The following is a 144,179-nucleotide window of genomic DNA, read 5'->3' as shown; positions in this document are numbered from 1 at the left end:
CTTGAATTGTAGCATGCTTTTACTGTCAGATGATCCTCATGAGACCGTCAAACCCCGCTTTGGCCAGCCCAGCCAATCAGAGAGGCTCGACAGCAAGTGAATGGCATGGTTTGCCAAGCCACACTGTTGGTACTGAATCAATGGGATCCTTTAAGAACCAACTTTACAAAGAGCATTGACAAACAAGCATTGATGGCCTATATATCACATTTTGAATGTTCTTGTTACAGAGAGAGAGAGATTTATTTTAGATATCATTATGTTGTGCTGAACAACTCTAGAGTTAAGTTCGGCAACAAACCCGGTGTCACATATTACAATGGATACCTTTATTGATGAAAAGAGGAAATTCGTGTCTGTGATTCACTTGCTGTGATAACATCTCATTGGCACAATATCCTGCCCTGAGGTATTAAAAAACATGGAACGGAATGGAACATGCAAAATAAAAGTAATTACCTTTGAAAATAAGCAGCATCATATCAGGATGTGGAATAATGGCATCATAGATTACTGTGAGGGAAATGTGACTAAGAGTTTGTAGGGTTATAGCAGGACGAAGATAATTGGTAATTGATTTTAATGCCATATTCTTGAGTGCAGAATTGCTCCTGTATTGTATAACTCATTTCCACTTGGCTCCTAGGTAGAAACACCAGGCCATTCAAACCATCTGTGCCAGTATGATGGCAAGTAGCTGGTTGATTAAACTTTGTAAAGGTCGGGTCTTAATGGTTCCTATTGATCCAGCATTAACAACACGGCTTGGTAATTCTACAGCTGCTAAGGGTGTGCTGACTTCTTGTGATCATAATGACCTTTAAAAAAAGTATTTATCAGCAGGTATTAAACGAACCTCTTATTGAAAGTGTTGATTTCAAAATCATGAAAAGCTGTCTTTCCCTCATCTTTAGAACAAAATCAATGGCGATTAACATAACCACACTGAGTGTTTTCAAAGCCAATTGGAAGCTAATTTTCCTCTCATCTGAGGCAATGACATTTTGACTGCCGGGCAGAAGCTAACAATAACAATTATATTGTCGTGGTCAGTTTACTGCCCCAGTGTGACAGAATAGCAGTAATAAAATGTCAGTGCACTGAAATCAACACATTTCATGAATGGATATTTAACACCTGCCAACATATACCTGCATGATATAAGCATTCTGATAGCTGTTTTAATTGCTTCCCCACACTGCCTGTATGTTACTGTATATGTTGTAAGTTATTATTTTTGGTCAACCCGTTCTAGTTCTATACCACCCATTTGGTACCTGAATCCAACATTGAAACTGGTGTGTAACTTTTTTATTTGTTTGTTTATTTTGTTTTTACTTCCAGAGTATTTAAAATCCATTCAGAATAAGTGTGGTCATTGTCATTTTGGGGGGGAGGGGAAGTGCAGTTTCTCTTTTGATCGATTAGTTACAAACCAATTTGTTTTTCCAATGAGTGCAACTGCTTCCTTTTGTAAATCGTTGAGCCATGATCAGGCCATAGTGAAAATAATGAAGAAGAAAGTGCTCGAAATATCTCCCAATGCAGATCGATAGTTTTCAGATAATTTCTTGTCAGGAGAAGATATCGGTCAATTGACTCCACAAAAAAAACACTACTCAGATTCAGATAAAAAAAAAATTGCCTTTTGAAAGAAGCCAATTTGTTTTTTTCTAAAGCATAATAAATGGTTTCCCAAAATGAACTATGTTGTTTTCTCATTAGCCAGTCTTCAAGGAAAACAGTAGAAGCAAGACAAAAGCAGCATAGAATGTTTTGATCAAATCTAACCATAACTCATTGGATATCATCAGTAACTGGTGCCTACTCTGAGCGGTTAGCCACAGACAAACTGAGTTACAAAGACTGGCTACAATAAACCTAACCTTGTTTCAAATTCTTAGTGTGCAGTGAGAAGCACATTCTTTAACAAAATACATATTTTCATTTTGAAACATGATATCTGACACTACATTAGGTTAAAGAAATGTCTCAGTTTGTATACCTTTTTTTCAGGATATCTGTTATACTTCCTGGGTCACTTCACATCAGCAGTGTCTTCTGGGTCATGTTAATGGCTAAAAGGGGGAAAAAGCTTCTGGTTGGTTAATGATATGAAAAAATCATCGAATGGGTGGGGACATTTTCTCCCTCCAGGTGAAATGACCAAGATAGTGTAACACCAACTGAAAGCATAGCAACTGGAAGTGTTGTACCAGATATGTTTTAAAAGAAAAATAGGTACAATAATGTGTTCCTTTCAAAAATGTTCACCTTTCAAAAGTTTTGCATCACCTAGAATTTTCGGATTGAGACAATTAAAAAAAAAATGTATATGAACTTAATTTAGATGGTTTAAGAAACTAGTTTCAGCAGGTTTCATTCAACTAAGAAAGCAACATTTGTTCTATAGGGTGATGCAAAACATTTGGTCATAGTTGTAGTGCAAATTGCTGGTCTAGAAAGTTTTTTTTTTTTTTTTTTTTCCAGAATTATTCCAGGTTTAAAACGCATATCCTATGCAGACAGGCTAAAAGAACTGAATCTGTTCAGTCTTGAACAAAGACAATGTGGTGATCTGATTCAAGCTTTCAGAATTCTAAAAGGTATTGACAATGTTGACCCACGGGATTTTTTCAACCTGAAAAAAGAAATAAGGACCAAGGGTCACAAATGGAGATTAGATAAAGGGGCATTCAGAACAGAAAAGCTGACACCCTGGGATCCTTCAAGAATCTGCTTGATGAGATTCTGGGATCAATAAGCTACTAACAACCAAAACGAGCAAGATGGGCCGAATGGCCTCCTCTCATTTGTAAACTTTATGTTCTTAAATACTGGTAGAATGAATACAATTACTACTCCTAGAAATGTGTCTAGCATATAGATATTCCTGCAGCACATTTTCAAAATGTTGTGTGGGCCAATAACATGCAACGTTTAACTAAATAAGTGATAGGAAATGTTTCAAATCAAAATGTACCTATAAACCACGTAAGCGGATTTCCGTAATTGCTTGCGGGATTTTAATTAAACAATATTTCATGCTTGCCATGGTCTGGATCAACAGTTAACAGTGATTTATAAAAGATGTGTTGCACAATCGACCACCATGCATCATTGTCATACATCTAGATATAAAAATAAACTGCTTGTCCACCACGCAGGAAGATGACATGGCTTCACAAGGGGGAATAAAAGCAAGTGACATGGCTAAATTTATGTCCTTTTAAGGCACATGGAAGTCAATAATACTGAATATTAAATATTGCAACATAAATACCTAAACAGAGTGATTAAAGAAGTATAAGAACCACCTTTTCTCAGCTCAACCAGCATACAGCTAGGGTCAGAAGTTTTGCATAAGCTAGAATTTTAGTATTTAGACTTTTTTTTTTTTTTTTTTTTTTTTTTTTTATAGGAACAGAACTTAGATATTTTATTTAACATCATGTTATCAAAGAAAACTACAAAATTATATCACAATTGTCTACCGGAAGCCGTAATAGTAGTACAGTATTTCATGTTAGGTTTAGAAAATGTCAGATTTATGTTAAGTAAAAAACTTGGAAAACTACAAAGAGGTGTGTAATCCAACATGTTAACGTAAAATTACCCTGCAGGTTTCATACGACTTCATGAAGCAAAACTAGTTCAATTTTGGCCATAGCTGTAGACCAGAGGGAGGCTGTCAAGTGGAGAAGAAGACCTGTCATTAAGCTTTCTCTGCTCCACCAGCACTAACGTACAGCTATGGCCAAAATGTTTACATCAAAAAACGAATTTGTTTAAATAAAAAAAAAAAAAAATACATATCATGTTTCTGTATTTGCACCTGTGGTTATTGCTGTGTTATTTAGAATAGAGTAAACACGTTGATGCATGTAGTTGTGTGTGTTACTTATTAGTGTTACTGTAGTTAATTGTAATAACTGCAGCATAATTGTAACTATAATTGAACTCAATTGCGTTTTGCAATTGCAATTTCTACAAACAAGTTTGCTGGAATTGTAATTATAAATGACCTAATACCTGGTCACCAGCACTATGAAGCGCTTCCAGTGTTGAAGTGTGTCCCTAGAGCTTATAAAAAGTTCAAAATGCATGTTATTATTACAGTAATAATTCTTTTAGATATGTACCTTGTTGAGCTGTGGGACGATGTGTGACTGCTGCATGTTGCAATATGTTACCATAGCCATAAGGCAATGCTCCTCCGCCTCGTTCTCTCTACAGTCAATTTCTTCAAAAGCAACTGCTTTCCAAAATAGCAAGTACCGTATGTAAAATATTAATCCAAGCACAAACAGAATCATATAGAAGACACCTAACGGAACATTACAATTAATTTAGGGTTTGTTTGGTATGTAGTAAGGAAAGGTAAATCATAACTTAACTAATACTGTATACAGTTGTCTTAAATACTTGTTGGAGCAAGAAACTACCAATATTAGCCATGCATGAAATATAAAAGGATATGCACAAGCATCTCTATTTCTGGCTGTTTGGCAACATTTAACTAACCTTCAATTAATAGGTAATTGAACAGTTAAATATGTACTTGTGCCTTGCAAAATAAAGATAGAAGAAATACTTTAAATAGCTTACATCTCTGTTGGCTACAGTGCACGCCATAGACTGAGCTTGGTGTGGGTGTAATTCCAAGTCACCCAACGGTAAGTAAAGTATATTATTTAATGTGCCCTAGTACTGTAAAACAACTGTTCAAAAGGCAGAGACAGAAGTTTCTTGTGAAAAAAAAAATATATATACATCCTTCCAATCTGCCAAAAATAATGTAATCATTCAAATATATGCTATATGCCATGATCTCATTAGTGTCTTCTCTGTGATTGAGGAATTCATATTGTGTTCAGGATATTTGATGAGATAGGACTTGATTGCTTCCCAATAACAGTTTTGTTCTATCAGGACTTTTCTGAAAAAAAAAAGTACTTATTTATCATATATGGTAAAAAAATAAAAAATACTATGTATATTAACCCTGTAGGTAACACTTTACATCAAATGTCTCTAAATCACTATGTATTTGCATAGTAGTTAATTAGTAAATACATGTGTACTTACACATAATTACAACGTTATTATGCATAGTTACCATTTACTTCATGTATAAATCTTTTTGAACGATATGCCTAACCCTAACCTAGAACAAAGACAAATTGCAATGGAATTGATGGAAGTCTTTCAAATCTTAAGAGGACGACAATCATAACCAATACTTTAAGTGTATCACAAAAACCAGAGGAAATTATGTAGAAACTTAGGACAGACACTGCTTTACACATAGTGTTGTGGGAGTATGGAATGGGCTACCTAACCATATTGTTAATGCTGAATCAGTGGGATCTTTTAAGACAGCAAGGAGCTTCAATCGCAGAATACAGCACCCTATTTCCCACCCCGGTGTGTATTTTGTGATTTAAGTGTATGTATGTATGTATGTATTGGTACCCAGGGTGTGGTTTTATTAGTGTTGAAAATGAATGTTTGGTGTGGACGGGTGTTTTAGGTCCGCTGGGAAGGAATTATCATCTCACCTGCCAAACCACTTCACATGCAGACTGTGCCTGGACCTGACCGTTTATTTATTTTGGTTTTTGTTACCTTGAAGGCATAACTGCACAAAGTTTGTATAAGATCATTCCAGCTCAAGTGAACCAGTCTACAAAATCGACCTCATATGTCAATCCATTGCTTTTCTTTTCTCTCTTAAAGCCTTTAAAACAAGAAGCTAAAAAGACACATTTTAAATATATAAAAGCTTGGACAATTTTGTTTTTAAACAAAGTGTGACGTCAAAGGGTTGCAGAGGTCATCTTTTGAATGCACACAACACATTGTATGTATCATCAACCACATATGAAGGAAACTCCCCCCCTCCACCCCCAATAAGGTTTACGAACTAAGGTAAACCTGGAAGTATCTACTTTGTTGTGCTTTAAGGATGAGACCACACCATGTTTCAAATGTTAACAATTTATTAGTTCCAAATACCCACATTTCATTCTACGTTGAACGTTATTGTCTACATGTAGCACGTGCCACTACTGTTAACTGAGATTGATTGGATTATCTGAACCCCGGGAGAGAGCCAACAGACCGATTCGCCGATGGTCCACTTTGATCCTGGTGTTATGGGAGCATCTTTGTTTGTGTATTCCTCCATGCCTGGTGTTTATACTATAGTAGGCTCTAAACATGCATGGCTAAAGTTTAGGGTTTTTTTTTTTGTTATCTTACTAACTGATAGAAATTGGTTATTCGGCTGTTACTCCATTCAAGTGCAACCAACCACTAACTACTCTATTTTGCAAGGTCGCTGTGGTTAATTGTTTACCATATTTTACCATACATTTCTGCACATACTTTATTTCTTTAGTCATTTTAATCCTGAAGTAACCTTAGTAACACCAAAGTCATCACCAGCAACCTGGATTAACATTATCAATGCATTATACTCTACACCCAGAATGCAGTTCACTTGAACTGGAACGACCGTACACCAGCGGTTTGGCCAAGGGCTTTTTTTTTCTTCTTTTTTATAAGGTCAGGGAGGTGATCATTTATCTCTCAACATTTAACCAACAGCTTATTCCAAAATGGAATATAAAATTACACAAAAACTACAGCCTTATCAAAAGTCACACAGTCAGAGACAAGAAGCACAGAGCAGCAAATTGTGATGGCTCTGGCATTTTACAGATTATGTCTGTGTGGTTATTGGCACACATTTACCCATGGTAGGGGCAAATTTTATAGGTTGACTATTCACCACTTCATGTATTTCATAAATGTCTGGTTATCTATTTGCGAACATACTGTTTTGGAAAACTTCACTGTTTTGTGCACTATTTTAAAACAGCTTGCAAACTGCAAACTAATATAATTAAGGCTTCTGTTTTTCATCTTGTGTCATTTCATTTTTCGGTGCTTATTTTTAGCTGTTTTGGAGCTTTATGTAAAATCGGTTTGTTTTGGTGCTTTTGATTTTTAAATACTGAATATTGTTTTTGGTTAAGGCAGCAGATCTCAAACTGTGGGTCGCAACTGCCTTTTAATGGCAATTAAATTAAGTTCAAGAAACAAGTACTTTCATTTATTATTATTAGCACTTTTTACTCCCACTGACTCCTTCACCATTTGCCTTTGTCTGAACTGGTTACCTAGCAACCAGCTTGCTAGTCAGCCAACCAGAGGAATACACTTCTATAATGTTAAGTCCAGCCTCTGTGATTTTTGTTGTGAAAGGAGTACAAGAAGTTGCTTTGCATAAACATCTAAAAAGGACAGATTTACGAAGAAAAAATTATTTTTATTATCACTATTTTACTGTTTGCTGTAAAAAAAAATCTTCAGATTATATTGTGAATTAAAAATAACCAATGACTATATATTACTTTTGTTGATATTGACTTGTAATGCACGTTTTACTTAACAGTATTAATTATTCTGTAGTAACACAGGGCAGGGGGTTCACACAGTCATTTTTATTGCTAGAAGGGTGTTGCAGTGAAGCGAAGTTTGAGAATCACTGGAAGGTCTCCACACAATACGACTTTTGGAGCGACATGACCACGCACACCAGAAGCGACCCAGAGGCGATGCGACAGGTTTGAAAACTGCCAGATCTATACAACTGTTCAAAATTGCTATTGACAAAACTATGATCAAGACTGGTACATATATTCATCAACATGATGTGGATATTACAACTGTCTTCTCCGACAGTATTTCAGCATATATGGCAATAAATCACACACACACACACACCAGGCTTATCCAGTTCCTCCCATATATTATCTTTCAAATCTGTGTCTTTGTAATTTTGATTCCCTTTGTCACAAAAGCTCGGGGTATTTTTCCTTTTGGGTGCTGCTTCACCCTGCTGGACCATGTGCATCAAAGCTGTTCCACTTGCCCAGTGCTCTAGTTGACGCGCCTCAAACCGCAAAAAGTAGGATTCAGTCCTATTTTGCGTAGCTCCAGAGGCCTGGTGCCAATCCTACGTTGCCTGTGGTCTTTATGGTCTTTTCACACCAAGTGCGTCAATCAATCTGAAGCCCTGTCACTGAACTTAACATTTCTCTTAAACTACAGAACTAAGTACTGTAATATAAATACTATCTCAGGAAAACTAAATAAAAGTGTTGTCTTTTGATGATTTATTTTGTTTTATATACAAATGGGAACAGGTTATGAATATTTAATCTATATACATTTGGTTAGGCTGCCGTTTCGAGTGTGCAAGTAAAGCAATCTTTCTTTACCGTTTCAGAAAGGAGACATCCACAAGATTTGAAATGAACAATTCTTTATTGCATTTTGACAAATGCCCATAATGAAACAATATAAATTTGACCCATGGCCTTGTACATTGGAGCTTGAAAGTCACGCCTAAGAAACGACAAGGAGGTGAAGACGAGAGCTATTTATAGGAACAGTTTGATTTTGTATGTGATTGGTTCAAGCGCTTTAATGGACGTTGAGTGTAGTAGCCACTAGAGGGTGCTAAACAAGCAGTGTTGAAATAATAGTAACAGTTAGTTTGACAGTAACACAGTTAAGTTTAGGGGTAAGGATTACATTAGTGGTAGACATTAGGTGTAGCAGTAGATGGTAGATTTAGGGGTTAGGAGGCTAGTAGGGGTCTACTGGCCCATTCTTATAGGATGATTTTTGCTTCATAGCATCCCATTCAATCGGCTGACATCACAGATAGCAGCATAAGGGAAATGCAATGTTTACAAACCTTTTTTCTATATCAAATCATCTTTATTCGCATCATGATGAAAACTCAGATCCCTGCAAACTTAAAAGTGCATTAAAGTATTAAAAAGGGGTTCTCTACAAATTGTGTAATGCCTTATTCCCTAAACACTACTAAAAGCCTTGTGATAAAAAGCAGCTGGATCTCAATTGTTTAGTATTTCAAGCATTTAAGCATAAAATAGGCAATGCTTCAGTATCTAAGTATTCGAATTATAAATATGCCAGTTTTTTTTTTTTTTTAATTCCATTAAATCTAGCCTGCCTGCACAATTCACACATACTCTCTACAGGGAATTTGCGAGCTAGAGATGCATGTGAATATGATTGCTTAAAATGGGACACATGGCATGCGAATTAGTTTAGAGATCTTGCCAGGACAAGTCCTGTGCTTCGAGAGAGAAAAAAACAAAAAACAAAAAACGAAAACAAAAAAAAAAGCACAAAAATCAAACAGCGGCAACTCAAAACCACCCAGAAAGACGGGTCACACAATTTTTGACAATTCTTAGATATTTTTTATTTACTCCCTTTCATGAAATATTATCAAGCCTGCTGACACAATCACGGTAGTATGATGCATAGTTACAATGTTCTTAATGGGTAAATCTTTTTGCACAAGTACCTTTTTTGATACAATTGGGTACTTACATATATCAGGAAAAAAGAGTTATACATGAAATAAATTTTAACTGTTCATAATAGCATTGTAATTATGTGTAAGCACACCTGCATTTACCAAGCATCTACTAAGCAAATACACAGTTTTTAGACACTTAATGTGAAGTCTTATCAAAAGGGCTAGTAGAACCACTACTTTACCATTGTTGTGCACAATGGAAGATTGCTTGACACAGGTTAACAAAGCAAACACATGGCTTAACAGTATGCAGTGCCTGGAGCATGGAAATGCTGTAGTCATTATGCCCTCAGCAACCACTCTTCCAAACCATTCTCTTTCAAACCAGGTTCAAATGAGGATGTCAAGCCAGCCTAATCTGCAATATTTATAAGTGTGGGTATTCAGAAGCGAAGCGGTTGCACACAATTTCAAATTCCCCTGTAACATTTAAATGTGACTTTTCCTCTCCACCCACATATGTTTTAGACTGCTGTGAAGTATGGGAACGATGCAGTTCTACTTCACCCTAAATATGGTATTTAGCAAACAACTCAGATTTGAGTGATTCTATACACTTTATATTGAAAATTCTCTCTTCCAAAACATAGCTATGCATGTATTCCAGATGACCAGGTCATGCGTCTATTAATACTTACAGTTATACACAATGCTGTGACCTAGCAATTTGTGGCATCAAATCCAGTTGTTGGATGTCAGAACAGAGTACACACTAACATTCGGCCAAGCAGCTGGTGAAAGTGAGGTGAAAAAGACACAAGATGTGCAAATATAGCAGACTATCAGAAAGGAAAGCATGCAAAAAAAAAAAAAAATAGGAGAACTTAGTTTCAACCGTCAATGCAAATGCACTATAGTTAGGAATGTAAGGTAACACTTTACATTGTGTCTCTAATTACTGTGTATTTACACAGCAGTTGCATAGTAAATACATGTGTACTTATACATAATTACAATGTTACGATTATGCATTCAGGTATTTTGTAGGCAAAGGTTCGGATTGAGGTACAAAAGACATTCATCAACATTATTCAAACTCATTTAAAACTTAGTGTTTATAGACTCCAGACCTGTGGTTCATCTGACAAATTATGTTCCATCAATAACACAGACGCAAAATTAAATTATAAAGTCACTTGTACTAGCTGGATAATTTAATACAAAGTGCAAGACTTATTTTCTTTATTGCCCAGGAACCAGCAGATATGTAGATTGATGGCGGTTTTACCCATTTTTAATGCAACCTTTACTGTTTTGATTACAAAAGTGATGCTGGTTGACAGTTTTCTATATATATATATATATATATATATAGTATATATATATATATATATATATATATATATACACACACACACACACACACACACACACACACACACACACACACACACACACTTTTTATTTCCAGTAAAGGTTTAGGGTTCAGGATAGGTTTAGTTATATATCATGCAAAAAATACACATTAAGCACATTGTAACTATGTATAATAACATTGTAATTATGTGGAAGTAACTGCTATGTAAGTGCACAGTAAAAGATTTACGAAGGATTCTTATTTTAGTGCTAGCAGCAGCATCACTGGTAATGTTTTCACTGTTTTTATTAATAACGCATTTCATTTTCTCTCATATTGTCCAAACATTTTGAAACCATTGAGGGACAACAATTTCACAAGAGCTATAACCGAGCATTTTCCTAAACACTTGTGTGAGGTAAATGGAATACTTTCTATTTGGCATTGATGTGCACTTTGCCTTTGCTTATAATTCGGTTAAAAAATGCCATCAGTTAGCCTTAAATCACAACCTGGGATCAAACCTAACAACCAAGGATACAAGGACCTCCAATAACAAGAAAAATTAATTTTGCAAGCCAGTGAAGTAACTGACCTTAAAATAATGATCATAATTGTTGTGCATTGCAATTCGGCATAATTGGAGGCTGTGACGTTTAAGTAGCACTTGGCAAATAAAGAGTAGTAAATTACAGTCAAGTGTCTGATTATTTCCACGAAAATCTAATTGTTTGAATGCTATTAAATCCATGAAGCTTGATTGCTAAAAAAAAACACACACACAACAGGCAATAAACATCTAAAAATATCAGGATATATACACCGAGTGTACAAAACATTAGGAACACTTTCCTAATATTGAGTTGCACCCCCTTTTCCCCTCAGAACAGCCTCAATTCAACGGGGCATGGAGTGTTCCACATGGATGCTGGCCCATGTTGACTCCAATGCTTCCCACAGTTGTGTCAAGGTGGCTGGTGGTGGATCTCTACTCTGAATAGCTTGTTCCATCTCATCCCACAGATGCTCAATTTGATTGAGATCTGATGACTGGGCAGGCCACTGCAGTAAGCTGAATTCACTGTCATGTTCGTGGAACCATTCCTGGACAATCCTAGTCTTGTGGCATGGGGCATTATCCTGCTGAAAAAATCCATTAGCAGATGGATACACTGCTGCCATGAAGGGATGCACCTGATTGGCAATGATGTTCAGATATCCTGTGGTATTCAAACGTTGCTCCACTTTTATCAAGGGGCCCAAAGTGTGCCATGAAAACACATCCCACACCATCACACCACCACCACCAGCCTGCAATGTTGACACGCAGTATGATGGATGCATGTGTGGTTTTCTCCATGCCCTAGCACTCCCATCAGTGTGAAACAGTAGGAACCGGGAGTGGTTTTTCCAATCCTCCAGTGTTTTTGTTCCTTAGCCCACTGCAACCGCAGTTTCTTGTGTTTTGCTGAAAGAAGTGGAAATCTGTTAGGTCGTCTGCTGCCATACCCCATTCTTGTCAAGGTACAATGAGTTGTGCATTCTTTTATGGGTCTTTTGGCACCAACTTTGTACTGGACTGTTAGTTGACTAACTGTAGCCAGTCTGTTGCTCTGCACTATTCGTGTCAGCCCCCTTTGGCCTCTTTCATCAATGAGCTGTTTTCAACCACTGGCCTGCCATTGGCTAGATGTCATTTGGGTGGTGGACTATCCTTCATACACATGGGAAACTACTGAGCGTGAAAAACCCAGCAGTGTTGCAGTTCTTGACACGCTCAAACTGGCGCGCCTGACACCTACTAGCATACCCCGTTCAAAGGCACTTAAATCTTTTGTCATGCCCATTTACCCTCTGAATGGCACACATACACAATCCATGTCTCAATTGTGTCAAGGCTTAAAAATCCTTCTTTAACCTGTCTCCCCTTCATCTACACTGATTGAAGTGGATTTAACAGGTTACATCAATACGGGATCATAGCTTTCACCTGGATTCACCTTGTCAGTCTATTTCATGGAAAGAGCAGGTGTTCCTAATGTTTTGTACACTCAGTGTGTGTGTATATATATCCCACAGCTTGAGGTGACTGCACCGCAATGCTACACAGAGAGGTTCTTTGTTTACATCAAGGAGAGAGTCCACTCCACAGGACACGTTACTGCAGAACCCTTCAACTGCAAGACGGGGCCTGTGAAGGCTTTACCCATCCAAGACTGTCTTAAAGACTCTGAGTCGCTCGGAGACTGGGACTTCGGGAGTATAAGTCATTTGAGGGATCCCAACTAGTTTAGACAGGGTAACGTAGTGTAGTAGGTTCCTGGAGTGAGACAAACTTTTATTGTTAGCTCTGTTTTGTTTTCTTTACTTTATTAAATCTGACACTAGGGCTTACCATTGATTAAACACTAGGTAACCAGCAATGCAACGTGTTAAACGACCCACGCACGCAACATTTCCCCCTGTTACGCATCCCATAACAAAACAAACAGGGCTATATAGTGTTTCCATTATATTTAAAATATAGATATGGCTTTAACACCTTTTTTCTTTTTTTTTTTTTTTACGCTGCTGACAGTAATTATAATGTAGAAAACACATTTTAAACTATAATTTCCAATCTTCATTTCGTAAGTGATTGTGATTAGACAGTGCTGTTTGTAACCTTAAAATTATAGAGTGTTGAAAATAAATAAATAAATAAATAAATTCACCAGCTGTTACAGTTTCACATTATATATAATGTCAGAAAAAAAATTCAATACACTCTAGAAATACTTTTCAATCTCTTACATAGCTTGCTGGAAATCTCTATTTCCCCTATTGTTTTCATTTATTAAATAATCTGTGCTAATCCAGTCTATAAAAATATTTGGGGGGATGGGGGGTAGTATTGTGATGGGTTGGAAAGAAACTGATAGCATTTGGCACTATTGTTTTCCCGTTCTACATCTGATTTTAAACAGCCTGAGACTGTTCTGGTGTTTCACGGACTCCGTGTTCGCCAGGGGCTATTGTCTCAAACACGTGAATATTCCTCACAGCGCCCATGAACTGTTTCTGGATTTCACAGTCAGCCCAAGTTTCCGTTTCTTCAATTTTCTCACATGCTGCCACAATTATCTTTGACCAAACTCTTCTCGACAGACACTGCCAAATTACAAACAGCTTGAAATGTGTAGCTCTGTTCCCCTGTCAGCTTCTTATCCAGCACACACGTCCCTGCTACGTGATGGCCTAGTTCCTTTATGGCCAGGTCTACAAACCATACAGCAAACCAGGTCAGAAAAAGTAGCTAGCGCTGGCCTGGACCGATGTGACCAGCAGTGGTAAAAACCTTTTTCAGGCAGTGAAAACAGAGTATAAAATTATTAAACTCTGAAGGTCAGGTGAGACAAGCGAGGCTGGGCCTTTCTTCAACCGCACCAGTGGGGATTGCTGGAGGTGGTAAAATGATCCTGAGCTAACTTTTCTCCCCAACTAATGGAACGTGAAGTCCAATGCAGCTTTTTACAAAACATGTAACCAGATCTTATTGTGTTCCAAACGCTAGCAAAGCCTCAGTGTTAGTGTTTCATTAGTATCTAGCTTCTGGCAATTGTCTTAGTCACAGCCGTTATCTTCTCATGCTGTGCTGAACAATTATTAAACCCCAGTAAAATTGTCATGGCAGGTGTGTTAAACATTCAGCAGCATAATACTATATGTCAGTGAGGTGACCTATTGGATTTCTCACTCACAAGACAGATTGACAAACTGATAATTACACAACAGTAGCAGATGAAATGACAGTGAATCCAACTAAGCCAAGATATTACAACAAATTAGGGCACACTTCTCTAGGAAGTGTCGCTCAAAAGTATGCCTTCAGTCTTGACTGTTGTGTCTTTCGTTCATTTGTTATAGAGGTCTGAAATGTGCAGTTTTTATATTTATCTATCTACATCTCTGGCCAAAAGTTTTGCATCACCTAGGATTGAGACAATAATATCACAAAAGTCTACCGGAATCCATAATACTGTATTTCATGTTAGATTTCAAAATGTCACATTTTTCAATTTGTCAGTATTTCACAAACCATCTGGAAAACTATAAAGCAGTATGTAAGTCAATATGTTAATGCTACATTTTAGATTTGAGATCACTTGTGTTCCTTAGTACAAGTTGTAATCACATACAGAGCCATTCAGTGTCTTTTGTCTCATACAGCAGTGTGCAAATGTATTAGAACATTCCACTGCATCTGTAGTTTTATTTTGTTATGCAAGTGCAATCAAACCACTTGAACTGAAATCTTGGAAAAGGGTCAAAATAGGAACATTTGTGGATGTCTAATTTAATGGATGACTTTAGTGGGCCACACATGCAATTCATTTAAAATAATAAGATAAAAAGGAACGCAAACAATAGTAAAACGCATAAGACTTTTTTAGGCGTTGTTTAAGATGCCTAATAAAAGCAGAATGGTCTTACATTTTCACATGCAAGTGCCTATTGTTTTTCATTTCTGACCGGAAATTGAAATTCTCACACCTAGAGGTTTTCATGAAGGTAGGTATATAGTGGATATAAATGAGAAACCTTGAGGTGTTCTAGTACATTTGCACAGTGCTGTAGATGAAAACATGGTGCCTTTGTTTACCTCTGGATTGCTTGACATACAGCAAAATTGTTATTTTTAGACTGTTCCGGTTTAGGAAATAAAATAAACAAACACTATCTTCTATTGGAAACTAAGACATTCCAATGATATATAGACAATGCATATTAAAAGGATTTCAGCACATAAAATCCCATTTGCTATAACTAGACATGCTTTGACAAATGAAGACACAGCTTCTCAGCTCTGTGTGGGAAACTAGGAGACAGCTCTTGTCTGAAGCTGGATAGAGGTTATAAGGGAAATTAACACTACAGGATAAAACCATTTCAGCTCCATAGACAGCTCCAAGTTCAGTGTAAATTACAAAATTATCCAGTTTGCCTATCAGTGTTGTAAAGCATAATATGCTTTAAGTACAGCACAGAGTTTGCTCTGTCCATCTTCAACATTGCAATACTAAATCAAATTAAAGGGAATAAACTAAATCTCTAAAACACCATGTCGGCGCTTTACAAATGTTGCATAATACAGTTTCAAGTTCTGGAACAGCTTGTGAATTCTAGTTGCCATAGCCTAGGTAGGCTAGATCACCCTAAGTTTTATATTGGTAAACTGTGCATTGCCAGCAAACCAAAATAACTAGATTCAAAGTGATGGATCACAAGCTAGTGCCAGCTTTTAGTTTTATTAAGACACATTTTCTGATCTAGGCTTAGTTACGGGTATCTATGACTGGCAACTAGAAGTGAAGAGCAGCAGGGTGTGGCCACTTAAAACAGGAATACAAGATCAGAGTTTTAATAGTTCTATATCAAGTTAGCATGTCACAAGACGACCAGCACTCACTTCACATCTTAAAACAAAAAGATGACTATTATGGCAGGCATGGAGTGTATCTAAACAAAGGTTTATTGCATTTCTATGTAGTTGCTGATTATTGCAATCAGTTAATTTGTTTGTTCTTTGGGAAATAGTCAACATTGCAATGAAACAATACACAACTGTTGTTCAGTAGATTCTTTTAAAATTTATTATTTTTGCAACAGTCCTAATACAAAAATTAGACAAATGTTCCTCCTGGTGATGTACTTTGAAGCACATGTATCAATTTGGTTATTTCTGCAAAAGTATTCCATCTGAGAATTCCAGAATCTGACAGAGCAGGAGAATTCCAGAATCTGACAGAGCAGGAGAATTCCAGAATCTGAGGGAGCAGAGGTCAGGTCACATTTGGTGAAAATGCCTTGCTGCTTAAGATTTTGGGCCACTATTCCTTATAACAATAGTCTACCTATGACTTTCATTTACCAATATGAGGGTGAAAAAAAAGGGTTGACATGTAGCTGTTGTGAAGATTCTGCGAGTGGATTAAGAGGGTTCTTTTTTTTTCCCTGTTTAGATTCTCACCACAACACCCGGGCGAAGAACCCAGACACACACTTGCATGAAGGCTATTGATTAATTTTTAAAAAAGCCTTCTTTTGCTGGCCCAAATCTGTGACCTGCATCAGATTGAAAATCTTTGAAATGATTTTTAAAAAATGACTGAGAAAACAAAGCTGAGGAAGCACAGAAATTAATGAACCTTGATGTTTTGTTACATTCTGTGATTTGCCAGTCAGAAACTATTATTCATGCCATAGATAGTACAGCAGGTAGTAGATGACTCAGTGAAACCTTATGTAAGAAGCTGTCTCACATGATAAATATTGAGTGCTACTGCATTTGTATATTCAAAAAACATGCATCACACGCAGTAGTTGAAGTTAAACATACAGTGCTGGGTATGGCAGAGCACAAACCCCGAAATTGCATTCAGCTTTGTAACAAATATTGCCGTATCCGAATATTAGCCTTTCTATTCTACAATAAATCTGTAGTCTGATTGATACTTAAGCTAAATATAACATTACAGAAAAGGTTAGAAAAATACCATGATCAACAGCATATGAGCTTATATCATTTAGTACTGCAGGTGCTCATTCAGGTTATCTTTGGTTAAAAAAATCACTCATCCTCATGATTAAAATAAACACAGCGCTCGAAAACTTAATAGAAAAGTAAAAATAACCCTAAAAAGCAGCCTATTTCTGAAAAATTACAACAATAGAACACTCAACACTTGCCCTAGCACAGGGGTCTCCAACCCTTGTCCTGGAGAGCCCCTATCCTTCAGGTTCTATAGCTGTGTTTACATCACCGATGGATAAAGATCCAGATCACATGTTAATCTTGACTAATTAAGCCAATAATTGGTTCAATTAAGTAACAGAGCTCGGCTGAAACAAAAACCAGAAGATCCTAAAGTTCTCCAGGACCAGGGTTAGAAACCCCTGCCCGAGCAGAACCACTGACAGACCCCAACATTGCCATAAATCACAATGGGTTTTGAAAAATATTTCACAATGGTCCTGTCCCTGTGCTACCATTAGATTACCACTTCAGTGCTGCTAAATTACAACTGAAGATCAATTAGAGCAGGCAAAGTGATTATTAGCAAGTACTCATTTACAGAAAAACCGCACTGGTCAAAATTGCACAAACTGACAAGTTCTTGATGAAAGCAGATGGTTTTCAAAAGCACAGTGCAAGCGTGTTTAAATTAAAGTGATTTGCTTTGTAGATCATTTTTTGATGGTTGGGCAATATGGTTTACCCTCACAACCTAAAGAATGAATTTGAAATATTGCTTAATAAAAACTTCCCATGCAATGGAAAGACAAATTGTTTAGCTTTATAGACCAATCTAATTGACGCGCGGATTATAAACGGTTACAGTTTACGGGCTAATATAACATTGTGTGAAGAGTTATTTCACAGCAGGGAGACTTACATTTTTAGAAAGCACGTTTTCAATTCAATTAAAATTCTGCAGTAAAACTGTAAGGATTAAAATCAATACCCAAATGTTATAGCTGTGATAAAAAGCATTGGTCAAAACTTGACGTCTGAATATTGATGAAGTCTTCTGAAACAGTTGTCTACTTGACTTCTCATAGTTTGAACCTTTCATGCTTGTATCTTTACAGTCATATTGACCATAACATTTAAGAAAGTGGCCAATATAGTCTCATCTGGTTCCGAATTGTATTCAATAATATTATCATGTTAATATTATTGTGGCAGAGCAAAGCTCTGCCCTTTTTAAATTGGCAGGGATGGGGTTAACTTCCCCTACCTGCCTGGGTTTATTATGTTCAGGTGGCTGGGGTTGATTAGTTGATTAGGTTGATTAACGATCAATCAGCGCCCAGCCACCTGATATAAAAGGAGGCCTCTGCTTCGCATTTGGGAGAGGGAGCTGAGGAAGCAGGTTGGTTTTTTTTGGGTTGTTTGGAAAGTTTGAATCCAGTGAAGGCATTGCCCAGCCTGGAAATTGTTATTTTTGTAAGTTTTGCTTTTTGTCTTTCTTTGTGTTTAAATTGCTTTGTTTTGGCCCTTGTGCCCTTTCATTTTTGTGTTTATTTATAATAAAATAGTTATTTTTTTGAACTGCAGTCTGTCTCTGGGCCTCTATCCACTCGCCAGCCTTCCACAATTATCATATGGAAACTGTTTGATATTTCTTACTGCTGCAACTAATAAAAGCTCTTTAGCAGACATAGGAATTGCAAATATCTTGTTGGTTGTACAATACAGATTTCAGTATAAAAGATTAGCGGTAACACCAATGGCAAGGTCATTTCTAAGATCAATTTAAATGTTGATGTGTGTTGATGTTATATTTTTTAGACAGGACTGAAAAAAAAAAGAGTTCATAACATGTTACACATCAATGCAATGAATGAACCTGTGTTAAAGTAGTCAGTTTCGGTTAATGGTTCGAATCATTAAAATGCATTTAGCATGTCTATTAATACAGCTACTCTCAACTGGTAAAAAGGTGCTGTGTTATACAGAATAACACAAATTAAATCATTGATAGAGATATAAAATGGACAAGTTCGCTTCAGGCACCCAGCAGGAAGGATATTGTCATTAGGCTCCTTTTTCTTTAAGCTGAAAATAAAAGTGCGCAAAAATGGATCTAACAAAAAATAAATAAATAAATAAAAAAACTTTTCAGTTTTAGCCCCCTATTCTAGCATAGCTTTGCATAAGGGTTAAGTATTCATTTGTGTTAAATGCATTTGATTGTAATGGTAAATCATATGGTTATTCACTACAATTTCATTATTAAAAAAATACTTTGTTTTATTTTATTTATTCTCCTGTTTTTTCAAACATTCAACTGGTGCAAACATTGGGCCAACCAACTAAACAGTTAGTGCCTCACTGTTTAAATTCTTTAGAAACCATCTACTCTTCCAATAGGAAACAGTGATAATATTATAGCTACAGTATTCAGTATACAACCAATTCATATTGTGCATCAATTAGTTTTATCTTATCTCCATTTATGTAAATTGTGCTCAATTTATGGTGCTGGCATTTAGTGTCCAGGGAAGGCTTATTGAATTCCAGGTACACCTTCCTCAAAACTGGGGTGATCCAGGGAAAACAGGGACAGGTGGAAATCCTACTCACAAAACAGTGCTACAGCAAACAAGGGGAAATGCAGTTCTTTTTTTTTTTTTTTTTTTTTTAAATTGACACATTAACAAAAAAAATAAATAAAACCATCCCCATGGAAATGTTTGGTAGGCTGCCATTTATCCCACATAGGCCAAACTTCAAGAGCTACTTAAATACATTACAGTTTTCCTTTTTAATTTTTTAATAAAAACACTTAAACTAAATGTTTTGAATGGAAATGTGGGAACTTGCCCTTTTCAGGTTTGAGCATGCTAGCAGCATTTCTGTGCCAAATTGTCTATTGGGTGTTGAATTATAAAAAAGCATCTCTTTTTAACCTGTAGAATATTTTTTATAATCACATTGACTGCTTGTTAAATTAACCCTATAGTTTTTACTTGGGAACTTGTGATTTAACACTATCTCTAATGATTGTATGTAAATGGTAGTTACTTACTAAATACATGTGTACTTACACATAATTACAATTCCTCAGAAATCACAAAATTTGGTGGCTCCCACAGAATTTGTAGTCTTCCATAGATTCGTCATACTCTGCAGCTATATCGTCCTCATAATTATCATAAACACACTGCTAGTGTGACCTGAAATATATAACTTGGTTGCTTGGTTATAGTTTTGTTAAATTAACAGATGTTTTGTCTCCTTCAAAAAGTAGATGTTACCGTATTCCTTCAATTTTAAGATGGAGCCCAAAATTTACCACCTTCAAATTTTAGGATCAAAACCCTAAATCAAATAAATATGCATTTATAATGAAACAACTCAATTACAACATTGTATCGTACAAAACTGACACTAAACAGTGTTGTTGCAGATTAACCACAGAGCTTGTTTATTTTGCTGTGTATTATAGTGAAGATGGCATTTCTGGTCGAGCACACACCACTCACTCACTACGACAACACGCATCCCGGCAACAGCAAGCACGGCAACACTCCACTACATCAGGCAACATGTAACCCAGCAACCACAACAGCAGTTACTCACGCCTGTTTTTCTTCCAATTTGTGAACTGCGATATGTTGAAAAATACATGGGGTCTGATCAGAATTTCCGATCTGTCCAAGTTGGTATGGGTTTGTTAGAAAACGTTGAAATTGTAAAAGCTTCTCTTTGTATTCCTCAGGAAGCCAATAACGGTTCTTTGAAAATGGCTCCCTGTGTGTCTTGGTTGATTCGAAATCGGGCAGCAGAGTTTTGGTTAGTCTTTTCTCAGCAGTAAGTCAAGTTGCTGCTTGCGTATTCAGGCAGCGACGTCTTTGTTCATCTTTTGTCGGGGCAGTCAGTCACAATGCAATGTGTGTACGTGGATAGTCATGTCTTGTCTGGCGATTTTAATATACGCATCACTATACTGTACTCTAATTTAAGATGCAGGCTACTTTTGAGAAGCAAAATAATAAAAATGTTCAAAAAGTGTGTCTTAAATTCAATGGAATACAGTAATTAAAGACTGGAGTTAAAGCTTTGAAAATGTGACCCAATAGAAATCTCATGGGATGTGACATGGTGTTTTTGTTTGACACTTTATAAAAGATTTGACTGACAAAAATGCTTGATATATTACATTGGAAGTTCTTAACCCAAACAATGTTTGATATGATTACGTTTAACTTGATTTATATTTTTATAAGCCGTTATTAAATACAAATACTACACACACAAGATGCTCCACAGAACACTTTGCAGATAACTACAATATTTTTTCATTCCCACAGATTTGAACTGCCTCTAGTTATGAACCTCACAAGTGTTCATTGAAACATCCAAACAACAAAATCCATGTGATACAAATGTGGCTCTCAAACATCCAGCAATTGAAAGCGGAACTGCACACGATGAGGTGAGCAGTGAAAATACCAGGCTAGGGAAATGGATTTTAAAACCTTTGGGAACAGATGGGAATCTGTAAAGAAGTAGCTTTGGAAGTCGTTTAGCAAAGAAGTGCCAATATAATTACAAAACGCTTTGGCTGGGAAGTGCAAAAGTCTTATAATTCCTTATCTGTTAGAAGAGGTTACACAGGAGTATACTTTGGATAAACACTTTGTATATTGATGGTTTGAGGCTGTGAATAAACGATTTGATTGGCATTGACTTTGGAAGCCTTTTGTATGTGTTCTCATAAAACACATGCACATAAGCACGTAGTCCTAAACATATTAACGTCACAGATGGAGGTTTTCAACCAAATGGACAATTCAAATTAAAAACCACCGATACTTAAATTAAACTGCACATAAAAAGTGCCATTCAATCTGCATTTGGTTGATACTTGGTCCTTAAAAGTCTCAATATGGTCCATGGAAGAGAGTGATGAAGGTCAGAAAAGACATTGCAATCATTTAATCCATAATGTTCAGGGGGCAAGGGCTGAAATCATATTCAACAGTTTAAAAACAATTTAGATGTTCTACTCCTATAACAGAAGATTAATTTAGTGCGGACAGTAATAAGGAGTTTTTATGCATTTCAAAAACAGTACAATAGATAATACATGTCAAATAAAATGCATTAAAAGAATAAATAAATTAACATAATATTTAGCTATTACATCCAGTCAACCCTTTACTTGGAACACACTATAATGCATAACAATAGTGTTAATCTTTTGGTTGCAAAGAAAGCTATTTTACTTTCCTGGAAAGACTCCAAGCCACCTGCCTTAGAACTATGGAATCATTTATTGTTAGATAATACAAACCTAGAAAACATCTTTTATTACTACTTGAAAATGTTCAAAATATACGATATAAGGCATCAAGTTATTTTACTATTACTGACATGTATGAATAACCCTTGTTACTATCTTAATATTTATAGAACTGAAACATGCATATACATTGCTTTACAGGTTGGGTTAAAAAGATGTACACATTAACTACATTGTAACTATGCATAATAACATTGTAATTGTGTAAATGCTCATGTAACTACTATGTAAATAGAGATACAATGTAAAGTGTTATCATATATTTAAGTAAAACGCATTTAAATGCATAGATATAGCATCTCCTTTTAAGTATGTGTTGCTAATTATTTTAAGGAGTCCATGCCCCGATGAATTGAGGCTGTTCTGAGGGCAAAAGGGGGCGCAACTCAATATTAGGAAAGTGTTCTTATATATATATATATATATATATAATTAGTGCCCCGCGTTATATACTATATATCGAAATTACACAACAGATTTATAAAGTCACTATCAGATTGTAAAAACTGCTTCAGTCCCCAGAGGAAATAGCATTCTCTATATAACAAATGCTATTCTAAGTGTGAAGCTTTTAGTACTGGACAAATCTTGGCACATCTGCTTTCCTTTTGTTTTAATTATCATGTAACCAGTCTTTGACAAACCTCGAAGCATGCAGCTGGCTTGTTAATTTACTAACCCACATAATGATTCCCACAAGGAATAATCAGGGAGCTTGTCAATGCTGGAAAACTACCCTATATAGTCGGTGCAAGCAGATCAAGTTAGTGCTGACTTGATTCTGTCAAAAGCTAAACACACCCTTACGGTTCGATATTGTGTGGGATAAGCCAAAATATATTGTGTGGGATTTTAATTATAAATATAATAAGATATATATATATAATATATATATATCTATATATATATATATATATCACACACCTAATTAGAGTTGAATATAAGAATGTATATGTAACAGTTTTTACAAACAACTTAATTGAGTATGAAACGATGTATGCAGAACAAGAACAGACAAGAAAAGAATGGATAAGCTCAAAACAAAAAGTATGCAATGTTATTACAAAGAGAAAAAAAAAACTGAATCGCTGGACCATCGCTGGACCAAGAAAATAACAGACTGGATCCCAAGAGATACAAAGTGACCAAGAAGAAGACGACCTCCAGGAAGATGGTAAGACGAAATTAGGAAAGACGCCGGAGCAGCGTGGATGAGGGACGCAGCAAACTTTTGATGACGAATCTTGGGGAGGCCTCCATCCAGCAGTGGATTGAAAAATGCTGAAGATGATACACACACACACACACACATCAATAAATAAAATAAATACAGGCAGATGGGATTGTTTGTTTCTGATTTAACTGAAAAAAGAAAAAAACTGTTTGATTTAAGTGTCAGTGAGATTAACCTTTTCCGAGCCTACTTACAGTGTACATCAATGTACCCTAAATGAGTGCTAATCAAAGCTTTAGAACATCATCTCATCCCTTATATTCAAGAGCGGAGTAGCTTCAAATGTCATGAATGATTGCATTAATAATGCAATCCAATTCTAAGCTTTTCTTTTATTTCTTTCATTTGAAAACTAGTACATTTACATCCCCTTAATATGCATGGTCTTTGCAATTTTTATTAAATTAAATCCCTCCACTTATGGGGCTGAGAACCTTTTAGCTCATACTTTATGCAAATGCAAATATATGAAAAAGAACATAAACACACTGCATCCTAGTATTGTGCAGTTGGTCACATGTTTGCAGCTAGACCACTGGATTGAGCTAAAGCTCTATTTGTTAAACATGCAGGCAGTTTTCTGATTTTGGCTAGGGAGCTTGCCTAGATTCTTCACTCCAGCTGGCAAATAGGGTGGGTTAGATTATCTCAGTGGACCCTACAGGACAGGCCTGGGACAAACCAAGCTGAACTCTTGACTCCAGGGTTCACTTTGATAACATCAGCTGCTTAGGTTCAAAATTAGGGATAAAGAAAAGGGTTATATAACTTTTGGAAAATTTAATAAAGAAATGAACAACTAAGCCATGAGGAAGACTACACTAAACTGTTCTTGTGACCTCTGCAGTCTTTCCCCATTTTGATACATACCGTTAGTGTCTGGAGAATTGTCAGGTACATGCACAAAAAAAAACAAGGGTTGTTTAGGTCACTCCATACACATGAAAAGAATTAAAGCTCTCAGGTCAAACCCGGGTAAAACTTTACATGAAGTGTCTCAGATTACTCTGTATTTACATAGCAGTTACTTAGTAAACACGTGTGCATGCACATGTTTGTTTGCGTGCTGTAATCCTAATTCTTTTCTTATACAATTGTATACTTAAATATATCATGCAAAGATATTTACATGTTAAGTACATTGTGACTGTGCATAATAATGTATAAGTACACATGCATTTACCAAGTAACTACTACTAACTAGAAAGTTTTGCAGAACTCTATGCAGAATACTGCGAAAGACATTTGTTTAAATGGGATTTCCACTTACACTCAATAATTTCTGGTGATCAGCATTGTAACACAGTTGCCAATAGAAATTCTAGAGGAATAACATATTCCTTATCATATAAACACAATATACACAGAATACATCCATACTGCAGTATGGAGAATACTAAGTTCATGTAAAACATAATAGTTACCTTGCTATGGATTCCTGCCTTTTAAAAGGCTGCAAATTGTAAAAGTCTTGCTAAATGGCTCCTGTATAAGCCTGCTCCTTCATTGAATGCTTACTTTGTACTTCAAGGAATGAAGAAATATAGTGGAGCTGAATACATGCAATTCAGTGGTGAGGATGCTATTGCTCACTTTCTCCATTTACTCACCTGCATTTCCAACTATTACAAGTGTTTCCAACGTGTTTCTTGTTGTAACCTCCTGTAGCATGCAGGGTAAGTACAATACTGAAATGTATGCACATAATAAAAATGAGACCTGCAAAATGATGATGCACAAAATTGACTGGCATCCATTTTGGCTTGGTGTACTGCAAAGCTTTTTAAAAAGAGCCAATAAGAAGTTTACATATGCTTCACTCTTCTCAGTCAAAAGTTAATTTACTTTTTTTTTTTTTTATTGGTTTCCATTATCAAAAGCTAGAACACTGCAATGCAAAACAGCATTTGGTTTGCAAATAAAGAAAAGCAAAGCCTTGAATTATTAATGCCATTATTCATGACCATTCTTCATTCTGGACAAGGATTTAAGACGTGTTTGCACAAAAGCAGTACCTGTGATTAATGAACTAAATTATCAGGTACATAACCCATTTCGAAACAATTCTCTGACGCTAAATAGATTTTCACAGCAAAACAAAACAGATAAGGGTGTGGGGATATACACACGCTATATCTATATATATATATATATATATATATATATATATATATATATATGGACAGTGATTTAAAGCTCTGGATGGGGCAATGTCCATTTTAATGATTTGACTCGTCAGCTGCTCTGGTGAGGGAGAGAATAAAAACGAAAAATAGCAAGCCATGGTTCTGTCTTCCAAAAGAGCTACCTTTTCTGTCTGCTACATAAATAAGAGTTTGTCTATAGACCTTCTACTATTGGATATCAGCTAGCAATGATTGCCCAATGATAAAACAGGAAAGGAATGGGAATGTTACCGATAGGCTAACCAAATCATGAGATTGTACATGTTTTGCAACAGAGTTGCTGCCTTTTCTCTTTAAACTCGATTGCATTTTTCAAGCTATCATTATTCACAGGTCTTAGATCAAATAGGGAATTGGATTTCAACTTATTTCACTTTCCAAAATCTATTAAGTACAAAACTGGCCAAATCGTTATTTAAACATATTTGGCAGCATTTTACATTCAGCGTCTCCAATCAATGTCACCAAATGCCACATGGGTTAAGTTAAGATGATTAGAACTCAATAGGAGGTCAGCTTTTATGTTCTGTTGATCTAAAAAATTGTCATAACTTAAAAAGAAAATACATTTTTAAAATGCACTCTTAAACCTATTCTAGAAAATTTGTGCTCCTTTTCAAATCTTACACCCAATTACATCAGCAATCTGAGAGACTTTATCTGTTACAAAAATGTGTCCTCTTACAACCCTTCTCATCTGCAGGGAACAGCATCAGTAACTCCCCTTGGTCTGCTCGTCAGTAACAATTATATGTGATGGTCAGCGATGAGAAGCCACTGCACTCAGCAGCACAAGACAATGGGAATGAAGATTTGTCTGCTGATGGGATGACTCATGCATTGCAGTCAGTAACCTAGGCATTTACCGCAGTGCTCGGGAAGGTGGTTATAAAACAGGTTCAAATCTTAAAAAGCTTGATCTTAAAGCTCAATAGTTATGAAACTGTTTCTATATAGATCTGTTTACCCAAGATCTATATTACACTCAAGGAATGGAGAAAATGTACAAAGACTTGATCATCACAATAGATAATATACACAGTAAGACTCCATAAAAAACAAGACAAAATCAAGACTGAAAGGAGTTTGTCAAAGGAGATACAATTTCCCCAAAGCTCTTCACAGCCAGCCTAGAAAACATTTTCAAAACACTGGATTGGGAAAACAAGGGGCTGAAGATCAGTGGAGCCTGCTTGAATCACCTACGGTTGGCTGACGACATATCATATTTACAATGTGCCCAGAAGAATTACGAACAACAGCTACACAAGGCTAGCATCAAAGCAGGTTTGAAAATTAACCTGAAGAAGATTCAAGCCATGTTCAATAAATATACCACTCCACAGGCAATTGAAGTCAGTGGGACCAAGCTTGAAGTGAATAACTACATATACTTAGAACTGTTGGTTTCGGCAATGGAAAACCAAATGAGCAAAATGAGCAGAAAAGTAAAAATGGGCTGGAGTGCTTTTGGAAGATTAAGCATGGTTCTGAAAGGTTAACTACTCTTATGCCTCAAGAGGAAAGTCTTCGACCAATGCGTACTGCCAGTGCTAACAAAAGATGAATGTAAAATTAATTGGTGATGGGCAAGAATATAGTTAGGCAGATGAGAAGAAAGAAACACCCTTTTATTACTTCTTAAAATGGTTGGGTCAAAGCCCTTTGGGAAAGCTTCAGGCATGCGGTGTGTGCTGTGTTTTTACATTTGCGTCAAACAGTTTGATAAGATTTGACCCACAGATCCCAGGGGAGATGTGACCGCGGGGGGCCGTTGAAATGTTTATTGCCTTGTGAAAATATGCCTAGAGCAGACTCCTACAAACACATTGATCGGGAGAAGGTTAATCATTGCCTACAAGCATAAAAGCAAAGTCAACCATTTCCTTTATTGCTGTTATGCCCCATGGCTCTGGCCCTATCCAAATCTACCTGAGATTCTGAAAAGTAGTGCAGAACATAGCCTGGCATTTTCTTGATGGACCCTGTGGAGAGTATGCCGTGACTGCTTCCCAGTGGAATTACAGTGGGCTGGTTCAGGGTAGTAAAACAGGAGAGGCACCGCATCGCATTCTGTGCTGTGTGTACAGTAAGAGTGACTCTGTAATGAAGAGAACAAGGGTCTGGTGGCTAAAGAAAGGGACTTGTAACCAGAAGGTTCCCGGGTTCAAATCCCGGCTCACTCACTGACTCATTGTGTGACCTTGAGCAAGTCACTTAACCTCCTTGTGCTCAGTCTTTCGAATGACACGTTGTGATTCTGCAGGTGATGCATACGGTAGTTCATACACCATAATCTCTGTAGGTTGCCTTGGATAAAGGCATCTGCATAATAATAATAATAATACTAAGGTTGAAGCATTTTGGTGTCCTCTAATGGAGAAATGTCATGGTATTATTGTAATGAATTTGGAGATATTGCACAGGTACTGCACTACAATGAAATGTTCGCTCATACCATTGGTGACTAGATTATGAAAATATAACAACTTTTGTAACCAATGGTGTAGTAGTGGTAGTGTAGTGGCCATATGCTTATTTTAGTTAATGACCATCTCCATTTAAAGATTATCCAGATCTCCTGTCACTACTGAAAAGCGAACCCCTTTTAGCAACCAATTAACTTAAAGGTTGAAAGGTGTTTGTTCAGTTATGTACTTCACTGCTTCCTTCAAATAATCTTGGTGATTTTGTAGAATTTTGCAGAACATGGAACCGTACGAGTCAGTTGTGTGCAATACAATACAGCTACCTGCAACTGATACATTAACACAGAAAATGCTACAAAGGATATGTATAGAACAAGTCATTGTTGCATGCGTTGTGTACTTTGTTATAATTAACTCTAGTTGTTTACAAAAGTTTGAAAAAGTAACACCTACATTAACATGGAAGCTTTTGTAAATCACGGCAGTACATTAAAAATGTTATCCCTTAAATTATACAATCCGAGATTTTTATTTTTAATTTTATTTTATTTATTTATGTTTTTAAATCAGCCCCTGCAATTTGGTCTTTATACCCCATTGGGAAAGCTGTTTTTACATTTCACAATTGCAAGGATTCAAGAAAAATGAGCATAACCCTTTTCAACACCCCTCTCGTTACTTCACCCAGTGGTTGATCCTGGGTTTGGGATACAGATTGTGTAATGCACATATTTATATAGTAAGTGTACTGATACACAGCTGTCATTTTCCAGCAGGTTTATGGGACCGAGAAGCAAGCCTTCATAGTGGCGAGCAAGGATTCTTTTACTGTGTAGATGTTTACACAAAACTGAAAAAGATAGTTAACCAAGAGAGCATGATTCAAGTTAAATACTACCCCTAAGAAAATGCCCTTTTAAAATAAAATCACTTTGAAAGATGGTTGGTAACTCATTTCCATATGTATGTTAAAAAAAAAATTACTTCTTTATCGGCTCACTCAGTTTCTTCTATCGATTTAGGCAATCACTGAACTGCTGCAAGCCCAAAATCTTCCCTGATACTTTACGATAAAGAAACTACTTTTCTTTCTTTCCATATAAAATGTACCTCGCTCCCATAAATCACATTAAGTACCTTTGAATGAAATGGGCATCTCATTATGAAAGCAAATCTAAGATGATCTTGATAGATGAGGACGCTTTAAAGTTTTAAAGCGCATTCGTTCTTTTGTGGTGACAGTGCTAAAAGTATAAATAATTTTTTGGTTTTGTTTTTTATTTCCCTAGATTACTGCATGCACTTGTATGATAATTAGATTAGCTAGCAGATGGATGTTGGTTATATAGGTTTGCATGGGGAAATTTGTTTTTCTTCAAAAAAAATTCCAGATTTTATAGCCTATAGCCTATGCTTTATATGGGCAATCTAAAGACAAACGGGAAACACTTTGAATTCCGTGTCGCTAGTTACTGTTTATTTACATATTCACAATGTACTTTGTGAAAATCTTTTTGCACAATATATGCAAGTGGACAATTGTAGCAGAAAAGGGTTCAAGTATAAAGTTAGTAGTGGGTTTGATCATGAAACAAAGTTACACATTCAGTACATTAACTATGTATACTAATATTGTAATTATGTGTAATTAGTAGGTGACACTTTATATTAAGTGTTACCTACATGTGTCTCATTCCCAGTTGCACACTGTAGACCTAAATTGTTAATGAATGTAAAATGTATGTCATTGTAACATTGAAAAAAAAAAACCCTCTAATTACCAGATCGCAAGTAAACTTCTAATAGACAGACACGTGTGCACCAAACAGCTTGAATGATTCTGCCTCCATGAAGCAGAGTGTGTGTCAATTTAGTCTTATTGGTGAGAAGAATGCAAGAGAGCGATAATGACCTTTCTGAAGTGAGTAAAGATTAAAGAGAGTGTCCGTAACTAATTCAACAATCATTAATCCTTAAGAGACCTCTGTTTAAATGAACCACAATATCGGTATTAATGTTGATGTGGAAAACATTAAATATGATTTATGAAGGATTCATGCTGGAATCATTAAATTACTTTCAATGTGACTACTTTGCATAAGGTCCCATTGGCGACTTAAGCAATGTGTCATTGTAATGAGGTGATGTGTTACATGTGTGGGTCATCACTAAATAATCATGAGGCAAACACAGAGCATTGGTGTTGACACACTGCACAGATTGAATTACAACACAAGCGCTGGACACTAGGGTACCAGCAATGGTAGCCATAGTGTCACTTTTAATAAAGAAAAGAACACAAAAAGCTAAAAATAAAAGTTTGCCACACAAAATGGCGAGCGCTAGTCCCACTAAAAGAAACGCCCTTCTCCTGGAACCTACTACCCTACAGTTACGATTAGCTTGCGTGGCGACCCGGAAGTAGACAAGGCAGAGTAAGGTGAGAGAAACGCTGCCGCGCAGATTTATTATAAATAAATTTAAAACACAAAAGAAAATACTCAAACTAAATGGCACGATGGCTAAACGAAAAACAAACATGGACCTACTGTTTCATCACGAGTAGCAATTGTTATACTTAAATTTACTCTACTGTCTCTCCTGTCCTTTCGCCAAGAACACCCCACCCCTTGTGCATGACAACCAATTATGTAGCTGTGCCAGGACTTGCTTGCTCAATCACTTGAATCCTGACAAAATCTGCACTTTAATTTGTGGAATCCCTGTTTCCCCATACAAACACCCACGTGAAGTGATTGTGCAAACCCCGTGCCCAAATACAAATATACATTTTAAAAATCACCCATGCTACACAACCCAAGCTATACCCTGTGCACCAATACATAAAACAGCAATAGACCATACAAAATAAACAAAAATACACCCAGGGGCAGGGGGGGAGGAGGAGTACCCCTTCACACCCTCTCTATACTGTTTGGGATCAACAGCCCCTAAACTGACCTACTACTATTGCTTCTGTAGTCCCAGCCTCCCAGCAAGCAGCCTTCACAGGCACAGTCAAGTTGTTCCATGTAGTAGTTTTTGACATAAACACGCTTTTGCTCAGCTCCCATCTGTATAGCAGTGGCCTCGAACTGTGGCGCAGCATCCCCGGGCACGCACCCCCAGTCAATACGGAGCACCTGACCCGCTCAGCGCTGGCGAGCCTAGCTGCCCAAACAATTGCCCAGATCAAATCAATTCTCAGACGGTATACAAAAATTTAATCCAAGAAAAACACAGATTTTGGCAAACTGACAGAAAGCCTGAACACTGTCAGAGATAAATAAACAGATTCCCTATTTATGCAGTACTATCGCACATAAGCGGCATCAAAGACCGTGGATGTCTGGCATGTTTGCTTTCCCTCGAAACCAACCTTTCTGATAAATAGTGTTGAATACAATAGAAGGCAAGCAACTCACGATAAGCAATTTAATCTCTCAATTCCTTCGTGGTGTTTCAAGGAATTTGAATACAGATATTTTTGCAAGAAGGAAACCAATGTATACATGTATCTGAACTGCTTGCACATTACATCTCCCATGTCTGCAATAGCAAGCAATCACTATATAATTGTAGCGATACAATTCACTTGTGGTCACCATTAGAAAGCTACTCAAAGCAGCCAACTGGAAATATCATCACTGACTAATATTAGCACCAGTTAATAGAGCAGGGAAATCAGATAGTCTTTTGTTACAGCAAATTGCCTATCAATTGATGAAAGCATCATATGAAGAGAATATAGTTTCCCAAACCCGCTTTCAGAATAAAATGGGGGATACATAAGGTTGCCGTATATAACCATGTACATGACAGCTCATTTGCTTGAGATCCTCACTGAGGAATGGAACCACCTTTGATTTTCGGGGCATTTAGATGCAACTCCTTGTCTTTTACTTCTGATCTATTATTATACAAGCCCCGAAAGGAATTAGAGTAAAATGCAGAATCGGATGCAGTTCTATCCCCAGTAGTAGCAGATCTAGTAGTAATTTGTAATATACAGATTTAAAAAAGTAATGGATTGTAAAAAAATAAAATAAATAAAAGTTATCAGACCTGAGGTAGAAGCAACAACAATGATAGTTGGAACAACTGTCTAATTCCTGATAACTGGCCTAAGAGCCCTTCAAAAGGTATTGCTCCAATTTGTTGATCATTTCCTCTAACTCTTTACCTGGTTTGGATTGCTTTGAGCTTGTCTAGATAATCCTAAGGGTTGGGACTGATCAGCCTTCCTCATTTCTCTAAAATCATGCAAAGCAGTCCCAGTGTTTCTCTGGAAAAAGCTGGTTCAAAGCCAGGTAAAAGGAGATATCTGAGAAATATCTGAGCAAAAGAACTCAGAACCACTCAATCATTGCAAATTAAAAAAAAAAAAAAAAAAAAATAGAAAATGATTCCGTACCGACAGCTTCCAGCTCTAGCAGGCTTCAATCAGACGGTAGATGCGCGCTGGAGCGTCATGCCATCAACCGGGAATCAAAGTTAAAATCAATTTTTACTTTTCACCGACTTCTTCATTTTGACTTTCGTTGGACAGCAGATATTAAACAGGCACAACTGGTCCTAAATTTCATTATCCACCAAAACAAGCCAATCAGTGTTTTGCACCAACGAAAGCGACCGATCCTGTACCCTCGCCTTCGGCTTGGGACGCAGAACTCCAGCTGTGGTCAACTACCACATGGTAGAGCCTTCTTCGACGTTCAGCATTGCTTAAGAAGCAAAGACAATGTAAAACTAAAAAGATATTCAAGTTACTTAATAAGTTACTTATTCTTCAAATAATTTATTGTTGAAGCCAAAGAATTATTACACACACAATAATATAGCAAAAGAGAAGACATTCAATAGGATTTGAATATTCAGTTTTTTTTCCCAACAGGATACCTATAAAATCACAAGATAAAGGGCTAAGAAAAGGTATTAACTCAAATCATCTCCAGGTAGCAATGCTGCATCATGTTATTCAATTTAGGTTTAGAAACAGGAAGTTTGTATACTGTGTAAGCAAGTGGATTTCCTGCAGCTGTCAACAGTCTTCAGTTGATCTCTTGAGAAAAAGCTATCGATTCATCCACTGAAAAAAAAAAGACTGGGAATATATCTGAGACTCCAGGAGTATCACCACACACACACACTTCTGAGCACACACTGATCACTTTCCAAGGTGGGCTCCTGGAATTATTAAATATTCCCTTAACCTGGTACCGGTATTATGAATTGATTCACTATAAAATTACCCTCTTTCCCCTCTCTAAATTTAAGGCCAACAAAATATACATTTAACATTTCTCTAGCCTTGATGCAACAAATGAAACCTAACCAAAACAAACAAAACTCATTTTGCTTTGATGAAGTGGGTGGCAATGGCGATTGTAAATTGCAGTATAAAACACAGCAAATCTCCCAAAATCAATTTGAGAAACGACCACTATTTATACCTCCTATGTTAATCGTAAAGAGATTTGCATTAATTCATACTTGACGCAATTTAAGGAGGCATAAAATACCGGCCGCACACTCCTAGAGGTATTTATTTCCAGAATCACCCCTTGGTTGAAAGAAGCCTGGTAATGATGGGCAAACAGTAAGAAATGAAACTGGCAAAACTATTTCAAACTCATTTTAAATAGCAGTAGTTAATTCAGTATGTTTTGTCTCCATCCATGAATTAAGCGCCTTCAGATGAATCAGCTATTTTACTGCAACTCTAAAATCAATAAAAACCAAAAGGGTCTTCATCTAGAGCAAGTGTGTTCTTATTTACAACAAGAGGGAGATATTCGGTTTTTATTAGATCTGTTCTTAATGAACAGGTTTGCAGTGTGTGTTTTTTTCCTATTCTCTTTTACATTGCATCATTAACTTCCAGTAATGGACAACATACGCTGTACATATTTATTTATTTTTTTAAATGTCATGTAATGAATGGATACAATGCTTAAAATAAACACTGTAAAAGCAATAAAATAAAAAATAGCAATAAAATGACTGCTGTATTTCATGGAAAATGCAGCACTTCACTCCCCCGATGGGATTCCTGATAAAATGTATAGTAAAGCACAAGTTGTCTATTTCTGATACAGCCACTGCAAAGCATTACTGTGCACCATTCACCTTACCATGATCTTCTGTGGCAATACACTGGTGACACCACAAGGTCAACACAATGGTGCTACAATTCAGTGGAAATATAACAAAAGGGCAGCTGCAATGGTCATTGGTGGAATAGCACCACACTGAACAGACATCACAAAACATGGTCCAGAAGATCCAGTAATTACAAGTGCAACATATACACAGAGAATATGTTATTACAATGTAATTACTGTGAAAGAGCAGTATCTGTCTGTAATTACATGGTTATGGTGCAATTATTCATGCCCTATCTAAAGTGCTACAGTTATTGTTTTACTGAAAATATTCTTTGTTACACAATGCCACACGTTCTCCAAAGGAGATTTAAAACAGAGCCAGAGACAAGGTCTAATGGTCCTGGTTTCCAGTATGCTCGACAGCTGGAGTAGCTGCCCTGGTTGTATGGCTAACTTTATAACCAACATGGCTGCAAAACAATCCTAGCCCTAACCCTAACCCTTTCTACTACAGCTGGGTCATCAACTCACCCAAGAACAAATTACTGTTTGTCTCTGTGACCATGTGAAGGAGGATGGAAAAATTGGCAAAACTTACAGACAGATGTGACCTCAACAAGATGGCAGCTAAAGTATGTATATGTATAGGTTACAGTGGCCATCTTGGGGAGGTCAGCCATACAGGTGTACTGAGTTTCCTGCTAGGTAAGACCAAGGTTTCAGCAACAGTTTGGTCGAGTAGCAATTGGCTGTAGCAGATTAATGGGGCGGGGCTTGGTACATATAAAAGGGAGCTTTGTAGCAGAGTCAGGAAGTTGAGCTGGAGAGGCTTTGGAGTGGGAGCAAACTCTGCCAGGACAAAACAATAACAAACTATGCAGGTCTTTACAACTGCCGCTTGCTTTTCCCAGGAGGACTATTACTACGATGGACACAGGAGCCAATTAGGTTCGGCGTGACGCCAAGGAGCACAGTGAAGATGGCAAGAGACGGAAGGGGATTGTACAAATACTTGTGGGCATGGGGTAATTACGATTGTGTGCGAGCACTGAATTAGTGCAAGTACAACCATGTGACATCATCAATTAAACATTTGTGTTTGACTAAAAAACTAGTTTCATTCTCCTTTCATCATACACCCCTCATCCCACCCCGGTTTGCAAAACCCAAGGAGTATTTATCCAGGAATGAAGCTTGCCCTACATTTGCAGTATAATACATGTCAAATATATGTGTGAAATTATTTGAACCCAAAATAAATACGCACTAAAACAATTTCCCACTTCAAAAAAGTAGCACAGGTGCCCAGTTCTGTATAGTTCTCTGATGTGGAGATATTGTTTGCTCAATATAACTCTATGCCTAGAGCCCCGCGTTTTTCGCAAATACGAAATAGCACGAAAGAAAACGAAATGCAACAAGAATGACATTTTTAAATTGCAAAAAAATACTTGCAAACTGTAGTTGTCAAGACTCAACCATCACTATTATTTCTTAGCAGACACCCTTATCTGGGACGACTTACAATTGTTACAAAATATCACAGTACAGACTATGACATTATAAAATATCATATTACAGAATATCGTAATACACACAAGAGCAGTGATGATAAGTACAGTAAGTGGACTATAGACGTGGTCTGATGGAAACTGAAGCTCTGACTAGCACTTACGCAGATCTTTAATTTGAAGCTTTTTGTTGTGTACTGGAGCCCTGCTTCAGTGCAATGGGATTGAAATACAACTTTTATTTTTAAAATCAGTAGATTGCTCTATGTAGAGAATGTGTATGTAGTATACTATATTATTATTGATATACATCTATGAAAAGTTGTTTTATTAAATGAGTATGTAAGAAAAACAAAAATATGAAAAATAAAACAATTCTAAAAAACAAAACAAAAAAAAAATTATAAAGAATTTCACAGGGCTTTACCTATGCCCAACCCTTTTCTGATACAATTGTGTACTTACATATACCATGCAAAAAGATTTACACATTGAAATTGTAACTATGCACAATAACATTGTAATTGTGTAAATAAACATTCACTAAAGTAACTACTATGTAAATACACATTAATTAGGAGACACTATGTAAAGTGTGACCCTATAAAAAGGACAGAACCCACTCACTGCTTATCTAAACCTTTCTCTTCTGTAACCGCACTTTTCTTAGGAACAAATAGAGCAAAAGACTTCTCTCCCTGGCCTCACCATTCGTTGATTTATAGTTGCCAGACGTTTGAGGCATAGAAGAACAGCAGCTTGGTTTTTATTTTTAAAGAAAAGGCCGACAATCATTGTTCTCATTTCCTGGAAATCTTTTAAACTGGAGCCATCTTCTGTGTTGAATTAGCCAGTTCTGTGATCCAAGAACTTGGCGTCCTATATTGAATTTGGTGAATTGATTTGATGTATTGGGCTCCCTGCGTTGAAATAGTTGGCTTTGACCGTGTTATACAAGCAGAGTGTATTGTATCCCATTTACTGCTTTAATTGTGTGCTTACATAAGTCATGCAAGAAGATTTACATTTGAAGTACACTGTAACATTGCAATCATGCGTAGGTACACATGTATTTATTAAGTAACTACTATGTAAATACACAGCAATTAGAGTCAATCCTTGATCATGCCAGGCATACGAATACTGTAGCTAGACAATTGCACTGCATTCGTTTCACAATGGAAAATTGCAGTGCAGTGAAATAGCTGTTTTGAGTAGACTCCCTGTTGGTCTCTCTTTCCAGGACTCGATACTCAAGCTTACATTTGTTTGCAGACCTTGGTCTGTAGCTTTTGAGCAAGTGTTGTGTAATGAGCAGGTTGTTTACCAATAGTTAAGGTGTGTGTGTGTGTGTGTGTGTGTGTGTGTGTGTGTGTGTGTGTGTTGATAGCCGACAGGCAGAAAGAGACCCCTAGAGGCAGATACAGTGCACTACACCTAGCAGATACAACACTGCAGTTATAGCACTTGCTAGGCCCAACTTAAATTCACAATATTTACTAAAAGCCTTGGTGTCATTTAGAAATGAGCTATCTACAGTGTTTTAAATAGAGTAAAAATACATAAAAAATACAGCTCACAGCAACACCAGCTTTATTTCATTAAAAAAAAAAAAAAAAAAAAAATATTGCATCATTCTTAATATATTCCATTCAAAACAGAGTTTAAGATGCATTATAACAGGATTCTGGGTGCCGTTTCTATATGGGCTACACTACTGGGACCTAAATTGATGCCCAGCCTTCCAAAGAGGAAAGGCTTGTGTTTTAACCAGTGTGCGTCCCTACACCCACACAAAATGTCTGTTACTGTAAATCACGTATGAGAAATCAAACAAATCACAACTATGGATTTGTAAAAAAAAATAAATAAATAAATAAAAAATGCAGTACATATTATCCTGTGGAAAGATGCATCAATAAAAACAACTTTGTTAAATAGTACTTCACAGAGTACAATCTGCGATTTGTAATTAGTTATTTGTATGCTGTTCCTTATTATAACAAATATCATTTCACTCCATTTGAGAAGCCAGAGCACAAAATCACATCTCTTAAAAAAAAAGACACAACATACTCACAATGTCATATCAAAAACACACCCTCAACAGAATGGAATTCTCTTTTTTTTTTTTTTTTTTTTATGGGACTCCTGCTTAAAAAGTGAAAAAAAAAATAGAAAGCCTGATTGTGTACATTAATATATTGGCCATGGTTTGTCGCTATGGGGTTGTAATAATCTGTTGTCCTTGCATGTAGATTGGATGTGCTTACCTTGTAAAACAAATAATTTCCTTTCATGTACATTTGTAGCTAAGCAAAAAAATTCAAAAAACAAAAACTCTTCCCTTTGGGCATTAACAATATGCAATTATGTTTTTTGTTGTTTTTGCTCGGTTCTATTAATGGGAAAACCACACAGGCTCCAGAGTGCAGGAGTCATCATTCGGTTTATTTATTTACAAATATTGAAACAGGTACAGGGATAAAAGGTGTTATGGTTACTTCAAGATTTTAAAATTATTTTTTCCTACCCTTGTTTTAGTATGCCACCGTCTTCCCTCTCCTTGAAGATACAATACTATGGCACTTGCTGCAAATCATTCAAGGAGCAGGCCTAAGAGAATTAAACAGAGGGAAACAGGTTTCAAAAGGAGAGGGGGTGTGGGTCCTCGCAAGTTAAGTTACCTTTGAGCAGTGTGAAGAAACTTGTCAGCAAAATAAAAGGAATTTTTTGGTATACAGTGCAAAGGACCACCTAGTTGAGTCAGGAAACTCGTGTGATAGCTCTCTGCTAATTAAGTGGCTCAAGACAAAACTATGCACCCAACAGTGGCATTATCAGATATTTATATGTATGTATTTACAAGCTGTTATGTCATTTATTATACTCCCAAGTGTAACATTTTAACTTTAAAGCTAGTCATGTAAACTGTGCATTTGGTTAGTAATACATGTAACAGCTATGTATTATAAACAGGTATGAGCATGTTGTGTTGGTTTCAAAGTGATTATACCATACTATGTGACGCTCCCTCTAGGACTGGGGTGTGAAACAACAAAAAAGCTTGTACATAAATAGAGGTAAATAGTCAGACTGCACAACCCTTGGCCACATATTTATTATTAACGCTAATTAGAAGCAGGTGATTACAAATGCACAGTTATATAGTGTTTAGCCATTAGGAAGGGGTTATGACGACTACACAGTGTCCTATTTAAATCTCAGAATATTTTCCTAGATACATATAATTGTCTTGCATGTAGAAACACCACCAAGGACCAATTATATAGAGGAAAACCAGGTTACAGCAATTACAGTACCACCAGCACTCAGAATAGTCTCAACTGCATCTAATTCAACAACCGACAGCGCTCGGCTAATTGCAAATAAAAACACATCCCTCAGTACAAAAAGTGTGACAAGCTCCAATCTGGTTTCTCCTCTATGGTGGAGAGAATAAAAGCACACCAAAAAAAAAAAAAAAAAAAAAGAAAATTTAATTGGAATTCCTGTCGTACAGCAATGTTAGACTGAAAATCTCCATTTCAATAAAGTTATTCTGAGACTGATGTAAAAGCTGAAATTGCATTAGATGACTCCAGGGATCCCTGATGGGCTGTTGAAAAGGCAATATGATGCAGAGAATATACAAAATAAAGACAAAAAGAAGTCAAGATATTCGTGTTTGGAGTTAATGGAAATATAAAGCAGGGTTGAGTTGAGGTACTTAGGAGGTTCTGATTGCCGTGTACCAACAGAAATGCTCCTCGCAACCCACCCGCCCGTGTGGTAATAAGAACGTGTATTGAAGCGATACATATTTGGCTAATAAGCTTGAAAATCGTTTAGATAATGAAATTAAAAATGATTAAGATGAGCAAGGGTATGCAATATTGGTAACACTTTACAGGTGTCTCAAAATACTTTGCATTTACCTAGCACTTAGTAAATACATGTGTACTTACACAATTATAACGTTATTGTACATCACTACAACGTACTTAATGTGTACATCTTTTTGCACAATATTTGCAAGTACACAATTGTATCAGAAGAAGTTAATGCTAACAATATTGTAATTATATACAAGCAAGAGAAACTTCATGTAGGTTTACCTTAATTAACGTTTTCATAATATGTAACGACTTATTTGTTTAATAGCTGATTACATACGTTCGCTCATTCTCTGTTATATCATGTGCTTACTAACTGTTCCATAAAAATACCCTATTTCAACCACTGCTTCTGAAAAGACTCCTAAAAACTGAATTTTAGAAGAAAGGGGCGGTTTAAAAAAATAACCTTTAATAATCTGCACCCCATATTCCCCTCTGTCAATTGGTGTAGAGATTTGTTGTTTTTATTTTTCTCACCTCACAGTTGGTACAGTTGCCGAGAGGGTCGTTTACCACCTCACTTTTCAGAAGAAGCCGCTTGTGGTTGAAGATAGGAGCCACTTTGACAACCGAGTGTCCAAATAATCTGCAGCGGCTGTCATAGCATTTTCATATACATAGCTGGCCTAGTGATAACGTGTAATTAACAGTTGCACTAGCTATGACTGGAAAGGTATGTCATTGCAGACCGGGACCAGGGGTTCCCAGGGGGTGGTGCACAATTGGTCGTATGGGTAGGGAGGGCATAGGTCCGTAGGGCAATCCACAGTTCACCGTGCACCAGCGACCCCTGTGGCTGATAGGGAGCCATTCAGATCTGTGTTGTCCTCTGGCACTATGGTTTCAGAGGACGCATGTTTCAGTGTCCATTTCCAGAGTTGCCTGGGGGTTGCCCAGCTGTGAACCTGGATCAATAATAACACAATTAGCAATTCCAAATTGGGGAGTAAAATTGGGTAAAAAAACTAAAAAAAAAATTATAATTGATAATTATCACAAATTTATAAAGTCTACAAATCTGCCATGTCACTCACTATCAGAGTGTCAGGCACTGATCTGATGTGATAAGGAGTTTATATTGCACACTGGTGTTCTAGAACTCCGAGGTTCTACTGTAGTTGAAAGTCTAATGCTGGTTTAAAATGATACAGATGTTATTATGGTAGAGGAAGCACATTCTAGCACATGGGGAAAGTCAAACAACGTGTGCCTTATGTTTGATGAACGTCAAACAGTGATAAGGAGTAGCACATTACATGCAACACGCTACTGTAATTCATTGCAATTTAAGATTTTTTAGACAGGTGGTAAATGAATTACATTTTACCTGAATAAATAAGTTACTTTTTGCAAAAAAAAAAAAAATAATAATAATAATAATGAAGTACTACGGCTCATTTATAACGTTGAAAATGAGAAAGCGTTTCAACGACGCAAGTCAAACCTTCCAGGTCACATGAACACCCTTTTCATATCAACTGGTTAGAAAACGAGTGTCAGAAGAGGGAAGGAGTGGATTCGATAGCTGGATCTTTAAAGAAGATTTTGAGCTGCAGCTGGACTAAACATCTGTCAAATGTATCGTGGGCCTAAAAAAAGCAACTAGTTACATTTGTGTTCAATTAAGTTGTAACTAAGGGATTACATTTTTTAAAGTTCCCACAAAACCAATCACAAATTCAGTTAACGCTTTGAATTTGAATCATCTGAGCTGGAAGGATATTGCACTGCAAAAAAAAAAAAAAAATGATATAGATAGCATCAATGTTCTTAAAGTATATTGCTGTTTAGGGTTAATTGTATTCATTTGACTTATCTTCTGCACCCATGATGTTTCTCTATATTTTTAGTATAATGTAGTTGTTGCACGTATTATGTTAGACTACATCAAGCGATAATGATTAAAGTCATTTGCATGTCTGAAAAACACTTTTCAGCAGTAATTGATTGAGTTTTCACAGCAGGAGACCTTTAAATGAATTCACTGAGCTAGTGAGGTCGTGATTGGAAGCCAACGCACAAGCCGTTCTGCTTGGCTTCGGAAATCTTTTCAAAGTTTAATGCAATTGAACTTTAAAGGACATAACGCTTATATGAATAGGGTAAATGCAATGTTTTTTTTTTTTTTTTGCTATAATGGATATGCAAAAACCATAGCCCACAGAAATGGTTTAAGTCTTTTTTCACAGTTTTTTGGGGGGGAATAGATAAATGTTTGAAAGGAGGTATATCTCTGCAGTGCACACAAATTTAAATTAAAAAAAAAAGTGTTTTGTTGGATGTACACAATTAAAAGTCCTTCAGCTGTGGAGAAAGAAAAGTAAACAGTGCAGTAAACTTGTTATTTTCAAGAATTCTGTGGATGATGTCAAAATAGATTGTTCATTCCAAGATTCTAAAGTTCCTAGTTTGAAAATAAAATAACATACCCTTTGTAAATGTATTTTAAGCATCTAAAACAATACCATAGCTTTTTATTTATGGGATAAATATGATCAAGCCAAAAGGTATGCCCTTGCAATGCATAACTAATTCAAGCAGTCACTTTGAGGTTTGCAAACAAACATTAAGCGTTTTAATGCAATTACTTGAATAATGCGCTTTTAAAAATTGTCAGTGCTCAGGTAATGTTTTTTTTTTATTTTTTTATTTGTCTTTAAAATGTATACATAACATTGTGTAGATGGACCAGGTATCTACCTGGTCCAACTAAAATTACCCTTATATACCCCCCCCCCCCCCCCCCCCCCCCCCCCCCAAAAAAGAAGTGCAAAATGTCTAAGACATTTGCACAGCAGTCCAAATCAGTTATTGCAAAACATCAGAAAATTCCAAGGGACTAAAACTACTTCAAAATAAAATTAAGATACTGATTAAACCAAGCTTAAAAACATCTGAATTCCAAGACATTACTTTTCCTACTTAGCAGAGAAGCGAGATTTGGAACAGTGCGATTCATTCGGACGGTCTGTCGTTGGATTAGAATGAATGCAAGATAGATTTCAAAAATGAGAAAAACATATTCACTCAGGGCAACTGAATGTGAAAGTGTTTTGATGATAGATCTTTCAACGCTGGTTGTATGCACTGGTATACTCTAATAAGGCCTGCTGTGTTTTCTGTGGCTTCAATGAACATTAGCGCAGATAAAATTGCTCCGTCAACCGTTTGACATGAGGGGTAATGACCCAGCAATACAAGTGATGGCCTGGACTTGACAAACATTTTCAAAGAGCCTTACAAGTTCAACCAACAGAGCAAAAACCTGACAGAAGACTTTGGACAACCTATCAGGGCTCAGAATTTCAGTGGGCTTTGTTGCCATTCAATAAATTAGAAAACACACAAAATCACAGTCAACCAGAAAGGGTGGTCAATTAACGGAAGTGGTGGACAGCCTTGCATATTTCTTCATGTACATCCAAGACATGAGTGACCTTTTCCTTTAATGGGATTCACAGGCCATGAAGAAAAGCAAGTGACTATGAAGGCTGGTTTTGTATAAAACTGACTTTGATATGATGTTGATTAATGATGGGTAACAAATCAACACAACTGGATTCATGCAGTTTATTAAACAAATTGTGAAAAGTACTTCACAGGGGTGTTGTAACAATTTAATATGCATGTTGTTGAAGTGAGGGTATGTCATTGACCTTCAGCAGGATTTTTGAAAAGATACCATTATAATTTGACTCAGAAGAAACTAGAGGAACGATTGGAAAACATTACTAGCAATGGCAGCTCGGTAAATTCTAATGTAATACAGTGCTCCATCATTATAAGACTGTAGCAGTCAGCAGTAGTTCAGAGCCATCAGTGTTCTGCCTCAACTAAACGCATTTCTTATTTTGCCTTTTACCTGCAATATTAAAAGAAATTGTACACATTTGGAAAAACAGAGATGCAGCCATAGGAGGTGCTCAACGGCACCATGTATAAAATTAAATTTGATCCCATGAATAATTTACACTGACCTTTTTGCATTTTAATATAATCATCTCCCCATTGACGGAAACTCATGATGAACGGGGAGTCGTGGGTATTGATTTTTCTGATGGATTGCTAAAGTCTGGTTCCAGATGGCTGGGACCATACAACAGACGGCTGGGGACTGGATAGAGAATTTCTTTATCGGACCAAGTAAGCAGTTTGAAGGTACAGAAAGGCTTGGGGCTGTGGAGTTGACAATTATCAGATAGATGACAGTTCCTGGCAGCTCTCGGTTCATTTTAAAATGCACGGGGAATGGAATTCATGTTTTAAATTAAAACCCACTAGTTAATGAGTTGCAATATGACACTGTATTTAATGATTTGATTCACACACTGCTAATTGTTTGACCACACAAGGGGTTTCTTCAGGGTAATAAACTAGGATTATAGCTTTTGTGCTGAAAAATACCTGGGATTACTCTTCTCTCTGTAACTGTGTATTTAACTACCACCAAAAACATAATTTCCAGGACCTGGACAAGAAATATATTTCAGCCATTTATTATACACATGCAGTTTACAATAAAATCTAAAACTGGTGTTTTGTCAGAACATGTTGAGAAACTCTAAAGGACAGTACAATAAACATCAACCACACCGCTAGCAAAGAAAGTCGATCTGTACAGTTGCATCTGTCTTTTGTGGCATAAGTGGGTCTTCTTACAGGGCAAGAGGATTTTGAGGCAAACTTAAGAGTGTCTTTTTCAACCCAAAGTGATTTCATGATTTATAAACTGTTTACAAATAATGTTTTACTGTAAGAAATAAACAAAAGGAGCACAACACTTAGTTATCCAGTTTGTAGTCTACCACTCATGTATTAGACATCATTTGAAATCTGAAATTTCACCTGTCAGACAAAAAAGGTACAGAATCCGGTGTGATCCGGCACAAATTAACGCCTGGCCATAACACATTAGGCTTCGAACTTCCTGAACACACTGCAAAAGTGATTGCTTGCAGATCCTTTAAATCATTTTGTATATCCTCCCTCTTAATATTATTTTTAGCTGGCATGTCTGTAGCAGCTTCTGAAATTTCCATATTCAAAAGATTACGGTCAAGCGCAATTTCCTCCAGGTGAGAGCGCTCGGTACTCTTGTCCCACAAGTGCCAAAACTCTCAATAAGCACTTGCTAATTTTAAATATTAAAATAATAACTTACAGCACAGATGGGATGCTCTCTGCTTTATTTGTTTAGTAGCTAAACCGCAGATTATTATTTTTTTTTTAACCTGGTAGTGACAAAATAAAAACAAAATGCTACAGATCATTTAGCAGGTAATGCAACACTAATGTATTTATTGATCTACATAAGCATCTCATCTCTGTTGGAGCATTTCCAGTTCAATCCAAATATTGCTATTTTTGTGCCCCCACACACACAGACAAAAAGGGAGATCAGCAAAATTATATTTGTGTTAGATTAAAATTGCGTAACAGCGGTGAAACACCACGTTTGGCTCAAGATCACGTTAAATTTCTAGGTTTTAGAGTTCCATATTTGACAAGATGTGGGTGGTTTACAAATTGTTACAGGAAAGTTAATTAGTTTTGAATCTTTTTGCATAGGCTTGTTCTCTCACTTTGTTTTGTTTTTTTTTCAGTTGGACTTGTAGGGGATTAGCTTTGCAAAAAACATTCCTATAGACACTGTTAGAGCTGCAAGAACCTCACTGAAATAAATGTCAAGGACAGCTTGAGAACTGAAGACAGTATCCATGTGGAAATGTAATATACTGTATGTTCTATGTACACCTTGATTCGATATCTCAAGACAGCAGAGAAGTCAGGACTAGAGGACAAAGTTAGAAATCGCAGACAGACTTAGGACAGGAGACACTACCACATTTACCAAATGCATTTATTTAACCAGGATAGAACCATCGAGATATAGTAGTATGCCAATTTGTTATAACACCCCATTGCTCCTGTTTTGTTGTGCATATGAAAATCAAACCACTGTTAAAATCTTGGGAAATGGTCTGCTTTAATAGATGACCTTAATAAGCCACAAATGCAATGAATTTAAAATAGTAAGAGAGAAAAAGCACACACAGCCACAGATGATAAAGGCTTTTTAGAAGTTGTTTAAGATGCCTAATTAAAAAGCACAAAGCGGTCAAACATTTTCACATACGAGTGCCTATTGTTTCTATATCACCGATTATTGACTGGAAATTGACATTCTCACACCCAGACATTTGGATATTGTGACAAAGTTGGTCCTTCTTTGCAAACTTTGTTCACAGGTATGAGCGGGGACAACACAGTAGACACAACGAGTGTAAGTTTTATTTTAAACAGGATGTTACCTGCGTGTTTATTTTCCAGGGAAGCCCAATAATCAGAGTCGTAAAGTTAAGCCAGAGTTCGCAAAACATTGCACCATTTTAAACAGTTAGCTGCCAGACAGGAGGCTACCAATATCATCTGAAGTCATTGACGGCAATTCACATGCATTCTTCCTTTCGTACGGAAATAACTCTGGAAACTGAAGCTTGCGAGTCCTTGCAAATTTGTAAAAACTCTAATACAGATGTTTAATTGGCTTGTTCAGAAGAGCAAGACAAATTAGTTCAATTTAACCATTCTGTATTGTAAATGTAACTTCATGATTTGAGTTTACATTGGAGTTAATGCAATAGGGTATCAATTTTCATTAATTGTTTCCAATTACTGTACATTTACATAGTAGCTACTTGGTAAAGACATGTCTGATTGCACAATTAATCTACATAATGTGTAAATATTTTTGCACGATATATGCAATTACATAATTGTAGGTTTAGAGTTAGGGTTAGGTAGGTTTAAAGTAACTACAATGTAAATGCACAGTAATTAGAGATACCATGGAAAGTGTTAGCTTCAATAGATCTAAACAGTGGGGGACTCTTAACTACTAGGAGTGTCTCGACACTTGTATTTTCCAAATAATTGCCTTTAAGTAGTATTTGCCAGCATATATTAAATAAATCCATTAATTAATGTGAAAACAAGGAAAGCTCAACTTCCATCACCTTTACAACCAAATACAAATATATTGCAATTAAGTTACTTCCACAGTTCATCGTAATTGCAATGGATTACGAATTGAGCCCAGGTCCGTTTCTAACTAACGCACTCGCTTTCTCATTGTTCATCAGGATATACCCGGCTGTTATCACATGTGGTGACCAAACCTGACTTAACAGGTTTAATAATGTTTCAATAAATAACCCAAGACAGCGCAATAAAAATATTTTACTCCAAAATGTGACGGCTTCATTACATTTGCCCTCCTCAAAAAAAATTACACTGAATAAGGAAACCCCAACATATATAGTATACACCCATTGACAGTCACTCTGAACAGTTACCCATGTTGGCAGTACTGCTGTGAGGGTAATTCTAGCAGCTGTGCCCGTAGATCAATGGGCTTTCCCAGTCAAACCACACAATTCCTTCAATGCTAAATGATACGTGATTAAAACAACACCAGCTTGCAGATGGACATTTATAAATAAAACATGAGTCCAGACCTGCCTGCTCAGTCTTCCACAAAGTGCCTGTTTCAGCATCTCTTCACAATGCTTTAACTTCACTGCAACAGTTAATTAATGAGCAGCCAACCCAGATCTCCCGGAGGTGAAATCGTTTTATTCATTTATTTTTAATTAATGGAGCCACATTTACTAATTTTACTGTTTTACGCAGATTTTACAGAAAGCAACTACCCCAAGCTGGACTCCGTGTTACACTCTCTTACAAAACAGGGCAACACTTCACATTAAGTGTCTCTAATTACTGTGTATTTAATAGTAATTACTTCATTAACAGTCCTGACACACAATTACAATGTTGTTATGTATAGTTACAATGTACTTCATGTGAATCTTTTAGCAAGCTAAATGGAAGCACACAATTATATCAGAAAAGGGTTTGGGGTAGGGTTGGGTTAGGTTAAGGTTATATCCCATGTAAAGATTTACACATTAAAAACATGAAGCGGTTTACTCAACATTCAAAAAAATATTTCAGGGTTACCGAATTTAAAAAAAATATTCATTGGTAGGCAGCTACAGTGCGTCTCCATTACTTCTGCATACTGCCAAATACCAGAAGGACAACCTTGCTTCTAAAACATTGCGTTCATGAATAATAACACTACGTTCCCCAAGGCATGAGACAGAATAATGTTGAAGCCCTAAAATTATTTGTATTGCAATACTCATAGCAGAAAGGTGCACTTGTATTGCACAAAATGTATCATGTGTTTTAGCTTTCAGATTCACAAATAACTATCACTCCTCCTGTTACAAATTCATCATTTTCATCTGCTGTCTCTGATGAGTCAGATGCTGCTGTTATTTTGGTGGAAAATGAAGGCATGACCCCGTCCAACAAAATAAAACTCCTGGATAAAGGCAGATATGACAGCAGTATGGGTGAATAAGCTTCAAAAATAACAAACAAACTAAGTTAGACACATTAAATGTGTTCCATAATGGAAACATATATGATAGAAAAGTATGATCCTTATACTTTCCATATATAGAAATTGCCCCCTTTTTTTATATATTTAAAATATATTTTAGTATGTAATCCATGTATTTATTTTATATGGATTACAGACTAATGAAAATATATGGTGCACCATATAGTTTCAATATATAAAATATATGCATTACAGACAAATATATTTTAAATATATCCCTTATATTTTAAGCATAAAAAGGTGCCAATATCTATATATGAAAAATACAAGGATTACACTTTTCTACCATATATTAAACATATGGGTTTTTTCCCCATAAGGGTGTGTTGATGCAATGCACAAACATTTACATTTTTATTATGATTTTAATTTTTTACAATAGTACTATGAACTTTCTTGCTATAGAGTATGTAAGCTACATTTTTGTTTTCAATAATACTAATAAGGTACTGTCATTCTTTAATTCATCTTAGATTGAACAGGATTTTGTAATGTGGTTTGGTGAAGAAGCCTCATCAAGGTTTCTTGAGACGTGGCCCACAGTCTTCAAAGATAAAGTCCTCTGGGATTGCAAGTGCTTGAGCTGAAGCAGTCATTTGGCAGCACTGACAAGATCAGCAGAGGGATCTTGTCTTGAGAATAAAGATGAGCTTTACTACCCAGGTGAGAATTGTTAATACATATTTTATATTGTATTCAAGCCAGATTGACTATTGTAAATAAATGTGCTCTGAGGTGTTTCCTGTACTGATTCATGTTAGTGGACAGAGATGTATGCGTGCAGCATATGGAATTTTGTTTTTTGTTCGATGAAGTTTAAACAGACAGCAGGAAGACAATCTTATAATAAGAATTAGACCCCCTACAGGAAGTGTCTGCTAAAGGTTTCAATGCACGTGTTTTTATAAGGTTTTCTTTATCAGGGTGAGACAGTGATATATCATCGGTTTCTGTTTCATCTCCTTCCTTCTGCATCGAAGGGAAGAAAGAAACATGCAAAAAATCAGTGCTGCCAAGCAGCTAGCTCTCTGGTGAAATTCCAAAAAGGTTAGATTAAGTAATTTTATATTGTAAAACTACCATGCAGGACAAGTTTTAGTGTGGCAATCTATAATGTGAAATAAAAAGCTAATCATTTAATACATTACGGTGTACTCTACAGGATTCATGATTATTTACATGAGTATTTAACATGCTTTGAAAGGAATGGTGTAAGAATACACAACTTGCCACAACAATAGTCTATAGAGTTGTATAGAAACAACTTCTATGGAGTTGATTAGCCCCATCCCAATAGTGGGTATTTTTATTATGTTAAAGGAAAAACAACGATGGCCAGTGTCACTCAGTGTTGATTTTTAACAAGGAATAGTGTTCATACAAAAACACTTTTGAAAGTGTCACTTTAACACTGTACAGACTGGGACAGGATATTCACTGTGCCAGTGTTGATTTTAACTCTAATAGAGTTACTCCAACACTGGCAAATTTGCGGTGCATATCCAGCACAGAAAGTTCATAGAACAGAAGATCCTAAAGAGCAGATACAGATTTCCCAGTAATTACTATCCACAGGTCTAGCCAGCCGAGCAACACCACCACCGTACAACTGGCACTGACGTGACATTAAAATACTATGGTACAGGGAGCAGTTGTACATGCAGCAGGCATTTTAAAAAGCGCTCTGGGTCTGCAGGACCCGTGGATAGAGGTTAAAGGTTAAATAAACAAATCATGATGCTCAGCTAGTTAAGTTATTAAAAAATCTGCAACACAGGTTAGTCATAAAAGGTTAAGGTACTATATTTTTATCATATAAAAAACAATTGATCACGCACGAAGTACTCATAACCACAAGCAAATGAACCCAACACAATTCCAACTCAGCACAAGAAAGAGAATTAAACTGTTTGATCTTACCATGTGCCCAGGCCCACTGGATTGAAACAAAGGGTCAGCCCTGCATCAAGTGAAATCCAAACTAGTTCTATAATTCCTCCAGATCAGTAGCATTGAATTGCAGTAATTGATTGCAAATCCAGGCTAGAAATTGGACATCAACACAAGCCAGTGGTGGAATAAGCTAACACTGCATTTGTACATGTCAAACAAAACAAAAGTAAATAAATGGAAATTAATCTATTTGAAAAACAAATAATAAAAAGGTCCCTGCTTTAGAGGCTTCAGTTAAACTTGCTTGACATAATCTTGTCTGCTAAAACCTCCTTTGCCTGAACTTAATTACCATTACACTCATCTGTTTAGTGATTTACTTTCAATTAAATTTGCCCCAAGCTGCCCCAGAATAGGTGCGTGCTACATACACAAGGATTCATTTATATTAAGAATTGTGAATCATTTATGAATGGCTTAACAATTATGTTATTTTTTTTTTTTTGGTGGGGGGGTGGGGGGTTAAATACAACATTAAATCGGACAATAAGCAGCTTTTTCAAAAGTTTGCTGAAATCGTTTTTTAAAAAAATCATAAATACATCTAACTATTTAAGAGCAGGGGTTGTTTTTTTCTGATATAAATGTGCATATCATAGTCATTCTGTATGGTTCTCAATAGGTCTTTCAAATAAGATCATTATTCGTCATGTATTTTCTTATCATGTCGGGATATTTAATTTATATATACAGCAGTGCAAATGTATTAGAACACCCCATTACTTCAGTCATTTAGATTTCTTGTGCATATGAAAGAACCGCAACTGAAAATTGTAAACAAATAGGAAAATTAGTGATTGTCTAATGTAATTGATGACTTTATAATAGGCCACACATGCAATTAATTAAAAATAGTAAGAGAAAAGGAACACAGAGCCACAAATGATAAAATGCATGAGCTGTTTTAGAAGTTGTTTAAGATGTCTAATTAAAGCACAAAGTGGTCGAACATTTTCACACATGAGTGCCTATTGTTTCTCTAGTGACTATTACTGACCGGAAATTGAAATTCTCACACCCAGAGGTTTTTCATGCAGATAGGTATATAAAGGGTATAAATGACACATCTTGAGGTGTTCTAATAAATGTGCAAACTTGTGTATTATGTATATATTTAAAAAAGAGGCTACAAAGAAATAATTATAGAGTCGGAGTTAAGAAAAGTGGATGAACTAAAAAGAGATGATCTACGACATTATAAAAACAGAGATAAAAAGGTCAAAAGAACTGAACTTTTGCCTAATATTTCTAAGATACATTTGCTGATTCTACATAATTCAGAAAATTTTTAAAAAGTATTTCTTAAGGCCCCAGCTGTAGCATTCAAAAGAGAAGCTAATTTAGGTGATATTTTAGTTCACAGTAAACATAAAAGAATAATTGACAGAACAGGTTCTACAAATACTTGCACTAGTACATGTAAAGTGTGTAAATACATGGACAAAAGTAAAAATATAATTAAACACAAGAACAATACATATCCACTAAATACTAATATCTACTGTAAAAATGTTGTTTATGGAATAGCCTGTTGGAGAGACTGGAACAACTTTATATAAAACAATTCAGAACCATCCTTTCACTATCATTAACTGTTTAATCCTTTAGAGGGTCGCGTGAGCTGGAATCTAATCCAGCATACACACGGCACAAGCAGGACTACACCCTGGACGGGACACCAGCCCATCACAGGGCACCACACACACGAGGGCAACTTAGAATGACTAATAAGCATGTCTTTGGACTGTGGGAAGGAAACCAGAGTACCCGGAGAAAAACCAAGCAGACACAGGGAGAACATGCAAACTCCACACAGACAGACCCCTTAGGCTGGAATCCAACCTAGGACCCTGGTGCTGTGAGGCAGCAGCGCTAATCAATACACCACCATGCCACCCTTAACCACCTTTCTTTAGCCAAGCACATGACATGAATGATGTCAAGTTTGTAGTAATAGAACAGCTAAAATTAGACAATGTGACTGTAACAGGGAGAGATCTGTGCTGACTCTGCTGGCGTGTTCACGGGCTGCAGGAAGAGGGCGGCAGTCGCCCAACAACCGCCTGTGAGTCATGGCAGTGACACGGGGAGGTGGGAAAGTGTGAGTGTGGACTTTCCCCCTCTCTGAATGGCCGAGAGGCGGGTCTTGGGTGATTGTCGGTCCTATAAAATAACGCTCTGTTGTTTCCTCAGGTCTGCCCACTTAGACGCGCTAAGGGTGCGGACGCTTTGATTCGGGACCGGGAATCAGCGAGACAGAGAGAGAGAGCGGGGAACCCTTGGGCAGACCCCGGCGTATTGTGAAAGAGCAGGCTAGATAGCCGAGAGAGTAGGACGGTGATCCGGGTCGTGCGGGTAGCGGCGACCGGGATAACGCTGCCGAGTGCAGCACCTTTTATTTGTAGTTTTATTACTGTTTTATTTTCCCTTGTTCTTTTCGCCTTCTGTTTTCATTATTATTTCTTTGAGCACCTGCGAGTGCATTTGCGGTTCGTGTACCAGCTGTGGTATTTCCGTGGTGCTGTCTATCATCGATGATAGGTAGCCCACGGTCAACAGTGCCCTCTGCCGGAGAGAAAAAATAACCGGTCTAAAATAAAACTGGGCACCTGTGTGGTGTTTCCCGAATACACCTGTCTGTCTCCTGGTCAGTGAATTACCCACACCCCTTCCACAGTGACATATAGAAGAATAAAAGAAAGTAAATGGATAAACAGACTGAACACAGTGATGCCAGTGGGACTCAAGAGCAAAGAATAAACTAATTAATTCCAATAAATATATAAATAAACAAAATTCATTGCTATTTGTCCAGGGGCCAGAGATGGGAAAGCTCCATTTATTTTTATTTTTTTACTTCACTGCTAAAATAACTGCATGCTTGTACTGTGAAGACAAGTTGTCATTTCACGTTCCCTGAATCATTCAAAACATCATCAAGCAAGAAGCCTCTTTCTAAAGCAGGCTAGCCCTGAAAGATACCCATATATATTCAGAGCCTTTCCCTTTGATTTATAAGACAATAAAAATAAAAAGATGCAATAAGCATCGCTAGGTGTGTGTTTGTCAGAGGGCAGGCCACTTTCCTCTCTGCTCTTCCCCGCAGATCGATATAGAGACAGGCAGACAGATGATAAAGAAATGTGTAGCTGGTTAGTGATTACAGTCTCGGACAAGGCTTGAAACTGAATCTGACAGTAGCAAAGGTCACATTTTAAAAAATTATTGAAAGAGTACAGGGTACTACAAAACTACAATAAATCAGACACCTGGACAGGATGATAAATAGGAGAATTGCAAGGAAATTAAGCTTTATGTATTTTGTTTTGTTACTTCAAATTTGGTGTTAATAATGCCACTTGTTTCTATCAGACTCATTTCCACCAGCAGCAAATCAAATCGATTTCAGTTAGGATTGCAGGCTGGCAGAACTCGATCTCTCCACACTGATGGTAGCTGTTACCAGGTGAATGCCACTGTGAAGGATGCTAGATTTAAAATATGTAGATTGGAGATAACTTTTCTGTTGCTTCATGTTTCGGGCAGTGTTGCGTGCCGTTAAGGATCTATCAAAAAGTGTATTAGAGCAATCCAATCTTGATGAAATGAAGGCGTGTGTAAGCTTTTCTGCATCAGTCGTAGATAATGAGGATTCAAGCCTAGCAATGTTCCTAAGGTGGAAGAAAGACACTTTGCAGACATTCTTAATATGATCCTCAAATGATAACATCAGGGTCAAATCTCACACCAAAATTGGAAACCAAAGAAAGTTGGACTGATCTCATGTCCATCAATGTCAAGGCTGAAATCAGCTGCCGTTGAGATCTGATGTTGCAAACCCACTAACATTACCTCAGTTTTGCTTCAATTAAGTTACAGTAATATCTGGTTTAGTTTTCATATAAAGTTGACTGCATAACAATGGGATTGAATACCATGTGGGCTGATTATTTGACCAAAAAGGAGTAAATAAATACTAAATAAAACTGGTCCCAAATGAGAACCCTGTGGGACATCAATTTTCAATGGGCAAACATCAGATTTAGCCCCACCCAATGTAACAAACTGTGTTCTATCAGAAAGAGAAGATGTAAACCACAGCAAAACTATACCAGAAAGACCAATCACAGATTTCAGGCAGTGTAACAAAATTTCACGATTTGTAGTATCAAAAGCAGCACTTAGATCTAAAAGAAGAAAAGTCTGCAGCCATCAGTAAGCCATTAACTACCTCAACTAAAGCAGTTTCAATACAATGGGCAGGTCTGAACCAAGACTGAAAGGTTTCAGAAAGCTGATTTGATACCAAATGGGACTGTAATTGCGCTGCTGCAACCTGTTCTAAAACTTTGGCCAGGAAGGATAAGTTAGAAATGAGCTTATAATTGTAGAATGCAGAGGCATCAAAGGGGACTTTTTAAGCAGTGGTATAATAGCAGCCAAGTGAAATCCTGAGGGCACTACTCCAGAATTTAAAGATTTATTAATAGGATTAGTAATGAAGAAACCCAAGACTGAAAAACAGGACTTAAACAAGGAAGTAGGAATGGGATCTAAGAGACAAGTAATAGTTCAAACAAGACAGATGGAGTAACCTCAGAAAAGTCTGAGGGTATTCCTACATTCCCCCTTATCTAATCTAACCTAACCCCGTTTTTAATCACTGGGTCATTCATTTGGATAAATATGGAGGAGGTGGATACAGCTGACACAGGCTTACTTCTAAATATGTGCATATTGATCAAATAGATTTTAATCAATAAGCAATTTGTGTCACCGTAAAGAGCAATGCGGGGGGTCGATTTCATTGCTGTGATGTACAATGCACATAGATCCTTGCTCTGATTTCATTAGCTCTCAGACTAGGGGAAATGCAAAGTAAACCAACCTTCCTCAAGAAACATTCGTTCTACTTATTTCCTAGGTTTGAAAAGGCCTGTTTCTTATCTATTAGCCTGTTGTGCTCACTGGGTAATGGGTGGGGGTAGTTAGTAATGTAGACTCCCTGCAGATACTCTACTGGTATCAAGATACAAACTGCAAGCTTGTTAAATTTACAGAGGACATAAAACCGAGAGGGGTGGCCACAGATATCCACTGTAACTAGGTAGACTCTCGACAAAAAAAAAAAGTAATGTTAACAAGTGTTTTCCATGCTGGAAACAATATTTTAAGATTGAATAGATTTGATAAAAATACTGCAGGTGGACATGACTCAAACCTTATTTAATCAATTTTGATGGGCAAATACAAAAGGCAAACAGAAAAGTTGGGTTTAATTAAATATTGGGTCTAGCTCTGCTCACTTATCTATAAAAGATCTGTCACTTTACATCCAGAAGCTCTTGATGTCGATGAGCTACTGTCTGCTGGTGGCTTAGGGATGCCACCTGTTCCTGTTTTCCTTGAAACATAACGGTTTTCAATGTGCCTTCACAGGACACAAAGACAGCCTGGTTTTAATCTTATCCCGTTTTTAATCATATGCTTCCAGATCCATATAGATAAGATGTCAGTCCTGTATGTTGTGCACAAAATAAATAAATCAAGATAATATTATTGCAATAGACACACAATATTCATTGGTTGTCAGCACTAGTAGTAATATTAGTTTCCTATTGGATGCATATAGGATTTCTAGAGAGTTTCAACTTTTAACTTTTCAGATGTCCGTTTTTCTTTTTTGTACATCTGAGATGGCCACCCTAACCAGGATAGTTCGGTCTTCTGTACCGCGATGAGGAGAGTCAGTCCCCTGATGGTTTTGTCTCCCTAACCCACAGCGGAATCTCCAGCAAAGATTGACAACTCGAACCTGCGTTTCCTTGACTGTATGTGTTCACACTATGCAGCCATGCCTTTACCAAGTGAGACCCTCAGGGACCAACAAAAAAACATTTTTGTAACAGTTTTAGGGAGGATTAGAAATGTATTTAGTTTATTTCATTTTCAAATTTAACTTCAGAATGTTCTGAAGATGTTTATAAATGGCTCCATTGCCTGAAATGCAGTGTTTGAAATACCACATCGTACACACATTCGAAAAACAAATCACATAAACCCAATATCAAGATGAGATATGGCCTTTGATAATATAAAACACTTTGGTGAGTATCCTAATAAATCGACACACCTGACAATCCCCAAAACACTACCTGACAAAACTAGATGAATGGAATTATCAAAACGCACACATTTGATCTCAAAATCTGAGACCCAGGCTGATAAATGATATCTAACAAAACCTGGTCAATTTCAAGCTGGAACTGCCTTTATAAATTCACAACAGACCCAATACACAGAATGATGGCTGCTTTTGTTAACATACATATTGGCAGCCTAAGGCATAAAACAGACACAAAACACAGATAGGTTTTCTGCAAGTATCGTCAATTTTATGACAATTTGCGTTTGCTGCCAAACTTAATATATTTGTTGAGTGCAGATACTATTATGAATTTTTGTTTGTTTGTTTTCTGACAAAGCCATACACACTGAATTGAAACATCTTTTTACTGAAAAGCTTGATTGAAGTTGTGAAGCACACAGAAAGAGTTACATATGATAAATTACATATGTACATGCATTATATATATATATATATATATGGCCCAGTACAATCAGGTTTAATTTAAGCTAAACTTGAATCCTTTATTGTTTAGTACAGTCCCAAAATCCAAAGATCGTCGATAACACTTTACATGAAGTGTCTCTAATTGCTGTGCATTTAAAAGTGTGTAAATGTGTACTTACAATATTTTTATACATGATTACAATGTACTTTTTTTGCACTACAAAACACATCTGCATTATGAAGTATACAGTGCAAGCAAACTGATTAATGTAATCACCATAATCTAAAACAGTTAAAATAGCAGCAGTCACTAACTTTAACCTTTAACAAGCTTTCTCGTTCCTAAAAAGATAACCTATTTTAGCTTCAGGCTTACGAAAATGAAAAATGTAATTAACACTATACATTAATGAATTAGACCAAACAAACTTTTAATTAAAGAACAGCCTTTAATGATTCACATGTGAAATGTGAAATGGACCTAGAGAAAAAAAAAAGAAAGAAAAACACTTTTTTTCATTATGAGCTGGCCTTTCTTAATAATGTCTTGTTTAAACCAAGATAAAGCAAAGCCTGCTGCAAAATGCTTCGCCTTGGTGTTTTTTCAACTCATTTGAAGTCAAAAATAATTAAAGCAAAGAGAAATTAGAGGTACTACAACACATTCCTTCGATCAATTGAGAATAGACTTGTATCAATAAAGAGGTTATGAAATATTCCCTCTCCAACTTCCACGTATTTGGAATCATAGGAATCAAAATGTGCAAATGGTTCTGTTGTGATACCATTCTAACAATGGCTCGTTCCATTGCAGCTGCCACTGTGCAACCATTGTGAAGTGAGAATTTCATGTTAAACCAGTTTTGCTGGAGGTGACTTTGTCATGAGTAGTTGTTAAGGGAGCTTAGGTTTAAAATGATTGAAGAGATAAAGCATGTGAAGAGGTGTATGGAATGAAATATGGTAAGCAATTAACCACGGTAACCTTGTAAAAGAGTTTGGGTTGGGGTCAGTTGGTCAATTCTGCTGGTGATTAGTATGATAACAAAAACGGACTGTAGTCACATGTGTCCTGAGTCTACTGTAATATAAATACCATGCATTTAGGCATACAGTACACAGACAGAGAAGCCTCTTACCTCCAGGATCACTGAGGACCATTGGTGACTCGGGTAATCCCATCGATCTCTGTTAGTACTAGTGGCACGTATTGTATCTAAATAATAACCCTCAGTGTAGAAAGGACTGTATTTGAAGCTAATGAGTGGTAACCATTGTTTAGATTTGCAACATGGTCTGGTCCCCTCCTTATAGTGTAACAGAGTAGCTAATCCCATACTTACCTGAATCCAAAAGCATGACATTGCAAATAAGGATATGTATTAATAGTGAAAGCATATAGTGATCCAGCCTGGGTTACACATGGCTACATTGCATCTTATACTACTTTCTCGTTGATTATTTTGAGATAAGGCAGAGCTGTAATTTTGAAACGTCTTTTTGAAAAGTGAACAGATCAAAATACAAACTTTGCTTTATTATTATTATTATTATTATTATTATTATTATTATTATTTCTTGAGACTGCAACATGCCCATGAAATATCTCCTTTAGCACAGGTAGTAAATTGTATTTGGGAAGTCCTCCAAAGAGTTTCTGCTTAATTGAATGTCATTTATGTACAAATGAGGTCCCTCCTGGCAGGTAATATTTCATACTTTGGAGCCAAAAAGCAAATTTAGTTTTAAATCCAGGACTTACTTCAGCTTTCAGCGGCAATTAGACAAAATGGCTTTGTGTGGCTGCAGGACACTTTCATTAGCAACTTGAAAAACGAATAGTGTTATTTAAAGAGATTCACATGAGATAGTTTAATTTTCTACTCGCTCAGGTACCCTCATTTTCCAGTTATGATAAAATGCATACGCCTGCATCATTGGCAGATGATACCAAACTTGGGGGAGTAGTGGACTCAGAAACAGCAGCCTGGTTCATTCAAAGAGACTTTCTGTGTAACTGGGCAAACTACACAGAAGAAATGTTCTGCTGGAAATGTAAAGTGTTGCAAATGAACAGGATGCAAATAGGGGACGAGGACTTTGAAAAGTATCTCGGACTGGAGGGCTCCCGGTAAAGGTTCTCCTTGTGGAGTGCAGGAAGTCCAGGATATTCCACTGATGACCGTGGACAGAAGTTTCCAGGGAGCGGTGCGCAATTGGCCGCGCGCCACCCGGGTGGGGAGGGCTTAGGTCGGCCAGGATGTCCTGGGCTCACTGTGCACCAGCGACCCCTGTTGGTCTGGCCGGGTGCCTGCAGGCTTACCTGTAAGCTGCCCAGAGCTACGTGGTCCTCCGACGCTATAGCTCTGAGGTGGCTGGATGACGGGCCTGCAGAGTAAAAAGAAGCTGATGGCACACATTTCGGAAGACGCGTGTGTTCGTTTTCGTCTCTCCCGAGGTAGTGCAGGGGTGGCAGCAGTGAGCCGGGTTGAATTAAAAACAAAATTGGGCTTCCAAACTGTGGAGAAAATGAGAAAAAAAATATTGTCAATTTCAAAATAATAAAAAAAAAGTATCTCTGGGTTACAGTGGAGTCATCATTAAAGGTATATCATCAATGTGGAAAACTACAAAGCAGTATGTAATTCAATATGTGAGCAGAACATTATTCAGCAGGTTTCATTGAACTTCATGAAGCAAAATTTTGAAAAACAACTTTAATTTGATGCTATTCATTTCTCTGGAACCCAATCAGAACACAGGCAGGTTTCCTGAGGTGTGTCAGAAAATGATTAAGTCAATTTCCCCAGGCTGTGGCAGCACCATCTGTGCATCTCAGGTAAAGGTGTCTGTGTGATCCGAGAGTGAACTGTTCCATCATAACCCTCACACATGTTAGGTTAATCACCCAGTAATGAGCTGCCCTTTGCTATTGATCAAATGGGCCCTCATCAGAGACTGAGACTTACAGCACACCCCATATGGACGTGCTATTCTCTGGTTTCACATTGCACATTTGTATTGCTCAACCCTGTTTATTAAAGGTGAAGTACACCACACACCAAGCACTTTTTAAAAATATTTGCAGGAGTCCCCAAGTGGCTCATTATTATAAAATAATGATTGCATATTAAAAGGTGTCAGGGCAGTACAGGTTTACAATGCAAAATGAATATCGGTCACCAGACAGCTTTATAAAATCTGTTGATGCCACTGCAATATGCGCTGCCGGATAACTTTTAACAGAGGTAGTGCCACTCACACTGGTAGCACAGTCGGTATTGTGCAGAGCAAAAGAGACCCCTAGTGCATGATATCAGTATTGCAATATTACAGATATATTTCAGTGCTGGTTTTTGTACGTGTGTCTAGATGTCTATAACCAGCCAAGTTGTAAATACCATTATACCATCATCAGCAAAGTCTGCTACAACACTTTAGACAAAAATACAGGCAGCATGTTCAGTTCATGATGTACAGTACCTGGCCACTTTATTAGGACCTGTTCTTAATATCAAGTGCCCACCTTTTGTACTGGGCTGTTGCAAGAGGGAGAAAGATGGGTGCGAACCGGGGACCCCATGCACCACAAACAAGTGCCTTAACCACAATGCAAAAAGCCAGCCTCGTCTTCATTCGTGGTTACAGAGCTTTTAACCTCATCTCATCTCCCCGACTCTGGGAGGGAGTTCACTTCAAATCACATAAGAGTCGAGCATATTGTAGGCACTTCCAATACCACTTATCTGCAATCTAACTTATGGGCAGGGGAGGCCAAAGAATGTAATGCGAAAATATGTATAATGTAGGAGTGTTGTCTAGTCTAAGCTTTAATAAAAAATCTATCGAGTGAGTTACCTAACTGAACCAATACAACTGTCCTTGCTACTGTGTCTCTTTTGCACTTAGATATCTCCATGTTTCCCTAAAAAGGATATCTTCAAGTATCGTTCTTTCTCTTGGTCTCTCGCTTGGCGGAGGGCGGGCACGAACCAGCGACCTCTTGCACCGCAAGCGAGCATCTTATCCTCAATGCAAAAGATCCAAATAAAGAAACAAAATCCATAAACAAAATAAACAAAATCCATAAAGGCAGTGTATCACATGACACTGCCCGTTGCAATAGCAAGGGCAATGTGAAAAAAATAAATAGATCAAATAAATACAATTCCAAAGCTATGCTATGGATCCTCGAAGAATCAAATGAATGTAGATAAAGGTCAGCGATTCTACACTAAGGGGCAATGGTAGCGCTAGGGCAGTATTAACCATTGGTAAAACACCACATTTTGAGGCCAGCAGTATCACAATATAATCCATTGCAGTACCATGGCACTGCATCAGTAAGAAAAACACAAGAAAAGTTTAGGAACGAGAAGAGGCCATTCTGCCCGTCCAGGCTCATTCCAAAGTTCCCAGGGTTTAAGCTGAGCTACTGTTCTGTATTTGCTTAACTAATATCATTGCCAATGCTGTGGTCAGCGGATGTTTCTGTTAGTTTATCCATTTGGAGGGTTTGAAAAGGTGCTCTGCAGGAATACAAGCAAACCCCAAAATGTCTTGTGGGAAAAAAAAACTATCCCCCCCCCCCCAAATGTTCAAGAGAGAGAGAGAGAGAAAGAGAGAGAGAGAGAGAGAGAGAGGGAGAGATAACTGTTTGTCTGAGAATGCTTACCTTTCTCCATTACTTGCTCGCCCACCTGCATATTGAGCGTCATTAATATTAATGACTCAGATGCTGAGGGAATTAGGTGCAAATGAAAATGAGGCGAAAGCTGCTGATAATAAGGGCTGGATCGGTGTTGCTGAATACCAATGAAGCGTTTCCAATTCCCTCCCGAAGCCCAGCGTACAGCTTTACTCCATACACACGTCATTCACACAAGCTGCACGTTTCCATCATAAGAGGGGAGAAGAACCATTGCTTGTTTCCAGACTTTTGAACACTACTGCAAGACTACTTTAGTGTGAGAACTTTAGCAGAAGGGGCAGACACAAATACATTTTTCAAATGCATTTTTTTTTTTTTCCCACAAAAACACGGCAAAGCATGGCTGCTTTATCAATGCAATGACAACACAGTTAGACTGCGCAGGGTAGCTACACTGATATGAGGCAGACATTGGCAGAACAATTTGGAAGAAGAGACAATCAGTCCTGCAGTGTCTGCTTAAGCTCTCCAGTGCCTGACCAGTAGGGCAAGTTGTAGCCCCAGTGAAGGCATGCCTGATTCCATGCAATCTCCAGACAACTTTGAATTTGTACATACTGCCAGTATTTTATTATTGTTATTGTTGGAATTCTTTCATACGCAAACCTTCCAAGAACTTCCCTTTCTTATTCAATTTTTTCTTGTTTTGTAATGTATGTGACTGTATAGATTTATGAAAACATTTCCGTGGGGAAATTACCATAAATGTTACTTTTATGTTGGAATAAAAAAAAATGTAAAAAAAACAAGAAAGAAAGAGTAATGGAGCCCACAACTGCAGTTAATAAATTCTGCATGCTTTTCCTCTGCTTACAGTACTATAAATATATTTATAACAACTGACCAAAATTATTGAAATAATCATCAGAATACCTTTTTTTTAAATGTTTGCAGTAGAAAACATCAGTAGCCATAACAGGACTAATATAGATTTCAAAATAATAAATAAATAAATAGCTTGGTACCATCTGGCTATGATAGTATTCACTGCTAGATCCCTTATAAAACTTTACCAAAGTAAAAGCATATCAAAGTACAATTGAGCATATTGAAAGCATGTTCAAAGAGTTACCTCAAAGCACATTAAAAAAAACAAAACATGGCGCACGACAATAAATGTATAACCATGGAGAACACAAGACAAACTTCTGAAGGATGTTTGATTTCCATAATCTTGGGCCTTAATTATTTAAACATGTTTTCAAATGTTTATCATCTTCTGATTGTGTTGGCATACAGATTCAAATCTTGATATATTGATCACTTTGCTGTTTTTAAAAGGTATTTTTTTTAGGGACGTTAAGTGCACAATCGAACTGGACAGCATATGGAAGGGGAAGAAAACAGTGCCCCCTCCGTGCTGTGACAATGTAAAGCACACCATGTGACCAGTATCTTCCAATATACTGGGTTTTGTTCAAAGCTGAGAAGTTAATATATCACACATACTGTAACAGTAATTATTTTTTTGACAATAGCAATCCATCTATATGACTATTATCGGCACGCATCAATTACCCTCAAAGAGTGTCTTTTTATGTTTTTTTTTTTTTTTTTTTTTAAATGGGCTTGTAATTTTATATATTAACATTCTGCAGTCTGTCGTTTTGACAGGGAAAAGCAATTTCCAATTATTTCCTGAATGAGTGTCAGCAATCGTAATGTTCTTCTTCTATTCCCACAGCTCTGAATAGGCCTCCTGTTGTTGTACTACCTAATATGTTTAACCAGCACGCAGGCACGCAAAGGCTTTCTGGCTCCTTTTATACATGCAGCCACTCTCCAATTAGCACCAATTACCTAACTGGGGAGTGGCCACACTTGTGATTGCTGACAGAGATTTAACCCCATCCATGCCAACCTTACATTTCCACACACACACACACACACACATTATTTACAGCAGCAGGGCTTCTGCCCTGCCACAGTTTGATTCATTGCAATAGGAATTAATAGAAACATCAAAAAGGCAGAGGCACATGGAAAAGTGCATGCACACATATAAATCACATAGTAATGTCCAAGGGTTAATTTGTGCCTGACATGGAGGAATTATACAGTTTTGTTAAACTCTCAAGCTGTCCTTGACATTTATTTCATTAAACCAGTTTTAAATTTACTGGATATCTGGCAGCTCCAACAATGTGTACAGGAATTAAAATCTAGTCACTGTCGTTTTTAGGATGCAATTTTAATAGCTAGCTCCCAGGTGTAAGAAAATACCCTGGTCCATTTAGCTGGGGGTGTCATTCTTCAAGTCAATGACAATTTAAAATACAGCAATGGAGAAATTAGAATCAAACATATACCCAGTCTAGCAAAATACATTTGAATTAGCTGTTGGATGGCAGATACAATGAATGTGTGACCTAATTTCAATCCAGCCTGCATTTCCTTCATACTTCATGATAGTTTGTATTAGCAGAGAAAGTGCTGCCAACAAAGACTTAAGACATCGGCTAAACCGAGTAGAGACCAGACTCAGTTTTAAAACCTCCAAGATGGTGCAGTGTTCATGAACAACTGTTCTTAGTGTCCCCAATTATTTTACCAGTTTCCCGTTCCAATTTAGAATGTCTAATTATGTTCTCTCTCTCTGCAGCAATCCCCAAAACAGCTCAGGAGATCTGAAGGTTCATGGGTTCATACCCAAGCCAATCAGTTCTTTACACCTTGAAGCTCTACAGCAGATATCAACGGGCTATCACCCCCCAGAGGACAAAGGCCAGCCTCGCAAGCGCCAGCATTGAGTTGTGTGACTCCCCCAGCACACCACACAGTCACGCCTTTACAAGATGTGTTAATCAGAGACCCCATCCATGATCATATTTACTATTCACTAAACAAACAAACAAGGGCCTTTCAATCTGTAACCACCTGTATTCTTTCTATCCTCTGTTAATATTGCCTAACACAGCGCTAAAACGTGAATGTCATTTAAATAACCTGATGGATTATTCAAATGGCACCAATTAGTTTACTAAGAGACAGCATTCCTATGACACTGGTTCAGGTATATTTGTTTTAATTGGGATTGCAGTTGGTTTTTGAAGTGCCCTCTGGAAGAAAATTCCAATATTTTCAGCATTATTTTAAATAGTTCATTTGATTAATTGACTTTAGAATTTCATTTTCAATGCTGGGGTCAAATTCATACATAATTTTAAAACTCAAAACATAGTTTGTTTCATATTTTTACAGACAGAAATAAACAGCTTCCTATCTAGATACAGTAACTACTTTATCGTGAGATTGTGTGCCTACACCTAGAAAACGAATATTTAGTACCCGTCATTTATATTTTTTCTTAAAGAGGGATTTAAAAATGACTTCAGAAGGCCTTCGACTCCTTATATTTTGATCCACCACAAAAAGGTAGGTGTTACTTACAAAATACTTTTAAAATGTTACCTGATCTCCACAATATACACAATCTAAAAAGACAATCTGGGGTTTGAGTATACATTTTTAATCAATGGTTCGGTATTTAAATTACAAACAGGCATAGTAAAGATAATAAAGACACTGGATCGCAATCATAGATTTTCGGTATATTGAGAAGCTAATTCAAAATTCAATTCTCAATTTCAATTCTCAGTACCCCTTTTGTTTACAGTTCCCGAATTTGTTTTAAAAACCCATCCATCCTGTTTTGATCAGCCAAAAAAGGACAGTTTTTCTTTCAGCCAGTCTTCGGTCAAGTCATCTGTGTTCCTGATCTCAAAAGCCTGAGAAAAAGAGAAATCAAATGAGATAAATGCTGTTCATTTTGGTTAAGGCTGTCAAAATTTGTGGGTACCTGTGAACTACATTCTTCATTTCGTTTTTATGAGCTGTACTTATTTGGTGATGGAAATAAGACTCCTACTGCATAGCAGTTTCATCCATTCCAGGTTTTACTATAAGCTTTAGCCCCAGTGTGTATAGGTAACAAGCTCAGGTGTGTCTTATTAAACTCACAGGAAAACCAGAAATAGATTAAACTGCTGTGCAATGGGAGTCTCATTTCCATCACTGTTACTGGACAACTACAATATCCCTCTCTAATACATGGTAGACAGTAACATCTGCCCCAGCAGTGTGTCGTGCATTTCATTGTAGCTAATAAAATAATTCCATGCACGCCACCATGCACAGTGTATTATGCAGGTCTCAAATGTGCAGTTTTGAAAGAAACATGATATTTAGAACATATCTAGTACCACACCTGGTTAACTAAATCTGTAATTTAAAGCCGTTTTTTTAGCACTTTTCTTGCACTTTCTGGGTAATTTCACCTGGGGGGGAGGGGTTAAATTCTCCCTGCCCTTGCAGTGTCACCTTTCCCTTAATAACCAGTCAGCTGCTTCCCCTATTGACTGGCGTGTGGGAAGCACAATGAAAATCCATGTTTGCTGCAACATGTGTTTCTTGAAAAGCTTAACACCTGAAACCTGTGCAGCTAATAGAACTGAAATAAAAGACTGATGGAATTATTTTGTTATCTGCGATTACTTTAACTAATGTACACTTTGGTTGTTTAGATTCACCTTGGATCATTGTCTGTTTCAACCATCAAATCCTTTCTAAAACATTCTAAACGTTGAAAGCACTCCTGATAAACTCAACCTCAAGAATCTAACCCACACCCTCCAACTTTATCGATTTGGATGGCACAATCGCGGTTGTCTTACCTCATAACTTGAGAGCTATGTACTGGATTTTGAAATCTGCTCATGTCTCAAGTAGGCTGAGAGTGACTATGCTTTGTATTATAACCCGTCAATAAAAAAACATTCGTATTTTAAAACAAACTTCATGCTCTTCTATGAAATTTCACTAGAATTTGAAAGATATATAGGACTGCCAAAAAATCCTTACTAAATCACAATCAAGGTAAATACAGCTATTACCTCGATACACTAAACCCCCCTCTGTATAATTTAAAAGCCAAAACTACCTTCAATTTGCTCTAACCTTAATAATAATAATAATAATAATAATAATAATAATAATAATAATAATAATAATAATAATAATAACAGCAATATAGTGCATCTATTTTCATCTGTCGAATGTTGGAGGGTTTGCTATCCTCAGAGTACCTGGGTGCACCACAGTATAATCTTGAACCCAGGCAGCGTCTGTAAAGAAGAAGTGTGTTTCTTACCTTAGTGAGTTCTGCTGCCTGCACTAATCTGTTCTTGCTGCCAGCATACATCATCTGCTGCTCAGGCTTGCAACCTACAGAGAATAGAAGACAGAGTCTGTGCCAAGAAGCAGTAGGGATAATAACCTCCCTTGTGTAAACGCTTTGCAACCCTACAAAGCAGCGACTTATATAACTGTGACATGAAATAATCAGATCAAAGTGTTTCACATGTAGAGCTACGGCCAAAGGTTTTGCAACATGAAGCATTTTAGCACTGAAACAATAAAACAAAAACTATATGATCATAATTTAGATTTCTTATTTAATAGCATGTAATCAAAGAAAAGACAAAATGATATTGCAAAAGTCTATTATGCAGCAGGCTTCATTCCACTTTAAGAAGCAAATTGTGTTTATTACATAGGCCGTTGCAAAACTTTGGGCCATAGCAGTGCTGTGCATAAACCACTAGAATAAAGGGAGGTTTGGTGCCCCCTTGTGGATATTAATCCATATTATAGATTTGAGTCTTCAAACCTGCCGGGAGCACCCTTGGCACAGCACAGGTAGTCAGCGTGCTGACATTCTTATAGTGACATAAATATGTTGGTTCTGAATGGTGGTGAACTGCTCAATTCAGACAGAGGACTCACCGACAGGGCTGGAGAAGATGAAGCAGAGGGGATAGGAAACTCTTCCATCCGAGTGGTTGTATTTATAACTGTACACAAGAAATGTGGAGCGCAATCAAGGAGCAACACAAACGCAAAGGATCAGTCACAGAACACTGCAGTGCTTGCAAGAAACACTTGAGCTATAATCCCTACAGATAGATTTTAGTTACTAATGTTTCTGATACGAACTTTGCACACAAATCAGTTTTTCAATCAGAACAAAAAATCATAACCTCAAAGTATATTTTAATTTTGGCAACACTTTACACTGTGTGTCTAATTATTGTACATTTACACAGTACTTAATTTGTAAATACATGTACACTAACACATTATCACAATGTTATTATGCAGAGTTGCAATGTACTTAAAGGGTACATAAGGACCTTTTTTATTTTATTGTGTTACATGTTCCCATGTGTTGCTACAACTGTTAGGTGTGTGTATTGTTTTATTTATTTATTTTACATTTTGACCACTTTTTTTCACTTTTAAATTGCATTTCCTGCCTAAAGCTGGCTTCCCATATACCTGGATGGACCTCTCAGAACTAAATTTCCCATCCTCCTCCTGCTCACATATGTAACTGAGATGGATTTACCAGTGAGCAGGAGAATGATGAGAAATGTAGTTCTGAGAGGTCCAGGAGGATACACGGGTGCATCATGTGATCGTCCAGACCCAATTATAAACGTTCACCATCTATGGTTGCTAAGGAATATAAATAAATAAATAAACATCTACTGCTGCCAGAATGGAATTCTGCTGCTGGTGCTATACAAGCTAAAATATGTTAAATACACTTGCATTGAGTGCCCCCAGCTAGAACTGTGAGAGGCATTAAAAGGATATCTTGGCTGTCTCTCTGGCAGTTCACTTCTCAGGTCGTCTGGGGAAATGTCCTGAAATAGCCAATGCTTTACTTAGCATACAAAACGATGGCATTGATATGCAATTACCTATGTATTGAAATCAAGGTAATAGATATGAAACAAGGAAACGTAATTACGTGAAAGATAAAGATTATTATTCCAAAACTTAATAGCCAGTGTTTTATGTTAGAGAGAGATGTCTGAGCAGGAGCAAACCAATATACATGTTAATAAACATGTATGAGCACAGCTTTGCAGTGACAGCGGTACCTACCTCATATTCTTCTTCCAAGATTACAAGCTGTTTATCCTTGTCAATCTTCACTGAAAAGCAATAAGAACATAACATAACATTGAAGATGTTAAAAGTGGTGCATTCCCCATTCTTGTGCATGGAAGACCAGATTTAGAAGGCATATTACAACAACTGGCAAAATATGGTTCTTTTGATTTACAGGTATCTCATATAAGGTTGTTAAAGGGTTCAAAAACAAAAAAAACTAGGAGAACATGTTATTGCCTGTCGAAAATACATAAACATGTCTCGAAATGAAATACTGAAGCAGTGTCTTAGTTTTATCGAATTTCATTGTTCTTATTTTGTCCGGTTTTAGTTCACTAAACTTATCTATCTATCTATCTATCTATATCTATATCTATCTATCTATATCTATATATCTATCTATATATATATATATATATATATATATATATATATATATATATATATATATATATATATATATATATATATATAGATATATATTTCCATATGAGGATGGAGCAGGCTGAGTGAAGCTTTTTTTTTCTTTCTCCTATCATATTGTAATAAGTAAAAGCTAAATACAACAGGCTTTTAACACAAAGCCCCATTTTCTCAGCATCAACAAAGGATTCTGAACTTCTGTAGGCCTATCGATTTAATGGGGTTGCTACGGTAACACCAGGCCTTTGTCTCTTACTAATGATGGCTGCGTTGCTAGTCTCTTTGCGGAAACGAAACTTCTTCAGTTTGTCCATCAGGGTCCCGTCCACATCACACACAACCAAGGAGTCTGACTGGAGAAACAGAGAAATACCACAACGTTACCAGAAGGAGGTGCTGTTGACTGTCACAGACTGGGCAGACATGTTTAGATGCTGTAATATTACGGTTTAAAAATTTGACAAACCATTTTTGACTACATTAAGCTTTAAAAAAACAAAAACTGCTAACTGCTTGGACTAGGGTGTATATGTGGTGTAGGTCTTACAATAATGCCTAATGCAAATATCTAAGTGCCATTTTTTGTTCCTCATATTTAGGAAGGACATACTGAGAAAGAGTTGACAAGTGGTTAAAATGGCGCTAACTAACCAAGGGTTTAAGCCAAATGTTGCTTTCAGGAAACTGTGGTGTTTTTTATTTTATTTAATGGTAAGTTAGCCCTTTCAGTCCTGAATTATTTGTGCCAAGCTAAAGAGTAAACTCCTTATTGAGTATACAGGAGAACAGGACAAAAACATGCACAACATAGGATTCCAGTGAGGTTCCAACGTGATGTCAGCTGGAACATGCTAACAGACGGTGCTAAGATAAGGCAGGACCTCGAAGTTCTGCCAGGACCGAAAGGGTTAAGCAGCTTTGACTTTCATATCAGTTGCTCTTCAGTTCTATTCCCTACCACAGACAAAGCGTCTTTACAGAGTTAAGAGACAGTGACAAGATGGTCCTGGCTCATCTACAAAGACAATGTCTAATCTTCAAATGCACTGCTGTGCACTAGATGGCGCTGTCTCTTACTTCTGTAAAGACACTTTGGCCGATCTAGCCTTGCAAATATCTATGGCAGGCAACTTGAAACGAAGCTCCTGAACTCTACGAAAGCCCCTTAACACATAGTAAAATGCTTTTAAAAAGCTGATTGCAATAAAAGCGCAGAGAATGATCACAAATAAGGGGACAGGAAACGTAATTTGAAGCATGCTCTACTTCAACTATTAAACTCTACAACAAGCAGTTATTCGTATAACAGAGTATGCCTCAACAGGTCTGCAGCAAGGACAGTATTTAAAAACCCTGAACTGACAGTTTGAGGCCGATTTACAGTGTCAGTTAAAAACAACCCTGCCTGACACACCAGCACAGGCACTGCGGCTTTTCTGGAAGGTTTCTGATGAATCACTAATGCTTCAGAACAGTAAGTGCAAAATAACATGGCTTTGATTTGAAAAATAATAACATTAATTGAGATAAAGCAGTAGGTGTTCTTACCATGTTTTAAGAGATGTGTGCTTCCTCTTTTCTGTTGGAAAGTGAAGCGTTCTTCGCAGACCCTTGTGACAGGATGCAGCAAGCCAGTTCCTTCTCTAAGGTGACAGGCTGGTTCGTAAGCAGGAAATATTCACAAGACACTTCGCAAATTCAAACTGTCAACCTACACACTGTATACAGTTACTTAATTGAATTCATGATATTTCATTGTTCTGCGTAGTACCATTTTGTGCATGATCACCATTATCACTGGTCCCCTATTCCTAAAATGCACAGCTAAAATGTTGTTGAACTGGTCTCTTAAGAGTGCAATTCTACATTACATTATAGAGAAATAAAAACATATACACAAAGCTACAGAAGAAGAAATCAAGAAATATACCAATACTTAAAAAAAAAAAAAAAAAAAAATGAAATGTAAAATGCTTTTTTATAAAAGCTTATCATTGTAAAATCATAGAAAAGTATAATAAAGCACAGTGAAAGCATGGTATAGCATAGGTAAGCACTGTAAAGCCCAGAGGTGCAAACCAGGGTAGACAATGGGGAAAGTATAGACAAGCTGCTAAATTATTGTGCAATTTTACTCTGGTAAACTTTACTTTGACTATTCCCTGCTTCCAATACAATAAAGCATTTGAAACCTTGATAGAGAAGCATGAAGAAACATATTGCAATGTTTTTCTTCTCAACTAATATCCTTTGACACCAACAGAAGCTGTGTTTATGTAACTAAAATAATAAATTATTATACTCAATTTTCAGCTAGACTAATGAACTATTTTGGTATAACAAAAACACTTCAAAAATGCATCCTTTTTTTTTTTTTTTATGGTTGCAAAAAAAAAAAAAAAAAAACTTAAATCAGGCCCTACTCTCCTGGACAGACTCCAATTGCCACCTGCTTTACAACTGTGGAGGAATGTATTGTTAGAGAAAACTTTCTAGTGTGTTTATCTGAACTCAAACAACTTCTCCTGCCATTACATTATAATGCGTTTCAGATCGCGAGGTTGAGGCTCAGCATGTGGTCCTGTTACCTGCTGCAGAGGAAGTCAGCTTGGCTTGAATCTGAAAACTACAAGAGCGAGCATGACACACCCATTCTTGTGCTAAGATTTTTAATGCAGCATTAAATCAGTAGGTTGGTTGGGGGGGGGGGGGGGGGATTTTCGTTTTAATTATATATTTCTGTATTTATTTTAATGCATCATTCTTCATATATGAGAGTTATACTGTCATAACATTTTGGGACACAGTACATACATGCTTTAATATTATTATTATTATTATTATTATTATTATTTAAAAGCCAATTGCGTGCAGTTGCAGTTTTATTGATCAGTCTCCAATCGATCAAATTGAATCCGGCTGGACGTATAAACTATCATAAAAACAAACAAACAAATAAATAAATAATCCAGCACATCCCCTGTGCGATCACTGGATTTCCAGCAGCCAATCGCCGATCTGTTTCATATCTACTTGCGCTTGCTTTGCTGTTCATTACAAAAATAACAAGCAGTGGTTCTCACGTCAATCAAACATATTATACCCCCCTCCCCTGCTTGTGATTGGACCTTCCAGTCAAGCAATAATCCACTGACCAATCAAAACTACTTTCAGACGCATCGCCCTACCTTCCACAGACCTAATCTTATCCGTGGTTCTGACGCCAACACGCAACGCCGCACTGTTTACGTCCCGTCCCCCCCCCAGCGTCAGGTCTTTAGAGTGAAGTTCATTTTTTTTTTTTTTTTTTTTTTTTTTTTTTTGTGTGTTTTTTTTTTTTTTTTTTTTTTTTTTTTTAATAATTTAAAAAGGTTTCTCCCTGTTGTGTGTGTGTGTTGCATTTTTCAATTTTCCATTGCGGATTATCCGTTTGTCTCCCGGCTCACTGGAATACAAAAAGCTATTTAAAAAAAAAAAAAAAAAAAAAAAAGAAAAAAATATGTACGATAAACAAGCTATCACCACGCATACAAAATAAATGGGATGCAAAAAAAAAAAAAAAAAACACACACATATACCCAAAAACTGCTGAAGTAACTTTGAAACGTCAGATCCCATTACCCGCCAGATGACCGAGGAGTCCCCCCAGTCTATCCTGATCCGCCGACTGACTGGCTCTCAAAGCTAGCGAGGCCTGGATCCCCGGGTCCGCCGTGCTCAACACACGGCACCGCTCTCCGGCAGGAGCCCGAGGTTCGTACGGCATCTCCTCTCCTATCGGCTGCACGTCAGATCGCATTGCTGCTCAGATAATAGCAAAAATAACTGCTTTAATTTTCCAGGGGGGGTTATAGACGTTCAGTTTCAAAGTTAAAGGGGGGGGGGGGTCTAGGCAGTAGGACCAGCGTCAACGATAAAAAAAAAAAATCAATCTTTACAGAACAGTTGTGTTTATTTATGTGCGGTGCATGCCTTAAAATAAGGCAGGCTGCAAAGTTAATGTAGAGAGTGAGCTGCAGGGTTTGGTTAACGCAGATCTGCTGTAATGTAGATACATTCTTCAGACGTACATCGATAAGCAAAGAGCATATTAAAACGACAATTCATGGCCATTGTTGTGGTCGTGGCGACTGGCGGTGGCTGTTTTCAAATGTAATAATACGCCAGTTTTTTGTTTTGTTTTGTTTTGTTTTGTTTTGTTTTTTTCTTTCAGTATAGATGAGCCTTGCCTATTATAGCTCTGCTCGTGTGACAATTTCGCTGCATTGCATGCTTAGAAACAAGGGAGGGGTATACAGTCAGCGAGAAATATTTCTGAACTGTAGAACAAGAAGCGCAGGCAAGGCACGATAGACAGGAGTTTATTTCATATAGCTGTCGACATTTTAAAGCGGCTAGCGCCCTGCCATTCGACTATTAGCATGCATCATGACGGCTGTGTTTTCTGCGTTGGCTGTTGCAAAGTTGGAGTGAGTTAGTAAAATGGTGGAGTCCGCTCATAATAACGGGAATGCACACAGTCTTCCATGAGGTATGTTGATAATGGCATTTAATTTTGCATGTGTCAGGCAGTGGTTTGTTTCGTTGTCCTTAACTAGGCATTTTAAGGTAAAATAAATTCGTGTACACTAAAGTTGTAACAAAGCTACAGCGGTGGATAATTGATTATTGTTCAAAAGAATACAGAAAACCGAGATAAAGCAATGTTAAAATGGTCTTGAAGACAATATTGTGCTTATTTTATAAGTTATTAATACCGCTGTATGCTCCTTTTAATTTCTAAACACAGCAAATAAATATGTCATCTGTTAAATCTAGTGTTATATAAAACATGGTTTGTTTAAACACCCAAAACACCCACTCAAAACAAAGTTAAATAAACATTATAGACCTAGCTGTATGCAGGGCTGGAGGTCAATTTCTGTTTTTCAATTCCATTTCCAACTTTTTTAAATCCTTTGAAGGAATTGGAACTAATGTCTTAGAGATGTAATAAATACTTGTGACTTGTTCAGCTGCTTTCATTTGAAGCCAGTGTAACTGACTAACAAACGGTGACATAAATGCTAGTAATTTGCTCCCCCTGTGAGAAGCTCATTAACAGAATACTGTTAATTCCAATTTTGATCAATGATGTGTTGGAATTGATTAAAAGGGAAGGGGAATTGGTTTTAATAATAGATTGACAATTGCAGCTAGAAAGGCATGCAAACTGGTGGGTTTCAGTAGTATGGCTGCCAGATGTTTTGAAATGAAAACATTGTTTTACTACCTTTGCTACAAACTCAGGATAGCTGATTTTAAATAGGTTTATTTATTTGCTTAAATTTTTTGTATGAGTGAAGATGAAGACAGTGACAAGCAACATCCAATAGGGATGGAACTTTCAGGTATGCAAACTAAAAGACTGGACTGTGAACAAGGTCTGCTTTTTAAACAGAGCGCCCCAAAAACTGGATTTCTGCATTATACATTGACTAAGACAGTGTATATCAGTGTGAAAATTAACAAGGCCACATTGGCTGTGGAGCTGCCGTGGGTTAGGGAGGTGAAACCGGAAAGGGCTGTTTGCCCTCATTGCGTTACAGCAGAACCTACCTGCCAGGCTCCCAGTGAGCTCGGGCAAACACCTGCAGGGCTGGCCTTGCTAGCTGACATTCTCTCAGTCGTGGGATCGGAGGGCGTCCACTGAACCCTCCCTTGAGCTGTGTTGGGAGTTGCTGTGGTGAGGGGACAAACATAATTGCACATTCTAAACTGGGGAGAAAATAGGGGGTAAAATAATTGGACACTCTAAATTTGCAAAAACTACCTGCAGTCTGGTTAAACCAGATCCCTAGAATACTGTGTCCAGTTTTGGCCCCCTCATTGCAAAAGACTGTTGCATTTGAGGCAGTACAGAGAAGGACAACTAGGCTGATCCCTGGGCTCAGTAGCATGAGCTATTCATAATTCTCCCCACAGGGACAAGGTATGTCTGTGTGTCACACTGCATATAAAATGAGGTCTGTTTTTTGGGTGAGAAGAGGAAACAAAATTGGAAGAGTAACTTGTTCTTTACCTTCAGGATACATATTTATCCTGGGAAAATCACCAAAGAAAACGTCTGTCTTGTATGTGGGCCAGCGCTGCTTGTCTCAGTCTCTTTGAAAAACAGTTATTTAAAGTCGTGTCAACCAAAAAATCCTTTCCCGGTATCGAATCACTTCTTTGGGTTGTAGTTCAAACTCACTCCAACGGTCTGGCCTCAATCAGAGTCTATTTTAAGGAACTAAGCTACTGCAGGGCTTATTACTTTTGCCCTAACCTGAATTTCAGTGAATTATTATAGGTGTCATTTAAAAAAAAAAAGTGGGTATCCCAACCCCCAGAGAAAATACCAGCAGGATTAATAGATAACAGATGTCGAGACTTACTGAACGCTTACTTAAAAGGTAAGGGAGAGTTGCTTTTAAGCTGCCGATTCATCTCTCTTGGTTATCATTCATTCATATTTGAGGATGGTGCTGATTTTTTTTTTTTTGAAGCGATCTGGCTGTTAGCTTCTGCTTTGGTGTAGATATGATTTCAAGTAGGTCTCAAGCCCAGCCACTTTGCTCTATGATTCAGTGATGCCTCATGCTGTCTGGAAGGGTGTGGTTCCCAGACAGGCATTCTGACATAGCGTCACTTGTTGCCATGGCGAGGCTCATAAAAGGATGGGACCTACTGATGCCTAATTCATACATTGTGCACCAAAAACACTTTCTTCAGTCATTGTAGGATATTAGAAAGTAAAGCTGCAATACTCCTGTTTGTCATAGTTTGGAGTTTAATGTTTTATATTTTTATATTTTGGGATTAACTTTTTTTTAAATGGATTCAGTTGGTCTGAAAAAGAAAGGCAACATTGGTTTTTATTTTATCTAGTGCTGGGAGAAATATTTGAATATTCAAAATGTAAGCGATATAAATGATCACGTTCGTTCATATAACGGAGTGAAGAAATGACTGTTGAGAGAAACCAATGGATAAATGATGTGAGAAGTAATTAATGTACTGTACAGACGTGTTGCTGTCACGTGTAGGTACTTTAATGTGGTATCAGATTTATTTTATATCTGACATGTTTTTATGTTCTAGCTAATTCAAAATGAAAGATTATTTGGATATTTGTTAAAAATGTTAAATAATATTCGAACAAGAAAACCTGTGTTTGTCCCAGCACTATAAAGATATAAAAATCTTAATCTTAAACTTCTGAATGCCTAGTGTTTTTTTTTTTTTTTTTTTTTACTGCACTATCGGAGCAAGCATGGGAAATAATAAATTACAATATAAACAGTACATAATGATTTAGAAATTGTATTCAAGTATTCTTTTCATAAATTGTCGTATTGTTACATGTGAGTTCCAATGTCACCTTTTTAACTGCGTCTCTGTTCTAATGTATTTTTGAAGAGCGAAATAGCTGTTAATTCAGTTTCTCCTGGATCCCCAAGCGGTCAAAATGAATTTGAAGGTCTCTTAACAGTCTGCATCTTGTGCCATTGTTAAATGCTACCTGTTATTTTAATTGTCTCTAACTGTATTGTCATGATAACTTAGTTAAAACAATACAATGTGTCAGATTACATAAATACAGCGTGTGCTTAATGGGTTAATATAGTTGAACTATATTAACAGACAAACACTAATTGTTTTTTGAAGATGAAGACTCCTCTTAAAGAAATATGCCTTAAAATGTCACCCTTATTTCCCCCCCCCAAAAAGCGAGCCAAATAACCAACGCACAGGAAGTCAAAAAAAGGGGACCAACCCGTGGAGAATGTTCTAGTGAAGATTTCTTCCACGGTGGAAGTATTGGAGACAACACAACACCCCTGAAAACATGTGAGGGCCTTTGGCTTGTGATCGGCTGGGATTCGAGCATCGTGACTGAATTGGGGCAGACTGCTGTTGTTTTTGTGTGTGTGTGTGACGCGCGTTGACGCGCAGAGCTGCAATGATGTTCCGAGACCAGGTGGGGATCCTCACGGATTGGTTCAAAGGCTGGAATGAGTGTGAACAGACGGTGGCGCTCTTATCACTGCTCAAGAGGGTGACTCGGACTCAGGCTCGATTTCTGCAGATCTGTCTGGAGCACTCGCTGTCCGACTGCACGGAGATCCACATCCTAGAAGCCGAGGCAAACAATGCTGGTGAGTCATCTTGCTCTGTTCAATTACAAAACCTCCATACCTACACAGAACCTCCTCAGTATTTTACCATTCCATAATTGGTTCACTTTATTTGCTCACTGTTAGTCCGTATTGCTAGTAATCCAGTACTACAGCTATGGCCAAAGGTTTTGCATCAACCTATAGGATTAACTCATTTCAAAGTCGAATGAAGCCTACCGAATAATGTTACTTTAACTACATACCACTTTGCATTTTTCCATATACTGACTACAATTGAATAATGTGACATTTTGAAATCTAAGGTGACATACTGTACTATGACTATGTCTTCAGGTAGACTTTTTTTATATAATTTTGTAGTTTTCTTTAACTGAAAGATCTGAATTATGTTCATATTTTATAATATGATGTTATAAAATTCTAGCTGATGCAAAATATTTGATCTCAATCTGCCGCTGACGGAAGTGAACATCCAAATTTTTTTTTTAAACAATGTGATTCTTTTTTTTAAGGATCAGGTCTTGGTAGGACAGTTAAACTTGTAATCCAGAAATTTGTCACATTCCAAGGCACTGAGCTAAAATACGGGCCCCTCAGGCTGACAAACAGACCTGAAATAGAAACTGATACACAACATCCATAATTATAAAAAAAAAAAAAAAATACTATACTTCCCTGTGTGGCCTATTGGAAATATTCAGTATTCTTTTAAAATTCTGATTTATAGACAGTGAAACCAGGCCAGTCAAGGGATCAAAAATGTGGCTTCAGAATGTATAACTACTTGTACAGGATTATAATGGTTTGAGCATTCAAAATAAATTCATTACAATGTATTGACCAGTTGAACAGTGTTTTTCTTTTATGAAAGCTGTTTTCGGCCAGTTTTCTGCTTTTCTTTTGATTCAAGCTGTATTGAAATGAAACTGGTTAATGACGTGTTATTGTCTTTTAGTTCTTTTTAAAAAGTTCAGCTGAAGAGGATGATACGCATACCAGAGAAAACAATAAGCCAATTATGGCTTCTTCAAAGCAACAGAAACCAATAGCCGTAAAATGTGTCCCGGTGAACGGAAGTTCTGGTTGCGTCAGCGATTAGACCCTAGATCTCCAAGGGACATCCCGTGTCATCCTTTCCCTCCCCTTCCACCTCGTTTGCGTCTCCAAACAATAGCTTGTATTACGTTGACAGTGGCCAGCTGTGCTCTGAAACATATACAGCTCCTGAGTTATCGTTTTGAAAAGCTTTCCTTTGGGAGTGCATGTGGAATGTGTATGTGTGGCCCTGCCTGCAGTTCTGGAATTTAGACTCTGTTGAGTAGGTAGGAAATGCATTAAGCCTCAGTGTAAGCAGTGCATGGGAAGGCCCAGAGGGCACCCTGTGTGTAAGGCAGATTAAGCAGAGAGAGTCAGGCATGAGTCCAAGGCATTTTGCCTTCTCTGTGTGTCTTCAAAGAGGGGCTACCTTGTTTTTTTTTTTTTGGTCATTTTTGCACTTGAAAACCTGTTTGCCTTTCTGTGTGAATAAAAACAAGATAAACAGACGTCAATGAGCATACTACACCATAGTTTGGCCAGGGATTCTGAAATATAATGCATTTGTATTCGCTCAGCTGCCAGGTTATAAAATGCATAACTGAGATACTAAAATCATAACTGCACCCCACTGCAGGGCTCGCCCTGCGCCCAGTCCTGGTTTTCAAAACTCCCCTCTATTTAAAAGATCAGAAGCCATGAGTTTGATGTTAAAACATGTCTTCCTCAATTATAGCAGCAGGAACAACTCCTATTAGTAAATCTACAGACTCAGGCGTGACTTATTCATGCTGTAGTCAGATCTACCAGGAGTCTGATTATTCAAAATCTCATATCATTCCAATACCTAAACAAGGGAAGTTTTGTAAGGCTTGTATCTTTTAATCGCTGCACTCTTCTCCTAGCCCAGCAACAAGATGTTCGTCTAGCACTCGCACTATCGCACTGAAAGCCCTTGGTCTTTGTTTTGTAGTATTTTAAAGCAGCTTGCATTACAAACTGGCTACCTTATGGAAAATTGTCATTAAGTCTCAACCTTAACAATTAAGCATATCCAAACGGCATGGGATGTGATAAACTTGATTAAAGCGTGCCAATGGCATTCTGACAGTGGTTTCCAGCTGGGAAGGTTAAGTTACTGGTAACAATGATATAATCGCTGTGGTGTTTCCTGCGCAAGCCCATGTGCGCACTCTGGTCTCTGTGCAACAGTGTATTCACTCACAGGCAGTGGCATTCCTTTCCTCTGCATTCTCCACAATCCAGTCAACCTCACCCTTAACCCTAAACACTCTTCATGGTTCCATTTGAATCTCTATGAATTTCTGTGGGCTGTCAAAAAAAAAAAAAAAGTCCCACTGCCTCCCATTCATTGCTTTGGTTAAAGTTTACGTGAACCAATTTGGAGAAAGTAAACCGCTTTTTATTATTTTAGAAACCCATAACATTAATTTGTCATAATACGTGTGATTGCACACTTCTTGGTCAGTTCTGCTTTTTTCTATTTTTTTGTAAAAACCTGCATGAGTCAGGCTGGGTTTAACATCTACCCCCAATTAACGCCTTAAGGTACACAAGGACGTAAGCAGTTGTTCAAACCAAATCTTAAAATACACTCAAGTGTGATGAGGAGGAAACTGACAATGTGGACGACCAGATCCAGCCTGTCCAGTACATTTTAAAACCTGTTCCGTGCACCTCATTGCAAACATAAGAAAGTTAGCATCATTTTATGTTGGATGTCCCTACATATAATATATAATTATTGAAACGATCAGTAGGCAGGAGACGCCTGTCAAATAATGTTTTTCTTCCCTCATAGCTGCAAAAACAACTCCTAATAGTAAACCTACAGATTTAGCTGAGACTTATTCATACTTTGGTAATTGCGATCACTTATGATAGTTACAGTATTCTGTTCCCATTATGTACTGTATGCTGGGTGTATAAAAGAAAACTTGCTGTGCACTGCAGTGCCTGAGGATAACAAATAGGCTTTATTTTGATGCGGTTTGTTATTCAGTTTTGGTTTTGCAATGATGTGTTGGTCTGTAACTTGACACTGTTTGTAAAAGCAAACAATAGCTTGTGGATGGCATAGTGTACTGTATAATTTATCTTACACAAACACCTCACAGGCATGCCCCTGCAGATTTGACTTTCAACAAAATATCAGCATTCAGGTAGTCGGCTTCCAAGATGAAGCAGATGGGTATGATTTGGGTGTGGCATGCTGTAAGGAAATGGGAAGAATATCTAAGCCCATATTGTCACGCTAAATCTATTGTATTGCATAGTGAAGGCTTTTAAGTCTGTTTCATTTATTCCTTAAACACGTTTTGGATGAACAAGCATTACTGTAGATTAGAATGCACACATGCATGTTTGCAGTTGGATTTGAAGGCTTTTGTGAACCGTGTCTTCCCTTCTCAAAGCATTTATTTATTGTTGATTATTACCTATATGATATTCCATTAGGAAATGAGGTGGCGGTTGCACCTTTATAGAATATATTCAAATATTTTTCAATGGGGGTGGGGGGGGTGACACTATTCAAGGCAGTCCCGCTGACGCACGTTTTAAAATAAACAAATCCTGCTTCCGTCTGATAATAAAAACACCTCAACAGAAAAGAAACTAAGCACACAAGTTATCATGTGCAGGACAATCCATGCCCTCATAAAACAGCCTGTGCTAAAAAATATTAAAATATTTTTCTGACTTTGTATTTTAGCGGCTTAAAATAATTGCTTCTTCTCATTGGTCTGTTTAGTGGCATACCTTAGAAAGCAAATGGAACAGCTCAATTGTGATTGCATGGCTGGAGTTTAAAGTGAGGCAGTGCTATTCACAGTTTCCTCTCCAGCACCTTGCGGGCACCCTAAGCAGTAAGCCACTCGCTGAAATCCTACAGTTCTGTTCTCTTCTGTAGGTAAAAGACTCTTTCTTTAGTCTTGCTCCTTCCTTTACTTATTATTCAGAGCATGTGTTACTGCTCTGCTTCTCTCGCTCTCTTGCATTCCACAGCTAGTATAGGAGTCCTGAAGTAGAGGGAAGGCTTCCTGCTTACTGATTTAACCTTTTGGTGCGCTGCAGTATGCCAGGGATTTAAAAATTACAGCACAGAAAAAACACAACAGCATTGACATACAAAGCCAGTGGCACGTTGGATTATTTTAAATTTTTATACCGGTATTTGTGCACGTGTACTACTGTTTCATCCATTCTCGGTTTTAGTACAAGCTGATTATCCACAGTGTATAGGTAACAAGTTCAGGTGTGTTTTATTAAGCTAACAGTAAAACCAGGAATGGATCAAACTGCTGTGCAATGGGGGAAGTCTTTCTATCCCAGTAGTATAGCCTTTTTGGTTTATAGTAGCATCCGTACAGCGGTCATTTCCCATTGGTTTTTGGCTGAGGAAGCCTAACTGAGGTTGCGGTCAGCCTAGCAGGTTGTGTTTAGTAGTTCGTCCTAACGTTGAGTCTGAAATAACTAGTCCGTTTTTACATTTTCTAAATATTTCTCCACATTATATGATGCTGAACAAGTTATTGGACCGGATAAATCCGCATTTTTGTGGTACAAGAAACTTGTCCTTTTTTTTCTTCTCAGAAACAGAATACAGATAGTTGCTGTTTAAGGCTGCCCAGGGCTAAATTACTGTACTGTAAGAAATGCCAACTTACCATGTGAGAATTTTTAGCCCCGCATTATTTAACCCTCTCCACCTTTTTTTTTTTTTATCAAACAAGTATGAACAGGTACATTAGCAGCTCGTGTCCAGGAATAACTCATACTGCCAATGCATTATACTAACGGCACAATTTAAACAGTCATGCTGAGGTTTTAGAAGCGTCAAGTTAATACATGCCCAATACAATCTGGTAGTTACTGAAATCTAATTGAAAGTGTTACAGTGTACGTTTAACCTACACTTTTTAAATGCACTGCCTGGCTCTTTAGCTACAAGGGGGGAAAAAAATCAAATAGAATATATATATAATTTTTTTTTTTTTTTAAGGACCTGTAAGTAATGTCAGTGTTTGCCCTGATCACAATCTTGATAGTGTGGCATAGACTACACAAGGTGCTGGAAGGTGTCCTGAGGCATGCTAACCCATTCAGCCGTAATAGTTCACACAATTGGTACAGAAAGGCCGAGGACCCTGATGACAGATGCACCATTCAAGGTCTTCCCACACTTGCTCAATTGGTTTTAAATACGGTGATTGGGGTGGCAATGAAGTTATGCTTCTCGATCTAGTCGTGCACAATTCTGGCACAGGGGATGACTGCATTATCATGTTGAATAATTATACCAGAAAAACCTAATTAGAATCGATGTTTGTTTTAAATAAATATTTGATCATTTCTATTTTATAGTGCCTTTATTCATACTGAAATTGAAACCAATCCATTTAAACTTTCATTTTCCTATTTATTTAAAATGCACGCATTGCAGTTAAGTGATAAACAACCATTTACTATACAGAAAAGGTATGGTGTAAATTCCATTTTAAATTGTTTCCCCGAACACCCAAACGCATATCAGCTGCTTTATGGGTTCAGAATGAATAAACGTGGTTTATGAGATTCATGCAATTGAAGGTTTCAGCTTGTGCCCATAATTCATGTAGCCAGTCTGCATTTCCTTGCTTTATGGCAAATTGAGTTTGTTTGTTTTAAGTACACCAAAATATGATAATCTCCTAAATGTCAGACAGGGGGGACTGTTGCTGTTCCGTAACAATAATTAGTAAATGGCTAACATTGTAACACCAGGCTGTAGATAAGATAAACCATGTAATATTTTCCATACACTGCGGGGAAACAATATCTCATAGCAAAAAGCAATGGGGGTGTGGGGAGGGGCTAAGGTTGCATTAATTTGTTACAAAACCAGAAGGTTTTGATTTGCTTCCGATAACCCTAACAATTCTTTGGGGAAACCTGCACAACCTGGATGTAGATTCAGTCTTTACACCCACTCGTCACTTGATTGGTCAGTTTTGATTGGCAGCCAATGCGGGTCGGCTAAATGAACATGGAAACGCAGTATTAGGGGCAGCAGGGTTTTCAATCTGGGCTGAGTGGTGCATGGAAACAAGGTTTTTCTCCTGCAACTGACAACATTTTCTGTTTGCAAGTACTGTACAAATGTCTCTGACTTTAAACTGGTTTCCATAGCGATTTTCTAAAGAAGTTGAAGCACTGCCTTCTTGGAAAGACTGTGTGCTGTTTGAGGACAGCCAGGAGCACTGTTTAAATAGTGACCTTATCTCCAAACAGATCAACTCGGCCAACAGGAAAGGGAAAGAGGAGGGAGGGGGAGATAATGTTTAACATTCTGCTGCAGGGACAATCCTCTCGTAAGATAGTGAATGAAAATACCTCTTCCAGTCATACCTCTGGAAGTATCTCATATACACTTCTATTCGCTGTTGGTCTCAAATGTGCAGCTTAAGTTTATGTTTTAATTTTCTAAGTTACAGTTCATGCTTTTAACCCCTTAAGATACACAAGGAATTGAGCGGTTGTTCAAATGGTTTCTGCTTAAAATGCAAACTGTAAACTGACCATTTGGATGACCAGATCCAACCTGGCAGTACATTTTAAACCCTGTTTTGTGCGCCTCCTACTATAAAATATATATATATATATATATATATATATATATATATATATATATATATATATATATATATATATATATATATAATTTTAAGTTCAAACATTATTAATAATTGACACCTGTAATACCCTTGTAACATGGAGTTTATCAATATATATATCATATAGGAATATGTGTGGTCAAGTGGTTAAAGAGATCACCAAATAACTCTTCGTCCGGAACATTGATCTCCAGGGGTGAGTCGAGACTGAGTGACACACTGTGACTCGTCAGTGAATTGGAGGAACACGACGTTGAAAGCCCAACCCCACAACAAACATGGTTGTGAGACGTCCACACCTAAGTGTGTGGATCTTGTAAAACACATTTGGTAAAACACTTTTGTCTTTGTGATGGTGGTGGTGGTCCACTATGAAAGGCTGTATATAAAAACAAAGATTTATTATTATTATTATTATTATTATTATTATTATTATTATTATTATTATTATTATTATTAAGTAGTATTGCCTTTCCTAGGTCAGCTGAAGAGTGAAATTGCACCTCAACCTTTAAATATTTTCTGTCATTTAATAAGCTGCTTCCCCTGTTGACTGACATGCTTTCAGCGAATTATATGAAATCTATTAAGTGAAGGGAACACACAAAAGCTGTCCCTGCTAGTCTGTAAGACTATTAACTTTTGAGTTTCCGTTTCTTTGTCTATGAAAGCTGACTACATCAAGAGTGGAGCGTAGTGTCTCAATCAATAAAGGTCTACAGTGCTGTTTAGTTTACCGCAATTAGGTTAGGTTCATGCAAATTTGTAAACCTGGTAGCTGTTGTTCTCTGTGACTTTTTTACAGAGAATTGAGAAGCTGGATCAGTTGAAATCGTGGTGGGACTGCAGTACTGTAGCAATGACTATGCCAGCTTTAGAAACGAGGAGGACACTAGCTCAAGCATGCTTTGTTGATAGTAGTGTATGCTAGCTTTGTTTGCTGCTAGCGACCTGCATTATAGTGCTTCGTTCTGTTAGCACTGTCTACAAGAAGTGCAATCACCCTGTGTTTTGCAATGCATACACATATATTAACTCGGAAGGCTGTTTCATTCTCCAACTTTTTTTTTCTATGCATAGAATTTCTTAAAGCTACAGTAATGCATTTTAAAACTGAATCTAAAAAAAAAATGGACAGTTCACTGCAAGAAAACATTCCTTAACTAAAAAAGAAAAAAGCCAGTTAGTATTATTATTATTTTTTTCTGTGCAGTAGAATCCCCCAGCTAGAAAAAAGAAAAAATAGGGAAGGGGAGGACTAACCTTTGCCAAAGCAGTTAAAAAATACATCTTGCATATATTTGTGAGATAAAAGGCCAGTTTTTTTTTTTCCATTGTGGGCAAATTGTCATACGTTTTAATATGAAGTGGCCCGTTTGACCACAGTGGAAAATAGAGAATGTTTCCGGTGTTTTTAGAAAATGTTATGTATTCTGTGATGTGTTTAGTGGTGTAGAACGAAATGCACGTTTCTCTTGCTTTGCTCTGGGCTACTATAGAAATGTCCAGACCTTGACACGGACTCGGTACATTTAATCTATTGTCACAGCTTGGGCATCACATTAGCTACAAATGTACTGGATTTTGCAGACCGCCATGTGGTTCTTAACAATATCCTGAGAGTGTACCAAGTACAAGAAACTACTTGGGTCATGCAGCTTTGCTTTTTCATTCAGTTTCTTCATTGCAAGAATGTGATTTCCTAGAAAATTTCTCAAATAATTCTACCGCACCAGAGCGAGTGAAATGCCCAGTTATTGTGTATGGAGGAAAGCTATTATTATTTATAAAATATAATTTTTGTCATTGTTTTCTAAAGTAGATTTTAGCAGGCTTTCAACTTGTTTGGAGAATGCTCGGACAAGCAGGCACTTTCTTTCCAATGTCAAAGCAACTCAAAGTTAGGTAAAGGCAGTTTAGAGAGAACTCGATATGTGGGCAACAGAAACCGTAAGTTCTAAGATTTACGAAACACCATTAAATATTAAATGAAATAAAAACAAAATAGGGCTTTGCCTGTTAAAGCCTGATTTCTACTCCCAAATTGAGCTTATTAAATTAAGGTTGCATCTGATTTTAATATCTGAATATTCAAAAACAGTGCTTGATGTATTTGGTAGCAAAAATAATCATATTCATAGTTGCTCATATATATATATATATATATATATATATATATATATATATATATATATATATATATATATATATATATATATATATTATTGACTGCATAAAAAGATAAGGGTAAACAATGCACAAATAACACACATTCTGCTGTCAGAGCTTGTTTATAATTCTAAAGTGTTACCTGAAAACAACCATAAAAATTGAAATTATCAGCAAATACAATCAATCTATTTATTCAACATTAAAACGAACCTAGCGGATAGGTGATTATAACCCTCACCCCGATTTGATTCCTCTTTCTTCTCCGGTCCCCCAGCGATCGTCAGCCAGTGGTACCAGGAGCCCAAGGAGAAGGTGGTCTCTCAGTTGCTCTCCCACCTGCCGCTGCTGCAGCCCCACAATGCTGAGGCTAAGGACGAATACATGAAGCTGCTTCAGAAAGTGCTCAGCTACACCATCGAGAGCAACCTGTTTGTGGAGGAGAGCCGGCAGCTGTTGTCCTACGCCCTGATCCACCCAGCCACGACCGTGGAGGACCGCACCACCCTAGCCATGTGGCTCAATCACCTGGAGGAGCACCTTTCCACTGGCTACTTGGGCAGAGCATCTTCCTCCTCCTCTTTCTCTTCTGGCTACCACCCCCGGCAGGGCTCCGACGAGTGGATGGGCAGCCAGTCTGAGATCATGGACCCAGGCAATGTGTGGCAGGACAAACCAGCCACCACAGGGCAGAACGGGCACATGACCTTCCACGTGTCCACTTCTGTGCCGTCTGCCATGAACAGTATCGGGAGCAACGCCAACACAGGTGAGACAAACACATTTCTCTCCGTTCTTTTTTTGGCCCGGTGTTCTAGTTTGTTGTAACCCAAACCTGCTTGATCTTTCCTTTTTTGGCATTGTATAACTGCAGCCAGCACAAGTGGCAGTTTTAAATAAAAAGATGGTAGTGATTATATGCCTCATTGAACATCTCTGCCAGGTTCCAGTATATACAGCTGTCCTAGAATTTTAAGCTTGAATAAAATTTAAAAAAACACAAAATTAAGATAATTTCGATCTTTTATTTACCATCATGTAATCAAAGAAACTACAGCAAGAAATTGCAAAAGTCTACCAGCAGCCATAACAGTAGTACAGTATTACTGTACAGGATTACATTTTGGTTTTAAGGATTCAACATCGCCTTGGAATATGAAAAATAGTGTTGTAGTATAATCTATTTAAAAATGTCTTCGTACACAAAAACATTTTTGCGATTTTATAATCAAATGCAATATCATTTGCAGGGGCCATTACGTGTGGATATTTGACCTTGTCTTTTATTAAGGGCCTTTACACATGTCGCTGAAGTCTACTGTAGCTGGTAAAACTGGTCCATTGCATCATTCAGTAGGTGTTGCACGTGTGAAAATGCTGCCTCTTCCTTTTTGCCTGGAGGAAAGGCTCAATCTTCAAGCGACATACTGTGCTCATGTTAAGCAGTTAATCCAGTTACACTTCTAGGCAACAGCTGGCCTTTCTGAACCTTCGTGGTAATCTTAGAATCTGATTGCCTGTAGTTTAGTGCTTCGTGTACATCTTTTTCATTGCTCAGTAGTTAATGTTTTTATCCACAGTAGCATCACACAGTGAAACGCATGACTTTATATACAAATGCAAAATTGATGTACAGCTACCTGCATGGCCAAAAGTTTTGCATCACCTAGAATTTTAGGATTGCAATAATAATAATAATAATAATAATAATAAAAACTCTATGAACATAATTTGGATCTTTTATTTAACATCATGTAATGAAAGAAACTACAAAATGATATTGCAGAAGTCTTCCGGAAGCCATAATAATAGCACAGTATTTCATGCTGGATTTCAAAATGTTAGTTTTTCATGTATGGCGAAAACTATGAAGCGGTATGTCACTCAGTACTTTAACGTAACATTATTCAGCAGGTTTCATTCAACTTTGTGAAGCAAAATGTTTGGCCATAGCTGTAAAAAGAACAGTGTATTTGAGAATAAGCCTTCTCTGAATCCCAACACAACCCTTCATCTTTTCTTCAGTGGTTGAACACCCCAAGCATGACAATTAGAACGGTAATGCCCACGCAAACTAATGAACTCATTAGGGTAATTAATTTCACTCCAATCTGCACCAATATGCTTAGCTAGCCCTGCAGTAGTTACCTGCCGCCAAAGCCATTAATAGTACTGCTTAATGCATTACCTTCCCAACTGTAGTCATTAAACATTATGGGTATGTTTAAGATTCAATTTAGTTTTATCCAGTTATGCAATGTATTTTTTGTTTATTTATTTTTTTGCTGCTTATTAGTAGGAGTGTTGATCATTTAGAGCAGGGGTAGGCACCTGATCCGGGAGTGCCACAGACACTTCTGGGTTTTGTTATACCCAAGCCCCTAATTGATTGACTTAATTGGTTAGACTTACCATGTGTTCCAGGTATGCAGCAATTGATGATTGAGAGATACCTACAAAACCTGCAGGATTGTGGAACTCCAGGACCACGGGTGCCTACCCCTGGTTCAGAGTTTAAATGTTTGTTTTGGTTTAAATGTTACCAGAAATGTGCGTTCGACATAAATGTTGGCTTGTGTTTTATACATTAGGCAATGGACGTGTAAAGGTGTGTTTTTGTTGCTTTTTTAAAAATAAATATTCATAGTTTGTTGCATTTACTCATTTGCGTTGTACACATTAATATTGTGGTTCTGTATTTTAAACTCTGTTGGCGTGCTTGTTATATGTTGATCTGGGTGCTTCCCAGCCTTCCAAATATGTTTAGTTTAAACATGTTTAATGTTAAAGTTTAAAAGTTTAGATTTTAGTTTAAATGTTTAAATTAAAAGGAATCTAACACCTCTACATATTGGTAATAGTGTGTGTCCTCTCTGTCTGTCTGTCTGTCTGTATCTATCTATCTACCTATCTATCTATCTATCTTTAAATAATGTTTCCTGGTACATAATCTGTAGGTCACAAGGTGAAATGTACATACAGCGCTGGAAGGGATTAGGTAACCAGAAAAAGCAAAGTGTTTTTCTGTAAGATTTGGATCTGAAATATCTACATAACCTAAACTTGACACATAAAAAAAAAGCAAAAAGAAAACTAAATATGCCACCACTGAAAGTCACCAGTGCCAGGTAATACATTTACCAAATCTCATTCAACAGCAGGTTTTTAAGGCAGTTTTTCTCACTTCTCCTCGTTGCTTTGCAGTTCTCACAAGCCAAATCCACCCCAGCCCCCTGAAGAGATCCATGTCCCTGGTGCCCACAAGCCTGCAGGTGTCAGGCGGCGACTGGACCAGCCAGGAGGATCTGGGCATCCGGGGGTCCTATGTGTCCTCGGACCACGCGCCTCTCTCGCCTCAGAGCAGCGTGGCGTCCTCGGGCAGCGAGCAGACTGAGGATCAGGGGATGGGACGGAACACCTTCCAGGAGGAAGGCAGCGGGATGAGAGGTAGACCAGGGAGTTCCTGAGAACAGGAAAGCCAAGGGAGCACAGAGCCACTGTGTCGCTTGGAACTTGGTTTCAGGAGACTGCATGGCACACCAGGGGAGACTTGGGGTTTTATACAGCTGCCTCAGACGAGGTCTCCTAGAACCAGGTTTCATGTCACCATTCCTGAAAAAGTGCCTTTGTGTTCCTTCGGCTTTAGTTTGTGCATCTTGGTTAGATTATTCTTTTGATTGCATTGATTGTGCCTTACCTGCACAGGATTAAAACAGTAAGTTTGTCGTACTTGTTAATTTACTGTTTTGCTTCCCTAGGTAAGGATGAAGCCTGTCCATGACAATAATAGCCTCTATTTCTTCTTCATGGAGAGAATCTCTTTCTTTTTTTTTTTTTTTTTTTAAAAACACTTTTCGTGGCAAGCAGGATTCGGACACCTTTCTATTATGAAATATGACTGACCGATTTATTTTTCAGATGTTCCTACATGGCTTAAAAGCCTTCGTCTACATAAATACGCAGCACTTTTCTCACAGATGACCTACGAGGAAATGATGACACTTACCGAGCATCACCTGGAGTCACAGGTTTGGGGAAGCATCTTTTCTTTTTTACTTCTTTATTATTTCTTACATCTGTGTCCCTTCTCAAGGCTAGAGCTGCAGCGATACATTAAAGCTATGATCCAAAATGTTAACTTTCAACGCTCTGTTCTAACACTAAAGTTTAAACGTTGATGAAATTAAACGGCAACTGAAAAAAACGCGATGTAATCCTATTACATCCTAAATCCTGTAAATCCTATCACATTTATTTAGCGTATAAGAGCCACCGTTTTTGAAGTCTCAGGTTAAGAATTGTCCAATACGCAATGAGTGGTTTCACCTCTGCTGAAGATGATTGTTGTAACAATGTTTTGCTTGCGGTGGAGACATTAGGAAAGTGGCCCATGTAGAATGACCTGATCAGGTTTCAGAGTGTTCTGTCTAAGGTCCGTCTGCATATTGATTCCTAGTAAGAAAAATAATAAATAAATCTGGTATTGTAGACGGGTGCTAGTACTGTGGTTAGGGAGTGTAGGATTTTGCTGTTTGATACAGATGGCTCTGTTTGTATTTACAGCGTTACAGAGGGTATGCATGTTACACGCTTGTTCGATGCGGGGTTAATAAATTTGCTTGACCCTTACCTTTTTATAGAATGTTACAAAGGGAGCTCGACACAAGATTGCCCTGAGCATCCAGAAACTGAGGGAGAGACAGAGCGTCCTGAAGTCTTTGGAGAAGGTAAGGCATTCTATCACTCGCTGGCTGTAGGGTGTCTTTAATCCCCACACAGTTTGAAAAGATGATTTTATTCGTTTGTACACAGCAGTTGAAAACACGTGGCAGAGTTGGAGCAGTTAGTCACTGTAAGCTTGGAAAACAAGTGGAAGTTATAATTTTATTCAACGTTGTAACAACTAAATAAACTAGATGGTTCGTCAGTTTTAAACCTCACCCTGTTGTCAAATTAAGATACAAGGTCTCCCCTGGACTTGCTAGCAAACTGAGCTATAACTAGAGGCAGTCCAAATCTGCTGGAAAATATGCAGAAAACTGCAGACATTTTAAGTAGAAGTCTGCAAAGTGTTCTGCGAAGCATCTTGTGTGTTTAGTGTTTGTATTAATAATGGCTTATAAAAAAAAAGCAAACATAATCATATCAAGCAATATATGGGTTAAGTACTAAACAAAACTAGAACCGAACAACTAAGTGATATATTTCAGGCCACTCTGGCATTCTGTTTATGGAAAGTATAATGACGGTGTAGCTGCAGAATATGGCAAATCTGTGGAAGACTGCAAATTCCGTGGGAAGCTACAAATTCCGCTGTATCCAAGGAATTCTTTTCCCCCCGGATTTGAACTGCCTCCGTTACCTTTTTAACCTCCTATTGCTGCAGGTAGGGGTGTGAATCCCCAAGTGTGTTGTGACAAGCGGGTTTGAAAAGACACGCAGTCGTTGCTGCCTGAACAGTGAACTTCAGACCTTTTGAAAGAAACTGCATCAAGCCTACTGCACAGAAGGAAGAATTAAGGAATTCTCAAGTGGACAAAACTCTAGGGAGATGTGTGCTCCAGTTGTGGTAATAATGTGTAAACCATAGGTATTAGAGTGTGCTTGCAAACAAAGAGCTGTGTGCATTAGCAAAAAGGCAACTTTGATTTTGAATTTTCTCTGTGTCAAAAGCTTGTTTCAAGGGATTTCCACCAAAATTGCTTAACTTCCTGAAACCATGTTGAAAATGAATGATAGCACAGTAATGGCCAAAAAGTTTAGCATAACCCTATAGAATTAATTAATTTTGCTTTGTAAAGTCGAATGAAACCTGCTGAAATAATGTTACGTTAACATATTGAATTACATACCACTTTTTAGTTTTGCATGAACTTGATGAAAAATGTGACATTTCAAAATCTAACATGAAATCTCTTATGGCTACTATTATTATATAATTATATATTATTATGGCTTCCAGTAGATCAATATCACTTTGTAGTTTCTTTGGTTTACATGATATTAAATAAAAATTATTCATGTAGTGCTATTTTTTTTTTTTTTTTTTTTTTAATTATTTCTCAATCCTAAAGTTCTAGGTGATGCAAAACTTTCAGCCATAGCTGTGTGGCTCTGTAGCTTTAAATGGAAAGCAAAATAATGAATTAAAAGTATGCTGAACAGTTTATTCTTTGGAGAGAACATTATGTACCTTGCGTCAAACTCCACAGGTATTTCCTATAGAACCTCTTGACAGCTAAGTGGTTGCTGTGAATGCCATTTTTGTTTCACCAAGGAATGTCGGAGCTACTCGAGTAAACACTTACAGAAATAGCTGAAGCAAACAATGACTCGAAGTTTCAGACATGCTGCTGCCCCCCCCTGCCCCCCCCCCCCCCCCATCCCGAAAATAAAAATCCACTTAAGTCAGTCCGAATTATTTTAATTTGTTTTATGATGTTTGTTCTGGGTTATCTAATATAGAGTCTCTAGAGCTGTCTTTTCTAATTTTGCACATGTCTGGATAATCAAAACTCTGAATAACCTTTCTTTTTCCATTCAAACTGGATGACCTTTCACCTGCTGGACCTACCTTCACTACATAGAGTCGACACTGTGATGAGGAAGTCTGTTTAATTCCTAGCCAGTTTTTCAGTTCAGATCTTTGATAATGATAATCAGTGGAACCCAAAACCATTCTTTATGATTGAAACATCATACAAGGACTATATGAACATAATTATAGTTTAGATATTTTAACGTCGTGCAATCAAATAAACGAATTACGTCGCAGATGTCTACTTGAAGCCTTAATAGTAGTACAGTATTTCATGTTAGATTTCGAAATGTCACATTTTTCCATTTTTTTTTTTTAGTTTTTCATTAAGTAGATAGAGAAACCTACAAAGTGCAACGTAATTCAATATGTTAACGTAACATTGTTCAGCAGGTTTCATTCGACTTTATGAAACACAATTTGTTAATTCTGTAGGGTCATGCAAAACTTTTGGCCACAGCTGTGTAAAGCTACCTCTTTAGAAAATAAATTAGTTTAAACAGGTGTTGCATAAAATGTGTTAAGACTGCAGATTAGTTGTGGTTAAATTAGTTTTGCCTTTTCATGAAACACTATAAATAACTTCCTGTCAATATATGTTTTAATTAAACATTTTCCATAGCCTCGAAACAAATCTGAATTCTAAGGTAAAACTACGAGAAGTAGACAAACTTTTCTGATGATTCCTACGATGGACAGAGTTTTTTTAAGTTTCCAAAGGGTCACATTTAGACATGGTTTAAAATAGTTCATGCATATTTCTGCCCTTTCTTTGTCAATAGTTTAATAAAAAAAAGCTTGAAGATTTATAACAATCTGCTAAAATCAACCTCTTAGCTAATTTTTACCTTTTATATGTATCCCCATCGTCACAATTTTTTATTTACGTAAATGACCCTTATGTACAGTAGCTTGTGTCTTTGAAGCTAAAACAAGATTTAAGAGCTGATCTCAAATTAAAATATCAACAGGGTCTGCTTACTGCGATGTGGAACAATGGAGTTATCGTACACCAGTGTATTTTGGGGTTTAAGTTTTTACTGTGGGATACTGCAGCTGTATTCTAATTCTCTCAGTCTCTCCTTTTTGAGACTGAACTGCAAATCCAAATATTTGGCACATTCCTCCTTGAAAAGACCAACAGGCCTTGGACAGTCACGTAACTGGAGCCAGATCGAATAACATGTTAGATAAATGGGATTTTTGTAGTTAGAAAGGTGTCTTCTAGGGCTAAGCTTACTCCTAACAGGGTGTGCATTATTTTTGTTGCGTGCAGAACATCACAGTCATTTTTTCCCCCCAGTTATGCAAAAGATCAGATCAGCTGCATATTTTTATTGTTCTCATTTTTTGTTATTGTTTTATAAGCCTCAAAGTCACCGACCAAAAAAAAAAAAAAAAAAAAAAACACTTTTTCAAGGGCATATTTAAAAGGGTAAGTGTAATATTTTGTCAGAATGATTCAAGATTTAACTTTGTGTGTTTTATTATATGGTGTTAATCATTCTTATAAAGAAAGAAGCAATCTATTATTATTTATTTGTACTATTTTTCTTCACCCTTTATTTGCTGTCTGGATTTTTAAAATGTCACTGCTCTTCTGATATAGAAGGAGACACAATAATAATAATAGTAATATGATTATCGATAATGCTTTAGACAGGCAATCAGGACACAAAAAGTTATAACAGGAACATTTACGAATGAGATGAGGCCGTCTATACTCGTCTGGTAGCTGATTGATCTCAGAATGTTTTGTTATCTTAAAGGATACAAGTCATATAAGTCTTACAGGATCCAAGTGATTCAGCATCAACAACATGACTATGTAACCCATTCCTTACTCTCTTTGTGAAGAAGACAGCTCCAGTTGAGCTTTGTACAGGGTGTTTTACCTATTGAAAAAATACGAATTACGCAAGTATGCGTAAAGAATACGCAGAGCTGTTTTGGAGCACAGCTTGAGTTTGTTGTACTTTGTTGGTTCTGGTTCTCAACAGTCAGCTGTTAACATGCTGAAAATGGTAGCTAAGGAATAGGTCCTAGAAATGCCGGGACAGCTAACTCTAGCCTGCCTGGCAATTGCCAGAAACACGTGACTGATACTTTTGGAGTTTTCAGACTTTTTTACATAAAATTATGGTTGAATCCACTCCCTTGCAATGCAAGTTGGTGACTGGTGAATAAGTGACTTCATGATCTTATGGGTTGTTATGACTCTACAGGACATTCTGGAGGGAGGGAACCTACGAAACGCACTGCAGGAGCTTCAACAGATCATCATCACGCCCATCAAAGTGCATAGCACGCCACAGGCATCTCAGAAAGAGGCTGACTCCGCCTCCCAAGCACCTCAGAAGGGAGGCAAGCAGGGGGAGGACAAGGACCAGGCCACAGAGGGCTTCCAATCCCAAAATCCCTCTCCCTGTGACGCAGAACCGTCAGCAGCGCCCATCCATGAGGGAGACATTGCGGGTCAGTTTACTAGAGTCATGGGAAAAGGTGAGCAAAGCTGACTTTATAACTGTTCTCCTCAAACAGCACTGGGCTAATGTGTATCGTCTTCCTGGCTCTCATCTTCCGTCCAGGTCCTTGTTGTAACCTAGTTCTTGTCGACTCAGTTGCACAATTCTAAGCTGTGTTGGAGCTCAGAACTGGGAAAAGGGACATTCGCTAGGATAGTTAGTAAACAGGGCAAATTGTGATTTATAGGGAACACACATGCAGTCAAGGTGGCCAGGTTAGCGACTGTACCTTGATCCTTGATTCGAAAATGAGTTTAAACTAATTGTGCTGGTATCAAAATAACGAGGGTTCTCGTTTGCGTGGCTGCCTGCGATTATCATTTCACCACCTGTTATGAGTGGGGTTTTTGATTCTTTGTAATCGTTTTTCCAGTCTGCACTCAGCTTCTAGTTTCGAGACCGGATGAAGAAAACATAAGCTGCTACCTGCAGCTCATTGAAAAGTGTCTAACACATGAGGTGGGTATTATTAATTTCCAGCTGCTAAATCAAAATACCCTTTGTAGAGCTCAGTGAGCCATATGTTGGTTAGCTCTGTGTTAATGTATTAACTTGCTGGCTAGCACAGCCAAAGAAGTAATCATGATAATCACAGATCTGCTAGATCTTTTTCTTTAAGCAATGTCTTTTGTAAGGGTTTGGGAGGTTTCACCGGCTTGCTTGTTTTTACTGTATCTGATGCGTTTTGACGGTTTCCCCCTCAGGCGTTCACAGAAACCCAGAAAAAGAGGCTGGTCTCCTGGAAGCAGCAAGTGCTGAAGCTGCTGAGAATGTTCCCCCGGAAGACCATGCTTGACATGCCAGGTTACCGACAGAAAGGGTGAGGAGTGCTTTACATTTCAAACCAGTTCACTGGCATGCACCTGTAGGTTCTGAACCAGAATGTACTGAACCGCATTTTAAAAAAAAGCCAAACAATTGAAACTCTGAGTCCCTGAGTGGTAAAGCCTGCATGTTGTGCATAGTGAGTCATGCAATTAGCAGAGGCAGATTTGCATCCTGGCTGTGCTAAGTTGCCGATCTTCACAGGAATTCCACATGGAGAGTCACATTGGCTCTGGCTCCTTCGTGGGTTAGCAGGGTATTTGTTATAAATGGTCTATAGTTGTCACTTGCCAAGCTTAGTTGTTTTAGGCACTTTTCCACCATTGCATATTTTTATAAACATTTGTCTGTCTTTTTATTTTTTTTAAACTAAGTTTCTTTAGTACCGGAGATCTACGAAGACACCTGTCTGTCAGCTTAATTTAAAATCTTTCTCTTTTTGCAGCTGGGCATATGGGTCGAACTCCCTCCCCACAGCAGGCTCTGTGGGAGCCGGGCTTGGCCGTCGGGGGCAGAGGCAGTTCCAGATGCCCCCTCGAGGGCTGCCCCCCAGCCGCATGGGGCTGCTGAGTCCAGCGGGCATTGGTGGGGCCTCCCCCAGACACACCCTCACCAGCCCGGCGCTAGGGGGTCAGGGCAGGCAGGTCAGTGAAGGATTCAGTTTCCAGAAGTGAATGTTGAGGAATAATGTCTATCCTGGCTCAACACAAGGGTATAATTCCATCAAGGGGTGTCTGGTCACATTAGCAAACATTTAAAGGCATCAAGGACAAGGATCTATGAATGCCTGCAAGTGATGGCCCGAAAAGTGACATTTTTACAAAATTGTTTCATCTACCATAAAGTATATTTGCAAACACGTACTCGGCAGTTGCCTATGTAGACCCTAATCTTTGCTACTTTGCATTTGCTTTATTGTGAGCCCCATCTTTAAACCATATCCTCTTTCAATACTGATCGCATCATCCTGACTAACATACTGAAAAGATAGACAGCACTCACAACTCCCTGTCCGTATTGAATCCCACAATTGTAATAGATCAGTAGTAATCGCTAAAGATTGCCTTGTGTGAAGCATCCTTAGTTTACCGTGACACGGCACACTAACCCTGCTGATTCCCCCTGCAGAGCCTGTGGTTTGCTAACCCCGGGGGCAGTAACAGCATGCCCAGCCAGAGCCGCAGCTCAGTCCAGAGGACACACTCGCTGCCCGTCCACACTTCTCCACAAGCCATGCTTATGTTCCAACAGCCTGGTGAGTCACAGAACACAGCTCTGCCATCTTCTCCAATGGTGTTCTATTGGTTAAAATGTGTACTACTACTACTAATAATAATAATAATAATAATAATAATAATAATAATAATAATAATAATAATCATCTAGATTAAAAAGCAAATTATTTATTTTAAACGGCAATAAAAAACACCAGTAAAGCATACCCTTTTTAAAGGAAACTGATAACAAAATATGCAATATAATTTGAAAAGCATTGAGGTGAGGTAATAAACTGACTCCATTGTGAATTAGCAGTTGGTTTATCTGTGTAATTCTGTAAAAAATAAATATAAGACTATAAAGGGGCAACAATATTAATCCAGAAATAAGACAACAGTTTGTTTTTTTCTTTGTTTTATGCTGGGTTGTTTTTTTAATAATAATAATAATAATAATAATAATAATAATAAATGCACAATGGCAATACTATATATATGTATATGTATATGTATATAATATTTTAAAGAGTAATATATAGATATAGACCTAACTCTGTACTGGAGCAGCCGAACGCATGTAGCTGCGCTGTGGTTAATGTCTGATGTTTTCCCTCAGAGTGCCAAGTTCCAGGGACTGACTTGGAGATCAATCCCACACTGGAGTCACTGTGTCTCAGTATGACAGAACACGCCTTAGGAGGTGAGGGTTCAAATCCTCCTTTAAATCAATTCCCGTTTCCAATTCCTTCTAAAGGAAACTAAATAAAATGCTGTCCAATGTACATTAAAAAATAATCCAAACATTTTCTCTGGCACGTGGAATTATCTTTAAATCAGTTTGTTATAAAATCAGTGGCTGTAATGTGTTTCGGATATATTATTTGATAGAAATCATCTTTCAACGCCCCAATGATAGCTCCCATTTAAATGTCTGATTTATTTTTTTTGTTCTCCCTTTACAGATGGCATGGACAGAACATCAACTATCTGAAAACGACAACAAAACAGGCTCCACTTCACTATATAGAAGACCTATCCTGGATGGCTTTTTATACAGGAGCTAAGGGATAAACCGCCACTCACAAACAACAAAGTACAGCAAATGGCCACTACAAAAAAAACAAAACAAAAAAAAACTAACTGTGTATGTTCTCTCATATTTTTCTACTTTATTATACTTATTAACTAAGGTTTATTATTATTTAAAATAAAATTGAGAGTCCTTCATTTAAACAAGGCAAAGAAAAAGAGTTTTGAATACTCAGATTTAAAGTCAGTAGTTATCCACTATATTGAAAGTGTCTGTCTCTTACTGCAAGTAAAGCAAAATTGCCATGGGGGGGGGGGGGGGGGGGGGGGGGTAGCTGGTTTGTGCTGGTCATGAGATTTTAGTTTGGGAAAGGGGGTCTGAACTACCTTAATTTTGAAAAACAACGTTTTTTTAAATATGGTCAAGTTGTGGCTTGAACCTCTTTAAAGAAACGACACCCACCCACCCCCCACCCCCCCCACCCAACACTTAAAATTTGTAATAGTTTTCTTCAAGTTTGGGTATCATAACCCTAGTGGGTTGGAAAGAAACACACACTATCTCAACATGACTGATCCTGTTTTTTAGAGCTAAAAAAAATGCCTCTTCTCTAGTCTTACAGACGTATTATAGCGAAATTTTTATCGCTTTTGTTGTTTACTATAAGTACAAACGGTACTTTGTTTGCCAAAAAAAAAACGTATTTTTTTTGTTGCTGTTCTTTTGTGTTTTTGTGTATATATATATATATATATATATATATATATATATATATATATATATATATATATATATATATATATAAAATCTCAAAATCAAAGAAGGGCAACCATAGCCCTGCACTTATAGTCAGAATTACTTTCATTGAACCTTCCCCTATATATCCAGCGATGAAGAGATTGAAGTCTAATACAGAAAACAAGTCATCTGCGTGCAACTGGTTTTCTTATAGTTGGCTTTCATTGTGTTTTACCAGACAGCGATCAACATCTTGAGCTGTTTGTGAGGCAGCCACTCACTCGCATCTTTCTTTTCTGCCTCCATAACGACTCTCTTAAACAGTTTTATTATGGAGGAAATATATATAGTGTGTGTGTGTATATATACGTCTTTCTGGAAGTATTATTATTTTTTTGCCGGGTTTGGAAAGCACTTTAAACAAAGACCATACACATTATTGCAGAATGTGGGAATGACCCAAATGTTATTTAGACTTGCCTTCTCACTCTCCTCCCTGCCTAACCTGCTTTGGTTTGAAGTCACAGGAACTAAGATTCCTTTGTTTCCGCTGCCTGGCTTGACAGGTCTCCTGAAACAATACCTCATTTTAGATAACTTTAAAACCTTTAAACGTATGATAGCATTGTCTCGACACAAGTTCACATCAGAGGTTTTTTACACATACACACTCTTTTACACACAGACCTTTGTTGACACATCCGTACAGTAATTGCACGCACAGCAAGAATTGAACCTGTTTTTGTTTTCTTGCTTGGTACACATTTGTGCTCGATTTCTAAATAGACGTTTAGGAGTTTGGAGTAAGGAAACAGCTGCTGGGAATGCAGCCAAAGGATATTAACTGTTGAGAGACGTGTGGTAGGTTTCAGCTGTAGGGGAATAGTAGTTAACAGTGTTGGAGAGTAAAAGTCGACACCAACCAGCACTCATTTTACCCTAAAGAGCAACCGAGTATGCTCCAATAAATTCTCGATTATTCTATTATTCTTGCTGCTTTGAATTGCTCTGTATGTCATTTTTGGTTCACTTCCTCATGACTTTATCCTCTGTGGAAGTTCATCTTGTACACTGCTGACCAGCAGTTACACTAGTCCTAGTGGGTACAAGAAGCACATTGGCATAAAACCCCATATAGAACAATGTGGTATTTCTTGCATCCAGTGGAGGTGGGTTAATGCTTACTCTCTGGTGTACCAGGGGAGAGTATTTGAGAACCTATGAAAGTTATGTGCAAAGTGATTCTGATCAACAATGTTGTTTTGAGACCAAGTTTATATACAAAGCAAGTCGAAACACATTAGTTTAACATTTTAGACCCATACCAAGGTAGTGTAAGGGTAATACTAGTCTGGGCCTATGGAGGCAGAATGCAGCAATGTGGATGCTTGTTAAATCTTTCAAATCCCAAGCCATAAAATATGGATAGAAGCAATACCTAAAACATAAATAAATAAATAAAATGCACCTAAAAGGTTATATAGGATATATGTCAAAACCATAATTAAGAGATCTGATTATCCCAATAGCAGGAAACAAAAGAGCTACAGCTTTCCCTCTCCTATCCCACACATTGACCAAAACTAGACTAAACAGCTTCTCCCACCCTCAACAATATTTTCCATTAGGGATTTTTCTTTTTTTTTTTTTTTTTTTTTTTACCTAACAAATGTTAAGACTAGACAGTAGGCGTATTATTTTTTTTTTGTGTGTGTGTGTGTAAATATTCTAGCTATATCTGAGGTCCTGAATTAAAGCAAGTGAAATATTAACAGATTTGTAACGCATGGGTTGCTTCTGGGGTGCGCAAACAATGTGTCTTTCTGACTCAATGGATTAACCTTTATCTCCCCCTTCTATGACTTCGCTTAGCCCCAAAAAGCAGACCCTGAATACTTCTATAGGTGTTTTTGAAGTGGAGCTATGTTTTTGTTTCTTATGGGAGATTATGAATACCTACTGCAGGTGTTATTGTCTATTGCAGATATTTCAGTGAGTTTATTGGTCTGAATGAAAGAGGTACCAAGTTGGACTGACAAACCAGGGGAGCATTACAAGCCTTGTGCATCTGCTTATCTAACAGTGGCATTTAATAAGGGTTTATAGCATTTGTTTGCATCTTCTCAAAGAGCAATCGAATCAGCTTTGTCACTCTTTATCTATTCCAGAGTGCAAGAGATCTTGAATTGAATGTGAGGTCAGTTTATGGCAACAGTCTTTCCCCCAGCGCAGACCCCTGTCTTTTGGTAATTCCTTTACCGACTGCTAAAATCTAGTAGAAATCTAATGCTAATACATACTCCTAGGTTTACCATATCATTTCATGTTGACATTTTCTGTAGTCAAATACAAAACGGAAAGCTGTTTCGGTGTTGATCTTGTAAACAGCGGCAGCTTTAAATATTGGCACCCTAAACCAGCCGTGGCCTCTTTCGAAGTGAAAAAGGTGGTCTGTAAATCTTTTAAACAAGACCGGGTCAGTGCAGAGTGGCACTATCACGTTATGCACTTGTTCATTATAATAGACCCCACTTTCTCATAGTCCCCCCCCCCCCCCCCCCCCCCCCCCCCCCCCCCCCCCCCCCCAGGAGATTCTTGTCGTGTTTCTTTCTGTCAGCTTTCTGTACTCTGGATCATAACAGAACTGTTTTGATCACTGCTATATTAAAGGAATCCGTGTATTGTAGACTTAAAAAAAAAAAAAAAAAAAAAAAAACATTGGCTTGTGGATCTCTTATTCGGCAATTCTCTTAGAAGGTAGTTTTAGTAGTAGCTTGTTGTGACTTTAAATCTGACACAGCAAGCTTTTTAATGCAGGGTGCTATTGGATATGTGTTGTTTCTTAACAGACAGTGAATTGTGGCCAAGCTGGGTATCCAGCACAGTCGGATAATAATCGGATTTTTACAAATCTTCCTCCTTCATAGCTACATAATGTTAATGGAGACGATTCATTCTTGTTAGGTAAAGGGACAATGAATTCTACTAACTCCTAATGTGGTGATCTTTCAAATCTGGAATGGAGTCAATTTCGAGACCAGTATCTGCACTTCTGTTAGTGGATTATTAATGTTGCTCAAGAGTTAAACTGTTTGGAACCTCAAAACCGGTGCTTCTTGCCTTTGAGATGGATGTGTTTCCTGTGTGTCTGGTGTAGATGGTTTGAGTTTGAAGAGTCAATAGCAAGTGAAGATACTGCAGTGTTCCATGTCCCATCCCCAAGTACAACAACAAATAAAGGTTCTTGTTTTGTTTGTTTTGTGTATGTTGGTGGGATAACCCCATACAAGACATTCTCAATATATCTCGACAGCACCACCTGGTGGATTGCTACTGTTTTGAGTTATAATTTTCAGAATGTGCCTTTACTGGCTTTGAGTGGCTTAGATGTTGGTAGATAATGCTGGGAATTAACAGACTTTCTCCTTCCATTCAAAGCGTGCAAGAACTATGCCAGCCCCACCTACTTGTCATTGATACACACAGGGTAGGTGGGGCTTAGTGAATGGTTCCATTGTCACATGGTATGAATGGAATGAGGAAGATCTGTTCAGTCTGGACTAGCTGAAAGCAGGGTTAAAGCCAGTGAAGGCAGATTTAGAACGATGACTCTTCCGTATTGGAGCAATGGAACCGCACCCAAGAAGTAGGACGTGAAATGTAAAAAAAGCAATTCAAATTCAATTTAAAGCAATCCCTATGAATCTCAGTGTACAGGGATTGATATACATGTGTGGAGGGAAATGGTGTAATTGCTTATATAATGACTTTTTTTTTTTTTAATTCTAAGTAGACTGGGGTGTATTTTAGTATTGTGGCCAACCCAAATGTTTGACCGTCTGTGCTAGGGGCAATCTTTGTGTCGAGTTCGTCGGAGGGTTCAGTGGGAAAGGGAGAGTCGCAGAAAGGATTTTGTAGGTTACCGTTTACTTTGTGTGCAGTGTGCAGCTAAAACTTCACTTCCAAGTAGCAATTAGCCAATGCGTTACAAAGCAGGAGTGATACTGGGTGGGCCGACTTGATTGTGCTGGGACATATTCAGTCAAAAACGTATATTCAAATGTTAACACAATTAGCTGAAATAAAAAGAGGCAAATACCATATTAAAGTAAAGAAAGATTCGGCTCGCTAGCCCCATCAAAAGCCCTACTGAACAAAGGAGGGAAACACACATTTCAGTTCAGTTGTGTAAGCATAGCTCTTTGCTTGATATCTTTTTTCTTTGATTTGTATAGCAATGTCACAGTGATATGTTTTCAAGATTTGTTTCTTTGAATATTGGAAAATGTCTCAGTGCTGTAAGCCATGTCTTTGTAGATTGCATGAAACTTGGAAAGCAAAATCAGTTGTAAATAGGGTTGTTTTTGGATGTGTTTTGTTTTGTTTGTTTGTTTAACTGTCCATCTTGTGTATTAAATCCGAAATCGTACCTCGCCCAACTGCAGTGATGCATATACTGCCTGCTCCCCAGTCTTGTCAGTCCTCCATTTTCAAACATGCTACTCTTACCATACTCCAAACCACACTTAGGAAGGGACAATACTCATTTCACTTGACCCAGCCAAATAGTGGCAGTATATTTAATTGCTCAGTAAATTGACAATTCGTACAAAAAATTGCCTTTGACTACTTAAACTAGAAAGGGGTTGCCAGACAGGGTTAATCGTCCATGGATAGCACTAAACTAAAATGCAAACACTACCAAAATTCACAGGACAAGTAACACTATAGAATTATCAGTCTTAAGGTGCTGTCTCACTTGTAGCAGTTGTATTCTTTTGATTGTGACTAGGTGTCTGACCAGTTGTGTGACTGCAACAGTAATCAGGCAATGGGCAGGTACTGGGGTCTGATTCCCTTTCACCTGTATGGTTGGTAGTTTGACCTGTGACTTTTTTTTAAACTAGCTACTTAAGCACCCTACAGAAGCTAAGCTGTGACTGGAAACCTAAGTTTACAATCCTGTAAGTTGAAGGTGATTTTCCTCAGTTGTAAAGCTTTTGTTCAGATCGCCAAGTATGATTAAGCACTATTTAGTGGACTCGATTTGGTAGTAATTAGCCCCAGTGCAAAGACTCCACCATTTTTTTTGTAATGAAAAACCACGCAATGTTGTTAAATTTCAAATAACAATTTCTAAATATTGCCTTTTCTTTTAAAGGGCACTAACTTGTATAGAGAATCACTTGGCGTTGGAGAGCACATCTTCTACAAGTAGGATAATGCACAAGGCTTTTCATTTGCCAGTTACATGAAAGGCATAGAGCACTTACATTAAACTCAAACCTGCATTTCAAATATTAAAAGCAGCGTTTTCTGTTCATTTGGGTTCTGGTTGATAACTTTTTTTTTTTTTTTTTTTTAATCGTTTAAAAAGTGAAAGAAATCTCAATTTTTCTGCACCAGTATTTCAGATTTTATAGGATTAAAAGATAGGGAAAGAAATATGGTTAAGGGGGTTTAATTACTCCATAAATTGCTGAAGTTATTTTGTTTAGTTGTTTTTATGGGAGGCAGGCATAGTTTAGAAAATACGTATACTAGATTTTTTTTTTTTTTTTTTTTCTGGAAAATATTTTCCTAAAACTTGTTACCTCTTGTAATGTGACCATGTGTTTGTCTATAGCTTTGTGTGCTAATAACATCGTATCTAAACCAAATATAACCAAGAAAGCAAAAACTTCAGCAAGCAGTTAAAAATAACAACTTTCTATATCTATTTTTTGTGTGGTTTAGACATAAAGCACAAGTTTTCTGTATGTGCAACCCTAAAACAAGTTTGTCTTGACAAGATACCCTCCCCCTTCTAAAATGCCTATTGTCCCTTCAGTGTGGTGATTTTTTCAAATACTTTTACAAGACATAGTTACAGGAAATGCATAAAAGGTTTGCTGCAAAAAAAAGTAAAGAAAAAATACACACCAATGGAGACACCCTCCTAGTATTTACAGAGACAATAGTTAACTATTTATTTCTACATGAAAAGGGTCCTCTTTACAATAAAAAAAAAAAAAAAAAACAGATGTTATTTTAGATATGTTTTATTATGAATAACTTGTGTTCTTTGCTATGGCTGGTAACCATGAATACATTATGAAAATTGTTGTGTAGTCGCTTGGTTTATAATTGCTTTTGCTTTGTGCAGGCAAGTAAGCAAAAAGAAAAAAAAAGTATTTTTTTTCAATGTTAAAGCTGTGCTTATTGTGTAATTTTATTTTGTTATTGTTTGTACGTATGGGGGAGAAAGAAGGAGAAAAACTTGAGCTGCCTTTACATTGACACTAATGCATCTTGTTTCTACAGAAGAGAGCTTGACTTTTTATTTGGGAATTAAAAATCAGTTCTCTGTAAATGCTTGGTACTGTATTTGTCTGCTAACCTATATATTGGATTTTTTTTTTTTTGTTTGTTTAACCTTTGGAATTTGTTGAAATGGACAACTGAAAATAAATGCTAGAGTCTACAGTGGTTTGAACAAGGCTGGAAAGGTGTGTGTGCGCTGTTGTACACTACAATCTAGAAAGAAATAGTACTCCTTTAGACCATTGGCACTCCACTCCCTTGACATCTGTTCCAGTCCTGGTCTGTATTCCAACCAGGACCTAAATTAGTTAATTGCCTCTTAGCAGCTTCAGTTAACTACATCAGAACCTGCTTGGAGTAAAGACCTGGACTGGAGTAAATCTCGAGGGCCAGAGTTGAGTACCACTACTTTAGACTATTCTTTTAAAAGTCTATAATATTTATCCTGAACATTGACTGGATTTTTGTGTGTGTTCCCTTACCATGTTATAATATTTGCAACTGAGTAGCTCTTATTACAGTTACTCAAATATACTGTGTGTATACATACACACACACACACACACACACACACATATATATATATATATATATATATAGTTGGCACTAGATCTACTCCCATAATGAAATGCTGGCTGACCTAGCCAAAGTTGCATTATCTAGGCAATTAATGGCTCCTGATTCTAGTTGAAAGCACATTTACATAGATATAACACAAGCTAGTTATCCTGTTCTTTAACTTCATAGTCTTACATTCTCATAGTCTTACATTCATAATGGCATCTCAGCAAAAAAAAAAAAAAAAAAAAAAAACACAATTTCTGTGTGAAGACATCCCATTTCAATCGTTTTTGAACTAAACCATGGCTCTTAATTGTGTTTTTACTCAAACCTAGCAGCCAAACCAGTTTTTTTTAAATGCGGCAAGTTTCACAGACCCCTATTTTGCACTAGTCTTGGACTACCTAAGGTAGTATAGGGTAGTATAAATCCGGGTCTATGAAACTAGTCATTTATTAGTTTCCTATGCATTGTACCATTTTACATTTTGTTGACCTGAATTCTAGCTATTCATTGTGTGATGAAACGCAATCCCACTGAAACTCAAGTACTTGCAGCTTACAGGAGAAGAGACTAAGCGTTTCAACAGGATTTGATGAAAGGTGAAAATGAAATGCTCTCCATTTGTGGATTGAACCCACAATACAAAACTTAAAACTGAAATCAATGCAATACCTGTTTTACCAAACCCTTAACAGGTAGCCATTCTTATGTTCTATGCATAACTTTATAAAAGCAGACCAGATACTATGGAACTGCATATACAAATATACCAATAATGTACTTTTTTAAATTTGTGTCATTACTGTCTTACCATACAAATGGCTTCTTTATAAAATAATGCAAGCGGTCAAGCACATCTAAAGATCAGCTCTAAACAATTGGGGTATATGTTAAGCTTTTATTGAATGCAAAGAGTTAAAAGTTGTTGGTTTGGTTTTTTTTTTTTTATGTAAAGGATTTTAAATAGTGGTTGAAAACAATGTGTTTCATCAAAATGGGATAAAGAAAAAACGATCCTTAAAAAAAAAAAAAAACATTCCTTAAAACTATCTTTAAAGTTGTGTGAGTCAGGCCCATGGCGAGCTTGAGCGAGACTTGCAAAGAGCTGATACAAATTATGACTTTATGTAGGAGACAGACACACCATCAACAATGAATTGGTGAGATCATGTTGGAACCTCACAGGACTCCTAGGTCTCAGTCTGACGTAGGGTTTAAAAAAATATGAAAAAAAGAAGTGACCTGTTCTCATGCATACTCAATAAAGGAGTTAATTCTTCGCCCCGACAAAAATAATTCAGAACTAAAAGGGTTAATGGTAGATTTTATTTCATTTTTTTCTCCAAAAGTGGGTTGTTACGATAGCCTATGGATTTTTTTTTTTTTTTTAAAGAACATCATTTTTGTGCATTCGTTATTTCCTAATCTGGTCTGGTTTTATTTCAGCTTTCCAGAGTATTCCTGCTTTACAGCAATGGTGGGTGTGCAGGGTGAGATGTGTACAAGTGGAGCCTGAACCCCCTTTTCTGTGTAAATGCAGCTTTGTGTTGTTTTGTACTGGGTACTGGTGCCGGGGGGGGGATGTAAAACAGCTTTTTAAGCAGTTTCAAATTGTTCATGTTTTGCTGCTTTATGAAGGCTGAAACATTATTTTGAGGACATTCATACCTTTGTTATAATACATTTAAAGAAAACTAACCTTGTGTATGCGTCTTCATTGCGAGAGCATAGGGCTATGAGAATATAAGCATATATGGAGGCATCTCTCATCCTAAAGAACTGTCCGATTGTGATGAATCTTGTCATTTTAAGAACAGGTTATTCTGTATATAACATTTGTGATAAATATTCTGGTAATATTATGTAAAGGAGATGGTCACATTAAGAATGGAAAACGGCAGCCAGGAGTTTCAGCTTGTTCAATAATCCGGCTCCTGTAAGCATCACTTTGAAAGATCTTCACAGCAGCTATCTCCCCGTTACCTCGATTCCAACTTAACGACTTACCCAAAAGTGTCTTTCCCTAAAGTCAAGACGATATCATACGTCTCTGTTTCGGAGTAGATAACCGCTCTGTTTTCCTTCTCGATGCTTCCCTCCTTCCTTTTTCTTTTGTCTATATAGATGGAAACATACTAAGTAGGTAGACTTTCTGAGAGAGTGGTCAAGAACTACAGCCCTGTACAAGCCCACTACAAGTGGAATTCTACTGTTCCTATGCACAGTTCTATTGGCTTCATTTATCTATTTCACATACCGGAATAAAACTCTCTCTCTCTATGAAGAGCTATAGTACCTGTTTAGTACATGTCAAATGAAAAGAAATGTCATACCATGTTGCAGTCTAATATTTCTCAAAAGAAGATTGGATACCTTTTACTGGTCTAAACAAAAAATTATCACAACCTTTCAAAAGGTCAAAAGCTTTTTTTATTTTTAGATTCCACACATCATTTCTATTTTACTTTACCACCAGTTTTGAAGTAATTGTGAAACAGTAAACTTATTTTTAACTTATTTTACCCTTTAAGCAGGCCCCGACACAAAAATTTGATTTAAGCTATTCAGTGGAATTTTATTGCGAACAGATATAAAAGAAAACGTACTAAACTAAATTATTTCTTCACGGTTCTAATTAAAATTGGACGGCTAAGACGTTTACCGATTTTAAAAAAATAAATAAATAAATAAACTTCAGAAGCACACATTAACTTTTTCTATGAACCACACTGCCAGTTTCTTGCTTTCACACAGAGTGCTCTGAACAACAACAACAACAACAACAAAAGCTTTTATGCCTACCTGCCTGCTAATTACAGGCAAGTGACAGTCATTAACTATTAATGCCAGGTGTACCTGATCCTGGCTCTCTCCTGTGGCATTCTGGGGGATGTAGTCCTTTAGCACCACCTGGACTACATTTTTCTCTCATCCTGCTACATAATATAATGTAAATTAAAACCACATGTGGAAATTCTTCACATAAGTGGGTGACATAGTGCAGGCCATACAGATGTCATAATTTGAACTTTTCATGCAGTTGTGATGTCACACCATTCCAACTCCATGGACACATTTAAACTATGAGTCAGCTGACATCATTTCTTGCTGCACTGAGGAAGGCGGTATCTTGAAACACACTTGTCTGGTTTTGATTAAACAATCTGCATGCATCTGGTCTCCAATGGGACACGTGTTACCAGAATCTGTTAAGTGTTTAAAACGTTTTATTGCCTTCTAATTCTTTGACTTTGAACGTGGGTCTCAGTATATAAACGCAGGTGACATATCCATTTAGTAGACTGTTTGGTACACGTCCTTCTTTAAAGAAGATCCACCTTCGCTTCTTGCATTGTAAACTGTTGTACAGTCGGGCTCTGAACCAATAATGAGATAATAAACGGATATTTTCCACCTGGCGGAGCCGGGGAGTCCCGTTTCGGACACGCCCCCTCCCGGTGTGGTCCGAACGCTAACCACGCCTCTCTAGATGTAAGGCTGACGCTAACCACGCCCTCCAGGTGTAGTCCTGACTGTGGTCCCGCCCCCTCACCTGAAACGCAGGTGCGGCGGGGAAGATGGCGGTAAGGCGAGTTTGTGCTGCTGGTCTCTCTGAATTTTTATTTTATTTTTATTTTTAATTGTTTATTACTATTATTGATATTATTATTACCTCTGTGGATAGTTCTAGCGGACTACAGTGTAACATTTGCAGTTTTGTACGAAGTTTAAAAAAAACATCGTCCTCATTAAGGTAGGTGTGTTTGTTTGTTGGTTTGTTAGTTGTTGTTGTTTTTTTTTCGTATTTATTGCATAAATTCCATATTCCACGAGAGCTTAATTTGCATTATCAATTTGGTCACCTTTTAGACATTTCTGTTTGCAAACCATTTTTGACTGCTGTTGAGGCGGCATATTAGCTAGAAGCGAATGAAGCGTCTTTATGTGTATATGTTATCTTGTTTCTGTAAACCTGGTAGACTAATATTAATCACATTTCGATTAGAATATGGTTTTAAAAACTTAAATTAGATGAATGCAACATCAATAATGTATTATCTATCTATCTATCTATATCTATCTATCTATCTATCTATATATATATATATATATATATATATATATATATATATATATAACTTAAATGACCAAAACGTCCCATATACCTGTGTAATTATATTGTACTGTGCACCTTTACTTATAGGAATGTTTTCTTTATTTGTAATACATCATATTTTTAGGCTAAGTAAGGCATATAACATGCACACATGCTTTCCTTCACACATAGAACCTGTATAATTACTCAGGGATACATTTACACACCCACGTGATTCGTGCATAATAATGTACACTTTATTAAAATATACTGGTGACGGAATGCGCTCTGAAAACAGACATGCTCATTCCAGAACGTTACCCGCACTGCATGACCAATAAATACGTCCTAACTGGATCTGGAATAGAAACTCGCGTTTGTTTTTCACATGCACTTTGACATTTCACATGCAATCATTTATATATACAATGTAACATTTAGCTTGAAAAAACAATTGCAACAAAAAAATAGCCTTAGCACTAGAGTATGTCTGTGTTGTATATTGGACATTACAATGGCACAAGTTAAATACAGTACGAATGGAATCGTCCAAACCGTTTTGTGTACCTTGATTCCTATCAGTTTATTTCTTTTCAGAAGCAGATGGATCTTGGGTCCTGTCTATGTGTGTTATGGGAGGATGTGAAATCGGTGACTCCTTCAGGCTTGTTTCATGGTAAGTGGGGTTTACTTTCTCGCACAGATTATTGTGCATTATTAGACTGCATTGCCAACTAAATATTTGCGTTCCGTTTTGTTTTTGGTAACAATTAAAAATGTAATTATTTTCAGCAACATCACAATTACGGAAACGGTACCTTTTCAGTAAGCTACAGCAATCATACTGCACTATACCAGATGTAGGAGAAGCACAGATCTGAGGGAAATCAGTATTTTATCGATCTATTAGCGTAATGTATGTGTAGAGTTTTAAACATAAACCATAAACCTAAAGCACTTCCAGTTTAAATAAAAGGGAAAGAAGATGTGTTTATTAACACCAAGCGTTTTACCCTTTTTGATATTAAACCAGTACAGTTCTGCACATGACTGCTTTATTAGCACATGGTCATTGCAGAATAGTTAGTTCGTTGTGCGCACGAAATGTATTTTAATCCAGATGCATTACATGTTAAAGATAGGCAATGATGGGTTGTCATTTTGCCCTGCATTTATGAGATGTAAATAAATAAAATCTCAGTACAGAAGTGGATGCGGTGTATCCGGGTATTCCAAGATTGTAGTCGCGCTTATTTATGCGCGTTTTGTCAATTCTGTTTGAGACTTTGCAGTCAGCACTGTATATGCATTTACATCTTTCGGAAAGAAGCGTTGCTGTTTTGTATGTTGCTTATTCTGTTTCAGGTCTTTTTTTGTTAATTATTACTATTGCTGCTTTTTTCAGGGAAGCCGCCCGACTTCTGATACACTTTTCCTCGGCAACTTTGCCGTTCCTGCCTTCCTTGAGAATTCCTGGAGGTTGAAGCGAGGAGATGGGAGTCCGTGACTTGTTGGCAAGTTGCTGTTTTTTCAGAGTAATACATTTACATGTTTTGTATTTTGCCAATGTATGCACAGTAATGTCACGTGTCTGCGTTAACCCAGTAATGTAGGCTACAGTAGATTATTTCTGTGTACCGTGTTGTTGAATTGTGATCGCTATTTGCCTGCTTGACTGTGTGTTCGCTTAACGCCTTGGATTCATTGTGTAATAAAAGTTGTATTGTTTATTGTTGTTTCTGTCCATCGTTTTCTTCTAGATCCGTGTTGTCAGCCTTTGGGTAAGTTGTTTGGTGTGGAAACCTTGCTGAGACCAGTGGTGAATACAGTATCTAGCAAACGATGCAATGGAGATTTGTTTTTTCAACTTGCCCAATTGGCAAGGGGGGGAACTCCGTTTCATTTTTTGTTGGGTACTGTGGAGGCCACTCCCTTTTTGTGCCGGTGCAAATTTTCCCGCCAAAAAACTTAGTATATAGGGGAGGGGGTTGTCCTTTCACATGTCAATCAAATGTAACCAGGATGTAGCCAGCCCACCTCCCTTCCCCACTGGGGAAGGGAGGTGGGCTGGCTATGCCCTTGATCAGTGTGTATGCGTATTTACACTGCCCTCTATCAGATATTGGGGTGTTCAAGGTTGACCCAATATCTGGAGGAGGGCAGTGTACATGTGCATACCCGTATGCAGATGGTATTAATATCAGGGCATTGTTACTTTGAGCACACCAGACTGAAGCCAGCTCATCTCCCTCCTTAGATGGGAGATAAGACTGGCTAACTTTTTGTTTGGAGTGTTCAAAGTTACAATACAGCGATATTGGTACCATACATGCATACAACTATATAGGGCACCAAGAGCACAGCTGGAGCTCTCCAAGCAAGGTGGTAACCAGCTCACCTCCTTCCCCCAGTGGGGTGGGGTGGCTACCACCTTGTTTGGAGTGCTCCAAATACCTCCCCTGCTGTGCTCTGGAGCCCCCATATACTAAGTTTTTTGGCGGGAAAACTTTCACCAGCGCAACCAAGGGTAGCATCTGCAGTATCCAGCAAACCATGAAATAGCGTTCCCCCTTTGCCGCTAAGAGCGCAACTTAAAAACAAACGGCATTGCATGGTTTGTTAGATACTGGCTGCACGTGCACAGAGGAAGATTTTCTTTTCCTTGCCAAAAAACGTCACCAAACACCAGTACATCATCCTCAACGTCAAGAAACAAGGCATACTAAAAGAAGAAAAAAACACACATTTATTGAATCAATTGACAGAAACATATAAGGAAACAAATGAGGCATACTGTAAATGTAACACTTGCAAACATTAGCAACGACAGCGTGTTATTACAATTGCACAAATACTGCTGTAGCAATTAGGCTGTATTTACTAGAATATAAAACAACGTCAACAGAATTATAAAATATACAAATATTGTTTAAATCAACAAGACATTACATTACTCCTCCTCATCACCATGGCAACGGATACCGTCAACGAGAAGCTGGAACAGCATGGCGAATGAACCCAGAGCAACAGCAACATCGTTTTCCTGAAACAAACAAATAAACAAACAATAAGACACACACAATGAACTTGAAGCATTTACACTGCGCATTACCCGAAAGGCGATGAGCTTTTGGTTTAAATGTGTCCTATATCGTTGCTGTGCCGCTGCATTGTTCGTGTTATCTTGTGTTCCAAAGGAAATGTTAAAAGCAAATAAACAAACTTTGTTTTACAATGTGTCTTATTAATTATTTAAGTCTTAAGGTTTTTTTGTTTTGTTTTGTTTTTGTTTTTTTTACAGTAGGGCCTACACTTAAAATCACATATTTTCTGTCCAGCTTGTATAATTTGCGCATCTATATTCTGTGCGCTCTCTCTCATGAATAGCAATAGTTATTGCACACCTGATAAGTGTAAGGCATCATAAAAACGTACTGTAAGTGTGCGCAAACATGTTGACTTACCATTTAAACTTAATCAGTAGCGTCGGCAGGTATAAGCAAACGCTGGACCCAGAGCAACACCACCATGCGTCTGCAATAAAAGTGATCAAAAACACGTATGCAAAACAGTATAACAAATAAACAATATAAGATACAAATACAATAACGGAGAATATATTGTCTATTAAGAGTCAAGTTCTACACAACGAGTTCATAACATTGATTTATGAGAAGAAGAAAAAACACAGTCTGACCTTCCAATGGTTCTGGAACATGAAAGCTGCGGCAGAATGTCTTTGAACTTTACCATTTTACAGAACAACACAGGAAGCACTTTTCAAAGAGAGTCATTCTCATTTCCACAAGCGTCTGATATGTTAAACAGCCCATGGTAGAATATCAGATTGATACAAAAGAGGTATATTACATTGTGTTATATCACTTACACAGGCGAATTAGCTTATAAAAGCAATAATGAGCATTTCTTCACGCAACTACCATCTGACGCTTCCTAACTGCCCCTGCCAAAGTTAACAAGTGAGCATGGCTATGCTTGAGTACAGTATTGACCGTTTATAAGCTGTACTTACAGTAGCGTAATGATCGTACACCATATTGAAGTGTGGTTACTTGGAGACCAGACTCCAGGTTCACCGGTACATGATCAGAGATCCTATAAGAAAATACAATAGATAAATAAATCAATACTGCTACCACCAATAAACAGTTCGTAAACAACAGACTCATATTCTACGTTCAAAATACACACCACGAAGAACGCATTATTTCAATGCGCAAGAGAGGCTCAAAATCAATGTTGATTTATTTTTAATGGTCTATTCATTTGTTTTCTATTTTCAGTTTTAATTATAACACAAAGGCTAATGCAAGTATCAAAACACTCCTGACACAGTATCCTCAAATCAATTAAACAATCCAACAAAAACACGATTTACACGTTTTCATTTTTTCTATTGAAATGTTTATCAGAGAGTTAGGAGTGACTCAGTAATGCCACTTTAATTGCACTTTATTTGTGTCCTTTGCTTAATGCAATTTTTATGATTTTTGCAAACGGGCCTTTTAAGTTTGTTTCTAATTTGACAATTAAAACCACATTTAACTTTTTTTCTGTTTAATTAATTTAAAATACTTGTTATTGTTTAATGGTTAAATTCTTCATATTGTGTGTGTGTGTGTGTGTGTGTGTGTGTGTGTGTATCGCTTTGAGATCCTTGTGATGAAATGCGCTATAGAAACGTGAAAATTATAGTGTACATAAATAAATAAATAAATGCACAGGGGGGAAAAAACCCATACTGCATCAAATGCGTTTCTGTAACTTATGAAGACACATAAAAGACAACGTTTTAAAAGGAAAGCACGTGTTTTATTAAATTACTTCAGTTAAATATATTTACATTTTAAATTATTGCAACGCACGGGTTTTATATGTTACCGGTATTAGTAACAACAACACATATATTTAAACATACTAAAACAAATAGTTAGCATTATGTGAAATGCAAAGCAATATCTTACCTTTAAAACGCCAAATCCCCTTATCCTCCCAAACAGAGAAAGAGCAATGCAGAAGTCCCTTCGGGTTTGGAAAACAAACGCTATGTATGCTTCCTAGGCTATCCCACAGGGAAAGAAAAAAATAAACAAATAATACAAAAAAATGGAAAATAAAATGTAGCAACAGGAGGAGTACAAACTCACCTCGCCGCCATCTTGCCTGCAGAACCTGCGATTCAGGTGAGGGGGCGGGGCCCGAGTCAGGAGTACACCTGAGGGGGCGGGGCCCGAGTCAGGCGTACACCTGAGGGGGCGTGGTCGAGGCAGGCCAGCAGTCAGCGCCCTCAGGTGGAGAAATTCGGCATTTCATCATTGGAGTACCATTGTACAGAAATTTTCTATTTGGACATTAGCTGGGTATCCCATTGAAGAGAACATATCTCGTCCTGAAACATTCCACCTTTATTCCCAATAATCCCACATAATCCACAATTGATTAATATATATATATATAATATATTATATTATTTATATATATATATTATATATATAATGATGGGTCCCAGGTACACTATATATACTAAAGGGATTTTGGACTATCTGTGGTTCAGCACTTAAAGAGTAAGATTCAACTCGACTTTAGATAAACCAGTCCCTGATTCAAATCCCAGCTCACTTATTAATTCACTGTGAACCTGAGCAAGTCACTTAACCTCCTTGTGCTCTGTCTTTCAGGTGAGACATTGCTGAAAGTGGTTCTGGAGCAAATTCATACTTCACACTTTAGGTATTTCTCATATTTCCGGTTCAGCTAAGCACAGCTTCTGGCAGAGTGTGTGTGGGCGTGCATCAAACCACTTGTGCTTTGAAGCTGGTTTAAAATAGAACTGCATTTGAGTGATGTCTAAAGCAATATGAATCTTTGTTACAAAATGATACATTAAAGTTTATTTTTTTTATTTTGCTTTATCAGCAGGCTTTGGAGCTAATGGAATTTAATTTTCTCTCTATTCTGCACTTCACAATTATTTTTTAGATTAAGAAAAGGTCTTAGTCACTCAATTTAACATTTTAAAGGACATTCAGGGCTTGAACACCTTCAATATGTAACACACACCTTTGCAAATATTTAAATTGTCTTACGCTATATAACCATCAATTGTAGGTGTGAAACAGTTAAAATTAAAAAAAAAAAAGAAATACAGTGTTTTCTGATTTTACATTTAATCGTTTTCCCAGTCAATACAATAAAACAAAAACATAACAATTAGCATTAATAAACAGCAGTGCTACTTGTGCAAGCTTAACAGTCAAATTCATCTACAATATAATCAGAATTTGAATAAGAGGTTTCATAGGTGCTGTGACTTAAATCACTTTTCAAATGTCTTCCAGGTTTTAAAATCTGTTAACAGTTTTCATCCCTCCTTTATTGTTGTGCTGTAAATTTTTCTTCACTTTACAAATGCTGTGAAGAGGAAGGTACGTCACTGTAACCAGTCCCCCAAGTTGGTCCGCAGCTACTAAAAGTCCCCAATTTTTCCTCCTGCTGGACAAACCAACTATTTTATTTTGAATAAGAACTTTCTCAAAATGTCTTTTTGTAGCATAGCTTATGTTAACAGGATTTCCAACAAAAAGGTACCCTTTATTTTGATTTCTGTTGCCTTTGTAGTCAATAATATCAGTAGCATTCATATAAATTAGAACATGTAGGCTTGTGATACCCAATATTTGTGATTAGGGCATTGAGTAGCAGAGAACTAATACCACGTTTCCAGCGGAGACTGAGTTAAAGTCCGGCCTGTTTGTTTCCATTGGTAGCAGAAAGAAACCAAACCGAATCGAGACTCAGTCAACCCTAGTTAGAATGAAGCTGTGCCAATGCATTATCAGAGGTGATCCTTGGTCCTAACGCCTGGTTGCTGATTAGATTGCAAAGCTATGCCCAAAACTTTGGTATTTATGAATTAGTAGTAATTGAACCTTATTATGATAGACAACTACAGATATTCAAATACAGGGTAACAAGCTGAATCATTTCTTGGCACAGATATATAAATACTTACACCACTCTTCCAATGCTAAAGTCTGGTACCAGTCCTACAGACTTAGCAAACTGGATGGGCATCAGTACAAACCCCTAGGCAGTCTACACAAAAAGGCCCGGAAGCACAAGCCCAGTGAATAAGCCTGCTCCTGGACTTCCCATTATCAATGTGCTTGATTTTTTTCTAACTACGTTTCTTCCTGTAATCGATGTTTTAAAATTGCGTGCATTTGAGACACCTGTAACCAACGGCAAGATTTACAGAGTGGTTTTGTTAGTTGTAATCAATGTAATTGTAACAAAGGTTTTAAATCCTGAAATTGGTGCGGGCCAACATGCAGTGTCTTCAGAAAATGTCAAAAAATGCATTTGAAGACATTTAGACAAGGCTAAGCTAAGCAAATTAAGGGGGTAAGGACAATTGATTTCAAAACCATACTGAATGCATAAGGATTTGGGATGTCTTCTTGTTGAAATTATACAGGTGAAAAACACATGAGATAACAGAGAGGCCCCTCACAAAGGCTTGCAGAATGTCACAGGGACACTCGAGAAGCCTGAACTGCACATAACCGCTGCTGTAGCATTGAAATATACTGTACGCCCTTTTATAGAGCCAGTCAGCAACAGTGCAAGTCTCCAACGTGTTCTCATTCCAGATATTCTTGACAGAGAAAAGGAAAGTTTTACATGTTACATTATTTCTAGTTCTTACTGTACAATATTGCAACTTAAGCACTTTCAAGATGCCTCACAGGTTTTAGGAATGGAAGAAAAGACTCCACGGGGGGGGGGGGGGGGGGGGGGGGGGGGGGGGGGGGGGGGGGGGGGGGGGGGGGGGGGGGGGGGGGGGGGGGGGGGGGACCTTAAGCAAAACCACTTTCAAACTGTTGCAAAAGTACTAGTTGCACAAGTTGCTAGCACCCATCCCCCCCACTCCACCCCCACCTTATCCAGCAGCACCTGTTTGTGTGTTGTGGGCTGTAGAGCCAGCAGACCTTAAAAAAAAAAAAAAAATAGTTTATCAGCGTGTGAATTCTGGGGGGATGTAGGGTACTGAAGGCAAACGCAACAATAGCAGTTCAACATCAGGGGGTAAGGATGCTGTGTTTAAGAAAACAGACCTATTGTTGGCTACCAGGCTCCAGCTGGCCCAATTTGGGCAATGCTAGCCTGGTTCACGTTCATGTCCTGCAGATAGCAGTTTTTTTTTTTTTGTGGTGGACAGCGCCATTGTCAGTATTTACTCAGCTTTGAGAAGCTTCGCTTTGCCTCCTCTCAGCTCAGTAGTTCAGTGCGATTTTGAGTGTAATGGAAAATTGTGCAAGTGTGAAAATAACTAAAACCCTGATTGCATAGCAGGTCGAACCAACTAGCTCAATATAATCACTACTTACATTTTTTTTTAATGTATGTAGGTTTATTTCCATTGCCTAATTCTAAATTGTTATGTCATTTTTGCAAAATGTATATGTGTGTATATATATATATATATATATATATATATATATATATATATATATATATATATATATATATATATATATATTGGCAATTTTTTGGCATTCCCAATACTACAATAACGATGTGCTTGAAGGACTAAAATCACAACACTCTTTATACTCTGTGCTTTGTGTCCGCTTTGATGCTACTTGAAAAATCCGTCATTTGCTTTTACATTTTTGGAAAAAACCCAAAACTTTCAGGAGTACCAGTTTCCCAGGGCATGTTCTCAAATGGCTATGCAATGGTTATTTCCACAACCCAATCTTTAAATAAAAATCCATGACCAAAAAAGGATAAATTAAAACCGACAGGCCAATAGACTAACATCTTTGCCCTTCCCAGCCACTTCAGTGACGTCTTGCCCTACTTGGTGTGTTCTCGTTAAGGATTTGTACAGTGGGGGAAAAAAAACACACAGCTCCAATTCCAGATTTGGAATCCTTAAAAAAGTATGAAAAAAATAAATAAATAAAAAATACCGGCCCTCATTTTGGGCAAACAGAAAAAAAGGAAAGACAAGCGTCACGTCCGACCACAGCAATCCACTTTAGTAGGCTGGATGGAAGCTGATAGCCAATAAGAGTCGTTCAGTTTATGTTCTCGTTGTCCAGCTTGTCCTTTATTGTTTATTTTCTATCGTTAGAGCTCTGGCTAAGTTTTGTCTTATTGAACTAATTTTGCTTCATAAAGTTGACAGAAACCTGCTGATCAATGCCAAGCTACCACATTGAATTACATACTGCTTTGTAGTTTTCCATATACTTAAGGAAAAATTGACACATCGAAAAATGTGACATTTTGAAATCAAACATGAAATACTGTACTACTATTCTAGCTTACAATAGTCTTTTTGTAAAAATAATTAGTCGATTCTTTGATTACATGATGTTAAATAAATATCAAAATTATGTTCATACAGTTTGTATTTTTTATTATGTCTCCATCCTAAAATTCTGGGTGATGCAAAACTTTTGGCCATAACTCTAGTCTGTAGTGAACCACAGCTAAGAGAAGCAGTAAAGACTATGCCTTCTCCCATTGTGTATCTAGCCTTCTAACGCGCACCTTCTGCTTGTAATGGTATTCTTTAAGATACTCCTTGAGTGAGCTAGGAATGGGGAGGACGTCGATGCCATCATAGGTGGCACAGCTGGCAATTACTCCACGACAGATTTGCTGAAGACTAAAAGGAGCGGATCGATGGGTTGGGTTGGAGAGAAGAGGTTCGAAGAACATGCAGGAGTTGGGGTCTTTGTAGTGCTCCAGTAGACCCGTGACAGTGGTAGCGTGGAAGACGCTGGGGTCGTGAACGTCAAAGCTGAAATTGTGGTTCCACTGCTCGATCCGGGCATGCAGAGACCGCCCGTAACGACGGAAGCTGACCGAGAAAAGATAGTCCTCCTGGGCTGAGTCACGGAGCAGGAAGGAACCTTCTGGTTTGCCTTCTAGAAGGGCTTCAGCCTCGTAGCGGTCCATCACGCCCCAGTAACAGGGCAGGTTGGTGATCTGGAGAAGATCTGGAACCAGGCAGTGGATGTAATCAATTTGGGTGTGGACCCGGTAGCTGTCCCGGAATTTGAAGAGCTCCTCTTGGGTGGCTGGAGGTAGAGTTGGTTGGGCAGCTGCAGCGACTACCAATGCAGAAGGAGAAGTTGAAGAAGAAGATGAAGAAGAAGAAGGAGGAGGAGCAGCAGTATTAGAAGAGGCCACCCGCGCTGCTTCTTCCAAGGTGTCCAAGGGATTTTGGAGAAGCTGATGCTCTTCCTGCCGGAGTCGTAGCTGCTGTAAAGTGGCCCGGTCATCCCCTGCCAGTTCGTTCATCCCGTGTGCCAGCTTTGGTCCCAGCTTGTAAAGGGGGTTGATCTGAGCGGTCACCTCAAAAGTGTGGATTTGGGCATTGGGTGGCGGATCTACTCCTTGTTCAATACTGATGCGTCTCCTCGCCCTCAATCGGTCGTCCTCGTCTTCCACTACAACCAAAGAACAACCACTGGCACTCCCAGAGCTAGCGTCGCACCCGCTAACTGCTACTGTTCCACTTCCACCACCGCTGCCCAGAGTGTCCAGCAAAGCAGGCTGTGAAATGGGTGCTGTGTGCTGCTTGATGAGGTTCCACTTCTGGGCTAAGTCGGATCCAGATGGGAAGGGGCATTTATCAAGCATGAGTTCGCTGAGGTGGATCTTCCTCCGAGAGATGGGCAAAGTGGGCGACTGAGAGTTTTGGCTCTTGATGGGGAAGCATTGCCCCACGGCATCCTGAATCTTCTGCCGCAAGGATCGCCCGCCGGGCAACTTGACACCTCCTCCACCCTCCTCCACCACCACTAAACTGTCCGATTCCAGCTCCTGAAGGGTGGTGGCACCTTCCCCCCCGAGCCTTTTTCTCCGCTCCAGAACGGGCGATCCTTTGCTCCCAGGCGACCGTGCGTTTAAGTCTTCTAGATATTCAAAAGTCTGCTTCACTGCCTGTGCCTGAGGCAGCCGGCACTTCTTCTTTCCTCTTCTCCGTCCGCTGCACTCCCTCCTTTCCTCTGAACGCCCCTGTCTCACTTTGGGACGGGCACCGCGGTCTTTCTCCTTGCCTCCTCGTTCCTCGTTGTCCCTGGATTGGGACATCTTCTTCGAGTTTTCTGTGTAGTGGATGTGTCTGGGTTTCAGATCGTGGTCCGGCAAGTTCTGGGTTCAGGGGTAGCTGCTGTGCAGTTCATATAACTCATTCAGATTGAGAGTTATCTCAGAAGAAGCTCTCTCACACAGAGACTCCTATAATGCTTGTCCATGCTCTGCTCACATATCATGGTACTTTTCATGTCCCTGGGGATAGCAGTGCCTAGGTAAGGAATATAAACCATTATTGTTTCACAGAAGTTAGCTTCCACACAGAAACTATTTGTGAATTAACTGCAGTGCACTTAGGCGTCAACTCTACCAGGATAGTACACAGCAGGATATCACATCATTGGAAATCACCATGGAATGCCTCAAACACCTATCAGTGCTTATTTAAGGATCATCCTTAAAAACAGCGACGGAAATAAGACTCCCATTGCATAGCAGTTTGACCCATTCCTGGTTTTACCATGAGTTTAGTAAGACACAACTGAGCTTGTTGCCCACACACTGTGGCTAATCAAGCTCGTAATAAAACCTGGAATGGGTGAAACTCCTACGCAACAGGATTCTTATTTCCATCCTTGTAAAAATATGTGGTAAATGCAATGCAGGTGTATTCCCGGTGCTGTAAAAGGATCACATAAAATCAGGCTGAGGCATAATCTGATGCAACACAATTATTGATGGTGTTAAATCAGAAGCACATCCTAATGAAAATATAACAACAAAGATTGTACTAAAATGTACAGTTTAAATAACAACAAAGCAAATGAACTACATTTTGAAAAGTAGCCGATACCCTCAGAATTCAGTTTAAGGAGTAAAACACTGAACTGAAACACACACACGCATTTAAACAAGACATTCCTGTTGGTAACCCCCAAAACAAAGACCACGATAACTACAACATTGAAACATGCACTTCTATTCACAAAAACAGGGTTTGTTTTGTTTTATATCTGGTCTACATTGTTTAACCAATTTGAACGAAGAGATATTCAGGAGGCAGTGGTACATATTTGTTTTTCATAGCTCTTGAAAACGCCTTATTAGATTGTGGGGGGAAAAAATGGTATTTATATAATTTAGCATACATTTTCAGGATTATAAGCATATAAATCACAGGTCTTAAATACCACTTATCCCATTTTTAGCAAAGTCTTCATTGTCATTTCCTTATTATAGGGTTATATAAGCAGACTCAACTGTTTAAGAGCAAGCAAAGAGGAAATGAAAACTCAATTTGAATACAGATTAGACTTTACCTGCAGATGATAGTCACATGACAAAAAATAATTCTTTCCACGGTAGTATGACACCGTATGGGCACGTATCTCAGACTACCTACTAAATTATTATTATTATTATTAGAAACGAATATAACTGCTACCGCGTATTGAAATCACCCCCACAGTACCTATTGTAAATTACAGTATATTATACAGTATGCTACGGGAAGAAACCATACTGGTATCAATTTATAAGACAACCACGCTTTCTGAGGTTATAAAATACAGACGTGCTTTTTACCTACCTGGTAAATTGCAAACGGAGACACATTTCTTGATGCGACTGTTTAGCTGAAATCGACTCTAGATTCACAGATTACATCACCCTTCCTTTTGTTTTACACAGCTGATGTTCTCAAAGTGTTGCTTTTATTTCCTGGTTAAAATATATTCGGTTCGCCACCTGGCGTACGGAAGACCACATTTACACACCAAAAATAGAACCGGATGTTTCAACGTTTGTGTTTTAGCCCCTTTGGGTCTGTTACTACATTCTCTCTCTCTCTCTAAAGTCACCCTTTCATTTTCTGTTCAAATATCTGCTTATATTTTACTTTCTATTTACAGCTATACATGTGTGTAGTTCTGGGTCTAAAACATTTCTGTCTTTGTATGATAACATACTTTACATAAGGATACAATGACAGTATCTATCTATCTGTCTATCTACAGAGAGAGAGAGAGAGAGAGAGAGAGAGAGAGAGAGAGAGAGAGAGAGAGATTTAAGAAAATTTCAATGAAATTAAAAACGATTGAATTTGCTAACTGCAAAACACCAATGTATCAAATTACAAAAAACCACACTGTTTGCTTTTTTTTTTTTTTTTTTTTAAAGACAAATATATCTGGGACTTCAATGGATTAAGACATTGCTTTCAGTCTGTTAGCCAGTCAGCTGTAAGCATAATGAAAACAGCCTCTATAAATGATTTAATATCTTGTGCAAATCTTTTTTTTTTTTTTTTATCAAATGCAGTAAGCAGTTATTTTTCCCCACCCCCTTTGTTAATCAATGTTACTCCAAGCAAAAAAATGGAAGGATGTAAAAATTAGTTTTGCCGGACTTCATAGAAAAAAAAGTTTTACTGTTGAAGATCCTGTGCATGTTCCAATACCAATATGAAATGTACTTTTATAAAATATACTAAAAAAAAAAAGACAATTTTTTTTTTTTTTTTTTTATATAACAACAAAAAAAGGGGGGGTTCTTTATTTACATGTTTAAAATGACAAACTTGAATCATTTCATAGTAAACAAATAAACATGCCGTAAACCAAAGTTGTTTAAACAAGCTTCATGTAAAAAAAAAAAAAATAATAAAAAAAAAAAATAAAAAAGAGAGAAACATCCAGCTTCAGTAGAAAATAGTCCTAGCAACAATGTATCTGGATTGAAAGCCTTTTAACCATGGGACATTCCCAGCATTTCTCCAACCCCCCCCAAGTAACCAGTACAGATAATCGTGATGTTTTACCTACAATATTACACACCTCTGTATTAATAAAAGTCTTCTACAACCACCAATATTATAAGAACATTAAATGCCACATGGATACAAGCAGGTATTTTTTTTTTTTCTTAAAACGCACACAAGCAAGGAAATGTGACATTTAGACAAGATCTTGTTTTAGCTTAATATTTCTTAATGGCAACCATAACCCGATGCACAAAAACGTGCAGAAACCTTGTTCTAACCAGGTCTTTCATGGAGGTTCAATTAAAATGACCAAGACATGGTTGACAAGGACTGAAAGAGCCACTGAGTTTGAAATCAGACCGATAGTTGCTGCAGGACCAGAGAAGCTGTGACGTGAGTGCGCGTGAGGTTTGGGCGAGAATCTGCGTTCAGTCGCTGTCGCTGCTCGAGTCCGAGCCTTGCTCGCTCCCACTCCCACTCCCGCTATTCTGCTCAGCCTCGGAGTGATCGCTGCTGCTGTGGGCCGGGGTGGCGCTGCGGGAGCGGCTGCTCCTCCTGCCTCCCTCCTCTTCCTCGCTCCCGCTCCCTTCCTCATGGCTGCTCTCGTTCCTCCGCGCCCCCGCCTCGTTGTCGCTGTCTCCATTGTCGCTGTCGTCATCGTCGCTCCCAAAGATCTCCTCTTCGTCACGAGCCAGTCGCTCCTGCTGGTCGTCCCCGCTCTCGCTGTCGCTGCCCTTCGGAGAGTGGCGCCGCTGCCCTCGCTTCCCGTCGCCCTTCTCCTTTTTCCTCTCCCCCCCTTGCTCCTCGTCATCATCCTGCTCGCTGTCGCTGTCCGAGTGTTCGGCCTCGCTGCCTTTCTCCTTCTTGTCATCTGGGCAGAGGGGAACAAAAGAGGCTCAGTAATTGGAACGGTATAGAATCTTTATGCTGCACAGGCTGTATCCACACCAGCACCTTGCAGCATTTGCTACACACTGCAGCACTGCCTGTCCTGGTCAGACAATCAATTTGCTAAAACAGACAAGGGCGTTCACTGAAAATAAAGTGTTTTAATATTACATTGTAACGGGAAATTATTCCACATAACAAAACACTAATAAGCTCTCTATTTTTCTATATGCATGCTATTGGTGTCTCTGCATTGGTCCTCTAACGTTATCCTGTTAAGTCACTTGTGTAAACAGGGAACAGGAGGGTCTGACGAAACAGTAAATTATTTAGCTGTTATTTAAATGGGTGTTAAGCCACGTCTCGTTAAGGGTGAGGGATTTATTATTTTTCTACCCGTTTGTTTTTGGGTTTTTTTCCCCCAGTTGTGCTGGATTCCGGGTTTGTTAGAATGAAACGTCTTTTCTAAGCTACTGCTGGACAACCAAACTGAAAAATAAAGCCAGTTTAAGTGAAACTTATCATTGGTTCGTTTTCTTGAGTTCAGAGTATCTGCAGTCCAATTTAATATATTCAAGATTTAGGATGGACTGTTCTACAGAAATCTCCAGTCAAATGCTACTGTGGACACCTACTGAGGCAGCATGACTTTGGATTGAGAATCAAGAGCAAAGAAGCCCCTTCTCCATTTCTATGCTGGGGATTTGTTTGCCTGGAGTTCCAGTTTCTGTGAGTTGTGGCTGTGGACAGGTTTCAGAACGCTGGGCGAGATCAGATTACAAAGAGGCATTTCAGGGTTAAAAACAAGCACCTCTGTACAGAAGGCTCAAAAAGGAGGGTTTGTTTTTCTCTCTTCCCCTTTATGGTTTTGGTGGTTGTGCAAGGTATTTACACTGACTGTTTGCTATTTAATTCTGATCTGTTCCACTGTGGATTTTTTTTTTTATTGACTAAATCAATTACTAATGTACACCTATATTGTATTTTTTGGATGAATTAAATACTGTACTTTGTGGGGCTTTTGAAGGAAGATACCTGGAGGTATTATTTACAGTCAAGAAGGGTAATCGCTCTTGGCTTTTTCCATTACATTTGAAATTATTATAATCGGAATAGAATGACAATGCAGTTTACCTGGATCCCGGTTGTCTTTGTCCAGATCCATCTCCTCTTCCTCGTCCTCAGGCTCGTGATTCTCCAGCTGTGCTTTGCGCGCTTCCTATACAGAAAAAAATAGAACAAAAGCATTAGAAGATACCCAAAAGTTATTCAAAAAGTAAAACGCTGTTCACGAGAGATGCCCTTCAAAAGCCTAACTCAGGACAGGCAGATTTGAAGACATAGCCTTCATTAGTTCATCTAAAATCAGAGACCAGATGATCGTCGAGATATTCTACAGCTAGGGCCAACTATTTTACATCACCCCATAGAATGAACAAATTATGCTTCATAAAGTTGAATGAAACCTGCTGAATAATGCTACGTTAGAATACTGAATTGCATAATGCTCTGTAAAATGTCACATTTCAAAATCTAACATGGAAAAATGTACTGCTATTATGGCCTTTAAAAAAAACCACAAAAAAAAACAAAAAAGGCTCAATTCTAAAATCCTAGGCGATGCTAAACTTGTAGCTATCTTTCATCCCATTCTTTGTGGGAAGGATAATTGGCCCTGGACGGCGAGACTGCAAAAGCATACAAGCTGCAAAACGATTGCGTTTTACCTGAGCCTCAAGCTCCTTCTCGTTCATGTCTCTGTGCTTCACCACCAGCACAGCGTTGGAAGTAGACTGCGCGCCTGCCTTGGCTCGTCTCTTACTCAGCCGCACTCTGGAAAAGAGCAGGTTGTAAAATATCGGAATGCAAGCAAGAAAAACTTTTCTGAATCAGAAAGCATCAGGGGGGCTTGTTTCTTTCAAACCTCCAGCCATATTACAAAGAGTTGGAGCTACTTAGTACTTGCGGAAAGCAGCTGTGTAGAAAAAGCGGTCTTTGTATAGCAGCACCCTTTAGTAGAATATAGTATAGTTTAGAGGACCACTGCGCTGTGGGAGGCTACCACACACTAAACAAGGGGTGTCCAATCACGGTCCTGGAGGGCCACTATTCCACTCCAGGTTTAACAGGTAAAATGGTATACTTCAAGTCGTCAGTCTGGAATCGTGCACCGCTCACCTGGTTTCCAGTTCATTGTAGTAGACGCCATCTCCATCCCTGAAGATGAAGAAATAATTCTCTTCGTATCCCTTGCTGGCCTTGTTCTTGACGTTCCAGTTGTATTCCCTGGCAATCTTATAATCATACCTGCGTTTAGGAGGAAACGAGCACAATTCATACAGCGAGACACGGCAACCTGGCTTTCTGAACGAAGCAACATCTGAAGAATTTATTAACATTATATTATTTAATTCCAGCTCTAACTACCTTACTTAAAAATATACTGTTTTTATGTGCTTATTTTTGAAATTGTGTTATACCTTATTCATTTCCTGTTTTCATCAACTGTTTATTTCCAATGTTTATTTTTTATTGTTCTTATTGATTGCTACTGTTGTGTTATAATTGTGTTAGTTTGCCATTTTTTACTATCTCGATACTGCAGACTTCCTTCTTTTTTAATCGACACGCAAAGAGCTTTGAGACACCGTGGTTTGAAAGGCGCTATATAAAAACTGATTGTGAACGTACACTTCCTCGGGCATGTAGTCGATCTCCTCCTCGACATCCCTCTTACGCTTGCCCATGGTTTCCTCGTGGGGCAGGAAGTAGGCCACAAACTGGTTGCCCTCCTCGTCCATCATACCTCTGTGGAAAGGGAAGGGGTGGGTGAGACAGGATTAGAACAGACATAGCCTGACCACAGAATCTCTGTGATTATAATAAGGTAGAATATTGAACCGGTGCACAACAAAGACAGACACATGTTCTTGGGACCCCAGTGTCTGCTGGTTCTCATTCCAGCTGAGCTTGCTGTTGCATAATAGAACCCTTAATAGAACTAATAATTCTCGGCTCTTAAAGTTGCAGATGTCAAGTAAGCTACAACATTTTGTAAGTAACTTAAAATCTGCAACTTTGTAGGAGCCGAGAACTATTCAAATTAAGCAAACATTAGTTCAATTAAGGGTTTAGTTAAGTAACTGAGTGCTCAGTTGGAATGAAAACCAGAAGGGCAGGGTTTGTGAAGCCCTGATGTAGGTTACCTTTTCAGTGGTTAGACATACCACAGTCTGTGTCAATGAAAGACACTGAGAATCAATAAAAAAAAAAAAAAAAAAAATACCCCAATTGGAAAAGCACTCTACAATTCTTCACGTCCTTTTCGTTTTGAACATTTCCAGTTTGTAAAATGAGAATAAAGGCTATTTAAAATCCAAATATTTGCCATCAGGTCAAACCATTTTAGTAGAAAATATAACTAAAAAAGTCTTAAAAAAAAACAACTAAAAATTGATGATCCCACATTGCGTTCTTAAATGGAAGAGCGGTGTTGATGCCATTACAAGAATGTCAACTTCAAAATACAGGGGTTGAGAGATCTCACATTGGATCACCCACCCACCTGATCATAGCCTGAGACATCATGTCCACACCGATGGGTCCTGCAACGTCCTTTGGAGCTGGGTCCGAGTCGAAGATGACCTGGGCGCAAGGGTTAATCCACATCTACAGGGGGGGCAAGAGCAGTGTCAGCAGAAACCAGCAGACGTTTTGAAACCCAGGACCGGGTATGGGCTTGTGCAAGTTTCAAGCACATCCCCTTCAGTCGCTGTGTGCACAACTGTACCCAGTTAAGTTTACAACCTATGCAGTTAGCACTCACATATCCAACCCTATAAAATTTTGACTTCAGTGGCGATTAAAAGAGTGCGCTGCATATCTCGTTATTTCATTTTGACCCGTTCCAACCCCTGTCTGTTTTCAGGGAGCACAAAAAAAAAGATACAATGTCAAAAATACATAGCTGAAAGGAACGTGTTTAAAAATAAGTAGGCTTCAATTTAGATGTAATGTAGTTGGTTTTGTTGGTAGAGTATTACAACAGAAGTAGTATTTTAATTCAGACTGATATGACTCTGAAAATATCACTTGTTAACAGAGATGACTGTGGACACGTGGACTAACACAGTACATACCCTTAACGACCCAACAGCGAAATTAAATAAAAAATGTTACCCATGCACAGAACTGTGTAAAACGTAAAAGGCAATGCAATCAACAAAAGATTAAAAAAAAAAAAAAAAAACACGCAGTTTCCAGAATTAACAGTATCTAAAAATCAGTATTCAAAATTGCACAATGAGGTGTTCAATAAGGCCCTAATGTCACTTGCAAAGGAAAATGCACAAAAGCAATTAAAAAAACACATCACAGCATCTAAAACCGTTTACTGATTAGCTGTTTTACATTACAGTAGCTGGTCTCGTTTGCTTTGTTGTTGCTGCATTTGTCAGGTGAAACTGGACGAAGCGTTGTGTAACTGCACAATAAAGGCAGACTGACTTGCGCGTGTGAGAAAAAAAAAAAGCACAGGCTGTGACGGATAATCAAATAAATTGTAACACTGAAGAGATGGGCGAGCGCATTAAATGGGAATTGACGATTACCTTGAAGTCAGGGAAGACAGGCATAACCTCCACTGGAGTGACACGAGGCTTGCTGTAGTGGTGAGTAACCTGCAGAAACAATTGAACAGAGAAGAGCGAAACAGTCAAGATTCGTTTAGCTTTAAAACAGATTCAACTTGAAATCTAGTTCAAAGTAACAATGCCCTGCAAAATGAGAAAAATCGATATTTGATGCCAACTCATTCAAAGCGTTATAAACAAAATGAACAAACCAATAATAAATTGTAAAACAGTAATTACATACTATCCTACACATCTGCCCGCAATACGAGTTTTATCATCCTGATGTTGAAACAAAATCCTAACATACCTCAGCCATTACTATAAAAGCTAACCTTAGGACACCTTCATTTTCAAGCGAAGACTTTGTTCCAAATTTAAATTCTACCTATTAAATCATGTTTTTAGAAGCTGCTTTGGTTACCGGTTTCTGTGCATCCTCAAAGGTTTTCTCAATAGCAGCGATCTGGCTGTCCCTGTCCTTATATATTTCTTCCTCTGTGAACTGCTGTTTGACTGAGACTCCAATCCTGGATAAGGGGGGGAGAGAGAGAGAGAGAGAGAGAGAGAGAGCTGAGTTGCCAAATCAAACTTCACTTGGGTATGAATAAGAACTTACTGTAGCTGGCAATATCCCACCTATTCAGATCTGCGTGATAGAATGCTAGTTTACACAAAATGGTATATTATGAGCTTGGTATATTACGTGCTTTCACCATTATAAAGTCCAAACAATGCAGACATTTTAAAGATATATTTTAAGTTGGGACACTAACAGGCAAGAAACATGTCAAAAAGAAATTAAAATAAAACGACTTACTTGACTTCAACTTTCTCATTGGACACCCCATATCTGTTGAATTCAGTGGAGATATACTCAGTCTTTCTCATCCACGGCACAACCTTGGCATGTTGCTGGGATCTGAAAAAGGAAGTGGTCAACAATTTAGCAATCCAGGGCAGAAGCAAAATAGCTGCAATTACTCAATCTGGCAACATGCACTTTGTTATTCTGCTTTATACTAAATGCTCGAATAACAATTTAGTACTTATTCAGCACACTTGCGCTGATGTGCTAGACATGTGTATGGTTCTGTGAATGCAAGATTAAGACTTAAAGATTAGTTGCCTTAAAGTATTTGAAATCATATTGCAACGCCAACGTAGCAGTTGAAAGTAAGAACCTACAAAGACCAAACAATAAAGCAAGTTCTTCCTCACTTTCTTTTCTGTTCTTACCGCTTGGAACTTGAAGGAGCCTGGATGTCTTCTTCCAGTAATTTTTCATCAGCTGGGTCCAAAATTACTGAAAACACGGAAATACAAGATTTATTACAAGATCAGGTCGGAACTTAATGGGTGAACTAGACTTTACTGTAAAAGGCTGTTTGTCACACAAAGATCATACACTTCAGCTTGACTTGACCAGCAGAAAAATACTACCTGACTATATTCAAAACATTACTGGGCATGGCATGCAAATGAACCACTAAACACCCAATGGAATAAAAAAAAAAGTTCTATCTGCTGTAATTCAGGGCAATGAGGTACAGAGACGGACTCTTACTGTTGGGGTCTATCCGGTAGGTGTCAGGGTTAATGAGGTCAATCGTGACCCCCAGGTCAGGCTCCGTCAGCAGCTCATGCCTGTGTTGCTTCTCCAGAGAGGTTGCCTTGTACTGCACAAACCTGAGGAGATCAAACCAGCCCACTTTAACACCACAAGGTACTTGGAGACACATGCAGGGGGACTTGTTTATCATTCTTGATGAGTCCACAGAATGGTTAGTAAGTCATTCTCAGGGCAGGCTGAACGAGCAAACAGGGCTCATGACATGAAAATAAATCATAGGTGCAGAGGGTCAAAATCCTTAACTTATTCTGAAAAGCTGAGATATACAAAATTTAACTTGTGGAGCTATACAGTAGAACTAATATGAAGCATGCTATCTTGCTGATTCTTTATATGTTAAATTCAATTTTAAACAACAACAATAATAATAATAATACTACAACATTCCAATAAAACCACAACATCTTCTCTTTGAACACATCTGCATCATTCCAATTCAACACACAGGTTTATAATTAACTGCTGCAGCAAAAATGATTGCTAGTAGGTGGTGCGCCACATGAATGCATCTAAGCACGAGTCTGATAATGGTAACACTGGGCACAGAAAACGTAGCTCTACTGGAACAGTGCAGTGCTCACCTAGAACTGAATAATACAGGGCAGCTGGAACTTTTGAGTAGTACTGCCGGCTATCTCTTAACTAGAGAAAATGTGTGGTTGAGTAGTTCTGACGGCAGTCCTATAAAACGTACCTGTGCTGATCAAAGGGATAGGTGATGAACTTTGGATCAAAAGGGATGTCTGGGAGGCTATTGCAATATTTCACCCGACAGACCACCCCAGACCTGAAAGAAAAACAGGACATTGTTATCAACATAAGTGTCATTATTTTGTTTCTGTATTAATGCCATTACATCAAATCATGCAGCTGAGCATTGAGTTAAGTTGATACATTACCACACCATAGTCAAGAAAACTAGTAATAATGAAGTATCAGTAAGAAATGTATTCTATAAAATACAAATAATGTTAACATTTTATAAGAACTGCTGCAACAGTAATCAGTAATAGACTACATCCATTTAATACAAAACAGCTGTTCAAGCTAAGTACATTTTGAATATAGGTAAATAACTACAACTGTATTGCATTAAAAGAAAAACTTAATACTAGAACCTGTATTTTAACAATAACCAAAGTGAAATTCAAATGCAAGATGGGTCTACATTTCAAAGATTTACCGGACGCCTGAATGAAAAATGTTACTCCATTCATAAAGTCTATGAATTTACAGATCCAAAAGGATCTTGGTCACCTACATGAAAAAATGAATAAACAAACAAACAAAAAAGGTATCTGGCTTATTCAGGCTTACCTTTCTGGAATAGTTCTGTGCGAGTTGGCTCTTTAAGGGACAAACAACGCATACAAACATATTAATATTTTGATCATTTCACAGAAATAACTGCTGTTTGTCACATGCAAAATGTTACAAGACCCTTGCTCTTTAACCTTATGTAAAAAAAAAGTTACTTTCAAAAGGATTATTCTACTTGGTTTAAAAAGATTCACTTAAGTATACAATTCTGCCTGTTGAGAATTTGGCTGCATGCATCATAATGGATATGAGACATACTAAGCCCATTATGATTTTCTGTGTATACATGTTTGGATAACTATAAAATAAAACTAACATTCATGCAACACGCAGGGTGTATATGAATACTGAATCAGCTGTACCCTTATAAATGTTTATCATAGTAAGCACAGCAAAGTGTAATAAAGCATAGTGAAAGCATGATAAAGCACACGTAAGCACTGTAATTCCCAGATGCAGGATAAAGCATTGAAAAAAAATGGTAATAAAAAATCAAACCGTGGTAAACTATGGTAAATGCATAGTACATTCATGGGGAAAATCGCGTTTGATGTGTTATTTAAAAGAATAGAAATTATTCAATAATTGGTCGTTTTGCAGAATGTCAACTCGTGCCCTGGAATGTATGTGCTCGTAATAAAAGTGGTTACATTTTTAAAGGAAGGATGAAACACCAGACAATGTTTACCCGTCTCCAAAACTGACCTTACAAAAAACAACGATAGAAATAAGACCCCCATTCCATAGAAGTTTGATCTAGACCTGGTTTTACTACGAGTTTAAATCAGACACACCCGAGCTTGATACCCAGGCTATACGCCGTGGCTAACCAAGTTAGCAGTAAAACCTGAACGGGTGAAACTTCTATGAAATAGAAGTATTTCCATCTCTGAATATTGTACTTGTGCAATACAGTATGTGCAAGTTTAGGCGCAGTAACGTCTTAAAAACAACAACCAAACAAACAAACAAACAAACAAAACGTCTGGCATGTTTTAATTGTTTCATGATAATCAATTTGCGACGACACGGGTGCGCTACATGCACGGTGCATGCAGTTCATGGGTTTCTGCGCTACATGCACGGTGCATGCAGTTCATGGGTTTCTGCGCTACATGCACGGTGCATGCAGTTCATGGGTTTCTGCGCTACATGCACGGTGCATGCAGTTCATGGGTTTCTGCGCTACATGCACGGTGCATGCAGTTCATGGGTTTCTACGTGTTTGTTGTGCAAACTCACTTACCTGTGCCCACCCTCTCGAGCCTGGGTCTGGATGGTAGGAGCCATCCTCACAGCCAAAGCACGACAACACAAAGTCTTCAGATACCCGAAGCGTCAAAAAGGCTGTTTTTTAAAAAAAAAAAAAATGGAAAGCACACAACTTTTACATATGAACACGCCTCAATAAATGACAAAAGCGAAGTTCCACCGAGCTCAAGTCTCCAGGCTCTCTTCCTCACGCAGTCTGGGGTCCTTCGCTTTAGTAAGGGAGAGGCTATAGGGCTGCCTGAAGAAAAAAAACTGAAAAAAAAAAAACCGAACATCATACTTTTCAAAACAGGCTTGATAAAGCAACTAAGGTATTCCCTTTTATGTTTTTTTTTTTTTTTTTTTTTTTTATGTTGTTGTATTGTAGTCTCCTTTTCCAGGCACATACAGGGACACCTCTAACCTCAAATCTATTCTATCATTCCAGTACAGCGCTGAATATCCTTTATTATTTGTTTATTTAGCAGACTTTTTATCCAAGGCGACTTTACAGAGACTAGGGTGTGTGAACTATCCTGTCCATCATCTGCAGTCACTTACAACAGCGTCTCAGCCCGCAAGACTCCGCACAAGGAGGTTCATTTTGACTTGCTCAAGGTCACGGCGATTCACTGAATGAGCCGGGATTTGAACCGGGAACTTTCTGGTTACAAGCCCCTTTTCTTTACCCACCGGACCACATAGCCTCTTCTTTCTTTAGATTTCTAATACTGTATAATTACAATGTGTTAATTAAACGTTACTTCTGCATAACACAATACAATGGCCTTAAGAATATGTATGACTGACAGAAATGCTGCTATTTCTATCTATTTATTTATTTTTTTGTTTGTTTCTATGAACCGCACTGTTTTGTGTGACCGTTTGACGAATTGAAGGACTACAAAACCCACAACCCTTTGCGCGCCCGTCTCGCTCCTAACGCGTCATAAAGAAGAGGCGGGATCAAAAGCGACAAGAGCAGGCACCGAAGATGGCGGCGCCCGTGAATCAGGCGGCGCAGCAAGTCCAGCAGGGGCTTCAGCCAGCAACGCTGCAACAGCAGCTCAGCCTGCAGCAGGATTTCGACCCTGTTCACAGGTTCAAAATGCTGATCCCACAGCTTAAAGAAAGCCTCCAGGTATACAACTCGAACCGGGGAACGGTGCCTGTATGCCAAGACCATGCAAGTCCATCATTTGTAACGGAGCGCCTAAAACTAGTATACGACCTATAGTGACACTTTACACTAAGTGGCTCTTTACTGAGTATGCGCATTGTTCATATTATAACATAGAGTTGCACAACATGCAGTTATTAAAGTAACTCTAGTTTTACACTTGAAAGCGTTTCGTCTCTTAAGCTATAAACTATTTTTAGGTAACACTTCACATTGTGTCTCTGATTACTTTATTTACATAGTAGTTGTGTAAGTAAACATGTATTTACTAAATAATTACAATGTTGTTAAGCATAGTTACAATGTACGTAACGTGTAAACCTTTTTGCAGGCTATAACCCTTATCTGATATAATTATATACTTACATAAAATGTACAAAAACATGTACATGTTAAGTACATGTTAACTGCATTATAACATTGTAATTATGTGTATGTATACCTAAGTGACTACTATGCAAGTACACAGTAATTAGAGATGTTTAATCTAATGTGTTAACTAATCTACTGCTGGCCACAGCTTTTTGGGGGTTTTATTACCAGTGCAAATTCTTCTCCCAAGTCCCAGTAAGAAGCATCAGAAGGCATCAGCAAGCAGTTTCTGTCTACAGCCTTGCACAGTAGAAGTAAACTCTTCCTTTTGTGTTCTTCAGCGTAGACAAGAATGACGTGTCCATGTAAATATTGGATTGGATCTAAAACTTAAATACATATTTGATTTCCGTTTTTTGCTTCTCAAATTCTGAAGTACTGTGCTGTATTTAATGTAAATGTGAACATGTTCCTAAACTCGTATATCAGAAACAACTGCTGAATTAACCCTTTGTTTGTACCTGCCTTTTTCCCTTCCCAGAATGTCATGAATATTGCATCTCAGAATCTAGCATACAATACCACCATTGATAATGGCATGTAAGTAACACCAGTGCTGCACAGCATTCAATCATTTTAGTACAACGCTTAGCACTTTGTATTGTCACAAGTCTGCACCTAATTTGGTGCAGAAGACATTTAGCCCTATAAGGTATACTTTGACAAACTAACCCATCACCTACTCGCATTTTGATGCAGGGGGTCTCTTTATTTAAATGACTGCTTCTAAGTATACTGTTGCACTCAAACTGACCCGCTTTACACTGTGGTCTTTCAGGATTGATTTTAAAGCCATATAGCTACATTAGTGTCAACATAGTCATTATTTCTGGAAGATTTCCTGTTTTTTTTTTACACTGCTCTGTAGTTTTTTACTTTGCTATACTAAACCCTGTCTGCAATTTTCAGAAAAAGCAGCGATGCTTCAGTCCAGCGGTTTGATAAGAGTTTGGAGGAGTTTTATGCCCTATGTGACCAGCTAGAGTTGTGTTTGGTGAGTTAATTCACAAATCCATCTGTCAATGAATTGCTTTGAAACCGGTGGTATTTATTTCCATTTGTAGCAGACCCAGATCAAACCATTTTTTACTTTAAATTTTAGGATTGAGAAAATCAAAAATTAAACTGTGATGAACATATGTTAGATCTTATATATAACATCATGTAATCAAAGAAACTACAAAGTGATATCGCAAAAGTCTACCAGAAGCCATAATAGTAGTACAGTATTTAATGTTACATTTCGAAATGCCTTACTACAAGGCAGTATCTCATTCAGTATGTCAACTTAACATTATTCAGCAGGTTTCATTCCACTTTATGAAGCAAAATTTGTTAATTCTGCAGGGTGATGCAAAACCTTTGGCAGAGCTGTACATACTTCCATGCAGTATGTCGTAAATAATATTGATGGCTTAGTATTTCCAGGTGTGACAGGGGATGTATCCTACTAACATACCTGTTGATTTGTTTTTCAGAGGCTGGCTTACGAGTGTCTCTCCCAGAGCATCGACAGTGCCAAGCACTCTCCTAACCTGGTGCCAACGGCGACCAAGCCAGACACAGTGCAGACAGAGAGCCTCTCATACACCCAGTACCTGAGCATGATCAAATCCCAGATCACCTGCGCCAAGGATATCCACAACGCACTGCTGGAGTGTTCCAAGAAGATCGCAGGCAAGGGGCAGCCCCCGGGAACTCTCTGACACGCTTTTCATGGCTGTTTGAGACCCTTGCAGGATGTGCGCTACGAATCCGTTCCACCCTGCAGAAAGTCCGCTGCGATCGTGTTTGTTTCAAATAGATTTTAAACGTAAAGAATAAATATCTTGAAATGTAATCTGTATACCATCAGGGACACCTCGGGTGAAGTAAAGATGTCAAATCTTACTTACAAATTAAAACACCCATTTAGTTGTTTTATAGAAGAAAATACTATCCAGCGGCTGTCCCAATTAAAACGAGAGGCATTTGAGATGACATTAGTCATACTTTTTTTTGTTTCTAAATGAAAAGAAAATGAATAAAATCACATCGCATTGTGATTAAATGTTTAATATGTAATTTAAAATAAGTCAGTTTTTTTTTTTTTATTCATTCCTAGACAAAATTAATCGTGATTTCTACATGAAATGAAAAATAATAAAATCACACGATATCACAAGGCGAGACTGCTACGATGTTGACACGGCAACTTTCTTTGCAATAGCAGCCTGAGAAACCACAGGAGAGTCCAGCAGCTCCTTCAAGAGTTCAGTGTGGTTTACGCAGTTCATGCAAGTCTCAGCGTAGTCACACTGCGCTACGCGACCTGTCTTGCTCTGAAAAGCGATCTCCGGTCATCATTTGAAAATACTGTATCTCGATTAAACAGTGACACCCCAATAAAACAACATGAATAGCATTGCGAAGAACAGTCTCCCAGAGCTGTATTCCATTTAAGCAGAAATCCCGATTATCAGTATCCCAATTAGGTGACACTGACCGACCTGTATATTTCTCTTAATGCCGTGTTTGAAATCATTCCGAGTGGTTCTGTTTTTTTTTTTTTTTTTTTTTCTCAAAATCCACCTTCACCTGGCTTTGAGACTGTTTTGAGATGGTCTTTTTTCGGTTTGAGCGTGCCTCGCCTACGGCATCACCTGGAATTTTAGGATTGAGACATTAATAAAACAAAACATGAGAAAGATAATTTAGATCTTTTTATTTAATGTCATGCAATCAGTGAAACTACAAAATGATATTGGAAAAAAGTCTACCATAATACTAGTACAGTATTTTATGTTGGATTTCGAAATGTCGAATTATATGGAAAACTACAAAAGTGGCATCTGATCAAGTATGTTAGTGTAAAATTATTCAGCAGGTTTCGTTCGAAGCAAGATTAGTTAATTATATTGGGTGATGCAAAATTTTGTTGACATAGCTGTACTCTATGTGTGTGAAACACACAGAGTAGTCCTGGCACTTAGGATTCTCCAAGCAAGCTCAAAGGCCGATTTTGGAAATATGAAACTAACTTGCTTTTTACATGTCCTGCTAATTAGCGACAGATTATAAAATCACATGCAATGAAATCGTGTGACAACAGTTTGACAAAAAACAAGTATGATCAACAGGCCAAGGACACGCCTCTGGAATGAAAGATTCAAAGAATAAAACGCTTCTTTATTTCCAAGAGGCGTTTCCTTACGTTTCAGCTAGTGTTTGCTGCGTTACAGTTCTAACTGCCCATTGTCTTAAATTTCTTTGTGCCAGAAAGATTTTGTGATGTATTGTATGTTTTAAAATAAATAACTATATCACTTTTATTTCAATGCTCGAAAAGTCAAAAGCTCCTTTAAAGCTCTGTTGAGCACCACAGTATCCCCTTTGCATGTTACTTTAGTACACCCACACCAGTGTAATCTTTACCATGCTTAACTTTGTGTTTGTGGCTTTTGATACTCCCCAGTATATATCAAATTAAAAACCACAGAGATGATTGTACTTGTCTTTTGTATGTTCATTATGATCAGAAATATTTTTTTTTTTCTGTATCGTATCAGTGCAGATTTGTTAGCAGTAACATTTCTATTCACAAAGTCCCCAGTTACTGTTGATTTTATAGCAGTGAAGGAAATTACCTTTATTTTTTTGTAATACATTTTTTGTTGTTGTGTAAAACTGTTATTACTGTCTCTTAATATTGGAGTTGCAGTGCATTCATAAACCCACACTCCACGTCCTGTGGACATTTATTGAAGGAGGATATCACAACTATTGTTCTTAAACACTTAGTGCACAATACATATAATGATATCCCTTATGGTGTGCTAGAATAAAAGCTGCATTTGTCTACCTGGCTTATTTTCTTTTACCTTTCAAGAAATAATCACACTTAAAGAATTGATGTATTATATCTACGTACCTTTACGCATCTTCCCCATTTTGCATGGTACTACTTTTGTAAACTGGTGATTCCCAATGTGTAGGTGATAATTAAGGACTGGCTTATATGCTTTATTTCATATTTCTTTTTTTTTTAACTCTAAAAAAAGATTTTGAAGAGTTAATACTGTAAGTTAGGTGTGATATACATACGCTAGCTTTTGAGATTGAGTGTTAAGTTTTATAACCTATACTGCTGTACATATGGCATTGCATGGGTACTGTAAGTGCTATAATTAACAAGTCCACTGACAGTGTTTCACATGGACAATACTACAGAGGTTAAGCATGGAAAGTCAGTAAATAAGTTTGCAAATTGCGTGTGACTCAACGTCACCCACGGTGGGCAGATTTCATGAAACAGGCTTATGATCAATGGGTGTGGGAAGGTAGATATTGCAAAAGCATCATGGTGTCTGGATGAGGCAGTAAAACTGGGATTACTTACAGTACATGAACTCCAAACTCTTGAGTCACCTGTGATTTATAGGCTTTTGTTTTTAATGGGAGATCAATGGGTGGTATACGTGTTTAAGCACAAGCATTTCCTTCAGAAATAATGAATACGTGGGTCTTCTGATTTTCGGGGCTTTACCCCTACTTTTCTATTTTTTTTTTTATTTTTTCTAATTTTCGACTTCCATCGTTGTGTCTCAATCACCCCTGAGAAATGTGTTAATAGTAAAATTGATTTAATTTCCTTTTTTTTTTTTCCCTGTGAAACAACTAAATTGGCTTTTAAATTGGCCAAGCCTTATTTTTCTTTTGGTTAACAAGCAGAATGTACAAATGAGATCGCTACATGCTAATAATCTTTATTAAAGCTATAATGAAAAATAAAGTATTTTATGCTGGACACACTATTACAATCGTTCATACGTGACTGTTTACATTAATAAGTCGCTTCTGCTTTGAAATGAAAAAGTAAGCCTTCCAATTAGTTGTTTTGTAGAAAAAAAAATTGATTTTACTATTAACACTCTTCTCGGTGGTGATTGAGATAATCAACGGGATTAAAAGGAGAGTAGAAAAGTTGGCAGAAAACACCAAAAATCAAAAACCTTATGAACATTTTAACTCATAACGCAAGACGGCCCAGCGGGCTAATTTGCTTGCCTCTGGAGACCTTGGTTCAAATCCTAACATTTGTCCATACAAATTGGAACAATTCAACAGCATCTAAGTAGCTTTAAATGACATTACACTGCAATTATTGTGAGTGGTTCATATTGCTTTGCTTGTGAGTAGAGCCCTGTGCTTTTTGCAAATACGAAATAAAACAAAAGGAAACATAAAACGAAATGCAACATATAAAACGAAATTTTAATGAAAAATCTTTAATTTGGAAGGTTTACACACACAAAAAAAGACTTTAAATAAATACTTGCAATCGTAGTTGTCAAGGTTCAGCCGTTACCATAGGCACGGTCTGAAGGGAAACGGAAGCTCTGACGAGCACTTGCGCAGATGTATAATTTGGAGCGAGTCGTTTGAGAATTAAAATTGTGATGGAAAAGAGAAGACGTTTGTTTCTAAAATGCCTAAACCGCGCATAACAATTAAAAAATGCTACAAAGAATTTGAGAATGAGGGGGATGCATACAGCTGACAGTGGGAAAATAAGTGCAGAGTTTGCTTATATTTTGTATTAGTTATACTAATTCCTTGTTTTATTTCAAGTGGTGCAAACTTTGTACTGGAGCAAATGCAGTTTTGGTTTTGAATGGATCTGAATGAATGAATCTGCTTTGCATAGTGCTCAAACACTGATAAACCCCAAGCTCCTTGTATACCGCTTCATTGCAACGGGATTGAAATAGAAATCCTATCGATTTTGGGTAGATTGCTGCATGTGCAGTTATTACAACAACCTCACAATAGTAGGGCTGTGTAAATATATATTCTTCATTTTATCTTGTATTTTTACAGAGGACGTGGTCAGTATTTACTGTAAATAGGCAGTTCATGAGGAATTATGGTAACAAAATAATTTGTAAATGTTTATATATATATATATATATATATATATATATATGAACATAATTTAAATCTGCTTTCATGCAATTAACGAAACTACAAAATGATATCGCTAAAGCCACCATAACGGTAGCACGGTATTTCACCTTAGACTTTGAAATGTCAGATTTTTCAATTTTTGTCGGTTTTTCGTGAAGTACTATGGAAAACTACAAAGCGGTATGCAATTCAATATGTTAACATTGTTCAGCAGGTTTCATTCGACTTCATGAAGCAAAATTAGTTTGGCCATAGCTATATATCTTTAGAGCAGGGGTCTCCAACCCTGGTCCTGGAGAGCCCCTGTCCAGCCGGTTTTATAGGTGGCTTTACTTCATCAGTGGCTAAAGATCTGGAACACCTGTTAATCTTGACTAATTGAGCCAATAATTGGTTCAAGTAACAGAGATTGATTGAAACGAAAACCAGCAGCCACAGCAGCTCTCCAGGACCAGCGTTGGAGACCCCTGGTTTAGATCATAACTCATTTATATTAAGCGCTCTCTACTTTGATCAAATATATATTTATGTGTATTCCCTTCCCTTTGAATAATGTTAAATTACATCAAAAATCAACAGGGTTTTGCAACTTCAATATGATGTTTTGCATTCCTGCAGTAAACCCTCAACATTACTAATAATCACTTGCCCAAATTGCTCAATGCGAAAATACAGGACTGAAACATTTTTCTAGAAGAACGAATATTTCGCAGACAGAACTGCCCTCTAATGCTGCAGCAATCTAAAAATTGCAAGTTCAAGGTAACACAGCAGGCTGCGGGTCAAGCAGAAGCACATAGTGCTCGTAAAGGAACGCTTTGTTCAAGACTGAGCTGTGATGTCACAACTCCCTTCAGGGATGAAACCGCAGCACATGTTGTGAACTAGATGCAATTAGATTACATAACAAAAAGCAGGTTACCTTGTGAGCCAATGATGAAACTGGGCAAGGCTCTTTTAGAATGTTAGCTAAAACACTGGAAGCCATAACAGTAGTACAATAGTATTTCGTGTTAGATCAATTCAATTCAATTCAATATGTTAACATTATTTATTCTATACGGCAGGGCAAACCTCTTGGTCTCCCAGTTGGTGGCCTGTCATTGACAGAGTGTGTCTGGTTATACAGTCTCGCCAAGTTTGAAATGGCTGGCTGTGAGCGCCCAAGACGGCGAGCCAATCAACTGTCTCACTAATTAGGTGATTAAGTGCATGTGCTTCAGTCATTGTCACTCAAGCGTGTCATGGTCAAGGATGAATGATCAAGCGACCAAAAAGAAACCCAAAACATTTTGTTAATGTCCATCATTTATATATCTTTTTTTTAGGATATATATATATATATATATATATATATATATATATATATATATATATATATATATAAATTAGGCTATGCATTTATTTGAAGTGCAACTCAACTAAAAGAAAAGAAAAAAAATAACACTATGAGCTGGTTTCACAGATACCTTACCTAACATTGAGTAGTCCAAGATCAGGGCTAGTGGAGGTATATGAAACCAGCCTTACAGGTTTAGAAAATTGAAATCAATGTTTCTTGGCCTGATCTGCAAACAGCAATTTAAAGCTTTACTGTACTATCTGAAAAACCAGTAAACACTGTATCCTGCGTACATAAGAACATAAGAACATAAGAAAGTTTACAAACGAGAGGAGGCCATTCGGCCCATCTTGCTCGTTTGGTTGTTAGTAGCTTATTGATCCCAAAATCTCATCAAGCAGCTTCTTGAAGGATCCCAGGGTGTCAGCTTCAACAACATTACTGGGGAGTTGATTCCAGACCCTCACAATTCTCTGTGTAAAAAAGTGTCTCCTATTTTCTGTTCTGAATGCCCCTTTTTCTAAACTCCATTTGTGACCCCTGGTCCTTGTTTCTTTTTTCATGTTTATTTATTTTTATTTTTTTAAATGCAGGACAATGTTGCAAATATTTATCAGAAGTAAGAAAATTGATTTAAAAGCATCGGGTTTCACTCTTAGCACACAAATAAATACATGTGTTTAAAGTGTTATTTGTAGTTTTTAGAATGCTTACATTGACTCCACCATTGTTTTGTCTTGCAACATACAAGTAATACCGTACCTTTCGTGTTGTTTATTTGTAAGATGTCTTATTGCATCACTTTCCACTTAAGGAAATGGAACACTGAGTACTATTGCAACATGTGTCATGTGACACCAAGACACTGAGGGTGTGTTCACGGAGATCATTCTTAGACGATCATTGGCCAGTCTACACCAGGACTTTCCAAACCTAGTCCCGGGGATACCATGTGTTTTCAGGTTTTCATTCTAACTGAGCTCTCAGTTAATTAACTAACTGCTTAATTAGACCTTTTTAATAATTATTAGCTCCTAAAAAGTTAGATCTCAAGTTACTTATAAAATGTTATAGTTAACTTGAAATATCCAACTGTCAATAACTGACAACAATTACAAAGGTCTAATTAAGCAAATTAGTAGCTCAACTCGGGGATCGTTTAAATAATTGAAAGCTTGGTTCAGTGAAAACCAGCACACGCTGGGGTCCCGCTGGTAAACTTCTTTACGAAAGAATGACCCGCAGTACTACTTTAGCCCAGAAGGGGGAGACAGAGAGCGAAATTGATTATTCAAGTTAATCCTCCATTTCAAAATTAAACTGCAGTAATTCCACCGATATACCACCAGATGGGCTGTTGGGTCAATATATATATATATATACACACACACAAATTTGAAAACAGCATTGTTTAAAAAACTCATGAGCTGTAAAAAGAGCCAATTGGCACTGAATAATTGGCCAATCTAGTTGTAAGTGTGCAAACACTGCAGTGTTACACAGCTAGTGTCCTCTGTGTAGTAAAACTAAATCTCATCAATATAAAATAAGAAAGTTTAACCTAAAAATGATCCATTGGTTGGTGTTTTCCTCCCCACACTGATGATAAAGCTCCATTTTCTAGGTGTTGCGCTTCATAGCCAGCGTGAAATTTCACTGCTCTGATTACTGGAACATGTCTAAATTGACTGTCCTCAAAACAGGACACAACAGGTTTGTAGCCAAAATTAAGGATTTCATTTGTTTTGTTTTGTTTTTTTTCTGTGAAGAAATATTGATTTAAAATCATATTATCATATTACATAAATACAGCTTGCGTTCCGATTTATTGGTACTTAATGGGTTAAGCAGAGTGGA

General features: G+C 37.7%; 5 protein-coding genes and 2 long non-coding RNA genes across 14 annotated transcripts; 3 read left to right on the top strand and 4 right to left on the bottom strand.

Annotated features, from left to right (window-relative positions):
* Window positions 1-65,107: 65,107 nt before the first annotated feature.
* LOC121303881 (glia maturation factor gamma-like) lies at window positions 65,108-72,753 on the bottom strand. Its single transcript, XM_041234737.1, has 8 exons — window positions 72,664-72,753; window positions 70,591-70,685; window positions 69,299-69,395; window positions 68,611-68,660; window positions 68,317-68,366; window positions 67,444-67,526; window positions 66,809-66,882; window positions 65,108-65,387 (listed from the first exon to the last, which is right to left on the bottom strand). Exons 2-8 carry the CDS (start codon window positions 70,591-70,593, stop codon window positions 65,316-65,318), a joined length of 429 nt encoding a protein of 142 aa, XP_041090671.1. The 5' UTR covers window positions 70,594-70,685; window positions 72,664-72,753; the 3' UTR covers window positions 65,108-65,315.
* On the top strand, window positions 72,706-107,514 carry LOC121303880 (protein Smaug homolog 2-like). 5 transcript variants are annotated; one of them, XM_041234735.1, is made up of 14 exons: window positions 72,706-72,795; window positions 76,795-77,222; window positions 86,361-86,852; window positions 89,288-89,530; window positions 90,002-90,111; window positions 90,724-90,810; window positions 94,847-95,123; window positions 95,520-95,605; window positions 95,851-95,966; window positions 96,417-96,615; window positions 97,100-97,226; window positions 97,805-97,888; window positions 98,151-98,332; window positions 107,270-107,514. In XM_041234735.1, exons 2-13 carry the CDS (start codon window positions 77,027-77,029, stop codon window positions 98,177-98,179), a joined length of 2,046 nt encoding a protein of 681 aa, XP_041090669.1. In that variant the 5' UTR covers window positions 72,706-72,795; window positions 76,795-77,026; the 3' UTR covers window positions 98,180-98,332; window positions 107,270-107,514. The 5 variants fall into 5 exon arrangements, with proteins under 5 accessions (XP_041090669.1, XP_041090665.1, XP_041090670.1 ...); XM_041234731.1 differs by having other exon boundaries at window positions 90,002-90,117; XM_041234732.1 differs by lacking the exon at window positions 72,706-72,795 and adding an exon at window positions 72,923-73,573 and having other exon boundaries at window positions 90,002-90,117.
* Window positions 107,515-109,375: 1,861 nt separating this feature from the next.
* Window positions 109,376-111,649, top strand: LOC121303894. Of its 3 annotated transcripts, XR_005947885.1 has the most exons (4): window positions 109,390-109,407; window positions 109,509-109,577; window positions 110,517-110,595; window positions 111,325-111,649. It is a non-coding gene; the product is annotated as an uncharacterized LOC121303894 (long non-coding RNA). The 3 variants fall into 3 exon arrangements; XR_005947886.1 differs by having other exon boundaries at window positions 109,376-109,577; window positions 110,520-110,595; XR_005947884.1 differs by having other exon boundaries at window positions 109,377-109,577.
* Window positions 111,650-112,664: 1,015 nt separating this feature from the next.
* On the bottom strand, window positions 112,665-115,348 carry LOC121303832. 2 transcript variants are annotated; one of them, XR_005947878.1, is made up of 5 exons: window positions 115,088-115,348; window positions 114,905-115,002; window positions 113,953-114,035; window positions 113,384-113,453; window positions 112,665-112,962 (listed from the first exon to the last, which is right to left on the bottom strand). It is a non-coding gene; the product is annotated as an uncharacterized LOC121303832 (long non-coding RNA). The 2 variants fall into 2 exon arrangements; XR_005947877.1 differs by having other exon boundaries at window positions 114,905-115,348.
* Window positions 115,349-119,354: 4,006 nt separating this feature from the next.
* On the bottom strand, window positions 119,355-122,699 carry socs9 (suppressor of cytokine signaling 9). The gene is made up of 2 exons (XM_041234645.1): window positions 122,587-122,699; window positions 119,355-121,269 (listed from the first exon to the last, which is right to left on the bottom strand). Exon 2 carries the CDS (start codon window positions 121,053-121,055, stop codon window positions 119,463-119,465), a length of 1,593 nt encoding a protein of 530 aa, XP_041090579.1. The 5' UTR covers window positions 121,056-121,269; window positions 122,587-122,699; the 3' UTR covers window positions 119,355-119,462.
* Window positions 122,700-123,537: 838 nt separating this feature from the next.
* On the bottom strand, window positions 123,538-133,665 carry paf1 (PAF1 homolog, Paf1/RNA polymerase II complex component). Its single transcript, XM_041234673.1, has 14 exons — window positions 133,478-133,665; window positions 132,229-132,258; window positions 131,606-131,698; window positions 130,846-130,967; window positions 130,518-130,584; window positions 130,099-130,200; window positions 129,703-129,808; window positions 129,258-129,326; window positions 128,213-128,316; window positions 127,339-127,455; window positions 126,826-126,954; window positions 126,375-126,480; window positions 125,782-125,866; window positions 123,538-124,630 (listed from the first exon to the last, which is right to left on the bottom strand). The coding sequence occupies exons 1-14, from the start codon at window positions 133,519-133,521 to the stop codon at window positions 124,188-124,190; spliced, it is 1,617 nt and encodes a 538-aa protein (XP_041090607.1). The 5' UTR covers window positions 133,522-133,665; the 3' UTR covers window positions 123,538-124,187.
* Window positions 133,666-134,388: 723 nt separating this feature from the next.
* LOC121303847 (mediator of RNA polymerase II transcription subunit 29-like) lies at window positions 134,389-137,013 on the top strand. Its single transcript, XM_041234674.1, has 4 exons — window positions 134,389-134,623; window positions 135,516-135,574; window positions 135,944-136,028; window positions 136,513-137,013. The coding sequence occupies exons 1-4, from the start codon at window positions 134,477-134,479 to the stop codon at window positions 136,738-136,740; spliced, it is 519 nt and encodes a 172-aa protein (XP_041090608.1). The 5' UTR covers window positions 134,389-134,476; the 3' UTR covers window positions 136,741-137,013.
* Window positions 137,014-144,179: the final 7,166 nt, after the last annotated feature.

The sequence above is a fragment of the Polyodon spathula genome, chromosome 35 (genome assembly GCF_017654505.1).
Source record: "Polyodon spathula isolate WHYD16114869_AA chromosome 35, ASM1765450v1, whole genome shotgun sequence".
Classification (NCBI taxonomy): domain Eukaryota; kingdom Metazoa; phylum Chordata; class Actinopteri; order Acipenseriformes; family Polyodontidae; genus Polyodon; species Polyodon spathula.
Note: the sequence above shows the minus strand (reverse complement) of the source record. Positions and strands in the feature narration are given on the sequence as shown.

Coding starts and splice junctions, on each gene's coding strand:
- socs9 (XM_041234645.1), bottom strand. CDS start 121,055: ATGTCCCAATCCAGGGACAACGAGGAACGAGGAGGCAAGGAGAAAGAC.
- LOC121303881 (XM_041234737.1), bottom strand. Junction 68,367..68,610: donor TCTTGGAAGAAGAATATGAG/GTAGGTACCGCT, acceptor TGGCTATTTCAG/GACATTTCCCCAGACGACCT. Junction 65,388..66,808: donor AGGCAGCAGAACTCACTAAG/GTAAGAAACACA, acceptor TCTTTTTCTCAG/GCTTTTGAGATCAGGAACAC.
- LOC121303880 (XM_041234731.1), top strand. CDS start 77,027: ATGATGTTCCGAGACCAGGTGGGGATCCTCACGGATTGGTTCAAAGGC. Junction 90,118..90,723: donor ACCTGGAGTCACAGGTTTGG/GGAAGCATCTTT, acceptor ACCTTTTTATAG/AATGTTACAAAGGGAGCTCG. Junction 90,811..94,846: donor TCCTGAAGTCTTTGGAGAAG/GTAAGGCATTCT, acceptor ATGACTCTACAG/GACATTCTGGAGGGAGGGAA.
- paf1 (XM_041234673.1), bottom strand. CDS start 133,521: ATGGCTCCTACCATCCAGACCCAGGCTCGAGAGGGTGGGCACAG. Junction 129,809..130,098: donor AATGAGAAAGTTGAAGTCAA/GTAAGTCGTTTT, acceptor CCCCTTATCCAG/GATTGGAGTCTCAGTCAAAC. Junction 126,955..127,338: donor GACTACATGCCCGAGGAAGT/GTACGTTCACAA, acceptor TCCTAAACGCAG/GTATGATTATAAGATTGCCA.
- LOC121303847 (XM_041234674.1), top strand. CDS start 134,477: ATGGCGGCGCCCGTGAATCAGGCGGCGCAGCAAGTCCAGCAGGGGCTT. Junction 134,624..135,515: donor AGCTTAAAGAAAGCCTCCAG/GTATACAACTCG, acceptor TTCCCTTCCCAG/AATGTCATGAATATTGCATC. Junction 135,575..135,943: donor ACCACCATTGATAATGGCAT/GTAAGTAACACC, acceptor TGCAATTTTCAG/AAAAAGCAGCGATGCTTCAG.